This window comes from Tamandua tetradactyla, chromosome 3, assembly GCF_023851605.1.
Source record: "Tamandua tetradactyla isolate mTamTet1 chromosome 3, mTamTet1.pri, whole genome shotgun sequence".
Lineage (NCBI taxonomy): Eukaryota > Metazoa > Chordata > Mammalia > Pilosa > Myrmecophagidae > Tamandua > Tamandua tetradactyla.
The window spans coordinates 7155358-7257391 of NC_135329.1; the positions used below are offsets into that span (position 1 = coordinate 7155358).

General features: G+C 42.3%; 5 protein-coding genes, 1 long non-coding RNA gene and 2 pseudogenes across 15 annotated transcripts; 4 read left to right on the forward strand and 4 right to left on the reverse strand.

The window, feature by feature from the left end:
• Positions 1–4304: 4304 nt before the first annotated feature.
• MFSD2B (MFSD2 lysolipid transporter B, sphingolipid) lies at positions 4305–14078 on the forward strand. Of its 3 annotated transcripts, XM_077152230.1 has the most exons (14): positions 4305–4453; positions 5910–6035; positions 7093–7217; positions 7741–7864; positions 8096–8174; positions 8256–8386; positions 9430–9520; positions 9626–9747; positions 10190–10273; positions 10552–10632; positions 10833–10942; positions 11109–11264; positions 11629–11805; positions 12800–14078. In XM_077152230.1, the coding sequence occupies exons 1-14, from the start codon at positions 4367–4369 to the stop codon at positions 12822–12824; spliced, it is 1518 nt and encodes a 505-aa protein (XP_077008345.1). In that variant the 5' UTR covers positions 4305–4366; the 3' UTR covers positions 12825–14078. The 3 variants fall into 3 exon arrangements, 2 of the variants coding, with proteins under 2 accessions (XP_077008345.1, XP_077008344.1); XR_013172316.1 differs by lacking the exons at positions 8096–8174; positions 11629–11805 and having other exon boundaries at positions 5915–6035; positions 10833–11264; positions 12800–12895; XM_077152229.1 differs by lacking the exons at positions 8096–8174; positions 12800–14078 and having other exon boundaries at positions 5915–6035; positions 10833–11724.
• Positions 13881–66072, reverse strand: WDCP (WD repeat and coiled coil containing). 3 transcript variants are annotated; one of them, XM_077152226.1, is made up of 5 exons: positions 65980–66053; positions 65682–65794; positions 29270–31118; positions 20871–20991; positions 13881–19514 (listed from the first exon to the last, which is right to left on the reverse strand). In XM_077152226.1, exons 3-5 carry the CDS (start codon positions 31097–31099, stop codon positions 19312–19314), a joined length of 2154 nt encoding a protein of 717 aa, XP_077008341.1. In that variant the 5' UTR covers positions 31100–31118; positions 65682–65794; positions 65980–66053; the 3' UTR covers positions 13881–19311. The 3 variants fall into 3 exon arrangements, with proteins under 3 accessions (XP_077008341.1, XP_077008340.1, XP_077008343.1); XM_077152225.1 differs by lacking the exon at positions 65682–65794 and having other exon boundaries at positions 65980–66072; XM_077152228.1 differs by lacking the exons at positions 65682–65794; positions 65980–66053 and adding an exon at positions 64456–64539.
• On the forward strand, positions 35260–38089 carry LOC143676927 (rho GTPase-activating protein 42-like; annotated as a pseudogene).
• A 1577-nt stretch (positions 66073–67649) lies between the features above and the next one.
• FKBP1B (FKBP prolyl isomerase 1B) lies at positions 67650–79281 on the forward strand. 3 transcript variants are annotated; one of them, XM_077152237.1, is made up of 4 exons: positions 67650–67792; positions 71201–71248; positions 75208–75320; positions 77077–79281. In XM_077152237.1, the coding sequence occupies exons 1-4, from the start codon at positions 67756–67758 to the stop codon at positions 77215–77217; spliced, it is 339 nt and encodes a 112-aa protein (XP_077008352.1). In that variant the 5' UTR covers positions 67650–67755; the 3' UTR covers positions 77218–79281. The 3 variants fall into 3 exon arrangements, with proteins under 3 accessions (XP_077008352.1, XP_077008353.1, XP_077008354.1); XM_077152238.1 differs by lacking the exon at positions 77077–79281 and adding an exon at positions 76447–77045; XM_077152239.1 differs by lacking the exon at positions 77077–79281 and adding an exon at positions 76402–76560.
• On the reverse strand, positions 78362–88089 carry SF3B6 (splicing factor 3b subunit 6). The gene is made up of 4 exons (XM_077152236.1): positions 87799–88089; positions 81999–82117; positions 78797–78935; positions 78362–78621 (listed from the first exon to the last, which is right to left on the reverse strand). Exons 1-4 carry the CDS (start codon positions 87826–87828, stop codon positions 78532–78534), a joined length of 378 nt encoding a protein of 125 aa, XP_077008351.1. The 5' UTR covers positions 87829–88089; the 3' UTR covers positions 78362–78531.
• Positions 83088–87792, reverse strand: LOC143676931 (large ribosomal subunit protein eL27 pseudogene; annotated as a pseudogene).
• Positions 88090–88168: 79 nt separating the features above from the next.
• Positions 88169–89517, forward strand: LOC143676935 (uncharacterized). The gene is made up of 2 exons (XR_013172317.1): positions 88169–88249; positions 88445–89517. It is a non-coding gene; the product is annotated as an uncharacterized LOC143676935 (long non-coding RNA).
• Positions 88236–95774, reverse strand: TP53I3 (tumor protein p53 inducible protein 3). Of its 4 annotated transcripts, XM_077152231.1 has the most exons (7): positions 95607–95765; positions 95316–95463; positions 94847–94989; positions 93428–93695; positions 91034–91246; positions 89981–90177; positions 88320–88781 (listed from the first exon to the last, which is right to left on the reverse strand). In XM_077152231.1, exons 3-7 carry the CDS (start codon positions 94982–94984, stop codon positions 88599–88601), a joined length of 999 nt encoding a protein of 332 aa, XP_077008346.1. In that variant the 5' UTR covers positions 94985–94989; positions 95316–95463; positions 95607–95765; the 3' UTR covers positions 88320–88598. The 4 variants fall into 4 exon arrangements, with proteins under 4 accessions (XP_077008349.1, XP_077008348.1, XP_077008347.1 ...); XM_077152234.1 differs by lacking the exon at positions 89981–90177 and having other exon boundaries at positions 88236–88781; positions 95607–95774; XM_077152232.1 differs by lacking the exon at positions 95316–95463 and having other exon boundaries at positions 88317–88781; positions 95607–95766.
• Positions 95775–102034: the final 6260 nt, after the last annotated feature.

A 102034-nucleotide genomic window follows, 5' to 3' on the forward strand; every position in this document is an offset into this window, starting at 1 on the left:
CCCCTTTAACAGAGAACTAATCATGACATAGCCCTGTGCTTTATCTCCTATACACAGTTGAGACAAGGCTGGAACATTTAAATGAGGTTTTTATGACAGGCTTATGAATAACAAAAGGGAAATATACACATAACTGAATGACCTGACTTAAAAGTATATTTTTTAATTTGCAGTCCATTTTAAGAATGCTTCCTTTCCTAGCTCCCAACCTTCCACATGGCAGAAGTCCATCTTTTTACTGGGAATGAAGGGAGGACAAAGGAGAGTCCTTTCTTTTGGTCCCTCAGACATAAACAGGTCCATAATAGAAAATCAGTATGTATTGTCAGTTACATTTACAGCAGTCTTAGGGCCCACTCTATAGTAAAATAAAAATAATTGTGTTCTTTGCAAAAAGATGAGGGGAGGATAAAATCAATGAACTTACCCTTCAGATATAGAAAATAACTTGAGATGATTGTTATGTGCAGGAATCTCTAAGAAAATGTTTCATAAAGGCCTGTCATGAAGCATGTTATAATTTTCATTTGCATAATTGTAATAATACATGACTCTGTATATTTCTATATAGGGACTTCTCATTGGGAATGGTTTCTATGTACATATAGAAAAGCTTCCTTTGTGAATTTTCCAGTTTATAATTATTTAATCAGAGATTACATTTTGAGGTTTTCTTGAGTTTTTAGGGACCCCAAGGAGAGGGCCTTATAAAAAACTTGTCATTAGCAATAACCTTCAGTTTCGTAACTAAAAACTTTCATTAATGTGAATAATATTCGCAAGGTTTTCTATAATGAGAATATCCTGTAAAGCTCTTTGTCTGAAAGTTAAAAAGTTGTAAGTCTAGTGGGAAAAAAATGTATATGTTAATTAAATGTTTGTAATACTCAAAACAGTTTGACGTTGGAAAAGAAACTGAATTTACCCAGAGAGGGAAAACTTGAAGATAAGTAAGCATCTTTGGTGTGGATAACATTTTGAAATAAGCAGTTGTTTCAAAATTATCATCACTTAGTTTTCTGAAAGTTGTTGTAAAGGATAAGATAGAAATGCAATTCTAATTTTAGAGATTCTAATTTATTTATTAAATTACCATACATGGGCGGGCCACATTGGCTCAGCAGGCAGAGTTCTCGCCTGCCATGCTGGAGACCAGGGTTCGATTCCCAGTGCCTGCCCATGTTAAAAAAAAAAAAAAAAGTTATTATACATAAGCAGTTATGAAAGTAATCTTATTTATTTTATATATTTATTCGGTTGCTTTTTATTAGTTTCAGTGTGTTGAAAATAAGATATGTTGGCATCTGTTTCAGTGCCTTAAAATATTTTGAAAGCAATCTTGCTAAGAAAATTCTTCTCAAGGATGAAATACTATTCATTAAAAGGGTTTGTCAAATAATTTATACGTTTGTTATAAAATGGTTAAACATAGTTGTATGTCACTTTTATTTTAAAAAATCATACATTTTGAGAACCAGCTGACATTTATTAGGTGCCTTATGTGTGCCAGGTACTTCAACCAATGTTACTTTCATTGACTACTCAGAAATGTACAAATTTGCTATTTTTAATACTATGTCAGTGGTTGTGTTTATTTTTTAAACCATCCTTGGTGTCTAGAATTGAACTAGCACAAAGACTCCTTAGTAAGGTTTACTCCTTTGTTCTCCCCTTAAGTACAAACCATTTAACTAAAGAATTGTTCATCACACTAAGTCTTCACATAGAAGTAGTTTATCTAGGAGCAGCTAATACTTGGTTCTTTATCATTTGTTTTAAATGTGTATTTCCACATAAGCAATTCATATTCATGGTAGTCTACTAAAATTATTTTTAAATTACCTGTTCTACCATTCAAAGGTAACCACTGTTAACATTTTTCAGATATGTTTTTAGTATGTCAGTCTTTTGTTTTAAATAGAAGGCATGCTTCTCGGTTATTGTAATCCTTCTATTTTATCTATTGAAATCTAACTTGTCTTCTTATTAGGAATTGCATTAGAAGCATACCAGTATTTTACTAAAATAATAGCTATCAGGGCAAATGTCTTTTGCACCTTTCTGAGCAAAAAAAAGAAAAAAAATAGTTTTAAACTGGCTTCCTTTCAAAATTAAAATTGTAGTTATAACAAAGTACAAGAATTGGGAATAAACTTTCCAAACTTCATAAAAGTGCATATAAAATGCATATAAAAATAATATCCAAAGAAACTTCAACTTGAGTTTATGTTTAATTTCCGAGGAATTGCATATGTAGCACATGAATTATCTGATCCTTCCTTCCACTGTTTATTGGACTGCAATCAAGGAAACAGAAGGGATCCCTTTTGAAGATTAAGGAATTGAGACAAAGAAAATGGAACAACTTGCCTTAGTCTGAGTAATGTATCTGTTAGGATTAGATTCCACTGTGACAAAAAATTAAAAATAACAATGAAATTCAAAATAGCAAAATCAAAAGCTATTTCTCAGCCAAAGTCCAGAGGCAAAAACAGTTCAGGGCTGATAGCTTCATGAAATCACCAGACTCATATTGTCAATCTGCCAATTCCAGCTCAAGTTGACTCGTGGTTCGAGACAGCTGCACTAGTACCAGCCATCATATCCACACTTCAGCCAGTAGAAAGAAGCACAACCCTTTCCCTTTAAAAAAAAAATGGCTTTAGTGATGTGTAATTCACATACCATACACTTTATCCGTTTATCATGTACAATCCAAGAGTTGTGCATCCATCACAATCTACTTTTAGAACACTTTCATCCCCTTTAAATGAAACTCATACTCGTTAGTAATCACTCTTCACGCCCAATCCCAATCCTAAGCAACTACAAAGCTACATCATTTCTCTATAGATTTGCCTATTCTGATATTTCATATAAATGAGATCCTACAAGATGTCTTTTGTGACTAGCTTCTTTGACTTGACATTATTTTTACAGTTCATCCATTTTATTGCAAATAATATTCCATTTTCAGTATATATCCCATTTTGTTTATGCATCAGTGGATGGACATCTGAGTTTCCACCTTTCAGCAATTATGAAAAATGCTGTTGTGAGCATTCATGTACAGGTTTCTGGGTGCACATGTCTTCATCTCTCAAGTGTACAACTAGGCATGGAATTGGGTATATCCCTAGAAGTGGGTCATATTGGTAACTGTATGTTTTACTTCATGAAAAAATACCTGTTTTCAAAAGCACCTGTACCAGTTTACATTCCTACCAGCAATGTATCTCCCATACATCCTTGTCAACACTGGCTATTGTCTTTTTTTTATCATAGCCATCTCAGTGGATGTGAAGTGGTATCTCCTTGTGGTTTTGATTTGCATTTCCTTGATAACTGACGGTGTTGAGCAACTGTTATGAGCTTATTGTCCATTCTTATGTCTTCTTTTGAGAAATGTCTATACAAATCTTTTGCCTGTTTTAAAAATTGGATTGTCTTTATTGTTGAGTTATGAGAGTTCTCAAAAAAAATACTGATAGAAGTCCTTCATCACATGTATGATTTGCAAATATTTTCTCCCATTCCGTGGGTAGTCTTCATTTTCATGATGGTGTCCTTTGAAGAACAAGAGTTATTAATTTTAATGAAGTGCAATCTGTGTATTGTTTCTTTCGTCACTTGTACTTGCAGTGTCCTACCCAGGGTTACAAGGATTTGCTTCTGTGTTTTCTTCTAAGAGTTTTATAGTTTTGTATTTAGGTTACTGATCCATTTTGAGCTAGTTTGTATTTGGTGTAGCTTCCTTTCCTCGGAAGGCACTTTTGGAGACTTGCACGCACCACTTGTGTTGCATTCTGCTTTCATTTACTGGTCAGAACTGGGTTGTGTGGTCATTACCCATCTGCATGACAGGCTAGAAATGCCTAAATTAGCAACTTTATAAAGCCTGTTCTGCCATAAACGTAGTCCGCAAACAAGTCGATTCTATTGCTTCATTTAGAACAAACTTTTGTTTACAACTTTCCCCTCTGGTGATTTAGCTGAAGTTGTTAGCTGCGAACCAGGGGTACTTGGAGCCCCGGCTGGCTCCAGCGCGCACCCCCGCCTGCACGCGCACACCCTGGAGGACCTACCCCAAGGAAAAGGGGCCCCAGGGACCTGCCGGCCTTTGCCACCTCTGCAAGTTTGGATCTTGACCTTTTCCTTTTGGAGAAACGAAACCACACTTTGGGGGTTTCTGGGTTTCCGGCGTGTGCCGCGGCCGTGCGCACAGGGCGTCGCCTGTGGCTCAGAGGGGCCAGTGGAAGGACCCGCCCCTCGCCGCGCCCCCGCGGCCCCGGCGCGCAGGCGGTGCTCCCCCGCGGCGAGGCGATAACACCCAGGGGGAGCGTCGCCTTTGGAACCACCGTGAGCCATGGAGGGGGCTCTTGCAGAGACTCCAGACCCGGCAGTTGAGGCGCTGTCGCCCCAGGTCGAAGCACACACCTCGGAGTCCTGCTCGGTGAGTCCCAAGGGGAGGATGAGAGAGGAGTGGGGCTGGGGAAGGGGGAGCCAAGGGCGCCAAACTCCGTTGTGGGTCGGGGTGCAAGTTCTGCCGCCCCGAGAGACCTTGGGGGCATCCAACCGCAGTCCCTAGGCTTTCAGCCCGGGTGGGGTTTGACAGGTGAGAGGCGGAGGGTTGAAGCTGCTCCTGAGCTCCACAGCACCTCTTTAATCTCCACCAGGGCTGGCGGAGGGGGAGAGGATCAGACAGAATAGGGACCGACCCCTGGTCTCTTAAGTCCATCCAGCTCTTGTCTTCTCCACCCCAGATCCTCCCAGACAGTCTTCTGAGCCCTGACAGGTAGGGCCTTCCATTGTGAGGAGGCTGCCTCCAGGCTCCAGGCACAAAAGGATGCCTTCTGGGGACTCTCAGTTCCCAGTGAAATCGAAAATTTGGGGTGAGATTAACTGCAAGAAAGAAAACTAACATTGCCAGTGAAATGCCAGCCTTAACCCAAATTCTAGTATTTAATTCTCATCATAACCCTGTGAGGTGTTTTTTCCTCCATTTTACAAGTGGGGAAATTTAGCAAGGTTAAGTAACGTGCCCTAGACCACACAGCTAGAAATGGCAGGTACCACATTTGTATCCAAGTTTGCCCGGCTCTAAAGTTTGTACTCAGTCCACTGTGAAGGCTTTGTGAGTAAGTACTCTGAACTCTCATTCTCAAGACTTGAAGGATATATCCCTACTTTCAGCTGGAAGTTCTTTTCTCTATCTTTTCAATGCCTTCCTTGTGCCAGAAACTTGCTAGGCACCCTAAGAGGAAACAAGAGTGCCCTATGGAGTGGGGGATGGGGGGAGGCGTAGTGCTAGATTCTGCCTGTTCTTAAAGTTTTCTGGAAATTGAAATGATCACAAAATGTCAGAAAAGGAGACCACATCCTGCTCTGGGTGTGGTTTTCTCCCATGGGTAGGAAGAGTGTGCAAAGGACATGATAAACCCCTATCTGGGCCGACCTGCAAGATACCAAAATGGGTGAAGTGTAGCCCTCTCCACTTGCCCTCCTCCCCCAGTCACTGAATGAGAAAGAGGCATTCCCAGAATCTTTTGAAGACACAGGTCTTCACGGCCATTTATCAATCATTCTTCCAATATATAGTGAGCACCTACTGTATGCCAAGCATTGCTCTGAGTATTGGGGAGACTGTGGTCAGTAAAACAGTTATGGTTCATGCTCGCAGAGAGCTTATTCCTGGTGAGGACAGAAAACAAATGAGGTCATGGTTTAGGATCTTTTTTTTTTTCTGTCTCACTTCCCTTCAGGATGAGTTGGGGTAAATTAGGACTGAAATGGTTCTGGAGAAACCCTAAAGAGGTCATAGGGACCTCAGGATGATAATGCCAGTCCCGAGGTGTGGGGTGCTGTTGCGTGTCTGTGGGGGTGGGGGCTCAGCTCTCTCTCCCCCCCAGGACAGCGGGGCTGGTCGCCTCTCCTTCTGTACAAAGCTGTGCTACGGTATTGGTGGAATTCCCAACCAGGTGGCCTCCAGTGCTACAGCCTTCTACCTGCAGCTCTTCCTGCTGGATGTGGCCCAGGTGGGTGAAGGCAGCAGCCCAGGCCCCTGCTCCCATCTTCCTCCTTCCCTTCGTGTCAAGTCCTTCCAGCCCTGCCCGTGTGTACCTCAGCACTTCTCACCCAAGCTGACAAAAAGCCAAATGCTATTGGGACCATCCTGCTCAAGGAGAATTGTTGCATCCCTGTTTGTGGTGGAAACAAGGGGAAACAAGGTGAAAACCCAACAATATAGAAGCAGTTGAACAAGTTGTGCTATATTCTCACAGTGGGCTAGCGTGCAGCCATTCAAGAGAGTTAGAGCTGTGCCTCCTGGAGGAATTCCCATGACCATGGCCTTGTGAGAAAGGCTAGTTTTAGGGAAAAGCTCCGTCTTAAAAATAAAGACACATCCCATATACATGTGTGTGCATGTTTCTATGTATGTGTATGTCTGAACGCGATTAAAATCTGAGCATGGAGAAAATTACAGACAAGCCAGACTGTTACTGTTAGCTACAGGAGGGACTGGTGGGGGAGAGCAGGCAAGCAAAAGCAAATTTTTAAAAAAATAAAATATTCATGATTTTTTAAAATACTTTAATATGATCCTACTTATATAAAATTACAAATTGCAAGTTCACATAAAAATGCACGAAAAGATAATTAAAATTCTTCTGGGAGTTGTCTCAGAATGGTGGGATTTCAAAAGCTTTATCTCTTTCTGTACTCTCTGAGTGTTTTATAATTAGTGTATTATTTATGTAGTCAGAAAAGTCAATAAAACATTTCCATTGTGGAATGAAAAGCCTACCTCTGACTGTCAGCTCAGATGTGCCCTTCTCGCTCAGAGCCATCCCAGCTAAGGGACCCTCAAATCTCTCCAAAGGTGACTGGGATGAGTGAGAATGAGAATGTGCCATTGTGCAGCTGTCATCTCCCTCCCTCCCTCCCCAGGACACGTGCCCAGGAGGATTCTAGATTGGTGTCCGGCAGGGGAGGTCAGCTAATCCCATCCCTGTGGCCCTGGCAGTTGGGCAGGCCTGGGTACCTTCTCTGACACTGCCAGGCCATGGCTGTCCCCTCCCCGGTCTATTTCAGATCCCTGCTGCCCAGGTGTCACTTGTCCTGTTTGGAGGGAAGGTGTCTGGAGCAGCTGTGGACCCCGTGGCTGGGTTCTTCATCAACAGAAGCGGGAGGACAGGGGCTGGACATCTCATGCGCTGGTGAGCTGCCCCACGGTCCTGGAGGTCCAGGCACCCACCCCTGGCCTGCGGCCACGCTGTTTGCTCCGCAGCCCTCATTCTGGGTGAAAAACACTGTAGATGTTTAGTGGGAACAACCAAACAGTAGGGGACGGGACTGGGGACGCTCCCTCACCAGACAGCATAGGGCTGGACAAAGCTCCAAGCCTCTCAGGTCTGGCTCGTGGCTTGAAGTGTGGTCAGGGTGGGCAGGAGGCCATGGATGGTCCCAGAGAGGTGCAATTTGTTGTCCGTTGTCCTTGATACAGGGAATGGCACCACCAAGCACCCAAAGGCCCCAGCAGAGTTCTAGCCACCAATGGCCTCCACTCCCGCCCCCTTCACATCCAGTCAGCACACCCCCAGACCTCGACCTCACTCCCCCCTCTGCGGCTCCCTGAGAGCCCCAGCCCAGCTCTGGAAAAGCAGAGGAGCTTGTGCCCGGAAGGGGTGAGGACGGTCCAGGCTGGGCCTACGAGCCCCCTCTGTGCTGGTGCTTCTGCAGGGTGCTGGGCTGCACGCCCTTCCTCGCAATGGCCTACTTCTTCCTGTGGTTCCTGCCCCCCTTCACCCGCCTGCGCAGCCTCTGGTACGCGACCTTCTACTGCCTGCTCCAGGCCCTGGCCACGGTGAGCAGGTGGACACCTCCTGGGCCTGAACTGGCAAACCCCCCTGCTGACCAGTGGAGGGCGGGAAGGCCCCGGGAGAGGCACCCTGCCCACTGGGGTCAGGAAATGGGCCACTAGCTGCTCCCCAGCCCCATCCTGTGCCCCGTGGTCCGGGTGAGCCAGGGCAGCTGGGGCGCCTGGGGCTGGGGCCTGGGCAGCAGGGCCATCCTGAGTGCTGTGCGGCCGCTGCAGGCCTTCCAGGTGCCCTACGCGGCGCTCACCATGTTCCTGACCCCCTGCCCGAGGGAGCGGGACATGGCCACCGCCTACCGTGAGTGCCGGCGCCGCGAGGGGAGGGCGGCGGGTCTCCATGCGTGGGCGTGGCTGCTCAGTCACCTGTCCCTGTCCCCAGGGATGACACTGGAGATGGCAGGGACACTGATGGGGGCCACCGCCCATGGACTCATTGTATCACAGGCCCACCAGTCCCAGCCGTGCAAGGAGGTTGCGCTGCCTGGGCGGGTCGGCATCTCCCCCGACGCAGTGAGTGTCCGAGGGCCCGCGGGTGTCGCCTTGTCCCTTGACTGCTGCCCCCCACCCCCCACAGGGCTGCGGGGTTCCTTCTCACCAGTGGGCCACAGCAGAGAGGCAGGAGCGGGGAAGGGGTGCCAGTGACAAAGCAGGTCCCTCCTTACCAATTTTACCTGCCAAGGTCCATTTTCTGTTTTTCCTTCCTTTTCCTCAAGCAAATGGCATCAATGTCCTCCGGCAACCTGGATGTTCTCTTAGATTCTCCTCTCTCAACCCTGCACTCTAACCCCTGACCAAATCCTATCCATTCTTGAGGTTGAATTCTTCTGGCAGGCTGAGTGCCCAGCCCGGGGAGGCAGGGCCTCGGGGAGCCCCTAGTAGCCCCGTTGCCTTGCCCCGTGGACTTCATCTACAACACACAAATCCACTGACAAATCAGTACACATTTCAAGATAGGACAGCCGAGCAGGGCTCGGGGCTCTGTGCAACTGTGCTGGACCCCTGCCCTGAAGCTGGCCCTGCCCCTCCCTGTCCCGCCTGCCCCACCAGGGTGGCCTCGTGCCCGAGCAATTCAGGTGCCTGTGTGCAACCTAGGCTTGTTTCCCGATGACGGGCAGCCTTGTTTGTTTCCCCTATTTACCTGGGTCATCCTGTGCCACACAGAGCTGTCTTCCTCCCCACACCCCAGCTATTATCATAGATGGACAGGGATCACTTGTTCATCACGATAACCTCAGGCTCTAGCTCACAGAAGTTAGCAGCAAAGAAAATTTATTGTAAAAATTCAAATGAAAGAGAGGGCGAGCAAGTGCCCTGAGCCGAGGCACTGGTGCCCACCTCCCACTGGAATGGGTACAGAGCTGCAGGGCGGCATAAGGGTGGACCTTAGCGGCCCTTAGAGCTCCCACTCATGCTGGAGTGGCGGGGAGGAACCAGCACCCGTAGGCTTGGGCCGAGAGTCCCTCTGCTCCCGTGCTGAGGTCCTCCTCCCTTGCCCTGCTCTGGGTGTCCCCATGGGTTGGGGACATCGCCCCCACCCCAGTTCTGTCCCCCAGACTCGCCTCTACAGCATTGCAGCCACTGTGGTTGCTGTGACCTACCCGGTGTGCAGTTGCCTGCTCTACCTGGGGGTGAAGAAGCAGCCAGGTATGGAGGGAGCAGTGCATGGGGGAGCCGAAATGGGGAGCAGGGCCCCACACAGGGGTGAGTTTTGGTTCTAAACTCTGAGGGCATCACCTTCCTGTGTTGCAGACTCCCTCGCCCCAGCCTCGGGCCAAGGCCTGGGCTTCCTGGCCGGGCTGGGCCTCACCGCCCAGCACCCACCCTACCTGAAGCTGGTGGTCTCTTTCCTGTTCATCTCAGCAGCAGTTCAGGTACGTCCCTCTGGCCAGGCTGAGCTGCATGGGCTTGGTGCTGGCAGTACCCAGCCTGGGCAGGTTCAGGGCTTTTCAGTCTGGGCCTCCTGCCCCAGAGGCTGGTGCTGGGAAGGGAGTCACCCCAAGCAGGCTCATGCGGTTGGTGAGGGGTGGGGCCCGGGCCCAAGGGAGGACAGGGTCTGGGCTGGTTTCCTCTCACGCTATCATTAGCTTAGGGCAGTCCACCTGACCTTAGCTGCGCAAAAGGTGAGGGTGGCATAGGGAGGGCTTCCTTCCCTTTGCCAGGGATAAACATCATTCTTTGGGGAGGGGGTTGTGTGATGGCAGGAGCAGCCAGAGCATGAAGTTCCAAAAGGGTCAGACTTGAGCCCCAGTTCTCGCCCTTGACTTCTGCGTTTGAGCCCGCCCCGTTCACGGCCCCTCCCTGTGCCCTCCTCAGGTGGAGCAGAGTTACCTGGTGCTGTTCTGTACACACGCCTCCCGCCTGCACGACCACATTCAGAGCCTGGTGCTGACCATCCTGGTGAGAGCGCCTGGGCTTGGGCACAGGTGTGGTCCCTGGTGTGACATGTGGCTAGTGTCCTGGTGGCCAATATTCTGCACTGTGCTTTGTTCTCAGTCACCTGCAATCCAGCAGAGGGTGGAATTGGGGCCAGGTCCATAAAACTAATAACCACAGGTTCAAACGTGGAGACAGGTCAAGGGTGAGGCCGGGAGTCTGCCCTCCAAGCCAGGGCTTTGTGATCCTGCCTGAAGGCCCTGGCAGCCCCTGCCCAGCTTGATGAAGCTGTCTGCTCACAGGTATCCGCTGTGCTGAGCACCCCGCTGTGGGAGTGGGTGCTTCAGCGATTTGGGAAGAAGCCATCAGCCCTCGGGATCTTTGTGAGTGAGGCCGGAATCAAGGCTGGGGGAGGTGAAAAGGGCATGGATCCTGAGCCTCCTGGGGCCTTGGGGCTGGGCCCTTTTTCCTTGTGTCTTCAGTGCCTAGCTTAGGGCTAGGCAGGTGAGCGTGTGAATGGAGGAGGAAGGCTAAGGGGGCAGGAGGAGGGGTCTGGAGCCAGCGTATCTTACCTGTGTCCCAGGTGATGGTACCTTCTGTTATCCTGTTGGCTGCTGTGCCCACAGCACCTGTGGCTTATGCTGTGGCCTTTGTATCCGGCGTGAGCATTGCTGTGTCCCAGCTGCTACCCTGGTATGATGGGCAAAGGGAAAAGGTGTCCCCTCCTTCATACCAACCTGCCATCACAGGTCCCTGTGCACAGACTCTGCACTGGGGCTCTGTCTCCAGAGTGCTCAAAGGCCGATGGCAGTCAAGGGCACAAAAGGGCTAACTGCCCGTCACCCCACCCACCGCCAAGGTCCATGCTGTCCGACGTGGTGGAAGACTTCCAGCACCAGCACCAGCACCAGCACCAGCATAGCCCCGGCCTGGAGACCATCTTCTACTCATCCTATGTGTTTTTCACCAAGATTTCGGGTGCGGCTGCCATGGGCATCTCCACCCTTAGTCTGGAGTGAGTCCCAGGGCTGGGCTCGGACAGGAGCACAGCAGCCCACTGGGAGGGAGGGAGAGAGAAAAGCCCCCACTCTTGCCAGCAAGGTGCCACCCTGCATTTGGTACCCATGCCCTCTCTGTGTGGGGTAGCACTTCCCCCAAGTTTCTATGTGTACATGACTGAGAGGGGCATTTCCTGGATACTGTGCCCCTTCTGAAGCCCCAGCTCCCCTCATTCTCAGAGCTTTCTGAACTCCTCCCTGGCCAGTCCACCACTGAACACTGCCAGAGCTAGGCTGATTGGCCAGTAAAATCCAAGTGGCAGGATATTATGGGGGTGGGGTACGGGGCTCTGACAGGACGAGAGATGTGGCACCCCCCAGATTCGCAGGGTACAAGGCAGGAGCCTGTGCGCAGGCGGAGGAGGTGGTGGTGGCCCTCAAGGTCCTTATCAGCGCGGTGCCCACCTGCATGATCCTCACGGGCCTCTGCATCCTCATGGCCGGCCTTGGGCCCAAGGTGCCACACCAGGACAGCTCCCGCCAGTTGAGCCTCCAGAGGTGGGCAGCAACACATGGGCACATGCACTGATGTGTGAGGGACCAACAGATCTCCTGAAGTACTTAGCCAGTTAATGGTCCTGCTTTTTGCAGATTCTGTACTTTCCTGCATTTTCTCCTACCCCTCTGGTCAAACTCCTTAGTCTCCTTGAAGTCCTCAAAGCTTGCTGGTAGCCAAGGGTTTCCTCCTTATTCCTCTATTCTTAGTACTCTACACCGTCCCAGGGGACAGCATCTACTTGCCAGTCCTCAAGCACCCCTTGTGTGCTGGTGGCTCCTCAAGCTGCCCCTCCACCCTGGACTTCCTTCCAGTACCAGGTTCACAATTCACACTCACTCAGGCCTGCCTCCACCTGATGTCCCACAGCGAGGCAATCTCAACAAGCCCAGGACATAACTCTTGTTTCTTCTCCATATCAGCTCTTCTCCTGTTTCCTGTGTCACCCACCCTGGGAGTCTCCCACTCTTCCCTTTCACAGGCTGCGCCAGGCAACTCTATGAGCCTTGTCCTCCCTGAGCACTGATACCACTGCACTCTCAGCTGTCTGGTTTTCCCAGTAGACCAGGAGGCCTTGAAGGCTGGGTCTGCGTTTCATTTATTTGTGAGAGCCCGAGGCCAGGTCAGCACTACAACACCTCTACTGCAGCATGGACACGTCTGGCCCCGCAGCCATTCACAAGCACACATGCACGTTTCTGCAGATGACTGAGCACTTACAAATGCATAAACACATCTACAAAGATGGGGTCACACAGGATAAGCAGAAAGTGGCATCGTCCCCAGCCCCTCGTTCCTCAGTGTTGATGGCCTGAGACTCTCAGCAGGGTAGTCTGAGGTCATGCTTTACACTTCAGGGCATGGCTCGAAGGGACGTGAGAGAAACAGGGTTGTAGCTTTACTAGCAGGGACTGTGGCAGGAGGAGTTGCTGAGTAGAAAGAAACAGTACCCACCTTTCCCTCAGCCTTCTCCTCGGCTTCTTTCTCTTCCTACAGGAGGACCAGCTACAGCCTCACTTAAAGTCTGAGATTTCTGCCCTAAGCCAGAACAGCACGAACCAGCATTTTCTGGTCCAGAAGTCTCCCTTTCTTCTTACCTTTAGCACCTCTACCTAGGAATTTAGCAGACAACCTCATTTTCCCCTGGGATATGGAGTCTTGGGTGACGTCTCCTGGATGCCCACCTGGCCATTTCTTGACTACTGACCACAGACCATCCCAGATAGGCCTATGCCTCTGACCACCAGCTCCAGACAACCTTTGATGCTGAAAGCATCCCAGCCACAACCATTCCTGGAGAAACTCCAATCCATCCTGGCCGGCAGACTCCCTTGTCAGAACACCAGGTACAACAAACTATTAGATGGCAAAACTTACCTGATGGATGACAGTTACCAGTGGCCCCCAAATTTGGTATCTTCTTCGATTCCTTTCTCTCCCATTCACTCCACCATACCTTCCCCACATCCACTGAACAAGACCTGAAGTTTGCTTGTGAAAGTGGGCAATGAAACAGAAGGGTTACAGCTTCTGAGTTATAATCAAGTGGTAGAAGTTATTTGAAATTGGACAGAAAATTGTAACACAGAAATGGATGGGTGTGGCCCTAACACAAGGCAGATTAAGGTAGATCCTAGATGTTCCAGGGGTGCACGGGTGGACATTTTGTGTATTCCTTTGAGAATCAGCTTTTCTGGGTGCAGTTTTCTGTGTTCACTTAGTCTTTCTTATGGATGAAACAGGTACATGAGCAATGAGAAATCTGCATTACACTCTAATTGTTCCCTAATACAGGATATGTATTAGAACAAATTTGCACTTTCAAAATAAGCACAGGGCGGGCCGCGGTGGCTCAGCGGGCAAAGTGCTTGCCTGCCATGCCGGAGGACCTCGGTTCGATTCCCGGCCCTAGCCCATGTAAAAAACAAACAAACAAACAAAATACAATAAAAAACAAGAAAATGTTTAAAGATGTTTCCCTTTCTTCCTTCCTTCCTTCCTTCTCTCTGTCTTTCCTTCCCTTCCTCCCTCTTTGAAAAAAAAAAAAAAAAAAAAAAAAAAAAAAAAAAAAAAAAAAAGCACTGTAACAGAACTGAGTGTGTGTGTGTATGTCTGTGGAGAGAGAGAAGAAGAGCCATAAAATAAATGCCATAAAGTAAATGCCATAAAATATTAAGAACTGGGGAATATGGGTAAAGGATATATGGAAGTTCTTTGAACTATTCTTGCAAGTTTTCTGGAAGTTTGAAAATATTTCAAAATAAAAAGTTTTTTTTTTTAAAATTCAAATCAAAATTACTTTCCTCATCAAAGCCTTGCCTTTCTTCCCAGCCACTCTGCTGGCCTCCCCCTGATGTACCCGCAGCACTGTACTCAGCCTTTGCAGTGTCTAGCTCCCTGCTGGAAACTAGTTGGGGGTTACCTGCTTTTCTTAAAGAGTGACAAAGTAACCCCCAAGGAGCATGCCCAGCACAAGGCAGCTCCCTCATCTGCAGAATTAATAAAATATCAAATCTCCTTGGTGCTCCCATAGCATTTCTATATCTGAATTACTCTAGATTTTTCAGTTTTCTTTCACTTACTAGACTATGAACTCCTCAAATCAGAAATAAATGAAATTGAAACAAAGATACCACAGAGAGGATCAACAAAGCTAAAAACCAATTATTTGAAACAACTAATAAAGTAACAAACTTCTGGTGAGAACAAACAAGAGTGACGGCACAAATAAATAACGTTAGGAATATAAGACAACTACAGATGCTGCAGATGTCGAAATGATAGAAAAAGGGATAGATAATAAGATATAGAAATTTTCAATGACCCCATAAATATTAAAGGAATTAAACAAGTATTTTAAATATTCACACAAGATGCCAGATCCAAATGGTTTTACCAAGTTCTATGAAACTTTCTATCAAGGATCATTCCTATCTCTTCCAGGGAATGAAAAGAGAAAGCACCCTCTGCAACTCATTATGTCAGACCAGAATAAGCTTGACACCAAGACCCGCTTCAGGCGCTGCTACTGAATCATTACAAACAATATTTCTTATTAGTCTCTAATGTCTTGGAGCAGCTAGAAGGAAAATCCTGAAAGTGTGGAACTGTAACCCTAAACCTGTTCTTATTCTAACTACCTGTTAAATGTACTTTGAAATGTATTGATTTTTTTGTGTATATATGTCACAATAAAAAAAAAAAACACGTTTTTCTAGGAGTGCACGCAGCTGCAAACCACACATTGGACAAGGAAAATAAAAGAAGTCTACAAGATTAATATTACTCATGAACATACAAGTAAGAATCAAAACAAAATATTAGTAAACCAAGTCTGGCAATATATAAAAAATAAAAACATCATGAACATATTTGGTTTATTCTAAGAATGCAAAATTTGTTTAATATTAAATCAAATAAGCTTCACCAGCTTAATAATTAAAGAAGGAAAATAAAATAATAATCTCAATTGATACAAAAAACACATTTGATAAAAATCTAACATCCACTCACAACAAAAGTACTTAGCAAACCAAGAAGAAAAGGATATTTTTAAACCTGAGAAAGAATATCTATCAAATATCTATAGTAGACATCGTTAATAATGAAACTTTAGAAACAGTACCATTCTCAGGAACAAGGCAAAAATGCCCACTATCATTGCTTTTGTTTAACACTTATCTGGAGATCTAGCCAGCAGATACTGGTACAATAATTTAAAGAGAAAGCTCATTAGGGCGGCCACGGTGGCTCAGCAGGCAAGAATGCTTGCCTGCCATGCCAGAGGACCCGGGTTCGATTCCCAGTGCCTGCCCATGTTAAAAAAAAAGAGAGAGAGAAAGCTCATTATCTGCAAATAATTATGATTGCCTACACAGAAACCCACCATGTAAATCATTAGACTTAATAAGAGAATATAAAGCAAAATGGTTGGCTATAAGATTAACAAAAAGTAACTGCATTTTTATTCACCAGCAACAGTTATAAAACATAATTTTAAAGAGATATCATTAACAGTAGCAACAAAAAATACCTCAATACCTAATAATAAGTCCAAAAGATATGGAAGACCTGCTGCTGGCCATGATGGAGTAAGATAGGCTGGATTTAGCCACGGGCCTGAAACAGTTCAAAATCGGACAAAAACCACAACTTTCAAGACACTGGTCATCAGGCAAGGAAGGAGGGATCCCTGAGAGATGGGAAACAAAGTGAGTAGTGCAATGCACCATCTTTCTGCCTTAAAAGAGTTTCTACAGAAGAATGAAGGGAACCCATGTGGGCCCAGCCAACTCCCTGAGTTCAGATGACCTGAATCTGGGGAGACCAAAGCAACTAGGGTTCACAAGACAGGTACCAGAGAGGAGGGAGCTACACAGACTGAGAACTCAGGAAACCTACAGAAAGTGCCCCTGAAATATTTAGCAGAATACTGATTAGAAACATAAATGCAAAAGGCAAAATGCTGATAAAAGAAGAGACTGATAAATGTGATTTTATTAAAATTACAATTTTTTTAACAAAACACACCCTAAAGAAAAAGATAAGGCACAGATTAGGTAAAGATACTATCTACACATTCATGACATCCAGACTGTACAAAACATCCTTGCAATTCAACATGAAAAACAACCCAATAGAAGTTTAGATAAAAGACACAAACAGATATTTTGCAAAAGAGAAAATGCAAATGGTCAATAAACATACTAAAAGAGCCCAAGCTCACTGGTGGTCTGGCAGTGCAAGTTAGGATCACAGTGAAATACCATTTAAAAGTACTAAAGGACTGTCATAAATTAAGCAGCACTGAGCATGAAAACCAAAAGGATCATATCAAACAAGAACTGTGTACATTGCTGTTGGGAGTGAAAGCTGATATAACTATGTTGGAAAATAATCTGGCCTTATCTCATACAGGTAAAAATGCTCACACCCTGTGACCTAGCAATTCCACTTTTAGGTAAAAGACCTCAGAGAAACTTTTCAAACACTTGCATCAGGAGACATGTACAAGAATATGCAAAGCAATATTGTTTATAATTGCAAAAATAAAACCAGGGAAGAATTCAAATGCCCATGACAGGAAAATGGAGAGAGTGTGGTCACTACAACAGGGAAAGTAACAGAGCATACACATGACACGGATGCATCTTAGAAACAATGTTGAATGAAAAAAAGCAAATTCCAGAACACTAGATACAATACAATTTTTATAAAGCTTAAAAACAAGTGAAAATAAACAGTGTTCTGGATACCATGTATATGTGATGAAACTTTTTTGAAAAAGAAAGAAAAAGGAATGAAGAAATGATAATTACAACAATCAAGAGCGTGGTTTCCTCTGGGGTGGAACTACAGAGAAGGGCTCAAGGAGGGGCACAGTACAAAGCTTGAGAAGCTTCTCGGAATGTTCTGGTTCTGAGGTGGAGGGTGGCTCACTTTAGTATTACCCTTCCTACACCTTACATGTATTGCATGTATCAAATAATATGCACACAAAACTTAGAATCATTTGGGCACAAAATGGGATTGAGAAATAATGCCTTTCTTTATGCAAAACATTTTCATTATAACACTCAACAATAACGTAAAGAAATTAGTTCACTCCTTGTCTCCAAAGCCAGCAAAGCCAGTAAAAACTGGACTATCTTCTATTGTTCCAATGACCACAACAGTGGCAGAGGCCAAGGAAAACATCCTTTGTACAAGAGTTGTCATGGAATCAGAGTTGTTGTCAAGAAACAAGTAATTTATACTTGGGACTGTCCTCTAGAAGAAGAAATACAAAGACAACACACACACACGTAAAATCAACAGCAGTTCTGTACGTACTTTTATACAGGGCATAAGTATATACTCAGTTCTAAGAAAGAAAACCCCACTGAAACAGCCACTACAGCACAACGACCATTGGTCATTCTATTGAAAACTCATTCGCAGGGTTTTGACGAGAGAAATGAGGATTATAACTCACACCTTGAGGCACCCACATCAATCTTGCTTAAGCCCCCCCCAGCCCCCTCTCTGAGGAGTCACAGCAGTTGTGACTTCATCGCACATAGCCACTTCCTTCCTAAATGGAGCCACTGACTATTCCCAGCTACTGTCCTGAGGCAGCTGATTACAGACAAGTGGCCTCCACTTCCATTATCTCAGCAGCTGTCTAATGCATTTGAACCACAAAATGGGCCTTCGCTTCTTTCCTGCCCTGCTCCATCTTCATAAACTGTGACAGACAGACAGAAGTCCCCAAGGGTACAAAATATCTCCTTTCCAGATAATTCTAAAGGAAAAGATGGGTGCATATATACTAATGGAGTGCCTATGGCTGAAACAGTTTAGCCACCCACTGATAAATTTGTTAAGCAGCAGTAACTGAAACCTATAATTCTGCCTGAAGGCCCTGAGAAACCACGTCTGTCTGAAGGGAATCGGGCTCTTTCTGCTTTACTGAGCGGGTGTTTTGGCCCTGAAGAACAAACACTGGGACTTACTAGAATTACCTGTGATTCAGTGAAGTTTCCAACTTTCTCAAATACTTTTTCTTGGACTTAATGCTGTTTTTTAAGACCTCGGATGAAGGGAAAAGAGAAACATCAACGTTAAGGTGACAATTAAGTTAAGTAAGGGAAATGCAAAATTTTTATGATCCTGAACTGAAAATATTCCAGGGAGAAAACTGTGAGTGATAAAAGCAGAAAATCCAGCCTTAGACCTCGCCTGTGTTTGGTGCTGGACTGGTAACATCAGCACGTGCTTGAGTGGAGTCTAGGGTGCTCAAAGTACTTGACAAACTACCGAACAGACTCACAAAGTGACTGAAAGAAGCCCAGGGTCAATTTTTAGGAGTATCTGTTTCTGCATCAGCCAGAGTTTTGTAGGGAAGCAAGATGATGAGGTTTAAGTCCTGAGAAATCCACCCAACACCAGGACTACTTCCTGCTTCACACAGCCCTGGAATAGAAGTCAACAACCGGGTTTTTGTCTTCCTATGAGCTCTCCTGATTCTTGCTGGTTTGGGGGACAAAAAAGGATATCCTGGAGCGTAAGATCTCCAGTACTCCTTACCCACACCACATCTTTAAGCCAAGAGAAAGATCTGTGACAATGCTGCACTCTGTTTACTCCTGTTAGTGCTCCTAAAACAGCTCTAACACAGCTTTGGGCAAGGGACACAAAGCCTCAGAGTAACAATAAAACACTGATCCATAATATTGCTTTGTTCTGGGAATTCTGCCCTTAAGACAAGTCCATAACAGTCATGAATATAAAGACAATTACGTTCTGGGTCCTCTAACAGATTGAGCTCTGCTGTTACAGAGCAGTGAGCTCAGGAGAAAACAGGAAGACCCAACCATGGCAAGCTTTCACCTCTGCAATCCGTGAGCATCCCGGCTGGTGAGAGAGAACCCACAGCAGAAAGCACACCATGTTTTTAATGCTCTCATCTGAGAAGCATTTTCTGCAAATGCTCTGCAGAAAAACATCAGTACTGACTGCCTCAATGGTTAGGACCGCCGAGCAGGATCTAAAATTTGGACAGTAGGGTCTCTAAAGATTTCAAGAGGAGGGCCAAGATCCGGACTCGGAGAAGTCTGTGAAGACCCTGACGCGGTCCGGCTGCCGTCTCTTATGATTATTTCCTGCATGGCTGTGAAAGTCAAAGGGATGAAGCCTTCACTGTCGGCAGAAAGAAGGATCCAAAGAGAGTCTGCAGAGTAAAATAAACACAGGCAATTTAGGATAGTGTTTTATTCTATAAAGAAAAATATGACTACAGATATGGCCTTTTTGAGGGGAGGGGCACAGGAGTTGATACTGTTGTACCTTATCATTCTAGGACTTGAGGGGAGCTGGAAGGACTGAGTATTACCCAGGGCCACATTATATGGCAGGGAGGCTTACACCCACCCAAAAGGTGACCACGCAGGCACAGCTTACAGACATAAATTTCCACCCAGGTGAGGCATTTATCATTCAGTGTTATGCAGGTGAGCTCATCCACATGTGTGTGCGTGTGTGAATGTGTGCACATACACATTTAAGGGACTGCATGTGGAGGATCTCTACCTTATCTACATGCTGTTAACCAGTTTCTCCAGAACCTGTGATGCTGTGAACAGCTAGTCTAAGGACAAACATTCTTTATCCTTTAGATCCACACCAACCTGCAGACACCCAAGGAGGCCAGACCTAGATGAGAGTGGCCGCGATACTTTTGGATGGTTTCTTCCAGGGTTAGCTGAGGCCACAGCATCATGTTTGCCTGGGCTTTCTCTGGTTCTTTCAATTCTAATGTGTCTCACCTTATGACTCTGATATCACTTCTGAAAATACACTCTTCCCCAAAATAATACACAAAATGTGCAGACAGGGTTTTTTTTAAAAATTTTTTTAGTATTATTTAAAATGGTGAAAAATTGGAAACAACCTAAATGTCAAAGGCAAAAGGTGGTACACCCCAGAATGGAGTATTATCTCCACGCATCCCAAATGACAATTGTGAAGAACGTGCACCATTTTTAAGATAAATGCTGATACAATATTAGGGGGAAAAAAGAAACAAAATGGTATGTTCAGCATGGTGGCTACTGTGAAAAGAAATGAGGCCTAAGAAAACAACGTATTCCATATCTGGTGCACAAGCATGACGCAGTCCCCTGCATCTAATGCGTCCCCACGCTTGCTGCACATTAGACGGCAACTCTTTAAGAAATATTCTGCCATGTCGCTATCATCCTCAGGTTTTAGTGCAACAGGCATTTATGAGGTTTTTCTGTTATTTCCTTACAGCTGTTATATACTGCTTTTAACTCTTTTCTCATTATTTCATGAGTACATTTAATTCTTCCTGTGAGATGACAAGTTTCCTAAATGCAAAATCCATATTTTCCATGTGTTTTGGTACCTAGAATAGGCCTGGACATGTGGTAGACAAATAATAATATTTGTTAATTATTTAGTGAGCCACTGAAGGGCAGTACATGTCATTTTCCTTACCTGTGAAAACCATAAAATACATGGCGGTGGGGGTGGTGGGTAGGGGAGGTTTCTGAATTTAACTTACCATGCAGCATTTCAATAAGAGAGAGGCCAAAAGTCTGCTGAACCGTACTGAGTCTTAGTTTGCCGTCACAAAGAAGCACAACTCTCTTTTCAACCACAGGAACTACATAAGGTCTCTTCAGCTATAAAAATAAAAGTTGTTAAACTGATTGCGGAAGCCACGGAGTTAAACAGAAAGTTTAAATAGCTCTGAAAAATCCCTATCTACTAACACCATCAACTAGATTTCAATTTTAAAAAGGAGCTTTTAGCTGTATTACTTATACAACCAAAGAATCAGACCAAAACACAACTGCCCCCAATGTGCTTTTCCTGCTGTGCTGTCTCTCCCATGGTTATGGCCACATCACCACCAGGAGCTGACGAATCCCCCCAGATGAGAGCCGCCTGAGGGGCACAGTCTGATGCACAGGAACTACTCTTTGGCTGTTTTAACTAAGAAACTACACGCTTTCTTTACTGGGGAAAACCGGTGCCAAGAAATATTGTCCTAAGTTGTAGCATAGCAGATTTGTATAAATAGAATAAACAATCTGCAGTCAAATTTCATTTGGCTTAGAAAAAGTACAATGAAAATAAGTGATTTTTAAAATTTAAAAAGTCAGATCAAAAACTGTCATCTTAAAAAAAAAACTGTCATCTTTTTAGATGGTTTCAAATATCCGTAGAGAAAGAAAATATAAAAATTATAGTTCTCATTCAGGACACATTAACAACTGAAAAGGTATAATCAAAGCACATAGAATAAAAATTTTAACTTCTAATTATGTATTATTTGAAACAATATCTTCATATAAGCATTTAAAGAACAGTTTTATAAGTTGTATTTAACTTATTTTGTTGTTAAAATTATCAATACTCATTTTCTGACTGCTGAAAATCATATTTTCAACTGTGAAAGATAAACAACACTCCATTTATGGTGGAGGATGAACTACTCAAAGAATCTACTGAGGAGGTTTTAAACGATGTCACATAAACCATGGAGTCAGAGGCAACTAATCATTTATTTCAACTCTTATGAAATGTGACTTCTGAAATTATACGGGAAACTGTTCCTTACATCTGATTATCTTGCCATTATTTAATCTTATTATCCCTATACAGAAAGGATATACATTCAATGTTTTTCAAAAATACAGAAATTTATAATGCAGAGTAAAGTTTCCAAAACTTCTACTCTCCAAAGATAACTACCGATAACTGCTTGGTTGGATTACTTCACTATAAACTGAGAAGGAAAAGAATTGAAAAGACAAGAAAACACTTATTTCTTATAACTTTAGTTAATAAAATATAGATTTCATATCTACAAATGTTTAAAAAACAGACGTCATTTAATAAAATAATCTAAAAACAGACGTCATTTAATAAAATAATCTATTTAAATAAAAATACAATTAAATATACATTTTTACCTTTTGGATTGACAAAGATTTTAGTGAAAGCATAGAAAAATATATGAAAGCATTTATACCTAACTGTATCTGAGGATTTCTCTGAAGGTTAGATTATGGAAACTTTTTACTTTCAACAACATTTAATATTCCTGCATTAGTTAATTTTTTTTCTATGAGCATATATTACTTTTACAATTAGGGAAAAAAGAAGGCTATGCAGCAAAAAAAAAAAAAAAGTTCTGTGTTCTGATATGGAGAACTCTCCATGATATATTATTAAAATGGAAAAAGAAAAATGCAAAAAACATGTATATGTTATCTACCTTTTGTGTAACAAAGGCAGAAATAAAGATATACAATAAAGCTTGCCAGTTTCTACATAAAGAAATAAAATGAAAATGATTCCTATAGGAGGCAAGGGCGGAGGGGTGGGATTAAGACTTCTCAGTATATACCTTTTTCTTAAAATACTATTTTGAATTTTGAACCAAGTAAATGAATTAACTATTCACAAGGAAAAATAAAAGAAAAAAATTTCTTTTAAAAATCATTTCTATCAAAAATCATGAGATAGAAATAGGGTAGATATTGGGTAATTGGAGCTGAAGGGATACAGATTGTACAACAGGACTGACTGTAAAAATTCAGAAACGGATAGCACAACACTACCTGGTGGTAGCATAATAATGTTAGGACACTGAACAAAGCTGAATGTGAGAATAATGGAGGGAGGAGGGCTGGGAACACAAATGAAACCAGAAGGAAAGATAGATGATAAAGACTGAGATGGTATAATCTAGGAATTCCCAGAGTGTACAATGATAGTGACTAAATATACAAATTTTAAAATGTTTTTGGATGAGGAAGAACAAAGGAATGTCAATTTTACAGGGTGCTGAAAACAGATGGTCATTCATATTTTAAAACTTTAACTTCTGCGTGAGACTAAAGCAAAAAATGTTCATTTTGTACAAAATTTATATTTTGACTAGTACATTTCCTAATATAATTTATATGGACAGGTTAATTGAACACCCTAAGTACATGGAACCTTGAATAGGGAATGAGAATTTGCAGGTTTGTCCCAAGTGATGTCCTGATAAATCCCAGAGTGATTTGAATAGTAAATAAAGAAGTATCAGCAAAGTCCCCTTGGGGGAATGGTGAGAAAGAGGGAAAATGCAACTTCCCCATTTGGAGAATTCCTGATACACTCGCAAGCAGTGGGGAGAACCAAATCAATCAACAAGCCACGCCCACAATCTTGGGGTCTGTTCATATGAAACTTATCCCTGCAAAGGACAGGATAAGCCTACTTAAAATTAGGCCTGGGCAGGCCACGGTGGCTCAGCAGGCAGAGCTTTCGCCTGCCATGCCAGAGACCTGGGTTCGATTCCCAGTGCCTGCCTATACCAAAAAAAAAAAAAAATTAGGTCTAAGAGTCACCTACAGAGAGCCTCTTTTGTTGCTCAGATGTGGCCATCTCTCTCTCTCAGCCAACACAGCAAGCAAATTCACTGTCCTCCCCCTCTCTACATGAGACGTGACTCCCAGGGGTGTAAACCTCCCTGGCAGTGTGGGACAGAGATCCTAGAATGAGCTGGGACTCAGCATCAAGGGACTGAGAAGACCTTCTTGACCTTAAGGGGGAAGAGAGAAATGAGACAAAATAAAGTGTCACTAGCTGAGAGATTTCAGAGTCGAGGCAAGATTTTGGAGGTTATTCTTACACATTATATAAATATCCCCTTTTTAGTTTAAGGTGTGTTAGAGAGGTTAGAGGGAAGTGCCTAAAACTGTAGAGCTATGTTCCAGTAGCCATGTTTCTTTTTTTTTTTTAAACTTTTTTCATTAAAAAAAAATTTACAAACAAAATATTTAGATATCATTCCATTCTACATATACAATCAGTAATTCTTAATATCATCACATAGTTGCATATTCATCATTTCTTAGTACATTTGCATTGATTTAGAAAAATAAAATGATAATAGAGAAAAAAAAGACTATACATACCATACCCCTTACCCCTCGCTTTCATTTACCACTATTTCAAACTGAATTTATTTTAACATTTGTTCCACCTATTATTTATTTTTATTCCATATGTTCTACTTTTCTTCTGATATAGTAGCTAAAAGAAGCATCAGACACAAGGTTTTCACATTCAGAGTCTCATTGTGAAAGCTATATCATTGTTCAATCATCATCAAGAAACATGGCTACTGGAACACAGCTCTACATTTTCAGGCAATTCCCTCCAGCCTCTCCGCTACATCTTGAACAACAAGGTGATATTTACTTAATGCGTAAGAATAACCTCCAGGATAACCTCTCGACTCTGTTTGGAATCTCTCAGCCATTGACACTTTGTCTCATTTTACTCTTCCCCCTTTTGGTCGAGAAGTTTCTCTCAATTCCTTGATGTTAATTCTCTGCTCATTCTAGGGTTTTTCTCAGTCCCTTGATGCTGAGTCTCAGCTCATTCCAGGATCTCTATCCCACGTTGCCAGGAAGGTCCACACCCCTGGGAGTCATGTCCCACGCAGACAGGGGGAGAGTGGTGAGACTGCTCGTCATGTTGGCTGGAGAGAGAGGCCACATCTAAGCAACAAAAGAGGCTCTCTTGGGGGTGACTCTTAGGCCTAAATTTTAAGTAGACTTGACCTATCCTTTGTGGGGTTAAGTTTCATGTGAACAAACCCCAAGACTGGGGGCTCAGCCTATAGCTTTGGTTGTCCAACTGCTTGTGAGAATATCAAGAATTCAACTTGGGGAAGCTGAATATTTCCCCACTCTCACCATTCCCAGAAGGGGGCTTGCAAATACTTTTCCAGCCACTGATCAAATCATTCTGGGATTCATCAGGGGATCACTCTGGACAAACCAACAAAATCTCATGTGCTACCTGAGATTCCAAGTACTTATAACATTCAATCAAGCTATCTACATGAGTTATATTAGGAAATGCTCTGGTCAAAATATAAATTTTGTAACAAATAAACATTTTTTGCTTTAGTCTCACACAGAAGGTGACATTTTAAAGTATTAATTATCATCTATTTTCAGCACCCTGCAATAATGACATTCCTTTGTTCTTCCTCATGCAAAAACATTTTTAAAATTTGTACATTGTACATTTCACTATTATTATACACTCTAGGCATTCCTAGATTATACCATCTCAATCTTTAACATCTATCTTTCTTTCTGATTTCATTTATGTCCCCAGCCCTCCTCCCTCTATCATTCTCACATGCAGCTTCATTCAGTGTTTTAACATAATTGTATTACAGTTAGGTAGTATTGTGCTGTCCATTTCTGAGTTTTTGTATCCAGTCCTGTTGCACAGTCTGTATCCCTTCAGCTCCAATTACCCACTATCTTACCCTATTTCTATCTCCTGATGGTCTCTGTTACCAACGACATATTCCAAGTTTACTCACTAATGTCAGTTCATATCAGTGAGACCATACAGTATTTGTCCTTTAGTTTTTGGCTACTCTCACTCAGCATAATGTTCTCAAGGTCCATCCATGTTGTTACATACTTCATAAGTTTATTCTGTCTTAGAGCTGCATAATATTCCATCGTATGTATATACCTCCATTTGTTTAGCCACTCGTCTGTTGATGGACATTTTGGCTGTTTCCATCTCCTTACAATTGTAAATAGCCATGTTTCTTGAAGATGATTGTATAATGATACAGCTTTCACAATGTGACTGTGATTGTGGAAAAATAAATAAATAAATCATAATATAGGTGGGTCAAAACACCCTTTTAGGGGCCAAGATGGTGGCTTAGCAATGTGCGCATTTTAGTTCGTCCTCCAGAACAACTACTAAATAACCAGAAGCAGTACAGAACAGCTCCCAGAGCCACGATAGTGACCAGACGCACAGCATACCCCAATCTGGACCAGCTGGACTGGCTGCGAGTCTCCGGAACCGTGAGTTTCCCAAACCGTGAGTTTCCCAAGCCGTGGCGGCCGGCGCCCGGCGCCCCTCCCCCACAGGCAGCTTCCCAGAGGGAAAGGAAAGAGACTCTAACAGTAGCAGGGACTGAGTCCAACCAAACACCAATTGTGGCATTAATAAACAAATTCTGACTACTAAAAATAGGCCCCCAGCTCAGGCGAAACTGGTCAAGGCGGAGGTCGCTTACTAGGCTAACTGAAAAAGAGGAAAGGGGACAAAACAGGTTTTTGTGGCTGTTTCTATGGAGGCTTGGCTGCCTCTGGATTCAGCGGTGGGACTACTTGGGCTGCAACTGCCCCAGGAATAGGCAGAAACAGACTGCTTTCAGGGCTGTCTCCCACGTGTGCCTTCCCCAGGGGAGGGGTGAAGCCCAACTTAGGTGGAATCCCTCTCTCAAGGAATTCAGACCCCAGGGCTAGGCAATTTGAAGCCATTAAAACCAGTCTACAACCTCTCCTCTGTCTCCACCATGCCCCCAGCAGGGAGAGCCTGCCAAAGTTAAAGGGACCCCATCATCTTAAGCTGGTGGGACCTGCAGTCAGACAAGCGCCACATACTGGGCAGGATAAGAAAAACAGAGCCCAGAGACTTCACAGGAAAGTCTTTCAACCTGCTGGATCTCACCCTCAGGGAAAACTGATGCAGGTGACTCCTTCCCCCTGATAGGAGACCAGTTTAGTCTGGGAAAACCAGCTGGAGTCTGTAATACCTATGTAGACCCTCCTAAGGGTGGGGAGGGCAAAGGCACCTTACAAGCAGGACAAGAAACAAGGAAACAAGAACTGAAAAATTACCCTTGGTTAAACAAAACTTAAGCTAGAGGCCCAGAAAAAGCTGAACTGAAGGGCAAAATCATAATATAACTTTTTAAAAAATCAAAAGTCTATTGCACAGAATATACAGAAAACTTCATGTAGTTTTAAATAAAACCACTTAAATATCTGTTTGGGGCAATGAGTAGAAGTGTCCAAAAACATTGGTAGCAAAAGCCCTCTCCAAAAATCTAGGATTAAGATGTTAAATGCTTATAAATATTTGTTTCATTTAGCTTGGTAAAGGATATAATTAAGATTTCTAATATAGTTGTGAAATTAATTTGAAAAAATAATTTTATAAAATCAGTGATTTAACATTTGGGGACAACACTTAGGGAATCAGGAGATAATAAGATAATATTAACTAATTACTGTTAATGTTGTTAGGTGTGATAATGGTACTATCTTTACATTTTAGAAAAACATCCTGAAATATTTAGGGGTGAAATACCATGACTACTTAAAAAATTTCAAAGAAGAAAAAAATGAAGCAATCATGGCAAAATGTTAAAAATTGTTAAATCCAAGTGATACAGAGAGTTTCACTTAATAGTCTTTCTATGTTCTTCCAATTTTTCATAACTTATTTTATGTTTGAAATTTTTTAATTCAGCATTTAAAACTATTCTTTTGTTCTTCTAAAAACCAACATTCTTGGGTTGGTCAAGCAGTTTTAAGAAAAAGCTACATAAAATACCTCTTCCTGACCATCAGTTAAACAGTAATTTATATATTTATTTATTTATCATTGATTTCGATACCTACTTTCTGCAAGTATCTTTTAAAATGGTCCTATATAACGCCACTGTAATCATGTCAGTGATTACTGGTAAAGTCCTAGATACAGAATTATTACAGTAAGCACAGTATACAGAATCCAGAATTAGATCCCAGAATAAATACGTTTATATATGAGAAGGGTGATACATCCAATTCATTGGGTTAAGGATGGATTTTTAATAATACTGCTAGCACAAGGAGGTATCTACCTCTAAGAAAATAGGATTAGACCACTAACAAATAATGAATTCAATATTAAAAACTTAAATCTAAAAAATAATAAACAGTGCAAGAAAATCTATACATTACATATATATTATTTTCTATAATATACCAAAAAACTCTTACAAATCGATAATCCTATAGAAAAATGAGCAATAGGCAATTCAACTCCAAATGGCCCCAACACTAAACGTATTCAAATTCACTAATACTAACGGAAATATGAATTAATAAAAGTGAACTATCACTTCACACTCATCAGGTGGGTGAGGCTGTGAGGAAGGGACAGTCTCATATACTGTCAGTTGACATGGGATGATGCATTGCTCAGTAAAAACTCTTGGAAAGGCAATCTGGCAACACTATTATAAAAGCAGAAACGTGTGTCCCTTCAAAATTGCACTCCCACTTCTGGGAACCAATCCAAGAGAAATAAAATTACTAATACAAGTGAATACAAATAAAGATATTATTGCAGCACTATTTGTAGTGGCCAAGAATCAAATACAAAGTGAATGTCCATCAACAAAGAGGCATCTGAGTAAACAGTGCACTCTCAGCTGGAGGTAGAGAGGGCATCCCACTTTTGTAAAACAATGACAAACCCTCACCACACCCTCCCACACACACATACCTCAGTATGTCTACACAAAGACCCGTGTAAAATTCTATGAGTATACAGGAAAGCACGGACAGAGCCACATTAAGCTGTTGGTTAGAGGGGCTTATGGAGAGGTGGGGCCCCATCATCTTCCAAGGGGAAAGAAAGTGTTCATGGTAAAAACAGGCATATAATCCCATGTATGCAATATTACATGTTTATGTGTGCATGCATAAAAAGATGCATTACAATTTTTTAATGAATATAATCATTTTCCTAAAGGGAAGAGTATCTATCTGCGTTGCCTCAAAAGGGTTTCACAAAATATGATTATTAAAATATATTTTTCTATATATAAACTGCCAGAAAGAATACAATCGTTCATTTCTTCATACCACACAAAGGATAAAATCGTGGCATCTGGCTGGCAGGCTAACACCCAACCAACCTGCCAAGGTTTAACAACTTGGCTGTAACATAATTTGCTCAATTCAGTGAAGTTCGATTAGAGTACCATCTTCCTCATCAATAAATTTTTCTGGCAGTACTCCCCGGCTACAGGAGCTTTTACATATAGTGGCAGGTCCTCAAAGGAGAAGTTACCTGGTAAGTGATGTGCACATAAGGGGGATCCTGAGAGAGCGGATACACTGGAAAGGATTTCTTCCCATGACGTAGAAAGGCCTTGAGTTCAGAAAGACATTGCTGCATTTCGGCCAGGTTCCTGGATAAAATTTCCAGTTCCTTAGATATCTGATAAGTTTCCTTTTCCCTTTGTAAATTCTTCCTTTGAGGCAAATTAGGAGGCTCCAGTGTGCTGTTGTGATCGGGTAGGCTGCTGGATCTGGGCAGTATTTCTGACCAATCAGCAGGCTCAGCAGCTGGAGTTTCTAGGGCTAGGGAGCTGTCACAGATACTGGACGGAAGGTTTTTTATTTCTTTAATAAGGGTTCGTCCGGGACTTCCACTTTGACTACTGGCACTAGCTGTTAACAAGAGCCCTCTGTTTTGGTGACAAAAGTCTGGAGAAAGACTCTCAGTTAGCTTTTTTCTATTTGCTTTATTTAACAGGGCACTAAATGTAGAGTAGCCACTGTGGCTTTCACTGGATGTCATCGAAGGTTCTTCTTCCAACATTACTTCCCTAACAATCAAGTGGATGACATACCGGTCAGACTTTGAAGAAGGAAGGAAGACACAGTCAGTAGATTTTTGCATTCCTACCAAAATTAGTAACAGTTTATCCGTCAAGAAACATATGCCTTTTGGCTTTTCACTACTCTCTAATTGAATTTGCTGGATGTTTGACATAGAAGATGAAATAACAGAATAGATCAGAATTACATTACAAGCATTAGAAGCCACTGCCACTACCTGTGCTTTAAGATTAAACGCCATGAGGTCAGGAACTAGAAGGCCTGGGATATTCACTTTTCTGGTCACGGTAACCTCTCTTTCAAAGGTCACAAGGACCAAATGTGAAGAGTCCTGGCCAGTTCCTGTCAAGTAGTCCTTTTGTCTTAGACAAATAAGAGGACTATCTTCAGATCTAGACCTACTGAAACGTATATGAGTTAGATTCAGCGGATCTAATGAGGAAGAAGAAAAGGAAGGACAAACTGAAATTTCAGAATTTGTTTCAGCAGCAAGTGCCCCTTTATTGAGAGAGGGCACTTCACCAATAACCGGTAAAGTATCCAGGCCAGTGTCTTCACCACTAGGCAGAAGGTCAAAGGTTTCAGATGCATTTAAGCCACAAATCTTATCGAGTGGAAGTTCTGTGGCTATAGCGACCTGTGAGTCCACAGTGGCTCTGATGGAACAGATGGAACTGTCTACATCAAACACTGAGCATCTCTGAAGAGTTTTCTGAGCACTGTTCCAAATATAAGAATGCAGGCTGCTGCCTACTGCCACCACCAGTCTCTGGCCGTCCTGGGTCCAACATGCACAGTGGATGCGGCCCTGGGTGCTGATGTCCACTCTCACCTGAGAACTGTCACAGTGAACATCATGGAAAACAGAGACATCCTGTGCCGTCAACACAGTCAGGACGGCACTTTCTGGGTGCCACACACAGCCCTGAGGAAGGACAGGGAGGGATTCTCTAATCTCGCAGGTCTTTGTCATCAGCCACTGGCTCTTCTCTGAAGTGCTGGGACACAGCTGCCACACAGTGACATGCTTCACGTGCTGGACAGCGAGCAGAGGGGGGTTTTCCGCATTACCAGGTGGGGCCCAGGATAGCCCAAAGACATCTTCAAATTGCCCAATGACCTTGGAGTCCCCAAACTTGGCCTCTTCACTGTGAAGATGCAAATCAGTCAGGACAACCTGATTTCCATCAGTCCAGGCCAGGCCATGAATTGGGTGTATTGCTTGATACAATGCATTCTGTCCAGTCCTGAGAAGTTCTCCTTTTCCCAAATCCATCCTTTCTGATAAAAATTATCTGAAATAATTTAGAAGGTAAATTACATCATGAGAAAATCAGACAAATCCAGAATGTAAAACATTTTACAAGGCAACTGGCTTGGACCCTCCACTGGTCAATACTATGGGGGAATAAAAGAAAAGGAGGAATGTTATCAATTACAACAAACTATGTGTGCCAGTTTGAAGGGATGTATGTACACTAGAAAAGTCATGTTTTAATCCTAAACCCATTTTGTAAAGGCAGCACTTCTTCTAATCCCTATTCAGCACTATATGTTTGAAACTTTAATTAAATTATCCCCCTGGAGATGTGAGTCAATCAAGAGTGGTTCTTAAACTGGATGAGGTGGAGACACGTCTCCAAGGCCACCCATTCTGGGGGCGCGGGGGGGGGGGGGGTCTTGATTAGTTTACTGGAATCCTATAAAACAGAACAAGAGAGAAAGCCACGAGATTCTAAGAGAGCAGAATGACATAGCCATGAGAAGCAGAGAGTCCACCAGCCAGCGACCTTCAGAGATGAAGAAGAAAAACACCTCCTGAGGAGTTTCATGAAAGGAAGCTGGGACCGAAAGCTAGCAGATGACACCATGTTTGCCACGTGTCTTTCCAGATGAGAGAGAAACCCTGACCCTGTTCGCCATGTGCCTTCTCACTTGAGAGAGAAACCCTGAACTGCATCAGCCTTCTTGAATCAAGGTATCTTTCCCCGGATGCCTTAGATTGGATATTTCTATAGATTTGTTTTAATTGGGACATTTTCTCAGTCTTAGAACTGTAAACTAGCAACTTAATAAATTCCCCTTTTTAAAAGCCATTCCATTTCTGGTATATTGCATTCTGGCAGCCAGCAAACTAGAACACTATGTAAAAGTGGTAACCCATCTTAGATTGGGGAAATAACATTTTATACAAAAAAAAAACATTTTTTGAACAATTTTGGGAAATCTGAATATGGAATGGATATTAGAAGATATTGCGGAGTTATAAATTTTCCTATCTGTGAACATGGTATCATGGTTAGATAGGAAAATGTCCTTACCATTAAAATATGCATGTTGAGATATTTGGGGCAAAGTGTTATGATGTTTACACTTGCTTTCAAATGGTTTAGCAAAAATGAAATTTTATACAGCTAGGCAGGGAGATAAAAATAAATGTAGCAAAATATTAATAATTAATGACTCTAGATTGAGGCTATATTGGTATTCATGGTACTTTCAACATTTAAATTAGAAAACTTTCAAATTTAAAAGGCTGAGAAAAGAAAACTCTCCTCCAGCATCTAATTTCTACTCTTCTTTTCACTGCCAAATCAATCAATAACTGATATTCCCAGCCCTAAATTTATTAGCACTTATTCCCTAAATTCTCTTCAAAATGGCTTTTACCTCTCTACTGAAATGACAATTAAGTCACTATCACTATTTCTACTTCTTCATGTTCAAACAGCACTTAATTTTTAGAAGATTTGTATATTCCCTATTGCATTCAATCTTTGCAACAACCCTTCACAATAATATAAATTAGGTTAGGCAAATACTATCTTCAATTTTTCCATTCTTAATTTTTTGTAGGCATTTGAATTATTAAAGCACATACTATGATAAAATTCAAACAAACTAGAAGTGTATAAAGCAAAACTACTTGTTTCCTCCAGTCCCAGGCCAGCCTCTCTTCATCACCCTCCCCTGCGCCTCCCAAATTTTAAGGCCTTCATAAAAGCACTGTTAATTTGGTGTGCAGACTTTGATACTGGTAAAGAAACCTACAAAATCATATAGGATTTTGTATATCATTTTTTTTCCTTTTAAACAACAATGGGATATAAGTCAGAGTTTTGGAGTACTAGCAACAGAAACCACTGGCTAACTTAGGGGGGAAAAAAAGTGAGCAAGTAAGGCCGGGCAGAATTAACCAAGCGTACTATCGCTGGGCAGCCCAGTTTCTGAGAATCTAACTTCACTGTCCCTTCACTCGACCTCTGATGGTTCAGTTTCAGAATCTCGGGAAGTATCCCTGTGGCCGAGCCTAGTTCACACACCCTTGCTCTAGTGCTGGGAGGTTTACCCCATATGGGACCAGGCTCTGCCTCCCACCACAAATCACACAAGGGGAGATTCCCCCAGACAAGAAAGGGGTTTTCAAAAAAATTACAATTACCACAGGGATCATATGTTATATATTATTCACTAATTTATTTTAAATAAAGTCACCTTTCTAAGCCAGTAATATACATCTGTCTCAATCATTTAAATAGCAGCAAGGTATTCCATAGTATGTTATGTACTATCATTTACTCATTGATTCTCCCATAGGTAGGAATCAAGCTTGTTTCTAATTTTTATCTAGGTGTGGAGAGAGCCAAAAGTTTGGTACTCGTGTACATTGCTTTTCTTACACATCCTTCCTTCTTAAGGTCATCAGCTCCCATGGTTACAATTGCTATCTCCTATGTAACTTACTCTCAGATCTGCACCTGAGAGTCCAGGTTTCCTTCTCAAGCTACGATAGTTAAATACATGTCGGGCTTAGCCAACATGGCTATTTCAAAACCCTGCCCACATTCACGTCAACTTTAACATAAAAGAAAAAAACATTTTTCTCTGTCTCAACAGCAGCTCCCTTGATTTCCACTAATGATCCCATCATTCTCATAGTCACTGGGACTAAAAACTAGGAACTCAGTTTGATTTCTCCCTCTCCTGCCTTCTCAATTAGTCACCAAGTCCTACTGATCCTTGGAACCGTTCCTTGAAGCCAGTCCTAATCATTCCCACTAGCATCCTCCTGAGTCAGACCACTGTCAGCTACAGCCTAGAGGACTGCAACCGTCTCCTCCATACTGGCCTCTTAATCACTCTATCTGTCTTTCCTCCTCCAATATATTTTCTACAAGACCAATCTTAAAATATCCTTTTGAAATAAATCACTTAGCTTAATAATTATCAGAGCTTACCTACTGCTTATGGCTGTGCTGATTCAAGACAGCAACTACTTGCCACATGTGCTAGGTGAATATAAATTAATTAAAGTAAAAGAGTTCTAAAAAATAACACAGTTCCTCAATCACACTAGCTACATTTCAAGTGGTCACTGGCCACCCAGTGGCTACCCTTACCAGACAGAACAGAACAGAACATTTCCGTCAGCACAGAAAGTTTTGCTAGACAGTGCTGGCCTACAGGATAAAGTATGAATTCCTCACTTTGACACCCAAAGCTCTTCCCAATCTGGACCCACCTACCTCACCAGCCTTATTTCTTTCTACTTAACAATTTTCATTAGTCACAATGCCTGGCCCATTCAAAACACTCAGTAAATGACAGATTAACTGAAGGTGCAGTTTAAATACAATCTTCTCTGGGAACCTTCCTTAGCCATCCAACTGAAAATGATTCTTTCCTCCTGGGAACTCCCAAGGCTCTTACATTCAGTGACATCATAAGTTTAATACCTGGAATTGTCAGTTATTTTTCCATATATTATGTCTTAATCTCTCCAACTGACATGGAAAGTTTTCTGAGAGCAGGAACTAGGTTTAACTTCTTTGTCTATCACCTCCTAACACATAGTATAAGCACTGGGATGTACTGTTCAGATGGAATATTCCACATCAACCATATCATATAAAGAGTTTTCAACTGGGTCAAGATATTGCCAGGGGTTATGTTGATTACATTTTTATTGCTTCAGGCCCTTATAATACTAAGCAATTAAGCCTCTTTGGTCTATATTTGCAAATACTTTCTAAAGCTGTTACATAATCCAGCCTCAAGAAATGAATGAGACAGTGCAAATGAGTGTCACGAGAGTACCTCAAGAAATGAATGAGACAGTGCAAATGAGTGTCACGAGAGTAGCACAGTGGAGCTGCTGAAGTGTCTACCGGCAGTAAGAGAAACTTTTCTGCTCTGGCTACGGCCCGGAGCCTCACAGCTTCCATGCGCGGAGCGACGATGCGCCCCATCACAACGACTTGAGCCATCCTGCACCTCGGCCCGCGGCCTGCAGTCCCCTCACCTCGGGGGAGGATGCCTGAGCCCAGAGGTGTCCCCAGGAGCCTGGTGCAGGCTGCGTGGTGCAGGGGCCCATTTCCTTTGCGCCTTGCCCTCGCATCCTGGGGCGTTCCATACTACCACGCATCCCCAGGGCCCATGGGGCTGCCCACTCTGGAGTTCAGCGATTCCTACTTGGATAGCCTGGATTTCAGGGAGCACAGTCAAGAGACTGAGCTGGAGTGAACCAACAAGTTCATCAAAGAGCCGATCAACGCCAGCTACTCATTCTGCCCTGAGGATTCTCAGGTCATGAACATGTCTAAATTAAGATACCAACAAGAGGTTATCTTCACTCAAAAAAGGCTGATGCCATCAGGAACACCTTTGTCAGCTGGGAAGATCTGTCCATGGCGGTACAGAAATTTTCACAGTCACTACAAGATTTCCAGTTTGAATGTATTGGTGATACTGAGACAGACGATGAAATTAGTATTGCTCAGTCACTAAAAGAATTTGCAAGACTACTCATTGCAGGAGAAGAAGGAGAAGACTGATTCAAAATGCAAATGATGCACTAATTGTGCCACTTGAAAAATTTCGAAAAGAACAGATAGATGCAGCAAAAGATGGAAAGAAGAACTTTGACAAAGAGAGTGAAAAATACTCTATTCTTAACAAGCATTTAAATTTGTCTGCAAAGAAAAAGGAGTCTCATTTGCAAGAGACCAATTCACAGATCGACTGAGAACATCAAAACTTCTATGAAGCATCACTTGAATATGTCTTTAAAATTCAAGAAGTTCAAGAAAAATAGAAGCTTGAATTTGCTGAACTGCTTTTGTCATTCCTTCAGGGCTTGTTTACTTTTTACCACAAGAGATATGAACTCACCCAGGAATTCGTACCATATAAGCAACAACTGCAATTCAACTTGCAAGATACAAGGAATAATTTTGAGAGTACCCATCAAGAGGTAGAACGGTTGATGCAAAGGATGAAATTTGCAAACCAAGACTACAGACCACCCAGACAATGGAAAGCTATCTTTTTGTCCAGGAGAAACGACCACTAGGTTTACATGGACTGAACATTACTGTACATATAATAATAGAAGCAAAACATTTACGATGAGTGTTTCAGAAATGAAATCCAGAGGAAAAATAAATGGCCTTGTTACTAGCTCACCAGAAATGTTTAAATTAAAATCTTATATCTGGCAAAAGACAGATTCAATTGACAAATGCTTCTGCTTTGACACAGAAGTAGCTGAAAGGCATGGAATCATCATATTGCAGGTCTTCTCAGAGGCTAACAGGAAACTCTGGCTCGAAGCCATGGATGGGAAGGAACCAATTTACACACTGCCTGCCATTATTAGCAAGAAGGAAGAAATGTACTTAAATGAAGCAGGGTTCAACTTTGTGAGAAAATGCATTCAAGCTGTGGAAACAAGAGACACCACCGCTTTAGGCATCACCATTTTAGGCCTCTACCGAACAGAGGCGTGAACTCCAAAGTCCAGAAACTCGTGAACATCACATTTTCTCCCAAATCCCCTCCTGATATTGACACTGATATTGAACTGTGGGATAATAGGACGATAACAAGTAGACTGAAAAACTACCTCAGGTGTCTTGCAGAACCACTAATGACTTATAAGCTGCACAAAGATTTTATCGTTGCTGTTAAGTCTGATGACCAGAACTATCAGGTGGAATCTGGACAGGCATCGGTTCACAGATTACCAGAGAAACACAGAGATGCTGGCCATCTTAATAAAGCACCTGGTCAAAGTTTCACTGCACAACCAACAAAATCTCATGACTGTCTCAAATCTTGGTGTCATATTTGGCCCAACTTTAATGAGAGCACCGGAAGAAATTGTGGCTGCCATGATGAGTATTAAATTTCAGAATATTGTGGTTGAGATCCTGATAGAGCACTATGAAAAGATTTTTCACACTGCCCCGGACCCAAACATTCCTCTGCCTCAACCTCAGTTCCGATCTGGATCGCGGAGGACATAAGCCATCTGCCTTTCTACAGGCTCTCGCAAGCCCAGGAGAGGTATATTCTGTGCCTCCAGAACCAGGTAGTGACTGCTATAGCAGCAGCCCAGACAGCACAGCTATCGGCAGCATCCAGTCACTCTTCTCTCACTCATCTGAACAAAGCAGCACTACAAAATCTGCTTCCTGCCAGCGCAGGGAGAAATCTGGAGGGATTCCCTGGATTGCATCCCTATCACCTTCCAATGGACAGAAAAGCCTTGATCTCTGGACAACTTGTCCTGAATCGAGTTCTAGGGAAGATGCAACCAAAACAGATGCAGAATCAGATTGCCAAAGCATAGCCTGGCGATCTGGGGATGTTTCCCTACTGATAGACCTGGTCAAGAATGGGTCTTATGAACTATTGGACCTGAAAAGACCCTCAGCTTCCTGCCTCAGGTCCATCTCTGCAGCCAAAGGAAACAAGAGCTACAGTGGATCCCATTCAAAGTTTGACATCCATAGGTTTGAAAGAGATGCCCAAAACCTCACCAAATCGAGACCTGCCTCCAAAAATGTGCAGGAGATTAAGGCTAGACACTGCCTAAAGCAACAGCTATGAGCGACCTGGCTCAGAAGTACCAACCAAAGTCTGACTGTTTGAAAATGTTAGTTCACTTATACCAGTTTCTTCTGGGCGGCAGGCCAAGGCTGTGCGCTCATGTAAAGTAGAGCACAGCCACAAGCTCTCCTTCCCTCAGGGCGACATTTTCTAACGTGTGCCCATCAGTGGAACCACGATGGTTAAAGGCAACTTATGAAGGCAAAACAGGACTAGTTCCAGAAAATTATGCTGTCTTCCTCTAATAGTATTTAGTGGATGGCAATATCTTCACGGTATCCCTGGTAACAAATAATAACTGCTATGATTGTATCTGACACAAATACTGGGATCAGCCCACTAAATGAAAATAGTCTATTTCTATCAAGTTCTATACCAGCAGACTATGTAGCTCCCTATTAATAGAAAAAGGAAAAATTAAAGTTTAAATTTTTGGCCATTCTTTTTATGGCTGGTTTCTTATTTTAAAAATTTCTGCCTTTTTTTTTTCAATAATAAGTAACTCTCTACAGTATCTTTTTCATAACAGTTGCAGAATCTAAAATATGTTATGTTAAGCACTATATCCCAGAAATTTGGAAACCAGAAATCTGATATAAGGATTTTGAGCTCTGTTCTTTACTACCTGGCATTCTCTGGGGAACTATGAAATTATTACTTAAAAATGTAATTTAAATTGTTCATCTATTATTTTTTCTTAGAAATATGCTACTTCTATATATGATTGTTAAAAAAAAATGAATGAAACAATGGAGAATACAATATTAAGAGATATTCCCGACATCAATCCATATTGTCCAAATACAGCTTCACACCAGCATTTCTCATTCCCTGCTTGATTTTTTTAAAACCATGCATATCACCCCAAGTTCCCAGGTCCTAAAGAACTCACATAATTATTTAAGTCACAGGACAAAAAATGTTGATAAATCATGATACAACTTAACATTTCATTAAAAATATAATACAATATTTAGCAACAATGAAAAATCTTCCTCTTAAGGTAATTCCAGGAAACAGAAACTGTTTCTGGTGATTATCATAATACAGATTCTATGTCAATGTCACAGTATGAAAACCTTTCCCTGAATCACCTTATTTACAGAACCTTTAGTGTCTTCATGTCAGGATGCGCCAAAAACCGGCTTTACTTCAGTATGCAGCCAAAAGAGACTCTTTGGCTCGGGTTTTAGTGTTTGGCTGTGAATAGTCACTTACCTCCTCTCATGTCATTTCTAGCATCCCTGAATTTGTGTGCATTCACATATATCTAAGATTTGTAAGGTAAGTAATGACAGTAAGGCACATCATTTGGTTAAGTTGTAATATCTGAATATTCACTTCCAAAGACAAACACTCTTTCTTTAACATAGCGTGAAAACTCGCCTCAGAAAATTATATTTTGAAATTCTATCACATATTAATGGCCATATGAATAATGTTGCCATAATAAATTATGACTAAGATTAATCTTAATACAAAAACAATTAAGAACTTTCACAAAGTTAACTTACTTTATATTATAGGCTAGCTAATAATATAAATATTAAGAGAGCCTATTATTACCTGTATAACTCTAGGAGAAAACATTTTTTTTGACCCAACAAATATTTATGAAAATTTAAACAAATATGTAAACACAGTGACAGAAATTAAATTATATCATAATCATAATTCTAATCTCTATAAAATTGTTTAATATACTAGAATTCATGACATTAACCAAAAATTCTTTAAAAGTATATTTAGCTTTTAGTTTTTAAATTCTATTAAGCTATGATTCTTCTAAGTAAACGTCCTAACTGGGAATTCACACCTCATGAGGATAAAATGAAAGCAGGCAGCAAAATGTCATCTTCAACTTTCACAAGGTGGAAAATCACCAAAATTATGTGCAACATCCATGATAAACAACCTTCAGACTAGACATAATGAAGAATGACAATATAATAAATAAACTAGAACAAAATTTATAGAACATCGCAATACAAAATAGCAAGATACACTTTCTTCTCAAGAACACATTACCATTTCCAGGAGAGACCACATGTTGGGGCACAAAACAAGTTTCAATAAACTCAAAAAGACTGAAATTATAAAAAGCATCTTCTCAGATAACAACAGAATGAAACTGGAAATCAACAACAAGCAGAGAACTGGAAAATTCACCAATATATGTAAGTTAATCACCTTCAACAAATCAATGGGTCAAGAAAGAAATCACAGGGGAAATGAGTAAATATCTTGAGATGAATGAAAACAACACTACATATCAAAACTTATGGGATGAGTTCTAGTTTGCTAGCTTCCAGAATACAATATACCAGAATCAGAATGGCTTTTAAAAGGCGGAATTTAATAGGTTGCTAGTTTACAGTTCTAAGGCCGAGAAAATGTCCCAATTACAAGTCTATAGAAATGTCCAATCAAAGGCATCCCAGAAAAGATACCTTGGTTCAACGAGGCCAATGAAGTTCAGGGTTTCTCTCTCATCTGGACAGGCACATGGTGAACACAGTCAGGGTTCCTCTCTCATCTGGAAGGGCACATGGAGGACATGGCATCATCTGCTAGCTTCTTCTCGTGGCTTCTTGTTTCATGAAGCTCCCCAGGAGAATTTTCCCTCTTTATCTCCAAAGGTCACTAGCTGGTGGACTCTGCTTCTTGTGGCTATGTTGTTCTGCTTTGCTCTCTCTGAATCTCTTTCATTCTCCAAAATGTTTCCTCTTTTATAGGACTCCAGAAACTTATCAAGACTCACCCGAATGGGTGGAGACATGTCGTCACCTAATCCAGTTTAACAACCACTCTCGATTACATCACAACTCCAGGGAGATGATTTAATTACAGTTTCAAACATCCAATGCTGAATAGGGATTAGAAGAAACGGCTGCCTTTACAAAATGGGATTAGGATTAAAACATGGCTTTTCTAGGAGACATACATCCTTTCAAACCAGCACAGGATGCAACAAAGACAATGTACGATGAATATTTATACCCCTAAACGCTTACATTAAAAAAGAACAGAGCAAAAATCAAAGACCTAAATGCACACCGGGAGGAATTAGAAAGAGAACAACAAACTAACCCAAAGCAGAAGGAAAGAAATAACAAAGATTAGAGCAGAAATAAATGAAATAGAGAATAAACAATAGTGAGCATTAATGAAATCAAAAGTTGGTTCTTTGAAAATATCATCAAAATTGACAAACCTTTAGCTAGACTGATAAAGACAAAGAGAGGACAGAAATAAAAAGAAAAACAAAACGGATGAAGAAAGAGCCATTACCATTTAACACCATGAAATAAAAGGGACTATAAGAGGACACTATGAACACCAACAAATTAGATAACCTAGATAAAATGGACAAATTCCTAGAAACACTCAAACAACCTACACCGATTCTAGGAGAAACAGAAATCAACATAGTAATTACAAGTAAAGAGATTGAATTAGTCACCAAAACCTTCCAACAAAGAAAAGCCCAGGCCCAGATGGCTTCATAGGTGAATTCTATCAAACATTACAAGAAGCTTTAATACCAATCCTGCTCAAATGCTTCCAAAAAATTAAACAGGAAGGAACACTACCTAACTCATTCTATGAGGAAAATCACCCTAATACCACAACCAGATAACAATATTACAAGAAAAGAAAATGACAGACCAATTTTTCTTATGAATATGGATGCAAAAATCCTCCAAAAAATACTATCAATTTCAATCCAACAGAATATTAAAAGAATTACACACCACGATAGAGTGGATTTATCCCAGATATGCAAGGGTGATTCAACACAAGATCAGTTAATGTAATACACCATGAGCTAGTTCAAATCTATTATGTACCCCAGAAAAGCCATGTTTTAATCCTAACCCAATCTTGTGGGACAGTTGTTTCTTTTAATCCTAATTCAATACTACAGACTGGAATCTTTTGATTAGATTACATCCAAAGAGATGTGGCACACCAAACTGTGTGTGATGTTTGATTAGATGGAGATATGACTCTACCCAGTCCAGGTGAGTCTTAATTAGTTTACTGGGTCCTTCCGAAGAGGAAACATTTTGGAGAGAAATAATTGAAGCCTCAGAGTCAACAGCCCAGAGCCGACACACAAACCAACACCTGGAGTACGGAGACATGGATGTCTGGAGATGCTTGGAAGCCAACAGATGTCACCATGAGATGTTAAGCAAGCCAGAACCTGAAGAGAGCCAAGGGAAGCCAAGAGATGAAAGCCAGCCCCAGAGAAGCAAGTGAGTACTCCTACAGGAACAGAGAACAATGGAATCCAGGAGCAAAGGACCAGAAGATGCCAGCCATGTGACTTCCCAGCTGAAAGAGTTGTTGTGGACCCATTGGCCTTCCTTGAATTAAGGTATGTTTCCCTGGATGCCTTAGTTTGGACATTTTTATAGGCTTAGAAACGTAAACCTGTAACTCATTAAATTCCCCATCTTAAAATCCATTCCAATTCTGGCATATGACATTCCAGCAACTTGCAAACTAACACACAGCACATCATCACGAAGGGAAAAATTCAAATGATCATCTTGACTCAGAAAAGGCATCTGACAAAACCCAGCATGCTTTCTTGTAGAGCCAGTGTCTTAGGCACAAACTCTCTCAGTATGTCTGTCTGGAAATATTTAAAACTCCCCCTTATTTGTGAAGGATAGTTTTGTGGAGTATAGAATTCCTGTTTGGCAATTTTTTCTCTTTCAGAATCTTAAATATAACATACCATTGCCTGCTTGCCTCCATGGTTTCTGCTGAGAAATCCATGCATAGTCTTACTGAACTTTCCTTGTATGTGATGATGGATCACTTTTCTCTTTCTCCTTTCAGAATTCTTTGTCTTTGACATTCGACAATCCGACAATAAGTGCCTAGGAATAGGTCCATGCAGATATATTCTGTTTGGGGTACATTGTACTTCTTGGATCTGTAATTTTATGACTTTCATAAGAAATAAGAAATTTTCAGAGATAATTTCCTTCATTATTCTTTCTGCCCTTTTTGTTTCTCTTCTCCTTCTAGGATGCCCAGAACATGCATATTCATGCACTTCATGTCTGTCATGGTCAGGTTCATGTGTCAACTCAGCCAAGTGGCAGTACCTGTTTGTCTGGTTGGGCAAGTGCTAGCCTGTTTGTTGCTATGAGGTCATTTCACAGAATTAAATCATGATCACGTTGCTGCAGCCACACCTGATTCTATTTGTAATCAGCCAAAAGGAGTGTCTTCTGCAATGAGTGATGCTTAATCTAATTACTGGAAGTCTTTTAAGGAGGGTTCAGAAGAGACAGGCTCTCTTCTTGCTTCAGCCGGTGAGCCTCTCCTGTGGAGTTTGTTCAGACCCTCCATCGGAATCGTCAGCTTCACAGCCTGCCCTATAGATTTTGGACTCTAGATTTCCATGGTTATGTGAGAAACTTTTATAGATTTTATATTTATGAATATTTCCTGTTGATTCTGTTTCTCTAGAGAACCCTAAATAATACAATGTTGTCATTCAATTCCCTGAGACCCTGCTCATATATTTCCATTCTTTTCCCTATCTGTTCTTTTGTGCATAGGATTTCAGATGTCCTGTCCTCTAATTCACTAATCCTTTATTCTGCCTCTTCAAATCTGCTGTTATAGGTTGTCACTGTTTTATCATCTCTTCTATTGCGCTTTCATTCCCATAGTTCTGCCATTTATTTTTTTCAAATTTTTGAGTTCTTATGGTTGCCCAATGTCTTCTTTATATCCTTCATCTCTTTTTGCCACATCTTCCCTCAACTCATTGATTTGATTTTTGATGTGATTTTCATGTCTGTTTGAACATCCTCAATTAGTTGTTTCAACTCCTCTCTCTCATCTGAACTGCTGGCTTGTTCCTTTGACTGGGCCATATGTTCGATTTTCCGAGTATGACTTGCCATTTTTTGATGTTGTCTAGGCCAGCATGCTTTCTTACTCAACACACACACACTTACACAGACACACTTAGAAAAATAGGAATAAAAAGAAACTTCCTCAACAAGATAAAGGGTATACATGAAAAACCCACTGCAAACATCATATACAATGGTCAAAGACTGAAATTTTCCCTTCTAAGACCTGGAACAAGACAAGGGTGCCCACCATCACCACTGTTATGATTGTCCTGGAAGTTCTAGCCAGAGCAATTAGAAAGAAAAAGAAAGAAAAGATTGGAAAGGAAGAAGTAAAACGTTCACTATTAGTGAATGGCATGATCCCTGTCCTGGTCTGAAACTGCTACGTGCCCCAGAAAAGCCATGTTACGTGCCCCAGAAAAGCCATGTCCTTTTTCCTAATCCAATCTTGTGGGGGCAGACTTACCATTTAGGGTCAGACCTTTTACTTAGGTGGTTTCCATGGAGTTGTATTTCCACCCTTTCAAAATGGGTCTTAATCTGACTAATGGAGTCCTTTAAGAGGAAACCATTTTGAAAAAAATTTCGAGTGACACAGACAGAGACATTTGGAGATGCAGAAAGAAAATGCCCCCAGGGAAGCTGTTTGAAACCAGAAGCCAAAGGACCAGCAGACACCAACCATATGCTGACAGAGGTGTTCTGGATGCCTTGGCCTTTCTTAAGTCAAGGTATCTTTCTCTGGATGCCTTATAGTTTGGACATTTTTATGGCCTTAGAACGTAAACTTGTAACTTAATAAATTCCCTTCATAAAAGTCAGCCCGCTTCTGGTAGATTGCATTTCAGCAGCATTAGAAAACTAAAACAATCCTATATATAGAAAGTCCTGAAAAATCTACAACACAGCTAACAGAACTAATAAAGAATAATTCAGCAAAGTAGCAGGGTACAAGACTAATACACAAAAATGAGTAGTGTTTCTATACACTAGTAATAAGCAATCTGAGAAAGAAATCAAGGAAACAATTCCATTTACCAGAGCAACTAAAAGAATCAAATACCTAGGAATAAATTTAACCAAGCCATCCAAAGGAATTATACAAGGAAAACGATAAAACTCTGCTAAAAGAAATCAAAGAAGACCTAAATAAATGGCAAGATATTCCACGACCATGGACTAGAAGACTATATATTGTTAAATGTCAATTCTACCAAAAGTGATTTATAAATTCAACGCAATCTTGATGATAATCCCAAAAGCCTTCTTTGCAGAAACAGAAAAGGCAAAAATCAAATTTATTTGGAAAGGTAGTCAAAATTACCTACAAAAAGAAAAGCAAAGTTGGAGGACTCACACTTCCTGAATTTGAAACTTACTGCAAAGCAACAGTGGTCAAAACAGTAGGGTACTGGCACAAGGACAGATCTATAGACCAATGGAATAGAACTGAGAGTTCAGAAATAAACCCCACTTGTATGGACAACTGATTTCTAAGAAACCTGCCAAGTCCACTCAATTGGGAAAGAAAAAATCTGTTCAACAAATGATGCTGAAAGAACTGGATATCCACATGCAAAAGAATGAAGGGGGACTATTAACTCACATACACAAAAACTAACTCAAAATGGATGAAAGACATAAATATAAGAACCAGAAGTTTAAACTCCTAAGAAAACATAGGGAAGCATCTTCAGGATCTTGAGGTTAGGCAATGGTTTCTTAGACTTTACACCTACAGCACAAGCAACAAAAGAAAAAACAGATAAATGGGACCTCATCAAAACTGAAAACTGTTGTGTCTGGAAGAATTTTATTATGAAAATGAAAAGACAACCTACTCAATGGGAGAAAATATTTGGAAACCACATTCCAATAAGGATTTAATACCCAGACTATACAAAGAAATCCTACGATTCAACAATAAAAATTCAGAAAACATCAACGAAGACCAGAATGTGGAAATACTGAACAATAACTTTTAAAAACTGATGTAAAAATGCTCAAGAAAATGAAGGCTCATTCAAATAAAGAACAAAAGGATATCAGGAAAAATATGAGTCAGCAATATAAGAACCTGAGTAAAGAGATGGACATTCTAAAAAGGAACCAAACAAATACTGAAGTTGACTGCAATAACTGAAATGAAAAATTCCCAGGGGAGTTTCAACAGCACAATGGCACTGACCAAAGAAGAATGCGTGAACTCAAAAACATGACAATTAACTAGTCAGGCTGGGGAGCATGAAGAGAAAAATTATAACAATCAAAAACAGCCTAAGACACTTCTGGGACACTACCAAGCTCATCAATATGCGCATTATGGAAGTCCAAAAAGGAGAAGAAAGAGAGAAAGGGGCAGAAGGAAAAGTGAAAGAAATAAGGACAGAGAACTTCCAAACCTGGCAAAAATTGTGAATATTTAAGAAGCCCAGGAAACCAAACAGGATAAATATGAATAAAAATACATATATTGGTTTTGGACATGTAATGTAAATAGTAACAAGCACACACAAAAAAGGGGGAACAGAGGGTTATAGAAAAAGTATATGTGTATGCTATGGAAATCAAGTTGGTATCAAACAAAATATTGTTGTTATATATTTAGAATGTTAAATTATATCCCTATGGCAACCACAATATATCCAGAGAGAAATGAGAACATATTCAACATGGTACAAACCCCAAAGTAAATAAATATACGGTAAGGTAATGGGATAACAGAGAAACACAAGGGTATAAAATTTACAAAGGCTAAATAGTAAAATGGCAGAAGAAAACCCTGAATTATCAGTAATGACTGTAAATGTAAATGGCTTAAACACTCCAGTCAAAAGGCAGATTGGCAGAAAGGATAAAAAAAGCATGACCCAACTATAAGCTGTCTCCAAGAGACTCACTTTAAACTCAAAGACACAAGTAGGGTGAAAAGGAAGAATTTATACACATATAAATAGTAAAGAAAAGAGAGCCGGGACAGCTATACAAATATCAGATAAAATAGATGTTAAAGCAAAAATAATGTTACAAAGGACAAAGACCATCACTATATACTAGCAAAGAGGTCAATTCAATAAGATTAACAATCATATATATAGATACATACATCTAACAGCAGAGCTCCAAAATATAGGAAACAAATATTGACAGACATGAAGTGAGAAACTGATAGCTTTACATTAACAATAGGAAACTTTAATACACCACAGTTAATAATAAATAGAACTTCTAGTCAGAAGATTAGTCAAGACTTGTACAATATTGTAAACCAACTAGACCTAACACATATATAGAACACTGCATCCAACAAAAACAGAATACATATTCTTCTTGAGTGCACAATGATCATCCTCGAAGATAGACCATATCTTAGGCCACAAAACAAGTCCTAATAAGTTCAAAAATACTAAAATCATACAATGTATTTTCTCCAGCCAAAATGGAATGAAGTTAAAAATCAATAACAGAGGGAGAAATGGAAAATTCATAAATGTGAAATTAAACACCACATCCTTAAATAACCAATGGGTTAAAGAGGAAATTTCATAAGGGAAATTAGGAAATATCTCCTGAATGAATATGAAAATACACCATAACAAAATTTATGGAATGCAGCAAAGGCAGGGCTGAGAAACAAATTTATAGCCTCCAAATGTTTACATTAAAAAAGAAGAAAGACTTCAAAGCAGAGCCCTAACCTCAATAACTTAATCTTAGACAATCAATAGGTCAAAAGGGAAATTAGTATATATCTTCAGGTGAATGAAAATGAGAACACTACATATCAAAACTTACAGGATGCAGTGAAGACAGTGTTCAAAGGGAAATTTATTACCCAAAATTAAAAAAATAAGAGAGCTAAAATCAAAGTCCTAACTGCTCAGCTGGAGGAACAAGAAAAAGAAGAGCAAACTAAACCCAAAGCAAACAGAAGGGAAAAAATAACATAGATTAGAACATAAATATGTAAAACAGAATATAAGAAAACAATGGTGAGCATTAACAAAACCAAAAGCTAGTTCTTTGAAAAGACCAATATGATTGACAAACCTTTAAACAGACTTAAAAAGACAAAAAGAGAATACAAATAAGTAAAATCAGAAATGAAAAGTGATATATTACTACCAACCCACTGAAATAGAAAGGGCTATAAGGGAATACAATGAAAAATTGTACACAAATAAATTGGATAACCTAGATAAAATGGACAAATTCTTATGAAAACACAAACTACCCACTACCTATAGAAGAAACAGAAGAACTTAGCAGACCAATTACTAGTAAAGATATTGAATCTGGTATCAAAAACCTTCCAAATAAGAAAAGTCCAAGATAAGAGGCTTCATGAGGAATTTTTCAATACATTCCAAGAAGACTTAATTCCTATTCAATTCAAACTCTTCCAAAAACTTGAAGAGGAGGGAATACTCCCCAACTCATTCCACAAGACTAACATTCCCCTTACCAAGCTAGATAAAGATACTGCAAGAAAAGAAACTTAGAAACCAATCTCTTGTGAATACAGATGCAAAAATCCTAGTAAACTGAATCCTACAGAATGTTAAAAAAAAAATTACAAACCACGATCAAGTAAGATTTACCCCAGGTAAGCAAGAGTGGTTCACCATAAGAAATTAATCAATGTAATATATTGCATTAACAAATCAAAGGAGGAAATCCACATGATCATCTTGACTGACATAGAAAAGGAATTTGACAAAATCCAGCATCCTTTCTTAATAAAAATACTTCAGCAGGTAGGACTCGAAGGAAATTTCCTGAACCTGATCAAGGGCATATATGAAAAGCCCACAGCTAATATCATACTCAAAGGTGAAAAATGAAAGCTTTCCCTCTGTGGTGGTTTGAAGTTATTATGTACCCCCAGAAAAAAAGGCAATGTTCTTTTAATCCATTCCTGTGGGTGCAAACCTGCTGTAGTTCTAGAACCTTTTGGTTAAGTTATTTCAAATGAGATGTGACCCATTCAAGATGGGTCTTAATCCTTTTACTGGAGTCCTGTGAGGCAAGAAATTAAGAGAAGTCACAGAAAAAAGCCCCTGGAGGAGCTAAGAGAGGAAGCCACTAAAGCCAGAAGCTGAAAGCAATGAAACCTGGAGGAAACACCAGCAGACATTGGCCATGAACCTTTCCATGTGACAGAGATGTTTCAGATACTGACAGCCTTTCTACAGAGAAGGTACTGTCCTGTTCATGTCTTAATTTGGACATTTTCACAGCCTTAAAATTATAAATGTGTAAGTTAATATATCCCCATTCTAAAAACAATCCATGACTTCCAGGAAGATGGCAGAGCGGGTAGACTGAATTAACCCCTGCTCCATGGGACAAGATAGGGTATGGGGAGAAAATGACTGGGACTGTGGTAAAGGGGTGGGGGGTGGGGAAGGTGAGTGATCACAGAGGGTCTTCAGTGATTCTTGGGTAGAAGAGAGGCATAGGAATGGAGGCGGGGTGAGTGGAGCGTGTCAGATCAGTTGTGCTCCCCACTGGGTGCAGACAGCGGCACACAGGCAGGCGTGGACTGGGGGGAAATGATCATTCCTCTGCTCCAGCTTGCCACAGATGCTGGCTGGGGAAACCTCTCTAGGCAGCTCCTCAGATGGCAGCACCCATGGGGAGCCCAGAGGAGGCCCAGCTCTGCGAAGAGCCAGGCCCTAGGAGTGCTCACCTGGCAGGGTGCCACGAATAGCTATCTCATCAGATGCAGTATATGGCGGATTTGCAAAGTGCTGGGTGCAGCAGGCTTGCTACTTCCCATAGGAGCTGCTGTCCACTGCCCAATCCTGCATCAGAACCAACCGTCCTTCCACTGCAGTTAAGGAACAGCCCCCCAACAGCCACTACAGTCGGGGAGAGGCAGGCCTGAGGGAGGAAGGGCATCAGTAGCACCACTTGCGGGTGAGATGCAGTAAAAGCAGGCTGTAAAACTCCCTATCTGCTTAGTTTTTTTTTCCTTTTTTCTATCTTTTTTCTGCTTTTTTTGGTAAATATATTTATTCTCTCTATTTTATACTAGTAGTATTATTTTTATGCTATTTATATATTTTATAGATTATATTTTACAGATTTATTTATTTCATATTATTTTAAAATTATTATCATCATGTTCTCTCCCTTTGAGCACCAATTTATGTTCATTCCTAATATATCCTGGGGTGTCTCCTTCTGATTTGGGAGCCAATTACTGTTGAGGTGTGTTTTCTTCATATTTTTATTATATTTTAATTCCATTTTATTACTATTATTTTGGGGATGCATGACCCAAGAATTAAGCCCAGGTCTTCTGCATAGTAGGCAGGCAGGCATTCTGCCACTGAAATACCTATGCATCCCAGCCTAGCTTTTAATGGACCCTCAAATAGTACCATACACCCCTCCATAAGATCTGGGCCTTGGTTTGGTGAGGAACTGCTGACAAACCAAGAGAAAAGGAAACCTTCAACACAAAGCCAAAAAATTTAGACAAGTGAAGGAAACCAAATTGCAAAATAACCTTACTAAGATAATCAAGTGCCCTGAGCAAAAGAGAAAATCACAAAGCATTTGAAGATCCAAGCAGAAATGGTCCAGCAAAATGAACAAATCAAAACTCAGGAGGGGACACAGAATATGGAGCAACCATTCAAGAATATTTATAAAGAAAAAAAGGATATCAGGAAGACAACAGAAGAGCATATAGAAGAATTTGAAAGAATAAGCAGAAAAATAGCAGATCTTGCAGAGATGAAAGATACAGTAGACCACCTCAGACATATACTAAAAGACAGATGATAGCAGATTTGAAGATGCAAAAGGAAGAATACACAAACGATTAAACTAGAGCTCACAAAAGAAAAAATGGCAAGAAAGCCAGAAAAAATGAAACTGTTTCTTAGGGAAATGATGGACAAGAGGTACACAAATATAAGCATCACAGGTGTCCCTGAAGGAAAAGAGTAAAAGGACTGGGAAAGGTAATTGAAGATGTACTCAGAAAAAACTTCCCAAACTTATAAAAGACATAAATACGCAAATCAGAGGCTCAATGAATTTCAAATAGAACAAATCAAAATAGGCCTACTCCAAGACACATACCATCCAAAGCTGTCAAATGCTGAAGAGAAAGAGAAAGTCCTGAAAGCAGTGCAGGAAAAGCAATCTACTACACACAGGGAAAAACACGTAAAACTGACTTCGACTACGCAACAGGCACCACGGAAACTAGAAGGCAGAAGTATGATATATTGAAGATCCTGAACAAGGAAAGCTTCCAGACAAGAATTCTTAAAACTGAGGGGGAGATTAAAACCTTCAAAGACAGAGACTGAGAGAACAAGTCAATAAGAGAATTGCCCTATAAGAAACACTAAACAGAGTCTTGTCAGTTGCAAAAAAAAAAAACAGGAGAGGGAGGTCTGGAGGAGAGCACAGAATTGAAGAGTACCAGTAACTGTAAAACAAAGGACAAAAACAGAGGGAAAAGAATATAGAGATTTAACAAATAAACACTAAAGGATAAAAATGGCAGATTCAAGAACTCCTTTTACAGTAATAAATTTGAACATTAATGGACTAAACTCATGAATTAAAAAATACAGATTGGCAGATGGATTAAAAAATATAATCCATCTCTGTTATGTTTAGAAGAGACACACTTAGAGCCAAGGAAACACATAGAGTGAAAGTGAAAGAATGGAAAAAGATGTCTTATGCAAGTTGTAACCAAAAGAAAGCAGAAGCAGCTATACTAATATCAGATAAAATAGTCTTTAAATGTAAAGATGTCATAAGAGACAAAAAAAGGACACTACATTTTAATAAAAAGGACAATTCACCAAGAGGAAATAAAATCATAAATGTTTATACTCCCAATCAAGGAGCTCCAAAGTACATGAGGCAAACACTGGCAAAAGTAAAGGGAGTGACAGACATTTCAACATTAGTTGGAGACTTAAATGCACCACTCTCCTCTATACATAAAACAACCAGACAGAGGATCAATAAGGAAATAGAGAACCTAAACAATGTAATAAATGATTTAGACCTAACAGACATATAAAGATCTTACATCCCAAAACACGGGGATATACATTCTTCTCTAGTGCTCATGGAACATTCTCCAGGATAGAACATATGCTGGGGCACAAAACAGGTCTTAATAAATTTTAAAAGACTGAGATTACCCAAAGCACTTTTTCTGACCACAATGGAATGAAACTGGGAATCAATAATCACCAAAGAAACAGACTTTTCAAAAATATATGGAGATTAAATGACACATTCTTAAACAAGCAATGGGTCAAAGAAAAAATTGCAAGAGAAATCAGTAAATATCTGGAGACAAATAATAATAAGCATACAACATATGAGAATGTATGGGAAGCAGCAAAGGCAGTGGTAAGAGGAAAATTTTTTCCCCTAAATGCCTACATTAAAAGACAAGAACAAGCAAAAATTGAGTAAATAACTGCTCACGTGCAAAATTCAGAGAAAGAACAACAAACTAAACCCAAGACAAATAAGAGAAATTACAAAGATTAAGAAGAAATTTTAAAAAGCTAGAGATCAAAAAAAAGAATAGAAAGAATCAACAAAACCGGTCTCTCTTTCTCCGCCGGCCCGCCCTCCTTCTCCCCTCTCTTTCTCCGCCGGCCCGCCGCGCGGCACCCACGCCCTGCGGCAGCCGACCCGCCCGCCCTCCTTCTCCCCTCTCTTTCTCCACCGGCCCGCCGCGCGGTGCCCACGTTCCACAGCAGCCGACCCGCCCGCCCTCCTTCTCCCCTCTTCCCCCTCCTGCTCCGGTGGCTCTCCAACCACCACGGTGCCCTCTTCCCCCGCCTTCACCAGCTCCTCCGCCACCAGCCTCGACAGCCTTGCCGCCCTAATCTTTCCTCCTCCAGAACAGCTACTAGGGGAGTGGAGACAATACAGAGCAGCTCCCGGAGCCACGACGGAGATCAAAGGGACGGCGTACCCCATCCTGGAACGGCTGACTGTCTGGGAGAATCAGCTCCGGTGAGAACACCAAGGCACGCGGGCTTTCCTGGGCGGGACGGCAAGCGGCCGGAGTCCCTCCCTTCCTCCTTCCCAGGCCAGCTGGCAGAATTGGGCAGGCGGTCCCCTCAGGCCGCAGCGGCTGGCGTCCCCACCACGTGAGGCCCCCCGGACAAACTGAAAGAGTTGGGTCAGAAATCCCCAGACTGCGGAGAACGGTGACCAGGGGGTCCCTTCCAAACACGTGACTCCCCGGTCCGCCTGGGAACAGTGCACTCTTCCGGGCTGCGACAGCTGGCGCCCTTCTGCCACGCTTGGCGCCCCCGGCCGACTAGGAAATTTGGTCGGGCGCTCTCACGTGCTGCGGCGGCCGGCGACCCTCCCCGCGTTCGGACACCCAGGCCGGCTGGCACTCTTCCAAGACGGTTCGGCTGCCAAACCTCCCCTACAGCGGGAGTTTTCCAGAGTTAAAGGAGCCACAGCAACTTTTACTGGTGGATCCCGTAGACAAACGTGTGCCAGGACCGCCACCTACTGGGCAGGATAAGAAAAACAGAACCCAGAGATTTCACAGAAAAATCTTACAACCTGTGGGGTCCAACACTCAGGGAAATCTGACTAAATGCCCAGACGCCATCAGAAGATAACGGATCACGCTCAGAAAACTGAAAATATGGCCCAGTCAAAGGAACAAACCAATAGTTCAAATGAGATACAGGAGCTGAAACAACTAATGCTGAATATACGAACAGAAATGGAAAACCTCTTCAAAAACAAAATCGATAAATTGAGGGAGGACATGAAGAAGACATGGGCTGAACATAAAGAAGAAATAGAAAAACTGAAAAAACAAATCACAGAGCTTATGGAAGTGAAGGATAAAGCAGAAAAGATGGAAAAAACAATGGATACCTACAATGATAGATTTAAAGAGAAAGAAGATAGAATTAGTTATTTGGAGGATACAACATCTGAATTCCAAAAAGAAACAGAAACTATCCGGAAAAGAATGGAAAAATTCGAACAGGGTATCAGGGAACTCAAGGACAATATGAACCGCACAAATATACGTGTTGTGGGTGTCCCAGAAGGAGAGGAGAAGGGAAAAGGAGGAGAAAAACTAATGGAAGAAATTATCACTGAAAATTTCCCAACTCTTATGAAAGACCTAAAATTACAGATCCAAGAAGTGCAGCGCACCCCAAAGAGATTAGACACAAATAGGCATTCCCCAAGACACTTACTAGTGTCAAAGAGAAAGAGAGGATCTTGAAAGCAGCGAGAGAGAAGCAATCCATCACATACAAGGGAAACCCAATAAGACTATGTGTAGATTTCTCAGCAGAAACCATGGAAGCTAGAAGACAGTGGGATGATATATTTAAGTTACTAAAAGAGAAAAACTGCCAGCCAAGACTCCTATATCCAGCAAAATTGTCCTTCAAAAATGAGGGAGAAATTAAAACATTCTCAGACAAAAAGTCACTGAGAGAATTTGTGACCAAGAGACCAGCTCTGCAAGAAATACTAAAGGGAGCACTAGAGTCAGATACAAAAAGACAGAAGAGAGAGATATGGAGAAGAGTGTAGAAAGAAGGAAAGTCAGATATGATATATATAATACAAAAGGCAAAATGGTAGAGGAAAATATTATCCAAACAGTAATAACTCTAAATGTTAATGGACTGAATTCCCCAATCAAAAGACATAGACTGGCAGAATGGATTAAAAAACAGGATCCTTCTATATGCTGTCTACAGGAAACGCATCTTAGACCCAAAGATAAATATAGGTTGAAAGTGAGAGGTTGGGAAAAGATATTTCACGCAAATAACAACCAGAAAAGAGCAGGAGTGGCTATACTAATATCCAACAAATTAGACTTCAAATGTAAAACAGTTAAAAGAGACAAAGAAGGACACTATATACTAATAAAAGGAACAATTAAACAAGAAGACATAACAATCATAAATATTTATGCACCAAACCAGAATGCCCCGAAATATGTGAGGAATACACTGCAAACACTGAAAAGGGAAATAGACTCATATACCATAATAGTTGGAGACTTCAACTCACCACTCTCATCAATGGACAGAACATCTAGACAGAGGATCAATAAAGAAATAGAGAACCTGAATATTACTATAAATGAGCTAGACTTAACAGACATTTATAGGATATTACATCCCACAACAGCAGGATACACCTTTTTTTCAAGTGCTCATGTATCATTCTCAAAGATAGACCATATGCTGGGTCACAAAGCAAGTCTTAACAAATTTAAAAAGATTGAAATCATACACAACACTTTCTCAGATCATAAAGGAATGAAGTTGGAAATCAATAATAGGCGGAGTGCTAGAAAATTCACAAATACATGGAGGCTCAACAACACACTCGTAAACAACAAGTGGGTCAAAGAAGAAATTGCAAGAGAAATTAGTAAATACCTCGAGGCAAATGAAAATGAAAACACAACATATCAAAACTTATTGGACGCAGCAAAGGCAGTGCTAAGAGGGAAATTTATTGCCCTAAATGCCTTTATCAGAAAAGAAGAAAAGGCAAAAATGCAGGAATTAACTGTCCACTTGGAGGAACTGGAGAAAGAACAGCAAACTAATCCCAAAGCAAGCAAAAGGAAAGAAATAACAAAGATTAGAGCAGAAATAAATGAAATTGAAAACATGAAAACAATAGAGAAAATCAATAAGACCAGAAGTTGGTTCTATGAGAAAATCAATAAGACTGATGGGCCCTTAGCAAGATTGACAAAAAGAAGAAGAGAGAGGATGCAAATAAATAAGATCAGAAACAGAAGAGGAGACATAACTACTGACCTCACAGAAATAAAGGAGGTAATAACAGGATACTATGAACAACTTTACGCTAATAAATACAACAATTTAGATGAAATGGACGGGTTCCTGGAAAGACATGAACAACCAACTATGACTCAAGAAGAAATAGATGACCTCAACAAACCAATCACAAGTAAAGAGATTGAATTAGTCATTCAAAAGCTCCCTAAAAAGAAAAGTCCAGGACCAGACGGCTTCACATGTGAATTCTATCAAACATTCCAGAAGAAATTAGTACCAACTCTCCTCAAACTCTTCAAAATAATCGAAGTGGAGGGAAAACTACCTAATTCATTCTATGAAGCCAACATCACCCTCATACAAAAACCAGGCAAAGATATTACAAAAAAAGAAAACTACAGACCAATCTCTCTAATGAATATAGATGCAAAAATCCTCAATAAAATTCTAGCAAATCGTATCCAACAACACATTAAAAGAATTATACATCATGACCAAGTAGGATTCATCCCAGGTATGCAAGGATGGTTCAACATAAGAAAATCAATTAATGTAATACACCATATCAACAAATCAAAGCAGAAAAATCACATGATCATCTCAATTGATGCACAGAAGGCATTTGACAAGATTCAACATCCTTTCCTGTTGAAAACACTTCAAAAGATAGGAATACAAGGGAACTTCCTTAAAATGATAGAGGGAATATATGAAAAACCCACAGCTAATATCATCCTCAATGGGGAAAAATTGAAAACTTTCCCCCTAAGATCAGGAATAAGACAAGGATGTCCACTATCACCACTATTATTCAACATTGTGTTAGAAGTTCTAGCCAAAGCAATTAGACAAGAAAAAGAAATACAAGGCATCAAAATTGGAAAGGAAGAAGTAAAACTATCACTGTTTGCAGACGATATGATACTATACGTCGAAAATCCGGAAAAATCCACAACAAAACTACTATAGCTAATAAATGAGTACAGCAAAGTAGCAAGTTACAAGATCAACATTCAAAAATCTGTAGTTTTTCTATACACTAGTAATGAACAAGCTGAGGTGGAAATCAAGAAACGAATCCCATTTACAATCGCAACTAAAAGAATAAAATACCTAGGAATAAATTTAACCAAAGAGACAACCTATATAAAGAAAACTACAAAAAACTGTTAAAAGAAATCACAGAAGACCTAAATATATGGAAGGGCATACCGTGTTCATGGATTGGAAGACTAAATATAGTTAAGATGTCAATCCTACCTAAATTGATTTACAGATTCAATGCAATACCAATCAAAATCCCAACAACTTATTTTTCAGAATTAGAAAAACCAATAAGCAAATTTATCTGGAAGGGCAGGTTGCCCCGAATTGCTAAAAATATCTTGAGGAAAAAAAACGAAGCTGGAGGTCTCGCGATGCCGGACTTTAAGGCATATTATGAAGCCACAGTGGTCAAAACAGCATGGTATTGGCATAAAGATAGATATATCGACCAATGGAATCGAATAGAGTGCTCAGATATAGACCCTCTCATCTATGGACATTTGATCTTTGATAAGGCAGTCAAGCCAACTCACCTGGGACAGAACAGTCTCTTCAATAAATGGTGCCTAGAGAACTGGATATCCATATGTAAAAGAATGAAAGAAGACCCGCATCTCACACCTTATACAAAAGTTAACTCAAAATGGATCAAAGATCTAAACATTAGGTCTAAGATCATAAAACAGTTAGAGGAAAATGTAGGGAGATATCTTATGAATCTGACAACTGGAGGTGGTTTTATGGACCTTAAACCTAAAGCAAGAGCACTGAAGAAAGAAATAAATAAATGGGAGCTCCTCAAAATTAAACACTTTTGTGCATCAAAGAACTTCATCAAGAAAGTAGAAAGACAGCCTACACAATGGGAGATAATATTTGGAAATGACATATCAGATAAAGGTCTAGTATCCAGAATATATAAAGAGATTGTTCAACTCAACAACAAAAAGACAGCCAACCCAATTACAAAATGGGAAAAAGACTTGAACAGACACCTACCAGAAGAGGAAATACGGATGGCCAAGAGGCACATGAAGAAATGCTCAATGTCCCTGGCCATTAGAGAAATGCAAATCAAAACCACAATGAGATATCATCTCACACCCACCAGAATGGCCATTATCAACAAAACAGAAAATGACAAGTGCTGGAGAGGATGCGGAGAAAGAGGCACACTTATCCACTGTTTGGGAATGTCAAATGGTGCAACCACTGTGGAAGGCAGTTTGGCGGTTCCTCAAAAAGCTGAATATAGAATTGCCATACGACCCAGCAATACCATTGCTAGGTATCTACTCAAAGGACTTAAGGGCAAAGACACAAACGGACATTTGCACACCAATGTTTATAGCAGCGTTATTTACAATTGCAAAGAGATAGAAACAGCCAAAATGTCCATCAACAGACGAGTGGCTAAACAAACTATGGTATATACATACGATGGAATATTATGCAGCTTTAAGACAGAATAAACTTATGAAGCATGTAATAACATGGATGGACCTAGAGAACATTATGCTGAGTGAGTCTAGCCAAAAACTAAAGGACAAATACTATATGGTCCCACTGATGTGAACCGACATTCGAGAATAAACTTGGAATATGTCATTGGTAACAGAGTCCAGCAGGAGTTAGAAACAGGGTAAGATAATGGGTAATTGGGGCTGAAGGGATACAGACTGTGCAACAGGACTAGATACAAAAACTCAAAAATGGACAGCACAATAATACCTAATTGTAAAGTAATCATGTTAAAACACTGAATGAAGCTGCATCTGAGCTATAGGTTTTTTTTTTTTTGGTCTGTCTGTCTGTTTGGTTGTCTTTTTTTTTCTTTTTCCTTTTCGTTTTTTTTTTACTATTATTATTATTTTTATTTTTTTCTCTATATTAACATTCTATATCTTTTTCTGTTGTTTTGCTAGTTCTTTTCCTAAATCAATGCAAATGTACTAAGAAATGATGATCATGCATCTATGTGATGATGTTAAGAATTACTGATTGCATATGTAGAATGGAATGATTTCTAAATGTTGTGTTAATTTCTTTTTTTTTCTTTAATCAATAAAAAAAAAAAATAAGAAAGGAAGATCAAGAGCTTGGCCTATACATTTGAATTTCTCTGATGTTCGACATATTATCAGGGGTTTCCCCAGTGGTAAAGTTTAATAGCTGCATATTTTTTTCTCCCATCCCTCAAGGGACTTTGCCAATACTTTTTGATCATCCATTTAAATACTCTGGGATGTATTCAGGCATTATATTAAGCTATACGGGATTACAGCCCCTCATTCTTATCCTGGGCTCCCTGTTCATGTTGTTTAAATGATCTATCCAGACAGGATGAGTTAAATTATGTGCTACAGAAGATTTAGGTTCTGAACAAAATAAACCTTTCTTCCTTTGGTCTCACAGAGCAGATGAAGACAATGTCTTCCTTATCCCTCTTTTCTTAATTACATTAATCCCGACCTGAACGGCTTTATTCTGATCTCTAGATACCAGGTTATACATATATAGCATAGCCTCTCAAAATCCAGAAATAACAATTACCACTCTGGACTAAATGTGACTGCTATGAGAGCTTAAAATCTAGGCCCCAATTTTCTTATAAGTGTTTTCAAAATGAGACCGATAATTGCTCTTTTGTTTCTGGTTTATTTTGCCTCACAAAATGTCAAAAACATTGCATCCCTCACAACTTCATTATTTTTTGTAGCAGCATAATATTTGATATATGTCTACACCATCGTTCACTGTTCTAGTTGTCAGTCACTGTATCTTTCAGCCACCTCCAGCCATTGGGCATCATGTATAATGTCCAAAGTTAACAGTCCATTAACACTCTCAACTTTAGACAACTTCATTGTTCGCAAGTGAAAAGTAACCAATAAACACAGTCACCAAATACAAAATCCAAACCTCCCCTTAACTCTTGTCCCTCCCCATTATTTATCCCTGGTATTGCTATGGTACTGTTAATTTTTTCCTGTTAAACATGGTCCATAGAATGCAATAGCAGTTTTCCCCTTATTCCCCGAAATTATATACCTTGTACAAGATTCATACCTTTGAAGTAGTTCATGCAAGAATTTATTTAAATTTGTAGTGTTAATCAGTGGGACACATACAACCCTTTCAAACATGTCTTAATATGGCAATATTAATTATAGACACCCTAGTGAGCCGCCTTCACTTCTATCTATTCCCTTACATACTACATTCAGTCTCATTAGCTAACCATTCACCCATCTCTACCCTCTGTATCTTAAGGTCCCCTATATTCTGTATTATAAGCCTCCGACTTTACCTTTGCCATGGTCATAAAAGTGGAATCATACAGTATCTATCCTTTTGTATCTGGCTTTTCTCATTCAGCATTATGTCCTCAAGGTTCATCCACCTTGTCATGTGTTTCAAGATGTCATTTTCCACAACACTCTTGTTGGTTTTCTATGCAATATACTGGGACCAACCCATCAGACAATAGGACTTTATACAAATCCTTTCTGGATAACTCCTTCTCCAATCCTGGAATTTTCTGAAATGGCTGACTGGTTCCATGTTCAGTTTAAATCCTCACATGTGCACTATTCTCTGGGGTGTCCCTTTCCAGAAGCCCAGAATTTTCCAGACCATCAATTTCTGGTTCCTTTGTAAAGAATTCAGTTCTTAGCTTGTCTCTTTCCTGTTGCATTTTACTATAAGCTGCAGAGAAAAGCCAGGCATTTCCCACATTTACTTTGGAAATATCTTATGCTGAATATCCAAGTTCACAACTTTTAAAATCTGCCTTCCGTCCAAAACTAGTACTCAATTTTGCTAAATTTTCTGTCACTTTAAAAAAAAGAAGGCTTTCCTTCCAATTTTAATAACACTTGCATCATTTCCACCTAAGGCCTTATCAGAAATATCATTAGAGTCCACATTTCTACCAACAGTCTCTTCAAAGCATTCTAAGCCGTTTCTATCAAGCTCCTCACAATTCTTCCAGAATCTTTCCTTTATTCATTTAAAAAGCCGTTCCAACATGTTTGATATTTGCAAACTGCAGCACCCCACTTCTCTTGTACCAAAATCTCTTTTGATTAGATGGAGATACGACTATGCCCATTCAAAGTGGGCCTTGATTAGTTTACTGGAGTTCTTTAAAAGGGGGGAAACATTTTAGAGAAAGCTCAGAGCCAACAGGAGACCCAGACATTGGAAGATGCAGAAAAACACCTCCGGGGGAGCTATTTGAAACCAAAAGCCAAAGGACCAGCAGATGCCAGCCACACACCTTCCCAGCTGACAGCGGTGTTCTGGACCAATCGACCTCTCTTGAGTCAAGGTATCTCTCTCTGGATGCCTTAGTTTGGACATTTTTATGGTGTTAGAACTGTAAATTTGTAACATAATATATTCCCTTTCCAAAGGCTGTTCCATTTCTGGTATATTGCATTCCTGCAACTTTAACAAACCAAAACAAAGGGTAAGGGGTCCTGACTAGCCAAAAAGATTTTGAAAAAGAATGAAGTTGGAGGACTCACACTTCCCAATCCTAAAATTTATTACGAAGTCACAGTAATCAAACAGCATGGTATTGGTACGAGGATAAACATGCAACGCGATGGACTTGAACTGAGAGCTCAGAAATCAACTCTCACATTTATGGCCAACCGATTTTTGACATTAGAGCAAAAATCACTCAATTGTGAACAAATAAGCTCTGTGAACAATGGTGCTGGGAAAACTAGATCTCTTTTTGAAAAAAAATAAAAATAAAAACAAGCAGGATTCTTATCTCTCACTCTATACAAAAGTCAACTCAAAATAAATCAAAGACCTAAATATAAGAACCAGAACTATCAAACTCCTAGAATAAAATATAGGGAAGCATCTTCAGGACCTTACATTAGGCAATGCTTTCTTAGACTTTACACTCAACACACAAGCAAAATAACAACAAAAATAGATAAATGGGACCGCATCAAAATTAAAAACTTCTGTGTCTGAGAGGAATCATGAAAGTAAAAGGAAAACCTACACAATGGGAAAAAATATTTGGAAACCACATATCTGACAAAAGTTTAATATTCAAAATATATAAAGAAATCTTTAACTTAACAACAAAAAGACAAACATTCCAAATAAAAAATGTGCAAAATACTTGACAGATACCACTCCGAAGACGATACACAAATGGCCAAAAACCACATGAACAGATGCTCAACATCATTAGACAGGGAAATGCAAATCAAAATCAAAATAAGACACCATTTTATACCCATCAGAATGCTCCTATTTAAAACAAACAAACAACAGTAAATTACAAGTGTTGGAAAGGATACAGAGAAATAGGAACACTTAATTATTGCTGGTGGTAATGTAAAATGGTGCAGCCACTGTAGAAGACCTTTAAAATTATCATATAACCCAGCAATGCTACTTGTAAGTATATACCCAAAATCACTGAAAGCAGAGACTCAAACACATTAATTGCACACCAATGTCATAGCAGCATTATTTACAACTGCCAAAAGATGGAAGCAACACAAGCATCTGTCAACCAACGAATGGATAAACAAAATGTGATATATACACGTAATGGATTATTTAGTCATAAAAAGGAATAAACTTCTGATGCATGCTACAACATGGATAAACCGTAAAGACATCATGTTGAGCAAAATAAGCCATTCACAATAGGACAAATGTTACTTGATCTCACTGATATGAAATAATTAGGATAAACAAACTCACAGAGTCAGAATCTATAGTATACGCTGCCAGCATTCAGGGTGGGATAGATAGAGTTAAGACTTAAAATGTTTGACTTCCTATTTGGAATGACGGAAATCTTTTGGCAGTGGGTTGTAGTGATGATAGCACAAGACTGTGAACATAATTAAATAGCACTAAAATATATGCCTGAATGTGGTCAAAAGGGGAAACATTAGGTGGTATATATAGTGATGGAAAAATTTTAATCCATTGAACTGCACTACACAAATAGTGAACCCTAAGTGAAACCATGGACTCAAGTTAATAGAACAAGTATAAAAATGTGCTTTTATCAATTGAAGCAAATATTCCACACAAATGCAAGGTCTTAATAATAGGTGGTACATGGGAATCTTTGTATTTTATGCATGATTATTCTGTGAACCCACAACTTCTCTAAGTTAAAAAACAAAACTCAGAGTCAGAACCTAGAGTATAGGTTACCTGGGCCTGTCTGGGTGTGGGGATTGGGGAGTTAATGCTTGAGTTGTACAATTTCTATTTAGGTTGATTGTAGAGTTCTGGTAACTGATGGTGGTGATGGTAGCACAACATCATGAATGTAATTCACAGCACTGAATTACAGACGTGAATGTGGTTAAAAAGGGAAATTAAAGGTTGTATGTTACCAGAATAAAAGTTATATTAAAAAAATAGGACCTACCAGAGACCAGCAAGAGTTAGAAACAGGTAAGATAATGGGTAATTGGAGCTGAAGGGATACAGACTGTGCAACAGGACTAGATACAAAAACTCAAAAATGGACAGCACAATAATACCTAATTGTAATGTAATTATGTTAAAACACTGAATGAAGCTGCATCTGAGCTATAATTTTGTTTGTTTGTTTGTTTGTTCATGTCTTTTGTTTTTTTCTTTTTCCTTTTCTTTTTTTTATTATTATTTTTATTTTTTTCTCTATATTAACTCTATATCTTTTTGTTGTTTTGCTAGTTCTTTTCCTAAATCGATGCAAATGTACTAAGAAATGATGATCATGCATCTATGTGATGATGTTAAGAATTACTGATTGCATATGTAAAATGGAATGATTTCTAAATGTTGTGTTAATTTCTTTTTTTTTCTTTAATTAATAAAAAAAAAAAAATAGGACCGTACAATACAAACAGTGAACCCTACTGCAAACGATGGACTATACATAATGGAACAATTATGAAAATATTCTTCTATGAATTGAAACAAATACACCATACTAATGCAAGGCGTTAATAATAGGATGGTATATGTGAACTCTGTATTTTATGCATGACTTTTTGGTAAGCCTACAACTTCTATAATTAAAATAATAGAAAATAAAAAGACAGAACTTGAAAAGAAGCCTTCAGACTCTAAATCCAAGGAAACGTATTTTCTACAACACTGCCTGGATCCTTGCTAGGTTCACCCTTACTCTCAGAGTCTTACTAAAAAGGAAGGGTATGTTATGCTTCTATATATGATGTCAGATTAAGCAGTTCTTCAGTGACTTGCCAAATGGAAAAATAAGTCTCCTGTTATTATCATCTAATGAAAAAAGAAGTGTACTCTCTATCCCACTGGTCTTGCATAAGATAATGTATGTTTTTTTCCCTAGTATCTACTTATGAATTTTAAGAGTTCTCTTGATAAATAATACATAATGCATTCTCCTGGGCAGAGAAAATTCCTAATGGGACAATTATATCTAAGGTAATTTATAGGACATGTTTTAAGCCACTCCAAATCTGTCTAACGTCGCTGAAAAGGTATGTGAACAGGAATAGCATCTAAGAATTTGCAAATAAAAGAGAAACAAAAATAAGGTTACTGAGATTTTTAGAAGTGACAAGAATACTGGCATATTTTTCTCAAAAGTCTAGCAGTACTTATAATAATCTATAGAAATCTATTTCTACTTCTCCTGATACCGTGGTAGTCTAATTTCTGACCATATCTCCTGTTTTAGTAGAGTAAAATAAGGAGTGATCCCCTTAATACTAGTTTCCTCTCCTTCCAAAATAGCCTGGACACTAGTTGTATTCAAGCAGAATTAGCTTTAAAAAAAAAAAAAGCACAGCTCTGATCATCTTGTCCTTTGCTCAAAAACCTTTGATGAGTCTCCACAGCCCACAGTAGAAAAGTAATTACTACTTTTCTAAGTAGAAAAAAAAATTACTCAAAATGTCATAGTAAAGCATTACATTTTCTGATACTGATAACTTTTCCAACCTTACCTTCGTGATTATAAAGGGCCTGCTGCAGAATTTGGAATTTGGGAGGGACCAGCACACATTCACGTGACAATGAGCAGGACAGACCTGAGAAGAAAGAAGGCTGCCAAGTTTAAGAAGGTGCCATGAAATAGTTCGAATGCCAGAGTGAGAATGTGAGCCAAGTACGTAGCTATGTCAGCAGGATAAGGGGAAAAAGTTCAAGAGATATTTCAAGGGCAGATGGAACAGATAATGGTATCAGATAGGAGTGGTGAGGAAGAAAGAAGAATCAAGGATAATAGGAAGATTTTTAGCTTGGGAAACTGCAGAACCATTAACGAGATACAGGCTTTCGTAGTGAGAAAGGTGTGTAGGGTATGGTATGTTCAGTATTGGAAGTGGTTCATTTAAGAATTTAGCAATGCATCTTACGCAGTTAGCCATGAAGATTTGGGAATCACTTGGCATGGGCTTGGTAGTTAAAGCCAAAGCAGTAGGCAAGCTCACTGCAAAAGATCAGTAAGTGAGACCAAGGCTGAAATAACCCTCAAGTATTCCCTATTATTCTCCATCTTTCAAAAATTTACATTTTGTTTGAAGTTACCAGTTGGTTTCTCAACACCCAGACTACAGACTGCTAAAATTAGGAGGCCTGCCTCACTCATCCTTGAATTCCCACAGAGACTAGCCAAGGTGTTTCCACATTGTGGTAGCTAAGGTGTTTTAGGGAGAGAAAAGACCACTCTTATTAGTCCTTGGGAGAGGTGGTCAGAAACAGGTCCTGGTGCTCAGTATCTGACCATTTAATCCTTCTGTTCTTAATCTTCTCTAAAGACATCCACCGTGAGAATCAAAGGGCTTAGGTGACCTGGTGCATTTCCAGCAGGCTTACACAGAGGTACCTACGCCTATTAGTTTCTCTAGGTTTCTAAGTTTATTGCGTCTGCATTATAAAAAAAAAAAGTTTCAAATTCTTTACATTTAATTTGAGGGGGGAAAAAAAGAAACGTAAAAACACAAGTTCACAAAAATCCGTTTATCCATAGAAAATTATAACTACATCCTTCCAGGCTTTTTTCTATGCACCGGTTTTAGTTGTTAATGCCTTTCAATTACATTGCATAATTTTATCACTTTTTTTTTTCCACTTAACATCATACGTTAGCATTTTCTCATACTACTTAAAATTTTTATAAAGTACACTTAGAGGTCAATATTCCCTTAGTGAAATGACGTAATTTACTGACCTACTCCTCCCCATGGGGCACGCGGGCTGGAGCCCACTTTATTCTATTATGAATAACGGTGTGACGGAGGCCCGTGCTCTTTACAGGCTGCCCGCCTTCTTTAGGAAGTGTTGCTTCAAAAGACACCAGCGGTCTCCACGTCTAAATCCGCGCCCGGCGTCCTCGCCCTCCTGCTCCTCACACGCGGGACCGCCACCGTCTCCGCACTCCCGAGCCCCCGCTCTCCCCACACGCCGGTCCCTCCGCCCACCCGCAGCCACCCCACACCGGCCAGACCCCGCAGCAGTGGACAAAGTACCTGGGTCTCACTGCCCCACCGAAGGCCAGTCTCCCCAAAGCGCCCCACCTCACCAGCCCGCCGACCCGAGGCCCCCACAGGTACCGGAAGCATCGGCCCCTAGTCCTCTGATAGGCCAGCGATGGCTGGGCGACCTCCACAATGCCCCTGCCTATTGGCTATCGTGTATGTCAAGTTAAGAGGGCGTCCTTCTTCCCAACCAATAAGCTGGGGCTCTGTCGCACGGATCTCTGGGAGTTGTAGTCCCTACTAAGGTCCACGGACCGTAAGCCAGGCACAATTTCTCCCTAGTTTCACCTGTTTAGCCCCGTCCCCCTCTTTCTGTCCGCCCTCTTAGTCTAAGGAGTACGGGAACCATAGCATCAACCACGGTTTCTCATCTTTGTTTTTTTTTTTTGGGGGGGGGGGGGGAGGTAAGGAGGTGAGACTCGAGGACCTCTTTAATTTATGGTAAAATACCCCGTCAATGCCAATGTTATGTATACACGAAATACAGTGCATTCAGTTGAAGCGGCTCCCTGGACCTGCGGCAGTCACAGATCCTGCTCTACCCAAAAGGTGCCTGCGTGTGATCACAACCCAAGGAGCTGGCAGTGCAGCCCGGGCTCCTTTCTTCAGACCAGCTCCACTCCTGGGAGAGTCTGGGCCGTGCGCAGGAGACTTTCAGGTCTGGACCCCATGGAAGGCTGACCTTCATCTTTCTTGAGCTTGGAACAACCCAGAGTCCTTCAGGGATGCTGACACCCTGAAGCCTCTGACCTAACCGCCTGGGGTGGGGGAGAAGATGGGGGAAGGACACCTCGAGGGCCCACTCTGGGCACCTTTTCGCCCCAAGCCCATCTTCCAGTGCCACGCGGCAGAGTCATACACCTTCACAGCAGTTTTCGGAACAGTGCAGGGAAGAATGAGAAAAAAGAGAGATTGTTTTAGCGTCCATTCGTCCTTCAAGCACATGCTACCCCCTCCCAAAAATTCTTTCCAGATTCCCGAATCCCTTTTGGGTTGAGATGAAGGGTCTCGGACTAACCGCTCAAGGCGCTGTGCCTGTCAGTGTCCCCCCGCCGGTCACAGGCTCAGCAACTCGAGGACAGCGGTCCTGCTTAATTCAAGTGGTATCCGCAGGCAACACTTTCCCTGGAAAAGAGGGCCCTCAATAAGTGTGTGTGAAGCCTAAGTACACAAAATGGTGAACGGAGGATTAGGGAGCGTGGGGGAAGGTCAGCAGCGCCTGGTGCCCCCTTAGACACCCCCCCGCCTCACCCCCTCTAGGGTCGGTGCCTTCCAAGCGCGCCCACAGCTCTTAGCACCCAGGCCAGGGAGCACATCTAATTAAAGCGTTGCTTAAATTGCCGGCTTGCTCGCCTGGTTTCCAGGACCCGGGAGACTACCCAGAATTTAGCACACAGTAGGTGCTAAATAAATAGCTATTGACTGGACCCGCGGCGGGGTGCGGAGGGCGCGTTCCTGCCCCACTGCCTGCTGCCTCCCTCTCCGGCCTCCCGGCCGGCGGGTTCCTGCCGGTCAGCGGGCGGGGCAGGGGAGCAGCCCTGCAGGGTCCCTACCCGGGCCCCTCCCCGGCCGACCCCACCTCGCCGCGCGGCTCCGCCCCGCCGCCCGCGCCCCGGCCGCCCCTCCCCGCGCGGGGCCCGACTCCAGCCGCACCTCCTCGGGCTCTGCAGTGGCGGCGGGGAGGCGAGCCGGAGACTCCGCCAGCGGGGCCGGGCCGGGGCCGGGGCAGCAGCGGGGACCCCCGGAGGCGGGGCCTGCGGGACCGCGATGGGCGTGGAGATCGAGACCATCTCCCCCGGAGACGGTACCGGGCGGCGGCGCGGGGGCCGGGCAGGGGTCCCGGGGCGGAGCCGGGCGGGCGGGGGCTGCTTCGGAGGTGGCACCCGGAGCGCCGCGGCACGGGGCGGGGGTCCGGGGTGGGGACGGCGGGAGGAGACCCCGGACGGGATTCCTAGGGGTCTGGAAGACCGTCTGCCGCCATCCCCTTCCTCGCGCGCCCACTTAGTGCAGAGACCGGGGGGTCTGCGCCCGGCGGCCGCCCTGGAAGTCCCCGACGGACCCGCTGGGTTATCCGTCGCTACTGATTTTGCAGGGCTCGGTTATCCGCCCAGCAGAGCCCTGGAAAGCGGGGGAGGGACCTGCTCTGGAAACGACCCCCTCCGAACGCGCTCCAGGCCGGGCCTCGGGGGGCGGGCTCCTGCGCCTGGGCACCGGGAGCCAGCCGGGGACGCGAGCAGCGCTCCGCCGCCGCCCCTGCACCGAACTGTCTTCTCCCCGCCCCATTCACCTTCCTGCGGGTCTTGCCCACTGCCGTGGCTCTTATTATCATCTGCAAACCTATGGCTCCCAAACGTAAACCTCCAGCCCAGACCTCCGACTTGAGTTCCAGGGTTCCGGGTGTCCAGCCGCTGCGCGACCTCCCACCTGGGTGACCAGGGACACCTCCCAGTCGGCAAGTCCACGCACAACTCAGGCACCCCACCCCCGTCCCTCAAGCACGGCCTTTTTCTGCGTTCCCTCCTCCCAGCCTCGCTTCCCCAAGCCAGGCACCCAAGGAAGGAGTCATCCTTGTATGATTGGGCCTGGGTGTGCAAGAAATAGCCATTTCTTTCGTTTTTAAATACGATTTCATTCCGAGTGGATCAGCCATGGTGTAGGGTTTGACACAAACTTTCCCACGAATAATTATGGAACACTGCTCCCCCCAGGAAATGTGGAGGGCCTCTTGGTTCCAGGCCACCCCCACCCCTTGTTCTATGGTAGTGGTCTCTAGAAGCCCCCGCGGGTACCTTGGAGCGCAGTGGGTTACACGCTTCTTTGTCCACCATGAGACCCCTGGTGCCTGGGCCCCAGGAAGCATTTCCCAGGGCCTAGCGGCCCACCCCAGGGCACAGCCAGAGAGTTTTTCCCTGGGGCCTCTTCTCTCTGCCTTTAGAGGCTTCTCTCTTTATTCTCCCTCCTTGGTCAGGGACAAGGGGGTATTTCTCTTCTGGAGGGGAATCAGATTTTTAGGGAAAGCCTAAGAAGAGCTGTGGCTTCCTGCTGTCAGCCCTGTCTAAACCCTTGACTCAGGGAAGCACGAAAGGGTCAGGAGGGAAAAATCTGAGTTAATGTTTCCACAAATCTGCTGCTATGCTGGGGACGCCTGCCTTTGGTAGCAGTTGTCTTCTTGCTTATTGTGTCTAGGCTCCATGACCCCAGCCCTGCCCTAGGTCAGGCCACCATCAGCTCTCACCTGGATTTCTCCACAGCCTCCAAACTGGTCTCCCTGTCTTAATCTCACTTCCTGGCTTTAGGGCTCACCTCCCTGCCTTCATCTGGCCTCCTCCCACCCTCTCTGTCTACACCAGGGCCTCAGAGCGTTTGTTACACTGCATATCTGACCATGCCCCTCCCCCAGGCATCACATATTTTAAAGTCTCTTCAGTCCCTTCTCCAGGCAAGCTGGGCCTTGGTGATGTGGCCTCTTAGCCTCTCCACCAGCACGTCATGTCACCACCTATCCCTGCTCTCATTACCAGGGTTTTCTCCAGTTTGACCAAGCTGCCTGAATGTTGCTAGCCACACCATTCATTCAGCAAATACGTGTTACACATTTGCAGCGCACAGGGCCCTGGCGTTGTAGCCATGACCCTAGCTCACCAGTTCCTTATCTCAGATGATCTCCCTTTACTTCCTCTGGCAAACTCCTACTCATCTTTTAGGGCCCGGCTTAAGCATTATCTCCTCTACGATGCTCTCCCTCACTCTCCCAGTTGGTTACTTGCTCCCTACTCTGTGCTTTCTTGGAGTACCCTAAATGCTTGGTCGTTAGCCTTTCTAGGCTTTGTTTTCCAGCCCCTGGCCTTTAAATTCCACCCCAACTTTTATCTCCAGTGCAGACCCTCCATCTGCCTACCTCCTACCTGCCTACCTATAGACTCGCATCTCTTGATTGCCACCTGCACAAATCTGGGTCCCTCCCATCTTCCCTGTCCCAGGAAATAGCTCTACTGCCCACTCAGTTGCCCAAACTGTGAACCCAGGCCTGGTTCTTGTTTTCTCCTTTTCCAGCATCCTGGACCCCACATCCAATCCATTAGCCTGCGTGTCAGCTTCGCTTCCAGAATATATCTTCACTCTACTACACTCTGCTTTACTCTTTCCTCTGCTACCACTGCCTTAATTCAAGTCATTATTGATTTCCTGGTCTGGATCATTGCAACAAATGCCTAGCCATCCACCCTGAACACAGCAGTCAGCCAGAGCAATCTTATAAGATAAGTAAATAAATAAATAAAACCTTCCTTCAGATTATGTCATTCTGTTGCTTAAAACCCTCCAGTAACTTCCATTGCACTTAGAAGTAAATCCAGTTCTTTTTCCCTCCTTTCCCCTCCCCACCCACTTCTTTCCAATCGCCTGGCCTCCTTTAAAGTCTGCAAATACACTGATCCTTTCCTGTCTCAAGCTTTGTGCCCTTGTCTCTCTCTCTTCCTGCAGTGCTCTTCCCCAGTATTCTGCTAATCCTGTCAAGTGTTAGCCTGGACATCCACCTCTGAGAGACAATCCTGAGCACACTTTCTAAGATGTCCCATCCTGGTGTATCTCTATTCACCAGCGTGTTTATTTTCTGCACAGTACATATAATAAACTCCATAATTATCTTGTTTATTTGAGAAATGTTTGTCTCCTTCCATTAAATGTAAACTCCAAAACAGCAGGAATCTCATCTGTATTTGTTCATTGCTGTATCCCCAGAATCAATCCCAGGTCTGGCACCATAGTAGGTGCTCAGTAAATATTTGCCGATTGTTATGTTTATTCATCCTTGATAGCAGTCATTGCCCTGCATCACAATCTACTATTTATCCATCTGTTTCCCTGAGTTCTTCCTGAGTTCATATATTGCTCTGTATCTCCAGAGTCTAGTCCAGGCCTGGCACGTAGTAGGCACTCTGCAAATGTTTCTGGAATGGATGCACGAAAGGAGCAATTAGAGGAAGGAAAAGGACCAGGAGAGAGTAGCGTTGGGGAAACCCAGGGAAGAAAGTTCAAATCAAGGCCAGAGAGGTGAAGAAACGTAGGGCTGGCGGGATCTCTGTGAAGTGAGTCCTAGGTCGGCTTGTGAAAGGGCATGTGGGCCTCTGCGCCTGTCATGGTCACTTGTTCCCGGTCCCAGGTGTCTCTCTCTCCAACTCCTACTCCTTCACCCCCGTGTGTCTCCTTGCAGGAAGGACATTCCCCAAGAAGGGCCAGACATGCGTGGTGCACTACACAGGTAGGTCTCCCCCCTCCCCCAGGCCTGTCCCCTCCCCCAGGCAGGTCTCCCCACTGCACCCCTCTCCAGAGGTGTACCCTAGGCCAGGCCGGAAGCCCAAAGCAGCTGAGTCTCCCTCCTCCCAGCCAGCCTTGTGGGAATGAGAAGGGGGGCTGTGAGGTCTGCCCCTCCCGGCTTACACCAGCCTCCCAGTAAGCCGAGCATCCCCATGTCCCCTTCTCTTTCTTGCTGTTGGGGTGGAGCCCCGGCCCTCCTGGTTCTGTCTGCTATAGGGAAAGCATCCCTAAGGTTCTGAGAACCCTGATACTCCCGAGCAGACTCCCTTTTTGTCCTGTAGTTTGTTAGAGAAGGGGAAGTTGGCTGCCTGTTTTTGGATAGTGACTGTTTAATTCCACCTCCTGTCATTAAGCCCCTGTTGAGGATGAAGTTCTGTGCTTGGCCCCAGGGGCACCCAGATGAGAAGGGAGGAGCCCGACCTTCACTGGGGCTGAAGGGGAAACATAGACAAGTCACCCGTCGCAGTTGAGGTGGGGGGTGATAGCAGGGTCTGTCGCAGGTGCTACCAGAGCCCAGAGGAGGGCTGCGTCTCTGCCGCCCCTCGTGGTGACTCTGCCTCTGAGGGCCAGGTGGCCTGAGGGATGCTCGATCCTCAAGGGCTGCTGGCAGGAGGGTAGCCAGCAGGTGTGGGTTCCAAAGGGGAGCAAGCACTCTGCCTTGTGACCTGCTTCCAAATGTGGCAAGCTAGGTGACAGGCGCGTAGCAGGCGGCAAGGCCAATTTAGTTCCTAAGACACGGTCAGAGGGGACCAATTTTAGCAGTTGTCTGGGCCAGTGTGAAGCTCCAGGTTAAATGCAGGCAGGCGGTGTGGATGCGTCTCAGCAGCTGGGTTGCCAGTCGCTGACGTCAGTGGGCTGGGGCCGTGTTTCATCTTCCAGTGATGTGGCCTAATTACCGTATGTCCTTTGGGGCCTCTGACCCATGTAATTGATTTGTCTGTTCTACATGCTACAGACAGACCCGTACTTATCAAGTTACCGAAACTGCAGCATCCTTTTGCAGAGACTTGTCACAATACACATATAAAGCAGGCAATGTGCATTAAACACTAATGGCAGCTGTGACCAGCTCTGTTTGGGGGAGGGACTGTCATCAAATGCAGCAGACTATATGGGACTCTTTGGTATTCGTTTTAATTAAACATAAATAGACGACATAAATCTAAGCTGTACAGTTCAGTGAATTTTTCAAAGGGATCCCATTTAGGTAACCATCACCCTGATCAACAAATAGATAAAACATTACTGGCACCTCAAGAAGTCTTCTGGGTGCTTCCTCCTTATTCTGGCTTTGGTCCCCATAGGTTCATTTTGCCTGCTTTTGAACTTTGCATAAGTGGAATTTTGAAGTCTATAGTCATGTATGTATGGCTTATTTCACTCAACATTATGCCTCTGAGATTCATCTACAGTAGTTGTTTTTTATTCACATCCAATATTTTGTTATATGGATATAGTACAATTTATTTATCGTTTCTATTGTTGAGGAACCATTTGGGTTGTTTCTGGTTTTCAGTTATTACGAACAGTGTTGCTTTCAACAGTCTTGTAGATGCTGTTTGGTGTCCCAGTGTACACATTCCCGCTGGGTCACAAGTCTACCCCGAATTGGAGTTGCTGGGTCACAGGCTGTCCATAGGCTTAGCTTTAGCAGATGCTGCCAAGCAGCTTTCCAAAGTACTTGTGCCAGTTTACTCTCCACCTGCAGCATCTGAGAGTTTTAGTTACTCCACCTCTTCACCAACCCTTGATAGCGTCAGATTTTTATTTGGTTTTGTTTTTGACTTGGTGTGGTGGGTGCCCAGATTTCCTGGATAATTCTGAAGTCGGTCACCTTTCCATATGCTTACTGGCCATTTGTATATCCTCTTTTGTCTGTACAAATTTTGTCCATTTTGAAAACTTCAGTTGCTTGTCTTTTTGTTCCTGGTTTATAGGACTTCTATTTTTGGATATGAAGCTTTCATTGGTTATACCTATTCCAAACATCTCCCATGCTGTGGTTTGCTTTTTATTCTCTTAATGATGTCTTCTTAATTTTAATGGAGGCCAATTTATCAATCCTTCCTTTTATAGTTAGCACTTTCAGTGTCCTATTCCAGAAATCTTTGTCTATTCCTAAGTTATGAAGATATTCTATTTATTTTCTTGTAGAAGCTTTAGTAGTCTTGTCTTTCATATTTAGGTCTGTGATTCATCTGGAATTGAATTTTGTCTGGGAGTGAGGTACAGGTCAAGATTCTCCCCTCCCCCGTGGATATACAATTGATCCAGCAACATTAATCTGAAAAACTATCTTTTATCTGCTGCATTCCAGATGATCAAATCAAGTAACTATATTCTTGTAGGTCTGTTTCTGAACTGTAAAATTGGGCCTATTTTGTTGAACTTGTAGCAGTTTAATATATGGTCTGAAACAAATTGAGTTTTATGAAATCAGAAGAGATTGGGGAGTGAGAAAGTCAGTCTTTAAATGGAGTGTGTGAATATGAGTGCATGTGTGTATTTGTCCAATTATGTATCTATATATTGTCTTAGGTCTGTGTATCTAAATATCTTTTTAGTGTCTGTTTAGCCATCATGATATTCTTCCAAGTCTGTGTGCAGAAGTACATGTGAACATGCATAATTATCCCTTTGTATTTGGATATCTTAGCAACCTATGCGTATGCATGAGCTTGTATTTCATCTCCTTAGCATCCATCTGTGTGTTTCTCTGTGTAGCCAGCAAAAAAGCGTTTTCTCCTCTTCCTGATTTAGTACCAAGAGCAAGAGCCCAGTTTATCCAGAAAGAGGGCAGATTGTTTCTCTTGTGTACATTGGAGTTGTAGGAATTAGGACATTTAATCTTAGATTATCCAGCCCTAAACTGGCCCAGGCCTCCCATTCTAAACTTGGCAAGTCTGGGAGAGGAAGAGACTTCCAAGGTCACACAATGAGTCTGTGCTACAGTGAAGTCAGAACCTGATGTTGTAAAGAAGAGAGACTTACTGGGTTTTCTTGGGTCCCAGATTGCTTTGTGTTGCAGTTCAGGGGATGGAAGAAGACACGGAATAGCACCACTTGCCAGAAGGCCTGCCTGATCTTTGAATCAGAGTCACCAATAAGAATTGAAAATAGAAGAGCAGCTCTTGGGGCCTTGGGTTGCTGGACTGAGAGAACATGTGTAATCTGTGATGACAAGGCATCTGCAGCTGGAGATGTGGGGATACTCTGAACTGTTGGAGACAGCACCTGGGGCGTTCTGGCTTCAAACAGCCCTCTTTGGGGTGGGATACACTGTCATTGCGGTATATGATGTGCCTTGGTTTTCGCACATTCAGCCCAAGGCTGAACTTCAGGGTGAGGAAGTGCTGAGGTATTTGGAAAGGTGTGACATGAGGTATTTGGGAAAGGTGTGACATTCTCTCCCTGAGGGAAGGGGAGAGAAAAGGTTATCCAGCAAGCAGCAACCAGATCTTGAAGTGCCTGTAAGCAATGTAGGCATTTGGATTGTGCTGTGGGGAACTACTGAAAAACTTTTAAAGCCAAGGATTAATAGAAGCAGATTTGCATTTTTTAAAAATCAGTCTCAACGCAGGGGAGAATAGAATGGAGTAAGAGAGCAGCAGGAAGACCAGTCAGGAATTGTTCCAATGCATACGTGAGACGAGGTGGGGATTTGGTGCGACCACGGGGTGGGGTGACAGAAGTGGAGACAACAGGTGAGTTCCAAAGATAAGTAGGACTTGGTGACAGATTGAATGTAGGCATAAGGCAGGAAGTTCAGGGTGGTGGCTAGGACAGATGGGAAGGACTAGAAGAGAAACAGGTTTGTGCAGAATGGAAATTCCACTTTAACATGTTCAACCTGAATTTGGAGTTAACTTGCAACACTTTTCAGCCCTGTTCTTGCTTTGGCAGGAATGCTCCAAAATGGGAAGAAATTCGATTCATCCAGAGACAGAAACAAGCCTTTCAAGTTCAGAATTGGCAAACAGGAAGTCATCAAGGGCTTTGAAGAGGGCGCGGCCCAGGTAGGATCAGGATGCTCTGTTAAAGGGGACTGGAGGACCTAGGCTCAGCTCTCTGCTCTCCCCACCCTTCACCCGATTACCTAACACTGCTGCTTTGACTCTACAGCTGGGGCATGGTGGTGCCATCTAGTGTACAGGCCTGGCATTGCATCCCTGCCACTTGGGCTGCCAGCTTGCCCGCCCTTTGTGTCACCAAGAGCTCTCAGCTCGTGCACATGACCCCAGGCTTGCTGAGAACCAGCTGTCCACGACTGAGGCAGCCGGAGAACTGGAGTAGGGGAAGACATGAGGGTGGTGGTGGTGTTATTTTTAAACATTTTGTTTTGAAATAATTTCAGACATAAATTCTACCAAAATGACAGAGTTCCCCTATACTCTTCACCCAACTTCCCCAAATGTTGGCATCTTATATAACCATGGTAAAATGATCAAAACCAGGAAATTAGCATCAACACAGTACTATTAACTAATCTGCTGGCCTCACTGAAATCTCACCACTTGTCCCACTCAAGCCCAGGTGTTCTTGACCACTGCTGTGACGAGCCCGAGTTCAAGCTCTTCTTCCTTGGTGTGTCCTGTGGTCATGCGACGCTCCATTAGAGTAGCCTTGCAGCCCTCCCCACCTTACTGTCACCTCTGATCTCTAACCTCTTTAGTGAACTGCTCGTATCTCTAGCCAGGCTCTTTATGCAGAATCTTTTTTTTTTTTGATTTTTTTTTTTATTGAAAAAAATTAACAAACAAAACATTAAGATATCATTCCATTCTACATACACAATCAGTATATACAGCCTCTTTATGCCTCTTTGGAAGAGGGCAAGGAACAGTTATGAACAAAACATAAGTGTTTGACCCGAACACTGATTGAATAGCCAATTTGTTGGATGAATTGAATTTGAGACCATCTTGCGGACGTTACTGTCGGGTCCTTGCTATTTTGAGGGAGAATCTGTGCATTTGTTACAGTTCTTAGCACAATGTCAATGAGCCACATATTAAATTCATCTCCCATCTTCACAATTACCATGAGGATGGTTTGGGAAAATGTCATAGTTACCTTACTTTTTTCTTTTAAATCAAGCTGGGTCCTCTTTCTCCTCTCCCCATCTGCTCCCATCCCTGCTAGATGAGCTTGGGGCAGAGGGCGAAGCTGACCTGCACCCCAGATGTGGCATATGGAGCCACGGGCCACCCTGGTGTCATCCCTCCCAATGCCACCCTCATCTTTGACGTGGAGCTGCTCAACTTAGAGTGAAGGCAGGAACTCAAGGTGGCTGGAGATGGCGGCTGCTCACCCTTCCACCCTGCTCTGCCACTGGGACGGCTCCTCCTGTTGGGGCTTTTGATCAGTGTACTAACCTCACTGTCCCAGCGCGACACCGATTCTCTTTGCCCCAGCTGCTCTGTATGTGTTTGTCATTGTTCACGTACATCTTTGCTTAAGGAAACTTTGGTTGCGAGTTGAACCGTTTTAGGTTGTGCATTTCGTGACGCATGTAGTAGCCATTACTGATCACAGAACCCAGATTTCTTGTTCGCACAATATACACTGCCTTACCTTCACTTAAGCCAGACACACAAGGTGCTCAGATATGAAACGTACGTGGTGTACACAGAGGGACTTGAGCCAGTTACCTTTGCTGTCACTCTCTTTTAGAAGTTCTTTTTGCTGCTGACTTAAAACAGATGTTCTTTTTGAAAATATGTAAAATAAAGGCTCTGTGCTCAGCAAATTTGTTTATCCTTATTGTAATAGGAAGTGCCTCAATCATGCAGCCAGTTGCCCTTAAGGAAAAGGATGGAAAGGAGCTTTCCAATTGGCCAGGAAAATGATGATAAACACAATAGCTATTGTGTGAGAACCATACGTGCTGGGCTTTGGACTATATACTTTTAAGTATCACCAATTCTCCAAGCAACTTAGCAAGGTCGGTATTACCTGCACTCATCTCAAAAACTCAGGATTAAAACTCAGGATTCTCTCTGCAGAATTAAAGGACTATACTGTGTATATACATTACTGCAGCCTAGCAATCAGTGGTATAATTTGAGCACATTATATAATCTTGCCATCTCTGTTTGTTCGGAGGGAGAGCTCTGAACAAACCAAGGGTGTGTATGGACTTGGAGCCAAGCACGTTACCTTTGGAAAGAATGTGTGGTTCTGAGTTTGTCTTCACATAAACACTTAGCTTCATTTAGACTTGTTTGATTTACAAGGGAAGTTACTTCTGAGAAGAATGTAGGATTCTGAGCTTGTTTCCACATATACTACTTATTTTCATCTACACTTACTGCAACTCACTAGAATCCCATTAAGTTTTAAAATCAGCCCACCTATTTCAGGTTGTGTGTAGATCAGAGGCGCCTGGGACAGCATGGGTGAGGGATTTTTCTTTTAGCTGGCACAGGGAACTTCTAAGAAAATGAGCATTAAGTATTTTATTTATGGCAAAGACACAATATCCACAAGAGCCTCACAGCTGGAAGAAAAGGCTACAGAAATACAATCTTAGATATGCAACAACCCACAAAACCACTCAAGCAGCCTGAGCTCAAATTTCTAACAATGCGTCGTCATCTGAATGGCCACTTCTAGAACAGACCTGTTTTAAGGACAAGGGTATCCGTAGTCACAAAAGTATTTTGTTAACTGTAAAGCAAACATTATACAAATGTACAGTAGTTAAACTGTTACCAGTTGTAATACCTGGTTGCTGTTACAGCAATTTTATGTGCGTTCTTTACTCATTCAACCCTTTGGCCTCCTCATCTGCAAAATGGAGATGCCTATTTCATGGAGCTGGTATGTGGATTTCATTAATTAATAGACATTCAATAAATAACTCTATAACAAGTTCCTTTGATGATGAGCCACTGGATTGGACAGTAGAGGCATAATACAGAAAGGTCCCTCCTCTCAGGAAGCTTGCAATCTCTAGGAACATCTCCCACCAAACAATTACTGATATGGTCAACTTTTTCTTTTTTTTAGATCTGGTATTAAATAGGAGGGGAAAGTTTAAGAGAAAACACTGACATGTTTACAAAAAGCTGTAAGTTTATTAACATAATATATTTTAACATATCAAATTCTCAAGCAGGTCATTTTGAACCACAAATAAGAAATCACACTTACTATTAATTAACAAAAAGAAAGAGGTGGTGGTAGTCATTTACCAGTTTTAGTTCAAAATGAAAATGCAGAAAACTATTTTGGTGGATCTGTGTTGATGCCATATTTCTCCTTGAGAAGCTTCAGCTGTTCCTCCTTCTTTTTTGTGTCCATCTTCTGAAATGCCTGAAAATGTGGTAAGCACCAAAGTTAATGGTTACCAATCTACAGTCAAACTTCACCAGTAATATGAACAAAAAAGAAAAAGAAAACTGCTGATACACATTTCCCTTCAGGTACAGTTCGACACTAATTCTTAACTGGGCTTGCAGTTTGTGAGGAAAGCCTTGGCTATACTTACTCTGTTGGCATTATAGTACAAAACCACGAGGTATCTGTTACAAACATTGAACCCTGACAGGTGATCACAAGCATTCTTGGCATCAAAGATGTCTTCGTAGACCACATAAGCTGTTCCTCTAGTTTCAGGTGTGTTTCCTCTGCAGAGTTAAATTGGACTTAATTAAAATACACATTTACCTGAACACTGATAGCTGAATAACAGAACTGTCTTTTAAACCACTAAGCAGAGAACCAAAATTAGCAAAATAAAGACAGTAAGTTGAAATTAAATATTTTGAAACATCTAAACATTATGAATAGATATGCTAAGTAAGCCTGTCATTTCTTGAATGAGAGAATTTTTGTTTTGGGCTTATTTTGAGTAAAGTATCTACAGACTGAACTTTTTTTATAATATCAGGACTAAGTACACAGCTACTAAAGCACTGGCTGCAGACAAAAAAAATAGCTTGAAACTGTTACAGTCTTCATGTTCCCTCCAGTCTTTCCTACTTTCAGTCTTAAGCTGAAAAGTTCAGTACTCAGGTTAGTTAAGTAAGAGTGATGGCTTTTATTAATAAGTAGTACTTAGAATGAGGTCTTTCTTGCTGTGCATTTATGCAATAGAACTGATACTAAGTAATTACCACATTATCACCTGGAAACTAGTCCCTCGTTTCTAAAGATTCTGATTTTCTCTTTCATTCTAACCTAATTATACTTTCAATTCTTAGACAAGACAGTCTCCACCAATGCAGGAAAATAATGTTTCTATATTGGTATTTTATTAAGATTCATCAACCATCATTTATGGCCAGGAACAGGGGGATGGGGTGGGGGAGTGGAGGAGCAGCACGGAACTGCGGCAGCAGTATGGCCACGCGCGTGCTTGTAGGAACAATGGGAGAAACCCCACTCGGCTCTAGTGTGATAAAGATAACCCCTTTTCTTCCCTCTGTTCCAGCCACCCAATCCAACTGTGGATGGAGTTTTAAGACTGGGCTGACTCGCCATCTGCCATAGTACCTAGCAGGGATAAGGAAGGGCAGTGGGCCCACAGGGAGAGGAGGCACCCGGCGAGACTTGATCTAAGACAAAAGACTAGAGACTGAGCCCCAGTCAGAGCTTGTGCTTCTTATAAGAGAGGATGGGACGGGGTAGGGTGGTGGCTTTAAGCAATGCTCTCACCCTGTCATGCTGCATGGGCATGACATGGGGGTTTTATCTTAGTCTTCACACTCTAGGAACCGTCTATTCCATCTTTCAGATTTTTTACTTTTAATCATTTTCAAGAGTGTACTAAGTATGAAAGTTGGAGACTATGTGAAGAAAAAACACTGCCTCAAAGTTTTCCCCCAAAATTCTACCCATTTTTTTCTTTGAAATAAAAACAGGTACACTGAATTACGGCAGCAGTATGGCCATGTGCTTATTTGTACACGGGTGGTTCAATGGTAGAACACTCATCTGCCATGTGGGAAACCCCAGTTCAACTCCTGGCCCATGTATAAAACAAACAAAAAACATAAAACGCTTCAAAATAAAAGCAACACTGGCTAATGTTTAGTAACTATTTACCTTCTTTCCTTTGATCACTTTCGTATGACTCATTTATTATTTGAATTATTTTATATTTCACATGCTTATGCTTTGTTACTAATGAGATTTTAAGTTCTTAAAAGTCTAAGATGGTCTTGGACCTCATTTTACTCCTACAACACAACGTGTATGTCAAGTGCTAGTAAGCATTTCAAAGGTGGAGATCTTTTTCTTATCAGTTTTCCCACACAGCCTTTGTCTAGGAGGCTTTGCTTTTAAGAAACAAAAGCAAAAGTTACTCTTTCTTCCTCTTAAATCTTCTTAGGAAGAGCTAAGGAGTGGGCACTGACCCTATTTTACAGACTCTCCCACCCTCATATCTTGAGAAGCACATTATAATTTGAATTTTTACAAGCATTTACTTGGTATCTGCCATGTGTTAGGCACTGGGCCAACACTAGGTATGTCTACTCCTAGTAGCAGAGTGACCAACCATCCTGGCCAGGACTCTCCAGGTTCTAGCTTTAAAAGTCCCTTAACCCGGGCCACGGTGGCTCAGCAGGCAGAGTTCTCGCCTGCCATGCCGGAGACCCCAGTTCGATTCCTGGTGCCTGCCCCTGCAAAAAAAAAAAAAAAAAAAAAAAAAAAGTCCCTTAACCAAGAAAATTCCCTCTGTCCTGGGCAAAATGGGAAGGCTGGACACCCTAGTGGGAGGTACCAAAAGTTCCCGCACCACAACCTTTTATTAATTTATTCAAAGAGATTGTGTTCCTTTTATGTGACAGGCACCGGATATACAAAAGTGAAAAACACAAGCATCAACCCTTTCTTCTAGCTTATAATCACCTGGAGAGAAAGACATTAATTAAATAAATACATATACAAAAGAATTATGGATCATGAGAACAGATAAATGAAGGAGGGAGCTGTGTTAGAATAACGTAAGGAAAGGAGGATACTTTATAGCTACAGTAGTCAGGGAAAATGTCTCTGAAAAGGTAACACTGAAGCTGAGATCTGAGGAATAAAAAGAGGCAGATATGAGAGAAGCCCGGGGAAAACTCCAGATAGAGGGACCAGCAAGTACAAAGGCCTCTCCTGAAAGCACCACTGCTTTATTACTTATCCTTTCGTACATTATACATCCTTATCCTGGTGTTCCTAAATTTTCTTTAACTTCACTGATATAACACTCTCACGTATCAGATACAACAAATGCAGTAAATACAAAGGCAGAAGAATTTATGGTACCTGCACCACAGCTCAAGGCTGGCAGGAGAGACAGGTGAGTCCACAGACAACAGCAAAACCATGCGCTGCCTCACAAGTCATGCTACAGGAGCACACGGAAGGGATGGCTAATGCACACTGGGAAGGAGACACTTGAAGGCAAAGTGCTCTCACGGGGATTACCTAATTTGATCCTCATGAAAATTCTTTTAAGATAGGTAGGTCAGGACAACTGTAAATAAAAGCACCTATTATACTCCATGGCATTCAGTAGATGTTCAACTGGGTATCAATTGAAGGTATGAGGTTCATACCTATTTAGATGAAATTAAAACATGAATTCTTGTTGTAATTAAACATTTTCTCCTGTACTTGTAAATCTTCAATAGAAAGTTGAAGTTCAAAGAAATAATTTTCTTTAAATTTCATTTTAAAACATCAATAAGACTCACACTCTGATTTGACGGATAGGTCCATACTTTCCAAATATATCGTACATTTCTTCAGCTGTGATTTTATATGGCAAATTTCTTATATACAAAATCCGATTTACTTCAGGCGGAAGTCGAATCTAAAATGAGAAATACATATGATTGTTATAATTAGGGACATAAGTGCTACCATTTTTCAAAAACTTCTTTAATAATAGTAAATAAAATGGTAATAGCAGTAAATAAATAGCAATAATTGTAACATAGTAAGAAGCCAAGAATAAGAACTATAACTGATGTTACTGAAAATAGCAGGCTCTTCAGGAAAGTAACTAGATACTGGTTTGAAGGAAGACTATTAACTTTATTTAAAAGTCCTTGATGCCTCAGACCATGTGTGGGAAAGAAAGAAGGGAACAGTTTCTGTCTGCTGCACAATAAAATTCCCACTAATGACCCTTCGCTGGTCTTCTCAAATTTGTATCAATGATCTCTCCCTTGAATTTACAGCCTTCCTCTCACCACTAGTTTGTTTTATTTATTTTTTAAAACTTTTTATTTTGAAATAATTTCAAACTTACAGGACAGCTGTTTAAAAATAATATAAATTCCAAATGGAGAACTCTAGTATACTCCCACCCCCCAGATTCCCTGGTCTACCAATTCTTTAACATTTCCCCAACTTTGCCATATCATTTATCAGCTATCTATCCATCCACCCATCCATCTATTTTCTGAACATATGATCACACATCATGCTCCTTAAATACATAATACTCCAGTACATTTCCTACAAACCAGGATATTCATTATGTAACACCTTAAGTATAGTTCTCAAGTTTAAGAAATTTAACATTGCTATAAAGCTTACGTTTTATATCCCATTTTTTCTTATGCCCCAATAATATCCTTTTGAGCCTTTTCTCCTCCATTCTTAGATTCCATCTAGTATTATGTATTGCATTTAATTGTCATTATCTTTTGTTTTTCTCTCTCTTTTTTAATTGTGGAAGCACACATAAAACAAAAAATCTCCCACCCCAACCCTTGTCAAGCACACATTCACAATGCTGCAGAACCCTCACCACCATCCTAGAACTTTCCCTTCACCCTAAACAGAAACTCTACATTCACTGTGCATTAACTACCTGTAACCCCTGACCTCACCCCTGGTACCTGTAGTCTACCTTCTGTTCCTATGAGTTTGCATATTCTCTTATATTTCCTTTGTGGTTACCATGGGGCTTAAATTTAACACCCTAAATCTATAACAATCTTGTTTTCTTTGATACCAACCTAACAATTTCAATAGCATAAACTACGGTTCTATACCCCTCTGCCCTCCCACTTTTATGTAGTTCTTGTTACAAATTACATATTTATACATTATGTCTTCAAAACCATTGATTTATCAATACATCCTATGCATTTGCCTTTGAGATCCTGTAGGAAGAAAAAATGGATTACAAATAAAAAAATACAACAGTACTGATTTTTATACTTATCCATGTCATTACCCTCACTGGATACCTTTATTTCCTCTTCTTCAGTCAATTCTCTAGTGTCCTTTTCTTTCAAACCGCAGAACTCTCTTTCACAGAGTCCAGTGGTGACAAAGTACCTCAGCTTTTGTTTATCTGGGAATGTCTTAATTTCCCCCCCCTTTTTTTGTATGCTGTATGGTGAGGGTCACATTTCATTCTTTTTCCATATGACTATCCCATTATAGCAGCACCATTTGTTGAATTTTTTAGGGGGGTGGGGGGTACAAGTACAGGGGCAGGGAATCAAACTTGGGTCTCCCGCATGGCAGGTGAGTATTCTACCACTGATCAATCCTTGCAACCCCATCCTCCCTCATTTTCAAAAGGCAGTTTTGTGAGATAAAGAATTCTTGGTTGACAATTTTTTTGCTTTCAGCACTTCTTATATCATCCCTCTGCCTTCTTGTCTCTAAGATTTCTGAAATCAACACTTGATCTCATTGAGGCTTACTTGTATGTGAAACATTGTTTCTCTCTTGCAGCTTTTAGGACTCTCTCCTTATCTTTGAGATTCAACAGTCTGATGATAGCATGGTATGGTGTGGGTCTACTTGGGTTTATCCTGTTTGGAGTTCATTGAGCATTTGGGATGGGTATGTTCATGCCTTTTACTAAATTTGTGAGGCTTTCAGCATTATTTCTCTGAATATATTCTCTCTTCTCTTTCTGAGACCCCCATAATGAACTGTATTGGTATGCTTGATGATATCCCCAATTCCTCAGGCTCTATTAAATTTTCTTCATTCTTTCCTCTTTCTGCTCCTCGGAATGGGTAATGTCAGTTGTCTTATCTTAAAGTTCACTGATTCTTTCTTCAGCCAGCTCCAATCAGCATTGAATCCCTCTAGAGAATTTTAGATTTCTGTTACTGTTGTCTTCAATTCTGGTTCTTCATAATTTTCATCTCTCTAATGATATTCTCTTTGTGTTCATCTATAGTTCTTTGTCCATGTTTTTCTTAAACTCTTTGAGTATACTGGGTCATTTTTTAAAGACCCTTTTTCTGGAATGCCCTACTTCTGATTCTTCTCATTGATGGTCTCTAATGCTTTACTCTTCTACTTTACCTGGGCCATCACTTCCTGCTTCTTTGTATGTTTATAGGCTTTGTTGAAACCTAGACATTATGATATGTTATTGCTGGCATTGAGACTCTGAGGCATCTGCTCCTCAAACTTATATCCAGTTGGTATTATGATAGCTTTCTCTGAATGCCAGGAGCTAACAAAAAAAGAAAGAAAAAAAGGAAACACCTTTCCTAGTCTTTGCAGATTGACCTGTGCAAGTGTCCTCCTTCTGGGTTTATCCATACAATGAGTTAGGAGAATAGTTTCAGGCCAAGGTCTGGCTCCTTTCTGTGCACAATGAGTATACACACATGATGGATGCGCACCATGCACACAATGTGTATGTACAGTGGCCTTGTAAATTCCATATATATGGATAATGTCGCTTCTTCCCTTGCAAAAAGTTTCCTCACAGCTGCAGGCACTGCAATTATATGTCTGGCAATCTCTTGCCCCAGGCAGCTTGGCTTGACTGCTCTCCCACACAGTTCTGTAGGAAAGCTTCATGAGCCACCTTCTTCACACAAGGCAATGTTTGGGTTGGGAAGTCCGTCAGGCCCAGACAGACATGCTCCAGGTATGTGCATAAGGGTTACTCCACACCCTCTGGAACCAAGTCCAGGGATCCATCCTGTGAGCACAAGGTAACTCCACGCCATGCTTGGGGGAGGAGGGAGCAGCCAAGGTGTCAGGAGAGTCTACAGCTTTTAAAGTAGTCTTTTCCTTGATTCAGCACTTGCCCTGTTACAGCAATCCTTTCATAGTTTTCTAGAAGTTTTTCTGCCAGTTCTTGCTATTCATTCAAAGCTTCTATGGGTGGGATGGGGGGGGTGGAGCCTGAAATATCTCTACCATCTTGACCAAAGTGGCAGTCTCCTGGCTTCCTGACTTCCTGACATGAGCTGGTGCTCACAACCTGCCGATCTTTAAACAAATCTAAACCCTTATTTAGACTCCTCCTTCTATTCATTCAAAATAAATATTTACTGAGAGCCTTCTTTATGTATATACTACCTAGGTATTAAGAATCTACCATTAAGTGAAAAAACACAAGGTTTCTGCCTTCCCTAAACTTACCAGCTCTCTCTACTTATAGTCCTATCTTACTGCCCAATCCCCGACCCCACACCCCAATAAAGCATTTGGAAAGAGGAAGTCTATACTCAGTGACTCATATTCTTTGACTCAGTGACACTGTCTGCCTACTACAATCTGGCGTCTACCTCAGTACTCTGCTGAAACTGCTTTTACTTACCAAGATCTTTTGACTGCAATGCTAAGTTCTCATTCTCCTTAACCTCTCTGAGGCGTCTCACACTACTGCCTAGTCCCTTCCTGAGACATTTTATTTCTTTGGCTTCCTCCTCTCTGGCTATTTATTCTGCGTCTTCTTTGCCATTCAAATATGCTTCTTTTTTTTATATACATGGGCAGGCACCGGAAATAGAACCCGGGTCCTCGGGCATAGCAGGCAAGCACTCTTACCTGCTGAGCCACCGTGGCCTCCCTTCTTAGGGCTTTACCTTTAGACTTCTTTTCTTGAGCCTTCATAGACTCTCCTTGACTTTTTTTTTTTTTGTATTTTTAATAATTGAAACAAAAAAATATCTAAAACTGCAGCTTCTGGAAGAACCACTTGTTTTTGTCCATCTTGTTCCTCTCCTCGAACTTGACCTTATGTTGGGCCTTGCATTTATGAGCATGATCTCTGAAGGCTTCCTTGTTGACAACAGTTTTGTCCAAGGGGATATCTACAGAGCACCTTGTGGGGCATGAGATGATTGTAGTTATAAACTTTCACAAAGGCTTGATCTTTGGTCTCTTGGCAACTTCCTTGCTTGCAGCAGCTGTGACTTTGCAGGGGTAATGGTTGATTCCAGCCACCAGAGCATGGCTGTAGAGGTGGTCTGAGGTACCATCATCAACATTCTTCACTTAGACAGCTTTGCATCTGCAGTGGCAGCCTGCCAGCACCAGCACCACCTTCCTGGGTTTCATAAATATGCCCATTTCAACAGCAACCACTGGGGCCTACAGCAGAAAGGAAGGTGCCCCACTTCCACTAACCTTTTCCCCTCCTGAGTCTTCATAATCTGTTTGAATGGTCTCTTAACCACATCCATAGTTTCCACAGTAAATTGATGACTCTCACATATATTTTCCTAGTCCGAATCTCACTACTGTGCTTCTGAATAACATAATCTTTACATAATGGACATTAATTTGTTCTGTAACTATTTATTAAGCCGGCATATATTCCAAGCATTAAGCTAAATGTTGTATAAATGGATATGATACTGTCTTATGCCCTGCCCTCAGACTAGTAGTGGTAACAAATGTTAAACAAATAAGTACAATAGAGTTTTGGCTGTCACAATTCAAGGTGAAGTTCAAACGGATGATTACTACTACCAAACAATCCTAAAATACTTTTCTAGTAAATTCTCCTTCTCACTCTCCAAGGCACTATGACATACATTCTTTTCTTTCCTCAAACCTTACCACTCCCTCCAACACCTGAACTGACTGTACTTCCTTCCCTGCCCACTCCACACTCTTACTTCTCGGAGAAAATAGATATGAGCAAATGATAAGCGCCACATATTCATATTACTAAAATCATCAATCTACTTTGATCCACATCCACCTTCTTTCCCTTTCTTTTGTTACTATGCCAACTCTTCATCTACTCAAAAACTTCACTTCTAAAATTAACCCATCTTGCTAGTATCATTAGTTTCTCCACCCTACCGACTCATTTACATTAGTACATAACGGGAATGACCTTATATCACTCATTCTAAAGGAAAAGTCAACAAGCGTCCAATTTTCTACTCCCTATTTAAATAAAAACTCGTGGGAGGAGAATTCCAAGCTCTCTAGTCACCTATGTGCTGTTATTTATTGGAGAATTGTCTGTGCTATCAACTTTTATGCCGAGAAGATCCCGAAGCCAGGTTCTAGGTGCAGGTCAAACAAAAAAGATTGCAGGACTAACACTGTCACTGCACGAGAACAGAGACGAAGGAACACTCAAATGGGGTGGGGACAGAAGTGTGAAATCCTAGGGAGAAATCCCTAGTCAGATGGGCTAGGAAATTCTGGGTTTCCCCAACCCGGGGACGGTGGAGGCGCAAGAGTCTAGGGTCCACGCAGCTAAGTTAAGAACCCAAATTCTCCCTCTCCCCGGGAGAAAGCCCCGCTACTCACGTTCGCCCTCTTGGCCGCTTGCATCGCCATCTTGGCGGGCTGAGGAGGTTACCGCAGTAGATGCCGGAATTCCTCGGGACACCTCCGGAGTTCGTTCAGCTTCAAGCGCAACGAGTCAGACACAAGATATCAACAACCACGCTCGGCCGGAAGCTGTGATAACGCAAAGGAGATCGCCACTCCACGTCGGAGACGTACTGACGTACAGCTCCGCTTTAAAACACTCCCAGGGAAAACCGAACCCGAGGCCGAAGGCGGAAAGGCGAGAGAACGAGACACTTCCGGGCTCCGGACAGGAAGGGGCGGAGCCTGGCCTCAGAGCGGGCGGTGTTCCGGCCGGGGCGGCCCGGAGCCGCGCGAACACGCTGGAGGGGGCGGGGCCTGAGATGGATGGCCCGGGCTGGGGGGCCCGACGGGAGACCTGGGGCTGCGGGCCGCCGGGAGCGTCCGGGTATGTTGTGTCGCTGCTGAGGCTGGGCCCTGACCCCGAATCCCGGGTGCTGCCGACGCCTCCCTGGCTTTAACACTGGGCGGCCCGGCCTCCCCGGTTATCTTCGCGGCGACCCGCGTCGTGACACAGACCTGCCCCGACGCTCCCAGGCCTCCAGAACGCGTTTCCAGCCCATTCTCTCTTTATTTTTTCAAGCCTACTTTACATGGATCTTTATACGAGGTGGGGAGAGGCCAGGGGAATCGGGCCGGGAAGTAGCACCGTCTCTTGTCTGCGGACTGTGAAATTTTCTCCACGTTTGCGCCGGGAAGGCTTGGGGTGGCCGCGGCCTGAACTGCCCCTGCGGCCTTCATTGGGGCAGCTCCAGGACGATTTTGCCCACGTTGCTGTTACTCTCCATGTACGCGTGGGCATCTTGGATTTCACTCAGCGGGAAGATTCTGTCTAGAACAGGCAGTAGACGCTGGGGACCCTCCGAGGAGAAGTGGGGCAGAACTTGTTCCGTGAAAGCCTTCACCAGCATTTGCTTGTACTAAGATGAAGGAAAGGAGTGTGTCAGACTGGATAGAGGCCTTACTCTACAACTTCCCATCCTTTTCGGCCTATCTGAAATGTATACACAACTGAAAAAGCGCAGAGGAGTATCCTCTACCCTTCCCAGCATGTATCTGCATGTCCCCAACTGTGAAACCTCATTCTGTTCCAGATAAGGATTGAAACTGAAGTAAAATATTCTCATCCCTGACAATCTAAGGGCTGTTGTGTAATATAGGCTCCAAACAGCAGGTAGCCACAGACAGAAATTGCATGGAATCAGTGCAAAAGGGAGAGTGAAGCTCCGCTATCCCCCAGCTGGTATGAAGAGACATATCGGGAAACTGTGGTGGATGGGTGATGTACCTGAGAGTCTGGATAAGGTCTTGGTCTCATCCTGGTGGGTGTGGACCCATTGTGAATAAGATCTCTTCAAGTGTTACTTCAGTGAAGGTGTGGCCCAAAGGAAAGATTTTGGGATTTAAACCTGGATTACTGGAGTCCTTTATAGGCAGAGTGAAAAATCACATGGAGAGAGAAGCCACATGAACAGCCAGAAACTGGAAATCACTGGAACCCGGAACAGAAAGGAGAAAATGCCACTGCGTGCATTGCCATGTGACAGAAAGCTAAGGAACCCCAAGATTGCCAGCCAACGAGAAGATACCCACCCCCAGAGGAAGCAAGCCTTCTAGCCTCGGAAACCATGAGCCAATAAATTCCTGTTAAGCCAACCCTTTGTATGGTATTTGTTTCAGCCGCTGGGAAACAAAAACAGAAACATTTCCAAAGCTAGCACCTGTAAGAATGTCACATAGAAGAGTTCAGGAATATATAATCTGTTGAAGGTTGAGGCTTCCTTTCTAAGGATACTGTAAAGCATTCTGACTTTGAAAACAGTCCTGAAACTACTGGAAGTACTTCCTAATATGCTAAATGCCTTGTTCATTCTGTTAGAAAGTTTAGATTATATATGAGACATTAGTCACCCTCTTTCCAAGATGCCAAGGCTTCTAGTGACCAACACTAATTAGTTCTGTGAAACTAGGTTACCTATTTTGGGGGAGAGGAAGCAGGTTTCTGTATAGGCTCCCAAATCTGAGATGTGACAGATTTTCATTTTCAGAGTTACACAAATAAATTAGACTTTTCAGGGTAATGGTTAAATCACATGTTTTCTTTTCACTCACCACTCACCTTTTTGTCCCTAGATCTCAGTAAAGTGGTGATTAGGCTTCCTCGTTTAAAAAGTAGCTTTGAAAACAGGGGTCCACTGATGTTAGCTCCTCCCATCAGACCATAAAGAACCCAGCAACCATCAAGAGCCAGGCAGTTGACATTCTTCTCCCAGTAAGATCCACCTATGCAGTCTAGGATAAGATTGACTCCAGCACCTTCCACGTAAAACAGATTCATGATAGGAGTCAGACACAGAAAGCTTGTTACAAAGTAAGACTCACGTTATACTGTGACTATATGGGTATAAATAAATACAGGTGCAAGTGGTACATCTGTAAGTTGGAACTAGAAACATGTTCCTGAAAATGTTGTAAATACTCTGGGTAGCTGAACTCTGTAATAGAATATGCGTAATCTAGTCACTCTTTTATTATCCCTAGCCACAGCAAGAGGGAAATGACCTGATCTCTTCCCTCACCCCACCAGCACAAAGGCATGAATGAGAACAGAACAGGGAGGGTCCACCCCAGGCTAGTGATTCACATTTAAGTTATGAAGTGTCTGCACTGGGTTATCTGAAGAGTAGGCCTGCTGGCTTTGGTTTCATCTCACTTTTTCTACTTAATTGAAAAAACTGAAAGAGATGAGCAAAAAAAATATATGTTTTTGGACATGCACATCCCCTCTTCTACTTATCTCCCTGCTATCCCAACTCTTCTCTGACCAACTCAAAACTGGTATCTGTCTCAAACCTCCCATTTACTCCCTGCAAGGTGGGAGGTGGGAAAGTAGAGGTCCTGGATAATTTCAAGCCAGCTATGTGAGATTATCCAGTTTCTAAAATGTGTACAAATCATATCACTTGCAAGAATGTATGTGGAAACAATCTTTGTCCTAAATATTGACTGCCTGTCTCCAGCAGTCCAACACCAGAGACCTAGAATTTGACCAGGGCAGCTGTGGTACCTTGAGGTGAGGCAAGCCCAGCTCAGAGCACTGGTAACCTTAGACACGATGATTTTATTTAGTTTTCCCCCAAATCCCTGCCGAGCCGCAGCAGCAGTTCTTTACCTTTGGTGAATTTCAGTGTTGCTTCAGAAAAGTCCTCTTCTTCGTAATTGAATCCAGCAGCTGCCCCGAGCTTTGTTGCTATCTGAACCTTGTGCTGAGAGCCCGCTGTGACCAGGGGAAGAGCCCCGGCCATCCGGGTGAGCTGGATGGCAGCTGTGCCCACACCACTCGCTCCTGCATGGATCAGTACAGAGTCTCCTGCCTGAACATTTCCTGTAACCGAAAGTACAGAAGTAGTCGCCTTTACTCTGCAACTGCTACTCATTCCTCACCTGGCCCTGGGACCACCAAATGCCAACTCTCTTAACTGCACTTTTGGTCCACACTGGTGGTTCTTTTTGTCTTATTGCTTCTGGTTGAAGTGGAAAACAACCTTTTGGAACAGGTTGTTATTATTAGCAGCTATATTCACAATCTCTCTTTTACCTACGGAATAACACTAAAAGTCACACCTCAGCTCTATACCTGATTCGGCAAGAATAACCACCATGCCTCTGTCACCTGAAGGCAGCCCTTCAGTCTCGTTGGCCCCCAGCTGGTCTCACTGTCCCAGGCTCCATACCCAAGCCACCAGGATCCTCCTCCTAAAATTGGGCTTTCATTCTGTCACTTTCTTCTTAAAATTTAAGATGGATCTTTTGTTGGGATTGAATCATGTCCGCCCACAATAGGCATGGTCAGGAACCAACACCCTATCCTGTAGATATGAACCCATTTGTAAATAAGACCTTTGAAGTTATTAGCTAAGGTGTGCCCAAACTGAACTAGGGTGTTGAACTTAATCCAATATGGCTAAAGTCCCTATAAGGAAAGAAAATTGGACACAGAGGGAAGAAAGAAGCTGAACATCAATGGAACAGGAAGAGAAAGGAGAAAATGCTACCCTATGCATTGCCATGTGACAGAAAAACCAAGGAACCCCCAAAGACTGCCAGCCAGCCAGAAGATACTGATTCCAGGAGGAAGCAAGCTTTCTAGCCTCTGAAACCGTGAGCCAATAAATTCCTGTTGTTAAGCCCACCCATTGTATGGTGCTTGTTTTAGCAGCCAAGAAACTAAAACATTCTTTATCAGCCTTTGTACGAAGTCCAGCCAGCTTGGCATTCAAGGCCACCAGTCTGATCTCAGCCTCATCTCTAATAAATGACAATAGTTATCCTTCACTTCTGAGCAGCTGATCTCACCCTGATGCTATTTCTTAGGTCCCCCTGATGCTTGGCATGTCTTTTTTCCATCACAGCTCTATACAACCTTCAAATTCTTCTTTTCTGGAAGCTTTCTCAGACCACCCTGCCCACACCAACTTTTCCCATCTTGACCTTGTATTGTAGTTAGAGATAATGGTCACCATTTCAAACCCTGTATCTAAGTGTTTGCTATGTAATTCTTGTGAATGCCTCTTGTCTTCCCAGTTACACTGAGCTCTTGAAAGGCAGGGAGTTTTTTAAGGCTCCCTCTCATGAACTTTTGGCTGGCTTCAGTGGGGCCTGGGGAGGGAAAAGAAGAGTAGATTGAGGGCCCCTTATTCTCCACTTGGGCTCCCAGAGAGAAGCTCAGCATGACTTTGAGAGCTGGGATACTGGTAGGCCTATACTGTGAAGATGTGCTCAGGCCTTCTATCTGCTAATCAGATTTTCAGCCTCAACATCAAGCCATTGCTCATATGGCTTGAGGACCTGATACTATGCTTGGTACAGCAGGGTGAAGTGCTAGGCCTGGGTGTGGATAGGTGGCCAGGCCAAGCAAGGTGAATTGGGTAGGAACGTATAGGGTGGCTTTGGAGACATAAACCGTCTAGTGCTGGAGTGCAAAGTCTGAGGGTGTGATGAGAGACAAGGCTGGAGCCCAGGTCACAGAGGGCACTGAAAGTGAGAGTCAACACAGGTTTTGGAATAGAGGACAGCTTAATCAGAGTTGTGCTTCCAAAAGAATAATTCAGCAGATGGAGTAGAGAGGGTTGAGTGTGAGAATTTTAGAGGGGACCTTCCGAGCCAAGTGTCAGAAATGTCTAGGGAAGGTCCTGAGACAGACAGTCCAAGCACATATGAATAGACTTCTCTGATCCCTTTTGGTATAACATCAATGGAACAAGGGTGTCTCCTCTACTCCCTTGGAGGAGATGAGGACAAGTAACCAGAACTACCCTGAGACTCTTTGGTTCCACCTCACCTTGGTCATAAAAGGCCAGTCTCTAGTTGTCTCCATGACAGCTGGGTCAGCTTTGGGATTTGAGGTTGAGGCTGTGACTAGAGGACATTTGTGTCAGGGCATTAGTGAGGGGTTCAGAGGTGAAAGTTAGATCAATCGGAGACCTGGGTTGGGGTCAGCATCTGGCTTCAGGCAACAGGCTGGGCTGGTGGGAGGAAGTCTTGAGGGATTAGGGGGGCTCCTCACCCACAAAGTGCAGCAGCTGGAAGGCAGTGAGCCAGGCCTCTGGGATGGCTGCAGCCTCGGGTAGGGACAGTCCTGCTGGGACGGGCATGAGGAGCCCTTCGGGGACAGTCACATATTGAGCCTGGCCCCCACCGGGCAGCAGAGCCATGGCCAAGTCTCCAGGCTTCCAGTGCCCCTGGCAGCCAGGCCCCAGCTCTGCCACATGTCCAGCTGCTTCCAGTCCCAAAATGCTGCTGGCTCCTGGCGGCGGGGCATACTGGCCTCGTCTCTGCAGAGAGAGGTGGGTGCACAGGTGAGTGAGCACCATGATCAGAAAGCTGTGTGTCTCGTCATCCCTGGCTCTCCTCCAATATCCATTCTTTTTCCCAAACCAAACATTCAGTCAGGTTTCCTAAGTCAGGAAAAGGGAGAGAAGAGGTCACTTATCTAACACAAATAAGAGGCTGGAGGTCATACAATCACTGGATGTGACAACTAGTAGCATCCTTGGCTATTTATCTAATCTAAACCCTTTGTTTTACAAATGGAGAACCTCAGGTCTGGGCAGGGAAATGGCTTTGTCCAAAGTTAGAAAGTAAGTTAGCAGCAAAACTAGGAGCAAAAGCCTGGCCGGCTTCATCATAATTCCCTTGAGTAGCAGCCATATATAAAATGCCAGGTTTGGTGCCAAGCACTCATCCCAGCCCTCTAAAGCCTCTGCAGCTCCACCTTGAGACTGGAGGAGTTTAATTTGGAATGTGCGTCTGAATCGTTTAAGCAACTGTTTCAAAGTACACTTGCCTGGGCTCTGGTCATATTTATTTTGAAAAAAGTGCCCCAAGCAACTCAGATGCACATTTCTGAATTACCTCAACAAATGCAGCTGACCCAGTGTAGCAAGTAAAATTGCAGGCAAGAGAAATGCTCTCATAGAGTCCTGCCCCCTGCCAATACTGGGACACGTGGAGTGAAAAGAGCTCAAACTTTGCAGTCACAAAGATGTTGGCTTCAAAACACAGCTCTCCTGATTCCAGTGTTTGGCTTTGGGCATATGGTGTAACCTCTCTGACCCTCAGTTTCTTTTCTGTAAATTACAAGTAGTGAACAGTCCTCAGTTGCTATGAGATGAGGTAAGGGGTATCATACTGCCTAAACCCTCATCAACCATTGTTCAGATCTCCTGGCCTGGAGGTATGGATAGACTGCGGATGAACACAGGGTGAATTCCACTTTGCAGATGCGCAGGGTGTTTCGTTTTGTGGGACAAGGGAGACTAAATGATTTCACCATCTGTACCCCACCGCACACTCTGCGCATGCATCCCGAGGAGTGTCGCTGCCTGCACCCTTGTGCCATTGCTTCCTTTACCCAGTAAATGTTGACTGAAGGCTGAGCACGGACCAGGGCCCCCTGCACCAGCCGCCTCCTGGCCCCTGTTACCTGGAGTAGGTCTGCCCGGTTCAGGGCGCTGGCCGCCACTTGGAGGAGAACTTCCCCCTCTCCGGGGCTCGGCTTGGCCACCTCCTTGAGGTAAAGGTTCTCTGGTCCTCCCGGCTGGTCAAAGTGCACAGCTAGCATTTTCTCTGGGGATACAGGCCAGGGTAAGGGAGGGAGCGCCAAGGTTCCGGGAGAAGCGCGGCGTCCAAGGCGACCCTCCAGGGTTTTCTGCAGGCGCCGGCGGCCAGACAGGCCCCGCACGTGGCCCCCGCCGCGCCCTCCTGATGCTCGGCAGCCCGGGACTGCGCGCGCCCCGGAGGCCGAGCGGACCCGGGTCCGGTGGGGGTGGGCCTCCGGGTTTGAAGCGGCAGGACGCAAAGGCACTGAGGGGCGGAAGGCAAGCGCCACTCTCTGGCTGGGGACGCCTCCCCCGCCCGCCCCCGGCCACGTGGGCCCCGGCCCGTGGACTCACTCTGGGCTCCTCTCCCCGGACTCCGCGGCCCCGCGCGCCCTCGTGGGTCTTTGCAGCCGCAGCAGGAACCGACTGCCGGACTCCAGACGGCTCAAGGAGAGGGGCTGAGCAGAACCTACTCTCCGCCCCTTCCTTGTCCTCCCGCCCCCTTTAGAAAGCAGAGCTTGTGATGTGCAACTCAGATTCCACCCCCCCCCCCCCCCCCCCCCGCAGCCTCGGTTGTAGGAAATGCTATTTCAGCTCTCGCAGCAGGGAGAAAATACTCGTCTTCCATAGGGAATCAGAACTTACCTCCGGCGGGCTTGAGATCGGTCAGTTTTCCGGTCAGGCCAGGCTTTTAGCTCATCCACCCTATAGTTCTGGCAGCCTGCCGGTCCTCTGAGAAGCTTCTGAGGAAGGGCGTGGCTGCTAAAGGAGAAAAGTGAGAGGACAAAAGGAAGGCGAGAGGCTGTCCAAACCAAATAAATGGTCATATATTAAATGGGATGTTTGAGACCACCGAAAGAGGCCAGGAATGGAACTTGACAGCATTATAAAAAGAGAAAGTCCCTGTGAAGTTTTCTTAGATATGACACCAAAGCACAAGCAAACAAAGAAAATATAAATATTAATAAATTGGACTTCATCAAAATGTAAAACTTTTGCAGGTCAAAGGATACGATCAGGAAAGTGAAAAAGACAATGCATATAATGGAAAAAATATTTGCAAATTATGTATCTGGTTGGGATTTACAGCCAGAGTCTATGACGAACTCCTACAACACAAAACCATCAAGACAAATAACCAAATTTAAAAATAAGCAAAGAAATTGAAGAGATTTCGCCAAAGAACATATACAAATGGCCAATAATCACATGAAAAGATGCTCAACCCCATTAGTCATTAGGAAAATTCAAATCAATCAAAACCACAGTTAGATACCACTTCAAACTCACTGGGATGGCTATAATATTAATTTTTTTTTTAAATAACAAATGTTGGTCAGGATGTGGAGATCCCTCAGACATTGCTGATGAGGATATAAAATGGCACTGCTCTGTGGAAACAGTCTGACAGTGACTAAAAAATTAAGCACAGAATAATCACGTGACTCAGCAATCCCACTCCTAGGTTTTCAGTTCTTCTAGGAGAAGATCACACGGAAACCTGTACATGAATGCGCACAGCAGCATTATCCCTAATGGCCGACAGTGGTAACAGCCCCAATGTCTGTCAAGAGATGAATAAACAGTACGTTGTATGACCACACGATAGGCATGAAAGGGAATGAAGTGCTAATACGTGCTACAACAGGGATGACTTCAAAAACTTTATGCTAATGGAAAGAAGCCATTCACAAAAGGCCACATATTGTATGAGTCTATTTATATGAAATGTCCAGAATAGGTAAGTCCATTGAAACAGAAAGTATATGGGTGGTTTTGAGGGGATGGGGGGAAGAGACGAGGGACTGACTGCTAACATGTAAGGGGTTTCTTTTTGAGGCAATGAAAATGCCTTGGAATTAGACAGGGGTGATAGTACAACATATAGGATATACCAAAAATCACGTTCACATTACTTAAAATGGTGAATTTTATGTTATGTGATTTGTATCTTTTTTTATTTTTTTAAGAGTCTGTCTATGAAACCCAGAGAGGCCAGCCTCTCCCAAAACATCAACTGGTTCCATCCCCCATTCCATATTATTAACACCCCTTTCCAACATGAAAAAGTTAGAATGGGCAGAGGCCAAATACTCCTAAAGACTGGGATAAGGATCAAAGGTGATGGTGGAGTTATACAGAGAAGGTAGGGTTTAACAAATGAGTATGAGCGATGAATCAGTATATTGATATTTCTTTTAGTCTCCAGTGTCTTGGAGCAGCTGGAACAAAAAATTTTAAATTGTGGCACTGTAACCCATAACAACTCTGAAATCTATTCTATAACTACTTGCTGCAATGCCCTTTGACATTTATTGCTTTTTTTGTATATATATTTCACAATAAAAAATGTTAAAAAAGAAAAAGAAGAAGACTCTATCCCAAAGATAACACTGGCCAATAAAAAAGAACCCATGGTCCTCGGGCAGGAGGCCGCTGGTGGTCTGCACCAGCACAAGGATGAGAGCAGTGAGGCACGTGGTGGGTGGGGGGTACCTGGTGGGGGAGGAGCACCCAGAGCCAGGGTCTTAGCATACCCCAACTTCCCTCCAGACATGGCCTCTCCAGATGCCACTTGCCCAGGATGCCTCTCTGGGCTCAGCCTGCCCACCTGGTCCAGGTCAGTGGTGGGGAAGGCCAAAGACTGCCTCCAGGACCCCACTTTACAGTTTATATATGGACTACCAAGTACTTTGCCCAGTCTAAAATATTTTACAGAGTGCCAAGTGTTCATTTTTCTGTGATCTCAGTTATTTCTCTTAACTATATTGTGAGGTGGTCTGGCCCCTTCTCTCTAGAGCCCATCCCCCGGCTCTGCTCAGCCCAACTCCAGGCCTCCCCATATCCCATAACCTTAACCTTGCCCCCCAATTTGCTCCCTGCCACAGGGCCAGTGTCTCCCATCAGCTACACCACGCTTGAGTCAGGACATCTCCAGGACCATTTTGCCCACGTTCTGGTTGGCCTCCTGAGAGAGGGGGGCTGCTGTGCCTCAGCCACAGGGAAGACTATCCACAACCGGTAGCAGCTGCACAGCACTCCCAGGGGTGAAGTAGGAAAGCACTTGCCCGTCACCAGTGTCTCCTTATACTAAGACAGGGGAATAAGCCTATTAATAGGGTTTGAATGAGATCTTTTCACAACTTAAGGTGACAGAGGGAAAATCAGACCACTACTAGCCCTGGCCTAAGGAGCTCAGACTGCACCATAGAGGAGGATGAAAGGTCACAAATCACTTTAAATCCCCTTGGGCACTAGAATCTCTGGAGCTACAGGGACCACCACCCTACTGTCCCTCCTCACCACCCACCAAATCCATTGGGAGTTCCAATGTCAATCCAGACCTGGCAGAGGAGAGGAAAAAGTCAGAGTCAAGTGAAAAAATTGATGAAGGAACTGAGTCTTCTGATGGAAAGAGGGGCCAGGAGAACCCTGAGAGTCCCATCTAAAGGTGGGAAAGTTTGTAATATCAGGAAAGGATAATAAACAGGAAAGGTGTAAATCAAGGCAGGCTTGGGTCAGGTGGTCATAATATGACAATGCCCAGACCTGTCTGTCACCTACCTTCTTGTCCCTGGACCTCAGCAGACTGGCCCACAGGATTCTTTGCTTACATAACAGGTGTACAAGCAGTGGTTCATTGACTTCTGCTCCCACCATGAGACTATTTTTACTTTGTAAAAAGTCTGCAGCCAAACAGTGGAAGCTCTTCTTTCAGTAAGAGCTGCCAATGCAGTCCAGGATCACACTGACACCCAAACCTTGAATAGGAAAGTGTTAGGAACAGGAAGAAATGGCTTAGTTATCATGGGAAGACAGATACCCAAACTCTTCCACTACCTCCTCACTGCTCCAGTCCTCAGATCTAGTCTTGCCCCATCTCCTGTGGGCCAGGAAACCAAGTGGGAGGGAAAGTCACTGTCTGGTTTATTGGCTGCATTTAGTTGTAGGGGGGAAGTGCTGAGGCATTCAGCTTTCAGAAGACCTTAAACTAAGGAGATATATCTTGTGGTGGTTCTAAACATAGACTGATCAGGCCTTGGAAAGCAAGGATGACATTTTCCTCCTCTAAGTCAGCATGCATCCTCCTTTTTTTTTTGATAATTAAAGATGTGCATCCTTCTCTTTTTTATTTTTAATGTTTTGGGCTGGGCAGCCAGGAAGTTCAGAATCATACCTAATTCTTGATCACAGTTATCATATTAACCTTTATGAGTCCACCTTTTCTTTCTCCTTTCCTTGTTTCATATTGTCTAATTCTAATGAATTCTTTTTTCCATCTGAATGGTTAAATCACCTCCAGGCTTTGTGAATGATGCAGTCAGAAAGAGGATTGAGAAGGAGAAAGAAAGAATTGGGAATGACAGATGGAGAAGGCCCCCTAATGACCTCTGCCTTCTGGTATTTACACCTTTGGGTAATCCCCTCCCTTTAAGTGTGGGCCGGACCTATGGACTCACATTTTTTTTTTTTCATGAATACAGCAGAAACAATGGGGTGTCACTTCTAATATTAGGTTACAAAAAGACTGTGGCTTCTGTCTTGGGCGCTTTCTCTCATGCTTGCTTGCTCTGAAGGAAGCCAGCTGCCATGTTACCAGCTGCCATATGGAGATGCTCATATGGCAAGGAACTTGCGTCTCTGGTTAACAGTCAGCAAGGATCTCTGTTCCAGTCAAAAGAGTGAGCTTGGAAGCGGACCCTCCCCCAGTAGAGCCTTGAGCTGATGCAGCCCAGGCTGACACCTTGACGGCTGCCCCATGGGAGATCCTGAGCCGGAGAACCCAGCTAAATTGCTCCCACATTCCTGAGAATCTGGAAACTGAGAAAATAAGCGTTGTTTTAAGTTACTGTGTTTGGGGGTTAATTTGTTAGGCAGCAACAGATAAATACAGGAGAGGAAGGAGGAGGAAAAGGTTATGGAAGAGGAGGGAGTAAACAAGAGAGGAAAGGTTAAGCTGGGGAGTAAGGAGCAACTGGGCTTCTCCTCCAACACACAGGCCCCCACACATACGTACCCCATGTGGACTTCAGAGCCTCCTCAGAGAAGTCCTCCTTACAATCAAACCCAGCTGCAGCAGCCAACCTCTGGGTCACTTGAATGTTCTCCTGGAAGCTCGTGGTCATCAGGGAGATGGCTTTGAACAGCCTGGTCAATTGAGTGGCAGCCATGCCCTCCCTCCCTGTACACTATGTGGGGTAATGATCCAAGTTAGAATACACTGAGTGAGTAAAGGCTAAGGGGTGGGTGTAGGGTTGGCTTTGGAGACATAACTACCAACCCAAGGCTGGTCCTCCCAGCAGAGAGACTTAGGAAGGCTCTGGGAGAGGAAAGGGCTTGGAGTCGGCCTGATGGAGACCCTTTGTACACCCCTATTTTCTGGGGCGGTCTGCTTGGCTACTGGCCCCTGCCATCCTCCTGGGTACCCATTCATCATGGCTCAGGGGCCAAGATGTGCCTTCTTATTACAGGGCGATGGTTTTCACTTTTTTGTTGTTGTTGTTCTCACACCATGAAGCACTTTGAAAAGTTTTGTATCCCCTTATATTTTTAAGTCAATATATAAAACTTTTCATCCTAAATGTCAATAGTTTTAAAATATATCATTTTCTGGTCATAAATACTGAGATTTCTAACCCTACATAAGACTTTTAAATGTATCAGATAGAACCCAGATTCCAGAGTGTTTTGATATTTATAATCATTCACCAAAGAATATCCAAACATATTCTTGTTTAACATCTGGAAATTTTGTATCTTCTTTTTTCTTCTAGAAATACTGTTTTCATTCTACTTTTCTTGTAGAATTATATCCTGGGGGTGCGTATATAGCTTTTTTTTTTTTTTTGCATTCTTCTCTGCAACAAAAATATGTGTGCAACCAGTAATTAATTTTTAAAATGTATTCCTGTGACCAAAGGACTCTAAATGTTAAATTTCTTTTGGATTTTGATATCATTACAATATTATCAATCCATAATGGAGAAAAAACATGAATTTTAAAAATATTGATAATTACTAAGCATGAAAAGCAAATATTGTTGAAAGACATCTCTTAATAATCATTGATGGGGCTGAATTTTTCCAAATAATTATTAACTCTGTGGATGAATATTACTTATTACTATACTGAAACTGGGTTCAGCATTAATTTTCTTCTTATTTTTCATTTTTATAGGCAAGCTCCAAGAAACCTATTTGCATAAATTAGATGGGAAAGAAAGAAATTTCATTATAGGAATGTCAGCCAATTCTTTTAATACGTCTGAGTTACAAGATAAAAACCACGTTAACGATCTATCATGAAAAATTATTTTCAATGAGCTATTATCTGAGAACTTAATTAGGTCCTCCTTCAATTTTGTGAAAGTAAAGACGGAGATTTGTTAGCTAGTCATAAGTGTTATTCAGGTTCTCCATTTCTGGAATTATTATATCTGCTATTTTTTCACTTAGAGGCACCTTATTTAACATGATATATTCAGAAAAGGTTGGGAAACTAAAAATGTTAATTCTAATACCATTTTGCTAAAATAATATATTTTTTGATAAAACCCTTTACCTTATTACATGCTTTAAATATATTTTCATTAGCATCTCAGAGCTACAGATTTAACTCATTTATGAAAAACATCTGTCACATATTCTAACTGGCAAAGCCAGTTCTCATTGTTATACTGATCAGCCAAATTGTGTTACTTTGTATTGGAAAAGGTTTCTTATTTTTCAGTTTAAGTAATCAAGTTAATACATGTTCTCATGACAAGCATCTTGCTTATAACTTTTAAGATAAATAGCTAAGGCTAGATTTTATTCTTCCTGGGTGAATTATGATTCAAAGATTTTCAATATGTCTCACTGATGTTCTTTTTCTTTGCTTTCATGGGCCTTTACTTCACATGTGATGCTTTTTTTTTTTTCTTTACAACAGAGAATGGAAGAAGTCATCCAATTTTATATTTAGAATTTTTCCTTTGGCACCCTACAGTTCTTAGATTCTTATGGGTTGAATTGTGTCCTCCAAAGAGATTTGTTCAATTCCTAATCCCCAGTCTTATGTTTGTGATTTTATT

Bases quoted from the DNA above. Each gene is read 5' to 3' on its own strand.
- MFSD2B (XM_077152230.1), top strand. From the start codon at position 4,367: ATGGAGGGGGCTCTTGCAGAGACTCCAGACCCGGCAGTTGAGGCGCTG. The intron at 7,865-8,095 runs GTGAGCAGGTGG...CGGCCGCTGCAG, and splicing joins TGCTCCAGGCCCTGGCCACG to GCCTTCCAGGTGCCCTACGC. The intron at 8,175-8,255 runs GTGAGTGCCGGC...CCCTGTCCCCAG, and splicing joins GGACATGGCCACCGCCTACC to GGATGACACTGGAGATGGCA.
- WDCP (XM_077152225.1), bottom strand. From the start codon at position 31,099: ATGGATTTGGGAAAAGGAGAACTTCTCAGGACTGGACAGAATGCATTG. The intron at 20,992-29,269 runs GTAACTTCTCCT...TTATTTTTATAG, and splicing joins ATGTGCACATCACTTACCAG to CTGAAGAGACCTTATGTAGT. The intron at 19,515-20,870 runs GTAAGTTAAATT...TTTACTCTGCAG, and splicing joins TCTTATTGAAATGCTGCATG to ACTCTCTTTGGATCCTTCTT.
- FKBP1B (XM_077152237.1), top strand. From the start codon at position 67,756: ATGGGCGTGGAGATCGAGACCATCTCCCCCGGAGACG. The intron at 67,793-71,200 runs GTACCGGGCGGC...GTCTCCTTGCAG, and splicing joins GACCATCTCCCCCGGAGACG to GAAGGACATTCCCCAAGAAG. The intron at 75,321-77,076 runs GTAGGATCAGGA...TTATTGTAATAG, and splicing joins TTGAAGAGGGCGCGGCCCAG to GAAGTGCCTCAATCATGCAG.
- SF3B6 (XM_077152236.1), bottom strand. From the start codon at position 87,828: ATGGCGATGCAAGCGGCCAAGAGGGCGAAC. The intron at 78,936-81,998 runs GTGAGTCTTATT...TTAACTCTGCAG, and splicing joins CCTATCCGTCAAATCAGAGT to AGGAAACACACCTGAAACTA. The intron at 78,622-78,796 runs GTAAGTATAGCC...CCACATTTTCAG, and splicing joins TGTACTATAATGCCAACAGA to GCATTTCAGAAGATGGACAC.
- TP53I3 (XM_077152232.1), bottom strand. From the start codon at position 94,984: ATGCTAGCTGTGCACTTTGACCAGCCGGGAGGACCAGAGAACCTTTAC. The intron at 91,247-93,427 runs GTGAGGAGCCCC...TTTCGGTTACAG, and splicing joins CCAGCTGCTGCACTTTGTGG to GAAATGTTCAGGCAGGAGAC. The intron at 88,782-89,980 runs GTGAGTGGTGAG...CCTTCATCTTAG, and splicing joins TGAGATCTAGGGACAAAAAG to TACAAGCAAATGCTGGTGAA.